This window comes from Xiphophorus couchianus, chromosome 22 (genome assembly GCF_001444195.1).
Source record: "Xiphophorus couchianus chromosome 22, X_couchianus-1.0, whole genome shotgun sequence".
In the NCBI taxonomy this organism is placed as follows: Eukaryota; Metazoa; Chordata; class Actinopteri; order Cyprinodontiformes; family Poeciliidae; genus Xiphophorus; species Xiphophorus couchianus.
Window position 1 is genome coordinate 12,330,837 of NC_040249.1, and position 116,744 is coordinate 12,447,580.

Below are 116,744 nucleotides of genomic sequence, written 5' to 3' on the forward strand. Positions count from 1 at the left end.
CAACAGTTTCGCACTGTCTTTTAGTGTGCTTTGAACTCTGCATTGCATATTACAAAATCTTCTTTAGCCTTCTCCTCCCAAATAATGAAAGTTTAATCTCATTTGTCTCACTTTTGCTAGAATAGAAATGCTCAGTCAGTGTACACTGAGGATCAAAGTCCAACCCTAGCCTAGCTCAAATTAAAACAAAATAATAGATAATATAGGAGGCTCATGCAAACAATCCCACCCCGTGGCTTTCACCGATTTTTTTGTGAGCTGCGGATATTTTATTGGTGACTTTAAAAACATCTCGTCAGTTGAGAACTTAATGACATTTGACTTTTGAAAAATATGTGTCATTCTAGACTCGGAAAGAGTTTTGCACCACCATTTTTTCTAAACACAAATCTTTGTTTTTATGGTTTTTCAGAGTAATATTTGAACCTATATATTCTTTTCATAGGGAATTGCAGAGACTTTGTTTATGCTTCAAGGATCCAGGATCAAAGTCCCCAACAGCCACATCCTGTAATTGTCTTTGTACCATGGGTGGACAGAGAGGAATAGTCGTGTCTGCAGTGGAGCAGAGGACACAAGGTGTCTGGACGTCGAATCATCGCCCGTGAGTGAAGCCGACACAGCAGATAATGTGTGCTGCGTTTCTGGAGGAGTACTGCGGGTCAGTCTTTTGGGTGGGTTTAACTGTTGATGTTCTTTAAAAGTGTAGTTAAGCTTTTTCTGTCTCAAGATGAGTCTAGTGATTAGCTTTGATGCATAAACATATCTGGTCTGCAACCTCTAATGTTTATCTTGTGAAGTAATTTGTCACTGAACATAAATAATACAATAATACAAGTTGAAGGTGTATAAAAATTCCAACTTCTTTTTTTAATGGTCTAAATGGCTGTCATTTTTCTCTTTAGGTGAACATCAAAATGTTCTGATACATGCATGTGTGTACATATTTGTGTTTGTACATCAGAATGAGTCCTATTTGGAGAGAGAGGACCCTGACCTCCCAGTATGTCTGGAACAGACAGTTCTGGTCTGGATCCCTCTGGGCTTCCTCTGGCTAAGCGCTCCATGGAACCTCATGTCTTTATGTAAAAGATCACAAGTAAATACAAAACGTTGGACTAAGCTCTACCTCTGCAAACAGGTATTGTACAATTAAAACACTCTCATTCTTTCAATATGTGATGCTGAGATGGAAGCATTTTAATAATCAGTCTGATCTTTCTCTTCCCTCCTCAGCTTGTTGTGTTTCTGTTGTTTCTGACGGCCATTGGAGGCCTGATTGTCACATTAGTAGAAGATTTTGGTCCAAACAGCTCAGCAGAGAAACATTCTGCTGTATACTACACAAACCCAGTCTTCTTCGCTGTCACATGGGTAAAGTTTAGGTTTTAGGTTCAGATATTTGCTCCAATATTTAAGATTAAAGCAATCTTTACAGTCTACTTTGTGATTTGATATATTTTGTTTTTCAGATTCTCCTGCTGTTGTGTCAAGAAGGAGTGAGACGAAAAGAAAAAGCAGTAGACTCTTCTTCTCTTTTTCTTTTCTGGCTTCTCCTTGTCCTCTGTGACATTTTCCCTTTCCAGACCCTAATACGGGAAGCTCTTAGGCTGGTATGAGCAACCACACGCAGCTATTGGTTTATATTTAATGAAATACTAAATACAACATCTCTCTTACCCTGTAACATCTTTACACCCAGGAAAAGGTCAGAGATGTCCCTCGTTTCTCTCTTTTCTACATTTCCTTTGGTCTGACGTTGATAGCACTCATTCTCTCCGCTTTGGCTGATATGTCTCCAGAGACAAAGGAGCTCGTGAAAAAGGTGAATTTTGTTCTGTTTGATTTTACTTTGAAATAGTCAAAGTCACACTGCAAAACCACAAAACAAACCTCATCTAATGTCCTTAGCATCAATTTACATCTTTGTTGTTTGTGTTACAGAATCCAGGGGCTGGTGCAACATTCTTGAGCAGAATCACTTTTAACTGGTTCAATGGGTAAATTCACAACCACAACCAAAACCTCTAGCAAACCTTCTTTTTGTAGCATAATCTAAGGTTTCTAGATACTTTTCCAGCATGGTGATGAAAGGCTACAAAAAACCTCTGGTTCAGGAGGACATGTGGGAGCTGAATGAGGCGGACAGCACCTCCTACATCAGTCAGCGTTTCAATCATCACATGCAGTTTGAGTTGGGTAAAGCTCGGATCCGATTTCAAAAAGAGTTGAAGGATAAACTGCTCAAAAATCGAAGCAAATCTATGGAAGCACCTTCTCAAAGCAACGGTCTGGGGAAAGGTGTGAGTCAGGATGTATTGATGATGGTGAGAACCTTTAAATACACCAAACAACCTGTCCAGGTTTTTAATCCCCAATAATAATAATTGTATTTTCGACGACAACACCGATTCTGTTCCAGGTGGTCCCCATATGCTGTTGTGTCCTAAAGAATGTGCTTACATATTTTACATCAGGAGGAAAAAGGAAAGAAAGATGATGAAAATAAGAAGAAGGAGGTCACAAATTATCCAAATTCATGGCTGGTTACCACCATCTACAAGACATTTAAATGGCTCCTGATTGAATCTGCCTTCTTCAAACTTCTGCAGGATCTTCTGGCTTTTGTCAGTCCTCAACTCCTAAAGTAAGTTCGATTTGCAGGAATAAACGACAGTTTATTGGTTTTTATGTAGGTAGCTAAACTGCTCTGCTAACAAAAGTTTAAAAAAATTAATCAGTAGCATCTAGTTTGACTTACCAGCGTTGTTTTATTTTTCCCACTTCCACTTAATCTACGTATTTAAATCCCCATACAAGCAAGTTTTCAATTTCAATACGCTCAGAGAAATTTGACTTAAAATTTGATCCAGTCTGACCTTGTGAATGTCTAAACCTGCATAGTTTAACTGTTTACTCCTCATTGATTAGTTGAGACATCCACTGATAACACCAGGACAGCTTGAGAAGAGAGTAAACAGAAACTAATTTGTAAGCGAGGAAAACACTCCAGCATAGGATTATATGGAAGAAGATTATGAGTGTCACATGATCGTCATATTTGATGGTTAATGTTTTATTCTCTTACTCAGGTTGATGATCTCCTTCACTCAGGACAAATCCAGCTATGCCTGGGAAGGGTATTTGTATGCTGTGCTGCTGCTGGTGGTGGCTCTTCTACAATCATTGTTCTTGCAGCAGTATTTGCAGCGATGCTTTGTTCTGGGGATGAAGGTTCGAACTGCCCTCATGGCTGCTGTGTACAAGAAGGTAACAGCAGAGAAGACATCACAACAACCCCTTCATGCAATTTAATTAAGCTAAAACTCCAACTTTTGATTTAGTAAATAATTTTGTCATTTATTTAAAAGACTCCCAAAACATAGACAACATTTTTCATTTACTTCATTGATGCAATTTACTGTATTTTGTAACTATGAAACTATTGGCTTTAAATTCAGACCTTTTGTCTACAGACAGATATATGACTTCCAACTGCAGCTTTAACTAATAGCTTAGTCTTTTATCTTATTCAGCTTTGAACATTGTTATTTTGTTTCCCTCTTTTTGTCATTTTTCTTCTTTCAAAGGCGTTGGTGATGTCTAATGACAACCGCAAAGAGTCAACAGTCGGAGAAACTGTGAATCTCATGTCAGCAGACGCTCAGCGCTTCAACGACGTGACCAACTTCATCCACCTGCTGTGGTCCTGCCCTCTGCAGATCATGGTGTCCATCGTTTTCTTGTGGATGGACTTGGGACCTTCAACATTAGCAGGGGTTGCAGTAATGCTGCTAATGGTGCCGGTCAATGGACTGTTAGCCAACCAGGCCAAAAAAATTCAGGTTACTGAATTTTTTTGGAATTACAAATAAGTTCTTCATGCACCTTTCAAATGTGGCTTGTGTGATAACAGTTGCATATTTCTTTTTGTTAAAATTGTGTTTTGAGATTGAATTTTTTTTTGATATAGACACAATTGCTTTCAAAATTTAAAAACAAGATGGTGGATTCCTTCTCCATCCATCCATCCATCCATCCAGTTTCTGTTCACCCTTGTCCCTAATGGGGTCGGGAGGGTTGCTGGTGCCTATCTCCAGCTACGTTCCGGGCGAGAGGCGGGGTACACCCTGGACAGGTCGCCAGTCTGTCGCAGGGCAGGATTCCTTCTCTTTAGCACAAAAAGAATCAGTAACTAAAAACGAAGCATGTCTAAAAAGCATCAAATCTTGCTCCAATCTTTGAAAATTTAAGAACAGGGAAGTTGCAATCTAATTGATTTATGCCAGTCAGGAAACGCTGGACTTTCTTTTGATCTATTGATACTTGCCCTGTAGCTATCTGCAGGTGTCCACCTTGTTAATAATCTTTCTCAGGTCTGATTCTTAGGTATTTATTCTGTAAGCGCTTTGACAGGTGTTGATAATCTCCCAACAACTTATTTTGATTGCAGCTTTATTTAATGTATTAAGAGTTTCTCTATTTTTGATATTTGCTACACGCAATTAATAATGAAATGCATTATATCTGTTTTCAGAGAGAAAACATGAAGTCTAAAGACAAGAGATTAAAAATAATGAATGAAATACTGAACGGAATCAAGGTAATCCCCTCTTCTGATAATGATCAGATACTTAAATTCTTTCTGACATATTTAGATATTTCGGTATAATGTAAGTGTGTCCACTTCAGCAACCATGTTTCTGACTGCATCCTTCATTTCTTACCAGACTCTGAAACTGTTTGCGTGGGAGCCGTCCCTCCAGACTCAAGTTGAAGATATTAGAGGAGAAGAACTGAAGGTGATGAGGAAGTTTGCCTATCTCACATCTTTCTCCACCTTTATCTCCAACTGTGCCCCCACTCTAGTGAGTCATTTTAAAGGTTTGCTAAGTTAGTAAAAGCCCATAAAGGTCCGTGATGCTAACATGGCCTGTGGGTTTTGGCAGGTCTCTTTGGCCACATTTGCTGTGTTTGTTGCTGTGAGCTCAGACAACATATTAACTGCTGAGAAAGCCTTCACTTCAATCTCTCTATTCAACATTCTTCGACAACCACTAAGCATGCTTCCTATGCTCATAGCTTCCATTGTGCAGGTAAATACTGTTTTAATTGCAGCATGGACACAAGTCAGATCTGTAATAAAAACTATAATTACCTGTTGATTTCACACGTCAGACAACGGTGTCTAAGAAGAGACTGGAGAAGTTTCTGGGAGGAGATGATCTTGAGAACGACATCGTGTGTCATGACCCTAGTTTTAGTAAGTTAACCATTTATTTGTTTTGTTATGCAAAGTACTATACCCCTCCAAACGCATTCTCTTTTCTGAGCGGTTGACAATTAACCATCTCTCCATCCAGTGGAAACTGAGATTCCTAAACATGCTAAATCTTACGCTGTTCAGTATCTATAGGAAATCTATTTAGCCGCTTTATCAAGGTAGACTCGTTTGGCTTCTGAGTGTTTGGCTTCTGAGTGTTGAGTCAGTATGTTAGGTTTAGCTTCTACATAAAATTTGCTCCTCAAAATCTGCTCTTTGATGAAAAACTGGTGTTCTGACAGTCAGAAAAATGGCTTATGGAAGTTGAGTAGCACTGTTTTCTGAATGAGCACTCCCATGAAAGTCAGACCAATCACATAAAAGATTTGCATGGATAGCAGGGCAAAAAGCTCATCAGGGGACTTGAGGAATGGAAGACATGAGGCTGAGAACAAAACAACGCAGTTTTCATCACACATCTGCAACAATGAGAACTGATTTTGCAAGTTCAGCTCCACCATGCAGAACCCTTTAATTCCTACTATTAAAATGTGGACAATCCCTATTGATTAACAATAGCTTACTCCTTTCAATATGCAAACCTTATTATAAAAGCCAAAATTAGCTAAAATGTTGTCAGTAGCATGTTGATCTCTAGCATACTTCATGTAGGATGCAAACAGCAGTGGGTAGGCTAAAATTAGCTAAAATGCTAACGTAAGCTTAAATGATGTCTGTAGCATGGGACTATTCCTAGCAAGTGACTTACTTCATTCAGTATGCAAACATCAGCATGTAAGTTAAAATGCTTTGAAGAGCATATGTGTTATCCCTAGTGCGTTGAACAACATTGATTTACTCCATTTAGTAGGCATTGCTATCGCAGGCCCCAATAAAAATAAATAATCTGAGAGCAGTCTTTGGAGCTTGGGGGCTGGTCACTTTTCACCATGCAGACCACACCTAGTTATTTTTAGGGCCTGCCATGCAAAGCAATGGCAGGAACCTATTATTCTACACCCAATAAGGCGTCTCTTTATTCTTTAGTTCTTTTTCAGTCACCGTTAATGCGGCTCGTACCGCTGTGTGCACCGCCACAAAAGTGGTATCAAAATGTGCGGCTCGATCCCGGGAGAGGAGCTATCGCTTTTAATGGGATGCCGAGTTACCATGGCGACAAAAAAAAGCAAAAAAACGACCCTCAGAACACTAAGGAGCACACCAGCTCCACTGTTGTGTATGGGACGAGGCAATCATTAAATCCTAAAAATACACTATTTTTGAGGACTTCCTGTGTTGTCATACATTCACGTAGAAATGCCATTCAAATTTCACTTTGTAGATAGGTCCGTGATCTCTTCTAAAGTGAAGACGGCACGTCGATACCATTTACGGTTTGTCCACAACTTGTCTCTAAGCGACCCAACGTTTTTAGAATGTAACTGCTACTCCTCTAGAGTGAGGAACCTAGTGCCATTTTTACCCCAAATCATTTTTTTTTTAACTTGCCCTCACGGCCACAAATATCACACGATTGGTATGAAACTCGGTCATGACATTGATGCACATGTCTGTGTATCATATTTTTATCTGAACGTTATGCAGCTGCTGGCTTTTTTTACAAGAATGAATGTCCATCTATGGAAAAGAGACATGTGCTTTGAAAGCAAAGCTTCAGAGCATTAATGCCAGGGTGGCAGAAGAAACCAAGGATGTCCGGCCAAGTGAAAAGATCCTGGAAGAGAACCCTGATGACATCCCAAGACCAACATTGTGCCAAAGAGTTAGACGTATTTTTATCAATATGTATGAGTCTGGAACGTTAAGATACTGGGTGCCACCATGGATTTTTTAATTTCTAAACTTTGGCCAACAAACGCCCTCTTAGATAAATATCTGCAAAAATTCCTTTAAGTAAACAGGAGATAATAGTCCACTGCTGAGGCTCCCTTGTTTAACATAATGGTCTGACATTAATCTTGTCTTTAGCTGGCTTCTTCGTCTTGAGACAATTCCACTCCTTCAACAAAATTCTGGAAGGGTCTCCAAATGTTTTCAAATAATTTGCTTTCCCCTTTTTCGAGATATGTTTTGCGTTCCAGAGGTAAAGTCTTCAGCATTTGCCTGATCCATTGTTTGATACCTGGTCTTGTTGTTCTCTTCCCGAATAGTGCTATCAGTCTTTTAGCTTGTAGTAGACACATATCAATCAATGGTTGTTCACATTTGGTTAACAAAGTATTTTTTTGGATACATACCTAAAATTAGAAAAACCGGATTTAGTGCAACATCTTTTGAGACAAGATGTTCTACAGTTTTTTTTATTGCTTTTAAATTTTTTTGCATTTCCCTGCATTCCCAGATACAATAAAACAAAGTCCCTTTTTGTTCTAAACATTTTGTGCATATGTCTGGTATATTAGGATTGTACCGATTTAAATTGACTGGTGTAATATAGATTCGCAATAACCATTTGTATTGCAGTAACCTTAAGAGTGAGTTAACAGTTTGTTTCTGAGCCTTTGTACAGACAGATTGCCAGTCCTCCAGTGACAGGTTTACTCCCAGGTCTAATTTCCAGGCTTCTAGTTTCAGTGTTAAGTCCTCTAGGGAATTCAAAACCATAAAGTTGTAGAATTCTGAAATCGCACCTTTACTTGTGCTGTCATGATCTGCATTGTGGAAGGGGGTGAAGGCAGACGGGGAAGACCAGGTAGAAGTGAATGATGATTTAATGATAAGTAACCGGTACAGATGATCCAACAGAAAATAGTCCTAAATCCCTGGCAGCACTGCTGAGCGGAAATCAGGGCTCATCACAGGTAGCGACAGGGTGAACTAGGGGGCGACAAAGGGTAACTAGGGGGCGACAAGGAAACACTAGAGGGCAACAAGGAAACACTAGAGGGCGACAAGGAAACTCTAGAGGGTGACGAGGAAACACTGGGAACACTAGGAAACTCGGAAAAGGCACTGGGGAAACCAGAGGAGGAAACACTAAGAAACTCAGAGGAAACACTAGGGGATGACAAGGGACAACTGGAGGCACTAAGAAATTCTGGGGAGGCACTGGGAACACTAGGGGGAGACTCAGAGGGAACACTGAGACCACTAGGGAGAGGTGACTCGGAGGAATCATTAGGGAGCAACGAGAGAACTATGGAAACACCAGAGGATGACGAGGAAACACTAGAGGGCAACAAGGAAACACTAGGACCACTAGGGGACAACGAGGGAACACTAGAGGATAACGAGGGAACACTAGGGGCAGGAAACGAGGAGGGAGCACTAAGAAACTCGGAGGGACTAGGAAACGACGAGGAAACACTAGGCAATGACAAGGAAACACTGGGAAGCTCAGAGGGTACGCTAGGGAATTCGGAAAAAACACTAAGGGACTCAGAAGGAACATTAGGGGGCGTTAAAGGGTCACTAGGGGCACTCGGGAGTTTGGAGCGGGCATTAGGAAGCCCGGAGGTGGCGGCAAGGTGGAGTCTGAGTGGACAGTGTTCCGTGCCTCCATTATCGAGGCGGCTGATCGGAGCTGTGGCCGCAAGGTTGTCGGTGCCTGTTGCGGCGGCAACCCACGAACCCGTTGGTGGACACCTTTGGTGAGGGATGCCGTCAGGCTGAAGAAGGAGTCCTATTGGGCCTTTTGGCCTGTGGGACTCCGGAAGCAGCTGATGGGTGCCGGCGGGCGAAGCGACATGCGGCTCGGGTGGTTGCTGAGGCAAAAACTCGGGCATGGGAGGAGTTTGGAGAGGCCATGGAGAAAGACTTCCATACGGCTTCGAGGCAATTCTGGTCCACCATCTGGCGCCTCGGGGGGGGAAGCAGTACGGCACCAACACTGTTTATAGTGGGGATGGTGTGCTGCTGATGTCATGATGGGTTTAGGTTTTCTAGCCCACATGCAGAACACAAGACAGGAGAGTTGGAATCAGTTTAAGTGATTTATTAAGATTACACAATTATCAGAAAGTGTCAAGGTGGTCTGGTCCAGGGAATCAACGGTAACGGGCTGCAGTGGTTCACTGCGAGGGGAAAGAGCAGACTGGTGAGTTCAGGGGTCGTGGGAACATGGAAATCTCAGATGAAACACAGGTTGTTCTTACTTGTGGTGGTTGGATCGGAATCTTGGAGGGTAACTGAGTATGTCCAGGGTATCGGTCTCTTAGTGGGTCCAGGAAAAATGGAGAAGTGCGGCGGAGAACGGACAGGTAGGCTCGGGTGCAACAGAGACACAGAGGAGTGGTTCGACCGCCAGCCGTGGGATCCAGGAGATACTTGCAAAACAATGGAGAGGTGAGTCTAGGAACTCGGGCAACCAGTGGGTACTTTCCACGGCGTCACGAGGGAGGTTCTGAAACCAGGAAAACTGCCAGGATCCAGTCAGCGGGTCCAGAGTGTCAAAGGGATCACCTGAAGGCAACAGAGAAACACAAAGAGGATCACTGGAAGGCTCAAGGTAACGAGGAACACAGAGACAGGGCTCAAGGGGGCTCAGAGGTACCGTGACTGGCAAACACTCAGGCGACGCTGGACTGGCGGTCAACTCCTAAAGTATGCTCCGCTAATGAGGGTAATCGATGACAGCTGTGGATGATGATGACACCACCGCACTCCAACCGGAACCTGTCGCCATCTGGTGGTAAGAGGTGGAAAAGGTGCACAGGAAAAAACCCCACCAAGAGAACCAGAGAACCCCGGAACATAACAGCTGACCTCTACTCGGGACATTGTGGGCCGGTGGGCAGAGTACTTTGAAGACCTCCTCAATCCTACCAACATGCCTTCCATTGAGGAAGCTGAGCCTGGTGACTCTGGGTTGGGCTCTCCAATCTCTGGGGACGAGGTCGCAGAGGTGGTTAAAATGCTCCTCGGTGGCAAGGCCCCGGGGGTGGATGAGATCCGCCCGGAGTTCCTTAAGGCTCTGGATGTTGTAGGGTTGTGTTGGCTGACGCGACTCTGCAATATCGCATGGACATCGGGGGCAGTTCCCTTGGATTGGCAGACTGGGATGGTGGTCCCCCTGTTCAAAAAGGGGGACCGGAGGGTGTGCTCTAATTATAGAGGGGTCACACTCTTAAGCCTCCCTGGCAAGGTCTATTCAGGGGTCCTGGAGACGAGGGTCCATCGGATAGTCGAACCTCGGATTCAGGAAGAGAAGTGTGGTTTTTGTCCTGGTCGTGGAACACTGGACCAGCTCTACACCCTCAGCAGGGTCCTGGAGGGTGCATGGAAGTTCGCCCAACCAGTCTACATGTGTTTTGTGGACTTGGAGAAGGCGTTCGACCATGTCCCTCGGGGAGCCCTGTGGGGGGTTTTCCGGGAGTATGGGGTACCGGGCCCTTTGATACGGGCTGTCAGGTCCCTGTATGACCAGTGTCAGAGTCTGGTCCGCATTGCCGGCAGTAAGTCGGGCTCGTTTCCGGTGAGAGTTGGACTCCGCCAGGGCTGCCCTTTGTCACCGATTCTGTTCATTACTTTTATGGACAGAATTTCTAGGTGCAAGAATTTCTAGCACAAGGTGTTGAGGGGATCCGTTTTGGTGGCCTTAGGATCTCGTCTCTGCTTTTTGCAGATGATGTGGTCCTTCTGGCTTCATCAGGTCATGATCTGCAGCTCTCGCTGGAGCGGTTCGCAGCCGAGTGTGAAGCGGCCGGGATGAGGATCAGTGCCTCCAAATCCGAGGCCATGGTCTTGAGCCGGGAAAGGGTAGAGTGCCTTCTCCGGGTCAGGGGGGGTGTCCTGCCCCAAGTGGAGGAGTTCAAGTATCTCGGGATCTTGTTCACGAATGGGGGAAGAAGGCAACGGGAGATCGACAGGCGGATTGGCACAGCGTCTGCCGTCAAGCGGGCACTGTACCGGTCCGTCATGGTGAAGAGAGAGCTGAGCCAAAAAGCGAAGCTCTCGATTTACCGGTCGATCTACGTTCCCATCCTCATCTATGGTCATGAGCTTTGGGTCATGACCGAAAGAACGAGATCGTGGATACAAGCGGCCGAAATGGGTTTTCTCCGTAGGGTGGCTGGGCTCTCCCTTAGAGATAGGGTGAGAAGCTTAGTCATCCGGGAGGGACTCAGAGTAGAGCTGCTGCTCCTTCACATCGAGAGGAGTCAGTTGAGGTGGCTCGGGCATCTGGTCAGGATGCCTCCTGGATGCCTCCCTAGTGAGGTGTTCCGGGCACGTCCCACCGGGAGGAGGCCCCGGGGAAGACCCAGGACACGCTGGAGGGACTATGTCTCTCGGCTGGCCTGGGAACGCCTCGGGATTCCCCCGGAGGAGCTGGAAGAAGTGGCCGGGGAGAGGGAAGTCTGGGCCTCCCTTCTGAAGCTGCTACCCCCGCGACTCGACCCCGGATAAGCGGAAGAAGATGGATGGATGGATGGATGGATGGATGGATGGATGGAAATTAAATGTTTTTATTATTTTGTCTTTTGTAACTTAATAGGTTTTCCTCCAGTCAGAGAGTAGAAACATTTAAATCTGTTATTCTGGTAAACAAGATAATCATGTATTTTTTTCTGATGTGCACATGGGGTTCTGCTTTTACTTATGCAGAGGATCATATTGAAATTAATGCTCACATTTAGCATGTTGTTCCCAGTGATACTGATACTGACCATCTGGATAATGATGACGCCAATATCAAAAGAGGCGCCGTCTGGGGTGGTGTGTTTGGTTCTGTGGGAGCGAGCCAGACTAAATAGACAATTGTCTCCCCGCTGCATTACTCACTCACAGCTGCCAGTTGATGGCAGACAATTAATTACCATAGCAATGGAACAGCAGTAGGAAGAGCTGCTTAGGACTACAAATACGCATCACTGTAGTTCTATGGTGGAAGACGAAGTTAAAACAGGAGGACTGAGCTGCCATTTAGAACTACTTGTGTTTTGAGCATTATAGAACTGATTTAACCCAATCACTGTTACACATGGGATTAGTTTGGCCCTTTGAAATGAAGATTACTGAACATTTGCGCAGCAAGGCAGTTTATTAGCATTAGCCTTTTAGCTTAAATAAGCTATTACCTATGTTTCTTACTTATTAGCTATGTTTAGTATACTGAATGGAGTAAGTTAATCATGGACAACATCCTAGTGATGCCCAACATGCTACTGACAGCATTCATGCTAACATTAGCATTTTGGCTAATTTTAGCTGATACACTTACTTTATCATACTGAATGATGCAAATCCATGTTACTGAAGATGCTTGTGACTTTCCACACACTATTGACTACTATTTAGCGAAGCTTAGGCAGTTCATTAGCATTAGTCTTTTAGCTTAAATAAGCTACTAACTATTTTTCTTACTTATTAGCCATGTTTAGTTTACTGAATGGAGTAAGTGAATTACAGACAACATACTAGTGATGCCCCACATGCTACTGACAGCATTCATGCTAACATTAGCATTTTGGCTAATTTTTAGCTTATACACTCATTTTAAAATACTGAATGGTGCAAGTCCATGTTAGTCAACATTCTTGTGATTCTCCTCATGCTATTGATTACATTGCAGCTTTCTTTAGCATTGATGCTAATATTTAGCATCAGAACGCTGGGTCCAAACCAACGGGCACACTTTGGCAGGCCCCAGTTAAAATTCTTCAGGAATTCTCTAGTTTAATCATACTATGCATGGAAATAAAGGATGGTCTCACCTACGGTCAGCAATCTGACTGGGTGATTTGTTTTAATGTGTTTTCCTTTCCAAGACTTTGCTGTCAGCATATGTGATGGTTCTTTCGCATGGGAAAAAGACTCTGAACCTCTACTTAAAAGGTATGTCTGTTGTATTGAGTTCATAGCTGTTCTTAAGTATTTTACATTATGTGGCCACAAAATTGGCTTTTAAAGCTACTGTATTTTTCACTTTACTTTGGCCTTTGTTTCCCAGTGTGTCGCTAGGCATTAAGCCTGGCGGGCTGGTAGCTGTAGTAGGAGCTGTGGGCTCAGGGAAGTCCTCTCTCTTGTCGGCACTCCTGGGAGAAATGCACAGAACCAAAGGCTTCATTAATATTCAAGTAAAATGTTTTTTTATGCTTTTACGCATTACTTAGGGTAAAAATAGTGGCAATTTTAAAAAAAACTAGTTTAAAATGATACTTGGCAGATTTCTAAAGAGTGTACTATTCCTCTTGTTTCCCTAAAGATACCATTAGTACCACCTAGGCTGCTGTCAGTGTTGATCAGAAAAAAATGGACTGAGATGTTTCTAAGAATATTACAACTCAAATTAATAATTGAAAGATTTTCTGATACTGTGATATATTGCAGGAGTGCCCAAATCCAGCCTGTGAGAGCTACCGTCCTGCAACTTTTAGATGCATCCCTGGTTCAACACATCTATCAAGTGGCTAAATTCCTTCACCAGCAGTCATTCAGCTTTGTAGAGGCCTGGTAACAAGCCACTCATTTGACTCAGGCATGTTGGAGCAGGTACGCATGCATCTGAGTTACAGGATGGTGGCTCTTGAGGACTGGTCTTGGGCACCCATGATCTATAGCTAAAAGGCACAAGCAGACAAAACATACTCAAAAGAAGGATGCAATCCAAAATATGCTAAAAACTGCTGGTGGAAATTAAGTGGACTAGAGTAATGCCAAAACTTCTTTGGTCACTGCTGTGCTCAGAAACCAGTCTGACAAGCCTGGCCACATAGCCAAGGAAATAACAATGTGTGGTTCTACTTATTATAAATACAAAAAAAAAGTATGATACACATTTCTCATGAACAGCCATGTCCATAATTAAAACAGGCTGAACCACATTTATTCTGAGAAAATACACACAGTTGACACTCATTAGACGGGGTGAACCTGTGAAAGCCATAGAGAACTTTAAGCTCTAAATTTCGTTTGGCATAGTTTTTAAAATAAAAGAATGGTTACTGGGTCTTTTGTATTTTCGTCCAGGGCTCTTTTGCATTTATACCACAGCAAGCCTGGATCCAAAATGCCACTCTGCGGGATAACATCTTGTTCGGCTCTCCTTATGAAGAGCAAAGGTTTGAAGATGTACTGGAGGCATGTGCTTTGGGCCCCGACCTCAAGCTGCTGTCTGCAGGAGACCTCACTGAGATTGGAGAAAAGGTAGGTTTAAGTGTTCAAAGTTTATAATTTAAACAATGTTAGGATTGTTTTCATGAAATGTTTTGGTAAATGTCATACATTAGATTTGTATTCTTAGGGTATCAATCTCTCAGGAGGTCAGAAACAGCGTGTCAGCTTGGCCAGAGCAGCTTACAGTCAGGCTGATATTTTTCTACTAGATGACCCCCTGTCTGCTGTTGACTCTCATGTGGGAAAGCATCTATTTGATAAAGTTATTGGACCCAATGGACTTCTGAAAAACAAGGTTTGTATGTGCAGAATTAATGTGTTGGATAAAAGCATGGGCAAGACCTTGTTGGATTGGTAGAAAAACCCTCCCTGGAATTTCAGTAAAGTTGGGATCTAAATGGCTTTGATTATATTTCCATAAAGACCTAATAATGCTGAGCTTTCTTTTTTTTACTATTTTGTGTCTCTGCAGACTCGTGTCCTGGTGACTCATGGAGTTAGTTTCCTCCCTTGTGTAGATGAAGTTGTAATTTTGGTGAATGGACGGGTTTCTGAGGTGGGGTCCTACCAGAGCCTCCGTGCCAGCAAAGGAGCTTTCTCAGAATTCTTAGACACATACGGGACAGAGCAAAGTAATCAGACAAGTTCAGAAGGTAATCATGTGAATTCCCATTCAATATAAGAAATGTTAGATGAAAGATTAATCTTTATCACTATTCTTTTAGATGGATGTCACAATAAAGAAGACTTCATCTCTGACTCAGAGGACAACCAGTCAGACGTTCCTTTGGCAGACGCTGTTTCTCTCATGCTGAGGAGGGAAAACAGCATCCGACGGAGCCAGAGAGGAAACAGAAGCAGGTTTGATCTAACTGTACTGTACAAAATCTGAGAATGGCTGTCCCCACTGTAAATTTTTATTTAGCTTAGTTTATATCAAACGGAGTGATGGTTCCATATCTCATGTTAAACTTCATCGCAATCAACAACTCTGAGAGTAAAAACATATATAATAAATAAATAAAGTGTAATGAAGTGTAACCCTATTAAAATATTCACCTCCAGTATTTCAGCAGCAACACACCGAGTCTGTATGGGTCTTCTTCATCAGGCTGGCACATCTGGAATTCTCTACAGAACAGCTCAGTCTTTGGTGTTTAAAAAACATATCATGTAGTATGATTATCAAAAGAGCTCAATTTTTTTTGTCTCATATCTCTTTGCATCCATCGCCTCATTCTAATTTTCAGTGATCTTTTTATCTGATTTGTTCAGACTCTTCCTTTGTCTTCATGTTATAAATGTAGCAGGAATATTGATGAACACATATCAACTGCTCAGGTGATCTCCATTTCACATTGTGGGATGATGCTGCTCACACTTGTTAGCTCAACTTCTGTTGAATTTGATCAGTTGATTTAAATGATTTTTTTTCACTGAAATATTTCAATCAGTTTTTATGTTGAGATTAAAGAGTACTTTGTTTTATTGTTTGTACTACATATCAAGTCATATTTACCATTATTTTATTACAAAAGCAATGCGGTGTTGAACCATCCAAAGGAGGTGAATATTTGTTTAGGCATTTCACAATATATAGCTATATATTGTGCCTATGTATATTTTATACGCACAATACTGTATATAAAATGTGATATAATATATATAATATGATCCCTACAATATATATAATGTGGGGAGAGTTGTACATGGTGGCATAAATAGGATAATTCCAAAAAAGAAAAACAAAGACTTATTTTCTGCTCAAAGCTTTTCTATAGTATTTGAGCTGGTGCTTTTTATGATTTCTTTTTTTCATTTCTCCTCTCTTCTGCTCTGTGCTGTCTGTAGTTTCAGATTAAGAAAAAACAGCAATTTAAAATCCCCTGAAAACACAAAGAAAGGTCAGAGGCTAATTGAGAAGGAGACTATGGAAACAGGACAGGTATACGTTTTATATCAGCCTGATTCTGTCAGATTTTTTTCCCAGGGTGTTTGTCATTTTCAGTTTCTGCCCTAACATCTGCTGCACCTTTTCTGAGCTCCTAATGATGCCAATCGCATTGGCTTGTAGGCATTGTTTGGCCTTTCTACTGCTAACTTTTGACCTTCAGTGTATCAGTTCATAAGCTCATCAAATTTTCTAGACTGTGCTATATATAAGGACCAGCATGAGTTCATGTTTCTTACCAGATTGTCTATATCTGGCTGAGATGTATTTCCTAAATCCTTCTTCAAATGTCATGTTACAAGACATGCTACTAGCAGGACATTCAAATCGCTGACTCATTGAGTTACACTCTAGTAAAATCCTTATAGATCCTAGAGAACATGTTTCCAGTGTATACTAATATACTGATACTGTCCACTGTTCTATATCAGTGATCTGCAGTTACATTTTCCTGCTCATTTCCTGGAAATGAATAAAAATAAATATTTAAAAAAAATAACTACCATAGCTTCATACTTACACAGTCTAAACTTCTTCTCCTTGCAATGCCTCTGACCAGATTGAAGGAACACGCCAACAAGAATGAGAGTCACATTGGAGATTGAGTCTGCTAATCAATACAAATGTCTGTAAAAGATCAACCCCAGTTTCATCTACATCTCCTAATCAGCTGCTTTGACTAATTCAACCTCTGGTTCACAGCCAATCCAGTCAATAACACTGATGCCTTATTTTGCAATTTATTGATTTATTGACATTTTTAAATGCACATCTGATTTTCTGGAGGGAACATATTCCGGAATTAGCATTTGAGGTCTGAAACATTAGCCTCCTAACGTCCATATAGTTACATAAGCTAATGCTTTGGTTATGTAACTATCAATAATTATGAGGAATAATTTGTTACTAGTGGTATTATTAATAGAGTTGAAGTTTCTTTTAGTAAAAAAGAGCAAGAAAAAATAATCATGACATCACCAGAGAATTCGGAAGGGCGCGCCTTCCTGGAAAGATCCAAGCTTAGAAAGACAATGGGTCATACAACCAGACCATGTGTTTAAGCCTAGATTCAGAAGCTAGGCAAACAAAACATGTCTTTAGTGTCTTTTACTGTCTGAAAATGGAGTGTGTGAGAGAAAAGAAAAAGAGAAGAGGAGGGAGCAGAAATTAATAAACTTGCATGTCAATGCATTAAACCAATACATAAAAATATGTTGTATTTAACTAACTTATCTCAGCCCAGACACTTACAGAAGGTTCAATCCTTCTTTAAAGTGTCATTAGACTTTGATAAAAACAAAAAAAAGCAGGCTTTTTCACAACACTTTGCTTTAGAGTTAGACAATTTAAAAGCATTTTCCCTGGTGTTTGTTTTCTGTTTGACGTCCAGGTTAAATTCTCAGTCTGGTTCCAGTACGTGCAAGCCATGGGCTGGGGATATGCCTTTTGGGCCCTCTTCATTTATATCATCCAGAATGTTGCCTTTATTGGTCAAAACCTGTGGCTGAGTGACTGGACCAATGATGCAGTGGAACATTACAACCAGACATACTCTCCCATGAAGAGAAACACCAGGGTGGGGGTATTTGGTGCTCTTGGAATGACTCAGGGTAATTAAACAGTTCTTATATTCTTTTTGTTCCAAATTATGTCATATAACACATAAATATTGTTTTGCAAAGTTACAGTAACAGTAAAATGTGTGCTGTGCTCTAATACTGGTTTACTAGCTGCCTTTTATGTTTAAACTTCATTTTGGACCACAGAAAGCTAAAACTCCCTAGTATGTTCAAGGTTTCCTTTCTTGCAATTTGTACAATTGGCTGTTGCTATGACACCACGGATAAAAAAAAATCATGTAACATTTTCTGTTTTCCAGTGATCAAAAGTTTGATTTATCATCATTTAAGCTCAAATGTACCGGTGGGTTTACGATTGTTTTGAAGAACAAAATCTTGGCATCTTTCAGTCCATGAGCCAACCATGAACTCCTGTGTATAACAAATTATTGGAGAGGTTTTCCAGACACTGGGAGACGAGCCAATGTCCTGTCTAAGCATCACCAGCTTTCACCCTCAGGGAGGTGCTTCAGGCTGAAACAGGAGAAGGAACAGCAACATTTTGTCTTTCCCTTCTTAACCCTGCTGCTCAACCAAAAGCAACACCATTGGAGTCTGAATGTCCCTTATGGAAGTTTTTAAGTATGAAATCAAAGTATGACTTAATACTTTGATTCCTTTTAATGTATTGATCATTGTTGTATTTATTTTTAGCAGTTGAAACCATCCTTTTGTGCAAAATGAAAGGGATTTGTCCATGGACAACTTTATGTTGTTTTTTTTTTCTTTATTATTTTAGGTCTGTTTGTCTTCCTTGGCACGCTGCTCTTGACCAATGCTGCAGTCAACGCATCTCGTGTTCTGCATTCAAAACTACTTAACAATGTCCTTCGAGTCCCCATGGTTTTCTTTGACACTACACCACTTGGAAGAGTCCTCAACCGCTTCGCAAAGGTGGGGTTGTCCATATTTCTTCCTGTCTCAGTTTTTTATTAGCTTGTATGAGAGATTTAAAAACGTTATTTGAAAAAAAGAATAGATACATAGATACAATCCTTTCTAATTTTCACAGTGTTAAACTGTTGTTTGTTAATAACTTTCTGCTTTAAAAACTGTAAAATGCCAACTTTATTTTGCTCTTCTTGCAGGACATTTTCACAATAGATGAAGTCATTCCACAAATGTTCAGCTCCTGGATCATGTATCTGCTGGGCATTCTGGGAACAATAGTTTTCCTCTGTCTTTCCACTCCTCTCTTTATCATTGTCATCATTCCTCTGGCTGCAATTTACTTCTTTGTACAAGTTAGTTATAATATGCAAGTTTTATCATTTTCTATCACTTAAATTTTAACACGACTTTGAAACTTTGAGTTTCATCGAAGTGACTTAAGTCCCGTGGTGGTACTAAAGAGTGTCTGTGTTAACCTGTTACAATTATTTTCTTCCATTCTCTTCCAGCGATTCTACATACCAACTTCACGACAGCTGCGTCGCCTGGAGTCAGTCTCTCGCTCTCCTATATATTCCCACTTTGGCGAGACCATGTCAGGTCTGTCTGTGATAAGAGCCTACAACCATCAGGAACGATTTATGAAACACAATGAAGTAACCATCGATGAAAACTTGAAAACTATATTTTTAAGGATCATGTCAAACAGGTCAGCATGGAAGGGGACCCGCAAACACAAATAATCTATCATTCTTATGTCTATCTGATTGTACAGTAGCATAGCACACGTTTGCTTGGGCACACCATGGACTTTCGTGGCTTTTATCTTGAGCAGTAAGTAAAACAGACTCCCACTCATCCCATAAGTCAAAAACATGGAACTTCTGTATAGGTTGCCATATGGGGCCTACAGAAATGTTGCCACTTTTGGCTCCTGTGACACTTCCAAGTCTATAGCTTAGAGTTAGTCCTACCCAAGACCAACCCTTCTGGTGTACTTTGTGTTGGCTCTACTCAGTCTTTGCGTTTTTGTGTCAACTTCAAGTATTTTTCTGGGTTCTTCACGGTGGAACCTGTTCCAAAAATACCCATATACATGTGAGTCTGCCCATTTTATCACTTGATTAGATTTCTATGTGCAGGCTTCAAGTTGAACATGAGATATCACAAATATTGCACCCACTTTACCTCTTAATATAACAAAACCTATAATTAGTCTAAAAACGTGGTAAGCAAATATTGTCTTCCCACTTTCACCCTATATGGGGCTCAGACAGGAATATTTGCATACATTTGTGTTTATGTTTATAGTGTTTGTTTGCTCAACAGATGGCTGGCCATCCGCCTGCAGTTTCTCGGAAACCTTGTGGTGTTTTTTGCTGCTGTATTTGCTGTCATTTCTAGAAACTCCATTGACAGCGGCCTCGTTGGCCTTTCAATATCATATGCACTCAATGTGAGTCACTTGATTTCAATCAGAAAGCAAAATATATTACACAAGAATAGCAGTATTATAAGTAACCTAAAACACCTTAATTTAATTTTTGTGTCTTGTTGTGGTTTTCAGGTAACTCTAACCCTCAACTTTGTGGTTAGCATAACCTCACAGCTGGAGACTAATATTGTAGCCGTAGAAAGAGTGAGTGAATACTCTGAGCTTGAGAATGAGGTATGTTGTTTTTTTTTTACAGTTTGCCAATATTAGATTCACATCTGTTCTCTGTTTGCTGAAATCTATTTCTATCAAGTTGGTTGAAAATATTTAGCATTTTTTTGTTGAAAGTTTTGACTTTTCTGTGCAAAAATCTTCTTCTTAAGCTCATTTAGCTGGCTTTATCTGTAGTGTGTATGCCTGCACTCAAAGTTTTTCAATGAGTGAAGTTGTGCATATACCATTTGACCAATGAATCCATCTTGTCTTAGCAAAGTCCAATGAATTCAGATGGCTTTATCTGGTTACTTCAAGACTTTATTTCTTACCAATAAGTAATTTTTGTTCAAGTCTAGCTCAGGCATGTCAATCATGATGCAGTGAAACAGTCAAAAAACAGCTCAAGCTTTTTACATATTTTCTAACATACAAGTGACACCTGGTGGTCCAACTAATGTCTTACATCAAACAGAATAATGGCTCCTGCATTGACGTATGTCTTTTATCTGTCACTCTGTTGACATTATCGTACCAGAAAGAATGCTTAGACAATTTTTCAGGACAAGACATTGAGATCGTCACCTGTTTTTCTTCAGGCTCCCTGGGTGACTCAGCATCGGCCTTCAGAGAAGTGGCCTGAAGTAGGAAGCCTGCAGTTTGTAGACTACAAGGTCCGCTACAGACCTGAACTGGACCTGGTCCTGAAAGGGATTTCCTGTGACATCAGTGGCACTGAGAAAGTTTGTCTCTTTCATTGTGGAAACATTGCTCAATTAATTTTTTTTTTCAGTTGAAGAATCGAAATTATTCAAACCAACAGAGTTGTTTACATTTAGCTTTTTTTTGTTTCTTCTTACAAAGCAACGGGAGCTGTGATTAACTATCGGGAAGGAAACTTATAGCATATTTCCTCCCACCTGCCTAATTGGTATTTCTTCTTTTAATATGTTTATGTAGATAGCATATTGGATATGTGGGCAAATTACTTAAGAAAAATGTAATCTGCAGGCAATGTTTTAATCACACACTTCTACTGAGATTATATCAGTAGAATTACTCAGACATTCGCTTTTTAAAACCCTGATTTTATTTGTTCACAGAAACCAGTTAAAAAGACAAATTATATATTTTAACAACCGTCTTCTATGGCTCTAACATAAAGCAGAGAAAATTACAATCCTTATAAAATACTTGGCACTTAAAATAATTGTGTCATGATATAGACAACAATGCAGCTGGAATTTCTCTAAAGCTGGTTTCAAAGTAGAAAAACGTCTAACTGTATTTTTGGATGTTTTTGGGAGGCACCAACTAACTGCATCCACCAAAAAGACTCATCATAGCACTTATACACATTACTTACTAGATTGTATGTCTTTTCTTCTTTTATTACTTTCAGATTGGTATAGTGGGCCGCACTGGAGCTGGAAAATCAAGCCTGGCAAACTGCCTGTTTCGCATTATTGAAGCAGCTGAAGGACGTATCCTTATCGATAATTTAGATATTTCTACAATTGGACTGCATGATCTAAGAAACAGGCTCACAATCATCCCACAGGTAAACACCAAAGACAAAAACAAATGCAAAAGCAAGGTAATCTTTTCTGCTAAGTACACTAACCTATATGCTTCTGGAGTGCAGGATCCAGTCTTGTTCTCTGGGACACTGAGGATGAACTTGGATCCATTTGACAAATTCAGCAATGAGGAGCTCTGGAGAGTGCTTGAGCTGTCTCATCTGAAGGATTATGTAGCTGGGCTGAAGGAAGGATTAAAGCATGAGGTTGCAGAGGGAGGAGAAAACCTCAGGTTGGCAGCATAAACTTAAACAATTTTGACTATTCAAATCACATTGCATAGGATGTAGCTGCAGAAAAATGTACTTATAGGATGTCAAAATGTGTAAATGTCTAGCTCAGATTATACTCAATGCTTTCAGAAAAATGTTGGAAATGTTCAATTATCTGTAAGTATATAATGATATAATAATGATTATATAATATATAATGATTGCTAAATACCGATCCCAGAGTGTTTTACAGCAATGGAGGCACAAGCCTCTGAACCACAAGTCATTAGGTTCAGAGGGCATTTACGTTTTTACAATGGGCCAGGTTGGTTTGGTTAGCTGTTTTCCTTTATAAATAAAATCCCAATTTTAAAGCTTCTTCTTGTATTTGTTCTGTTCATTTTTGTCTGATATTATTATTTTTTTTTGGATGAACTGAAATATTGTTGCACATTGTTAATGGGGCAAATACTTTGTCACAGCTCTGTATACAAAACATTTTGTACACACACATTTTCTGAGAGCTCCAGATAAGATCTGAACATCTGCCCCTCTCTTCCAGTGTTGGTCAGAGGCAGCTGCTGTGCCTGGCTCGGGCTCTGCTGAGAAAATCTCAAATCCTGATCCTGGATGAGGCCACTGCAGCCGTTGACCTGGAGACGGACGACCGGATTCAGAATACAATCCGCAAAGAGTTCTCCCACTGCACGGTGCTCACCATCGCCCACCGTCTGCACAGCATCATGGACAGCTCCAGGTGAGTCCGAGTTCAGCACGAGAGTCTGAAATGTCCTGACTCACATCCAATCCAGTCACATATTAGAAGTTTATATATTTTAGCCAGCATTAAATGATATGACATTCCTGCTCCACAGGGTGATGGTCCTCGATGCTGGTAAAATTGTGGAATTTGATTCTCCAAGCAATCTGATGGAAAAGCGAGGTTATTTCTACTCCATGGCAAAGGATGCTGGGATAACACATGAGAGTGAAACAACGCTCTAAAAAGCACTTTTAGATAGATTTTTTTGAAAGATTGCCTAATTTCATGTTTTTTTTCTTGCTGCTTTTCAAGACCTTTTCAATGTATATTAGAACAAAAATGTAACTTTATGTATATAAGTTTTGAATAATGCCTTACTGTTACTGTTTATGTAAACATGCTTCATATACCAAAGGAGTCACATTTTAATCTTTTGAAACCTGATCTTGTTGTTAGTTTTCCGCATGAGCATCATCTCAACAGAAGAGAATAAGAGAGCCTGACTTTGGTCCAACACAGCTGTTCTATCACTTATTTTAGAATCTGCTTGACATAAAAAAAAAAAATTCTACTGTAAACAAATTCAGGCAGTAAAGAGTAAAATAACTGTCAAATAATAAAAATCAGCCACACGAAAAAAAGACAATCATTCTTAAAAGCACACACATTTTAGGTTTAATTAATGAAAAGAGTGGAGATTTGGTAAACATTTTGTCGGTGGCACTACATACATTCAGTATAATGATGTTTTTCAGTTGAACCCCCTCAATCAGTCCTGCAACATGAAAAACAAACAGACAGAACCTGACCAGGGATATTTCTTTAGCTTTTGCACCATGTTAATACAACTGAGACGGTGTGTTGTTCACAATAACATTTATGTATATAGTTCATAGGACGGAGAAAAATCTGTTTTGGTTCATTTGTCCAAATTATGGAATTACATTATTATATAGCAAAACACCACTAAGATGTCTATGATGAGGTCTATCGGCACCAGTCCAGTACAGATCAGTGCAAAGGAATGAGAAGAACCATGAAGAGAACATCACATTTAACTAAAAATATGCACCTTTATGAGGCACATGGCCTAAATATTACGGTGACTGCTCATCGGTATGGTTCAACAGATTTTTTTTGTAATGTTATTGCACACCACTGACATCACATTAACAGCATCAAAAACAAAGTTAGCATGGGTAGCAATATGAACTGGAACCTGTAAGATGTGACACTGTACTGCAGCCTTTTACACCATACTGAGGCATTTGGAGAAACACAGTCCCACACAGAGCATTCTGTTGGGCCGCCACTCTCTCTAAATGCAATTTCCTGTATCTTACACTGGAAACTAAATAACAGCTAAAAGTTACCACTTTATGAATAAGCATTGCTCATATTATCTATACACATTTATACATTCAGGTTTGACGACTGCTCACAAAAATTGGCATCTTTTGTTTTTCCTTTTTTTTGTGAGGATAACCAGTCCGAAACTGACAGACACTAAATATGTCCAGGCCTTTTCTTGTTATCTGTCAGTAGTTGGCATGTAATGCTTCTCACAGTTGCCCCTAAAAAGAAATATAAGGATGATCCACCTTAATGCGATCAGTGTCCACAGAGGCAACTTCATCCCGTTTTCTTGAGGCTTGACAGCAGCTTATGATCGGTTGAGCCCATCTTAGCTAAAGAACAAACACAATACACCTTTGATCTATGGCAAACATCTCTCAGAATAAAATGGTAAAAATGATGCCCATCACATAGAAACGTGAAACAGATGAAAGATTTTCTGTGTGATCAGGTTATTAATTTACAAAACAAATTTGAGTGGGATATTTCATTCTGAGCTCCAAGCTCACACTAACCAGTAGAAATATCTGAGCCTCAGGGGAGAAAACAGGCTCAGATATTTGTCATAGCTCACTATGGAGTGACGTTACAAACACTCCATGTACTTTTTCCTGCTGGCATTTTGAGCATGTTTTGGACTTTATTTTCAAATTTGAATGCCAGCAACACTTATGCTTAAAATAAATAAAAACAAGCACAGATTCTCATGAATTAGATGTAATATTCACATGGAAGACAACATATACAGTATTTCACAATTTTTCGAGACCAATACTGCCTTTTATGCAACAAGGCCGACCAACTGCTGCCTTTTATGTCCGTTCAAATAATTACTTTGCTGGAGAAGAAGGTGAGATCAACAAATAAAACAACTAGGAAACCAACTGAATGCCTCTCCACCAGTCTAAATGCTTCCTAACACAGACGTACTCTTAAACATAGAAAAATACTATACCAAATGAAATACAAATATATTTATATATATTTATATATATATATATTAGAATCTGTTAGGCATTACAATATAGGATGGGGTGGGAAACTGGGCAAGGACAACTAAAGAAGTTAGAATACGTCATGAGACAAATTATAACAAAATATAACAAAAAGAAATATATAAGAAAATTGAATAAAAATAAAAACAACAAAAGATGACTGAACTTCTTGTAATAATCTTCATAATAATACGGAAAAATCTTTACATATTTGTTGGCAAACTCTCCACACATGCAACAGTCTGTGGTGGTTTAATACTACAGGCATCAATGGGAGCAGGGTCACTCGGCCTCCTGCAGGATTATGCAAAACATCCTCTCCCTGGGGCGATACATGCTGGGGGCACTGCCTCCGGGGGAACAGATGCGCCACACCAGCCCTTCCAAGCCACGTCGGGATTGTGTTGTGTACCACACTTGTGTGACTGTGTGTTTCACAGAGATGAATTTGGCTGCCAGTCCATGCAGTCTTTATTTGCGGGGGATTTCTATATTGTGAGAGCTTATGGCAAACATCTCTCTGCACCTCGCCTCAAACCCACAACACTGCACCCCCTTTAATCCTAGGTTCCCTTTCCCCTTACGTTCACTCTGACATGTAGGTATAAGCAAGGAGGGCAGTATCCTGGTGGAGAAATGACGGCACCAGTCTGGGTGGCGTCTTCAACTAAATCCAACCCGTGTCCAACACTGTCCAGGTAACCAAGCCAACCTCAACTCAAGACTCAGCTCTCTTCTTATCTCTAGAGCTAAAATAAACCCTCTTGTCCTTCTTACCTCCATGGACTAAAGATGGATGATGGTGGCTGAGCCATTGGAGGTCTCACAGATAGATGGGGTGTTCTTATGGGATAGTTTGGGTAGGAAGGATGCCTCACTCTGAATGCAACACCTACAAAATCTCTGGACCCCTTGGAACAATGTTGCAGATACTATGGTTTTATTTTTGTTGTCACACCTACACTGATGCTCAGGTTGTTTCTGTTTTAATGTAGGTCACACATCCTCACAAAGGAGAGGAGTCCTATTTTACAAACATTGTTGTCCATAATATATAGATAGAGGTTTTATATATATTCTGTATAATCTCTTTCATTCTTGCTTTCTTTCCTCCACCTTTCAGCAGTTTCCTTCCTTCCTTCCTTCTTTCCTTGCTTTCAATCTTCTGCTCTGCAGCAGCGGCAGGAAGAGTGGGTGAACGGTGCTACATGCAGCCCACGCAGCCGCACTTGATGGTCTTTTCCACCTCCTCGGTGAAGGACGTTCCGTCGCTGCACTCAAAGGTGTATTTTCGGCGTTTCATCCTCTGGCTGATGCAGCAGCTCCCCGTGTCACAAGCTCCGGTGCACTCCACCCAGGACACCATGCGAGTTGTTTGACAGATGGCGTAGCCTCGCTGCACCTGGTAGAAGTCTCGCACCGGCTCTCCTCGACATTCAGACTCTTTAAAAATAGACAAGCCATTTATTGATCTGAACATTTCACTGACTCCGAAGTATTTGTCCTCAATTTTAGAGAGCACAAACAAACCTGCATCACAGAGTTCTCCTGTGTAGCCACTTTCGCAGTGACAGTATGCGTCTCCGCTGTCAGAGATCTGGCAGCGACCATGTTTGCAGGTGAGGCGGCGGCAGGGATTGAACAGCTCTCCTTGCTGGTTGCACAGTGCGCCTCGGTAGCCCTCTTCACACTCACAGCGATATGACTGCAGGTCCAGAGGAATGCACTTTCCATGGACGCATCTGAGAGGAGATAACTTCATTTAGGTATGCCCTACAAAGAACTGATGTTCACTGCTGATGTTTCATAAGCAGAAAACAAGAGTCGTCAACTGTAGTCAATTATGAGGAAAAAGGCAACAATGCTATATCTAATGGTTTGCAAAAGTATTCATACAGTTTGAATGCTTCTACTTATTATGATGTTACAGCCATAAACTTTAATGTCTTGTTTTGGAGTCGATGTGATTTAGACAAGTTTGGGCGTAAAGTTAATCTGATCAGTAGTTTGTTAGACAGCCTTAGTGAACAAACAGCATTGTGAAGGCCAACGAACACACCAGACTGGTCAGAGATAAAGTTGTGGATAGTTCTAAAGCAGCATTATAAAACAATATCTCAAGATCTAAAGAAGCTCAATCCAGCATACAAATTCTGGAGCAGCAGGGAAAAATCCACAACTCAGGTGGGAGAATATGTTCACAGGACAACTACCAGATGTGCACTTGACCAATCTGGGCTTTACGGAGAAAGCAGTTGTGGAAAGAAAGTCATAAATGATCTCTTTGCAGTTTTGCAAAATGTTATATGTAGTGGAAAACTGATGCTGGCTGTCATTTAGATCACACATCAAGCTGTGGGATGATTTTCTTCAGCTGAGACAGGGAAGCTGACCAGAGTTGGTTGGAAATCATATGATACATGTAAGATTTGGACATGGTTGACCATCCACTGGGACAATGAATATAAGAATATGGCCAGGACTATAGTGGAATGATGTAAATCAAAGGATATGTATGTGTCACAATGACCCAATCTAAGTCTAGATCTATATCCAATTGAGAAAAAGCTCCAGTCTGACTAAACTTAAGCTGTGTTAAGGAAAATCGCCAAATATTTCAGTCCCCAGATGGGTTAAGCTTGTAAAGACATAGCTTAAACACCTTCAAGGTGCAACTGGGCCAAAAAGTGACTATAAAGTTTTGACTCAGTACTGAATAAAAATGCATGCTGCACATACCCTTTTCCTTCCACTTTACATTTACTGCCACTTTGTGTCAATCTGTCACATAAACTCCCAATAAAACACATTAAAGTTTGTGGCCGCAATGCGCATGGTGAAACAATTCAAGGTATCGTATATTCAGCACGTAAAACTTGACCTAGCTTCCCTATTTGCTAACGTACTTGCTGCCCTGGCAGGGGTTGAGAGCTGGCTGATCACAATGCGCCCCACTCCAACCTGGCTGGCAATGGCACACAGGTCCCTGCAACCCATCAGGCTGGCAGATGCCATGGACACAGTAGAGCTTCTTGCAGGGCTCACAGCCCGGCACCACGCCAGGCTTCATTTGAGTCTTGGTGAAGTCCTGGAGCTCGTTGTTGATGTACAGGTTCTGGATGCAGCCGTGGAAGCTGGAACCGTTCTGGATCTGCCAGAGACGGAAAGTTCCAGAGTGGACATCTACAGGCATGCCTGGAGGAGAAGATGGATAAATCAAAGTTTATATGTGGGAAGAGGAGTCGTCTGACTCACAGACAAACAGCAAACACGGGGCTGATATGAGTTTAATGAACAGAGGCATTTTCAAAGACGTGTGTCCCAGTGGTTAAAAAATTTACTTCTAGAATTATTTTTGCATCACAGAACACAACATCTTTGAAACATAGAACAAAGCCAGAAGAAATGGGAAAAAATCTCACTGTATGAGTGACAGACAATACAGAAAATCAAGAAGAGATACAACCTAACATTTTTAGTCACTCCTGAACAAACTTCCACAAACTCAGGAGGATAAAATTAAATATGAACACATTTCAGATACATTTGGAGATCTGAGCCTCAGAATGTCAAGAGTGGCTCCATATTAAACATAAAATAAATACAGTTAAACAAACAGAAAGTCAAACTCCATTCAGATATGAAGGACTGTGTCTGCTAGTTTACAATGCACCAAAGAAAAATATTGCAGTGATGTTGTGTGAGGTTCAATTTAAACACATTGCCTTGCAAAAGTATTCATGTCACTTGACCTTTATCATATGTTATCTCATTGCAAAGATCACAAAGTTCAGAATAGATTATTGGATTTTTATGTGATTGACCAACAAATAATTTTTTGTACTTCTTTACTAAAGTTGACTTAAGCTCAGTCTGAGATGGTGGAGTGTCTGGAAATGTAATTTTTTTTGGTATTGCCATTCATTCTCATTTGGACTTAAAGCTAGACTTTGACTAGGCCTTTCAAACACATACCACTCTATGGAAGGTGAATATCCACCTTTCCAATCTGTGTTCCCATTGAGGATTTTGGTCGTTATGTCACAAGGCACTATAAAGACTCAAATGCGTACCCTAGCAAACACAGTCAAGACGGACATGATGACATGTGGGATGGTGAGGATGAAGGATGGAGGACAAGGTCTGGGTGGTGGTTGGGTTGCATGTTTGTGGGAGGGACTGGTTGAGGTGGCGACAAAGCGAAGGGGGAAGGGAGGTGACTGAACAGTAGTGTAGTAGTTAAGAGTGCCTGCAGAGGAGGGAGGTGTGTTCTGGAGAGGGCCCCTACCCCCCACGTATAGTGGTGCCTCTCCGTTGAGGGGCCGCACTGCCCCAAAGCTGTCCATTGTGGTAGGGAGACCCCCATCAATGGACAGGTTAACCATCTGGTCGAAGGTCACCAGCTCCACTGTGTGGAACTGACCATCATTGATAGTCTCGGTACTGACAGAGGAAAACACAGAATTTAGTCTCTAAGATGAGAGGAAAATGAATACAAAGTCACGTTGAATGTGGTACGGTACCTGTATATGGCATGTCCTGGCTGGCTACCGGGATCATAGCTCACTTTTACATGGCCTTGGAAGAGCTCCACTGCAATATGATCATTGTCACCATTGTACAGCAGGATACCATTGTCCTCATCTGTAGAAACCTGTACGCAGAGCAGTTTTGGATTGGAGGTTTGACATCTTTGTGTGTCAGAAAAGCTGAACCGGACTGATTTGATTACCTGTAGGGTGATGTTAGCTTGTGGCCAATTCTTCAGGTCAGAGAGTAGTAAATAAGAATCTCTGTCAACAAAGTTGACGCTGACCAGTTTTTCACAGCGTGGACCTCCAAACTCTGGAGGACACTGGCAAAGAGCGCGGCCACCTCGCTCCACACAGGGGGCATTGTTCTGGCAGTCTGCCAGCTCACATAAAGACAGAGGAGATGGGGGGACTTCACACAACTGACCGCTAGGAAGTCAAAGAAAGGGAGAATTATTATTACAATCATGTAAATGACAAGGTAGAAAAAAGTACAAGTAACCCAAAGTACTTCCAACCTATATCCATTCGGGCAGATGCACGAATATCCATTCAACTCATCCACACACTGAGCTCCGTTCTGACAGCGATGCTCTCTGCAGTCATCGTAGTTTACACTGCAGTCATCGCCAACATAACCAGGAGAACACAAACACCTGCAAAATACAGAAATAAATCAGTGTGAAAATGGAGCAGCTCATTTACAGGTTTACCATCAACAGATTTGAGTGAAGCACTCACTTGGGCCCAGAGGTGCTGATGAGGCAGGTAGACTGATGTTGACAGGGGCTTCGTCCTGGAGCACACACGTCTTCCATTTCTTCACACATCTCCCCTGCACAGGTACAAGTTTCTTTTTAAGTGAAAGTCTTCTAGTCAGACGATGACTATCACAGCGTGGACCTCCAAACTCTGGCAGAGAGCCAGTGTCCTCCAGAAGTAATTTCACTTATAATACAGGATGAATACTTGTTGGAAAAAGTATTTGCGCCCTTACATATTTTCTCAGTTTTTGCCTAAATTGATCTATGTAACACTCAATGTGCCACCATCCAATTAGCTTTGAATCGTTCCTACTTTTACCAGTGGTGTTAGTTGTAATAATTATGAATATACTTATGTCAAGTCTAAAGAATGATAATTTAGGTCCAGAGTTGTCTTCCCGAATCAGAAGCATTGCGGATTTTGCAGTCAGGCCACAATTCCTGACAGAATGTTTCTGATGACCAGAGTCCAGCTGCATTAATGTCAACCTTTCAGTAAGGCCTGAAGGTGGCAGCATTAAACTGTGAAGGTTTGTTGCTTTTAGAAGAAAGACTTGTCAGTAATAAAATAACTGAAATTAACTTATTGTTATTTATTTACTGTTTTGATCAGTTGACAGATATGTTTTGTTATGAATGAAGGTCTGATTGGGGTCTAAATGGTTGATCCAGTATTTTTTGTAGAATGCTGGTGCTTAAAATAAACTGCAGATGCACTCACCTGTGTAATAGGGGGGACAAAAACAAGTGTAGTTGTTGATTCCGTCAATGCAGGTTGCTCCATTCTCACAGTCGTTGTCTTCACAGTCGTCAACATTGATTTGGCAAGTCGGGCCCTCGAAGCCCAGCAGACAGGAGCAGCTTTGAATACAATAAGCAAGCATCGTGCAAAGCTTTGTATGAGACCCTTTTTTGTTGTGTTTGCAGTTCTGGATTTACAGCTCGCCATCCTCACCGGTACTCTCCCTCATCCTCATCAGTCACTTGGCAGGTTCCTCCGTTGGCACATGGGCTACTCACACAGCCGTTCAGAGCTGTTTCACAGTTCTTGCCCTATAACAGAGAATTCGGATTAACACAGATCTCCTGCAGTAAATTCAGTTTGATGAAGTAGATATCTATTAGTGTGCAGGCACATAACGCTGCTCGTACCTTGAATCCAGGAGGACAGTTGCACCTGTATATCTCCATTGGGTCATTGTGACAGATGCCATGATTCAGGCAGGGATTGGACAGGCATGGATTACACTTGGCCAGCACTGTGTTGTCTACATCACCTGCAGAAACCCAAGCATATTGGAACATTTAATTAACATTTAGGAGATGCTTAAAGTCAGATATTATTGTTTAGTACAAAAACTCACCTGTACATTCAAATTTTTTAGCCGGCGTGGTGAGGAGTAATTTACTCTCCATCCCCTGTGGGCCGGCACACCGAGCAATCCCGGGTTCTTTGTATCCGGTCTTCACCCAGTCAGAGAGCCAGCGCAGGTGGCAGTCACAGTGCAGAGGGTTGGCGCCAATTGCCCTGATATTACAGCAAACCACAGTTCAAGTCCGGTTGTGTTGCTGTAGTACATTATATCACCAGCAGGTGTCTCTATATCTCCATAAAAAAAAGGTGCTAAAATACACAAATAAATCTTCTCAGAGAACAAAATATGTTATTGCCACATTGTGTAATGCATCATCTTCAGCAGGACTGCTCTATTATAAACAAAGGTGTGAGCAGAAAGGCCTTTTAACCACCTCTGTCCTGGTGGTTGTGAATCAATGGCGCTTTGCCCTCCTGCTGGAAGCACAAACACTCCTAAATCGATGCTGTTCCATTACTGAGGAACACAGGCTCATCTTTCAAGCTGGGCCAATAGCTGACACCTGACATCTGCTAACATGAAAGCCACTTGACTGTGACTGCAGATCAATGGCTTCCTCTCTATCCACTCCTCGGTCCAAATTTCACGCAGCCTCGATTTGTGTACTACTTCCCACAAAATGTCTTTGTCTGGCTGCCTCTCTCCTGCCTTTTCCCTCCAACTCTGGTCTTGATTGTTTTATTGATCCCTAACAATCAAGCGAAGATGAGGATATTTAGAGAAGATGCCAAAGGTTGAAGATGTTCTTTTTTTTAAGACATTCTAACACAGCTACACTGTGAACAGAAAGAGGCAGATAGACATGAATAAGCACTTAAAGGACACAGACTGAATGCTTTAAAGATGTCGCAGAGAGAAGCAACATTTTCTCTGGTTTGTGTTGCTTTGACCACACAAATGATTACAGACTAATTGGCTTGCACAGAGAAAGCCAAACTTTAAGCCAAAGTATGAAGCTATGTGATAGCATTTCATATGATTAACAAACTCAGATTTGCAGTGTCTTGCAAAATCAATGATACCCTTAAAACCTTTTCACATTTTGCCCCTTTACGATAATTGCATCATCCAAAAATAGAGAGCTTGGCATAACTGGAAACAAACCAAGGCTATCCAACTAACCTAACAGGACGGCCAAGGACAGTGTTAATCAGATAAGAAGCCAAGGGGCCAATAGTGATTCTGGAGTAGCTGCAGAAATTCAAGCGAATGTAGTAAAAGGTGGCTCTACAAATTACTGACTTACAGGGAGGGGGATGCCGGTGAATGAACGCATAACTTTTCAGATTTCAAGTATGAAAAAGATAAGAAACATATATGGTCTACTGTTTTGGTTTGCTCATCACATTTATATCGTACCTTGTGCTGATCTATTTGAAAATATCCCATCAAAATATATTAGATTTTGTTGATGTAATATGACAAATTTACAGGTACTCGATTTGTAGGTACTGTAAGCTGCTGGGGAGCAAGAAAATGATTGTCAATACTTACAAATGGGAGAGGGAGGTCACATCGTTGAATATGCCATCTGGAAACTCTGAGATTTCATTGCCATGAAGAGACCTGAAAAAAAAGACAGCTGTCAAAGAACATCAAGGAACAAAATGCATTTCTGAAAATAAAACATTCATTTTCCCCATCTTTTATAAACACAAATCCCGTTTTTAAAGCAATTTATTCTTTTACAATTGGCTACTTGTAAAATGCTGCTTGAAAACTGCAAAAAATCACACAAATAGGAAAAAACAAATAACCTGGAAAACTATTGTCTGGCCCACTGCTATGCATTTCTTTTTTCTTTTTTTTTCACAAATCAAACTGGAAATATCAGGAAAAACCTTCGGGGAGATTCCACTGTTGTGTGCTGGTGGTTCTTATTTCTGGCAAAGTTTTGTGCAGCTGGCAAAAATATGAGGCTCTGAGAGTCTGGACCAGCCTGGTGTCAAGTTTCTTTGTGTGTTTGGTTGGCAGGGCACACTCAGAGAGAGGGGTGGGGGGGCGGGATGTAACCATTCCAACACATGAAGCACAGTTAAAACAGTCAAGCTAATCATATTCATCTTGTCAATAGGGATTTTGTATTAATGTGCAAATACATCAGCATACGTTTTTGTTCGTTCAGACTATTTTGCATTTAGTCTGATTTTCTTGTCATTTCAGGAGCACCACTGCAGGCCTCAAGCCTCCAGGGCTTAATGGTCTGCTGATTGATGACAGCCATAATCTAACAGGTCATTACCACCTCAAATCCTCAGATGACCACAAGCTTATGTTACCACCATTCAGTCCGCACTAACAATACATGACACATCTGGGATGAAGAGATTTGTTGTGTGAACAGTTTCCGAATTGCAGCTTCCTGCATTGTTTGATGTCTCAAGTAGAGCTGAGCTGTGGAAGAGCTGGAGGAAAGTTTGCCAGTGTAAATATACAGGGAACTAGAGGGAAAATATACAGTGTAACATGTAGGAGTCAACATGTTTATTAGCCTGCGTGCCGTAGAGAATGCTTATTAGTGCAAAGTGAGTGGGTGGTTTGTTGTAGTCAGAGGATACCAAGGCCATGAAGCGATCAGTGTGGCAACCATGAGAAACCTAGAGGGAAAAAAGGAGTCAGGGAGGTTCCAGGAAGCTGCTGCTAAAATTCCTTTTTTGCTTTTCTGTTTCAAATCACAATGTTAGTTCGTACTCCCTACTACATATGGTTCTGATACCAATACCAGGATTTCAAAAATATATACTTTCAAAAATTACCTATGTAATTCCTAAGGTTTAAAATCCTTTTCAAGCGGTGCCAGAGATAATACCATTAGTGCACACTGAAGGTCAGTTGTTCCAGTTGACCATTTACATATGTGTACAAGTCTAGAAAATCAATCATAAAGCAGCAAATCAATGCAATTTAAGCATCAGAATGGAAAAGGATGTGTAGTCACCCAGATGGGGCTGCCAGACATTTTCAGAACAGAAAACTGAGGTTGCAGTTCAATTAGATTTCAGCTGTGAAATTTAGATTCTAGGGTAAGAACTTAGTGTGAACAACATAAAAGCATGGATTTTGCTGCCTTGTGATGGTGGCAAAGGGGGCCCCTTGTTGCCATGTGACCATAGTTTAAGCACAGTCTACCTTAAGTGCTGTAGCCGACTTTGTTGAATCTTTGCCACAATAAATTAAGGCACTTCTGAAGGCAAACAGTGGGCAGACCTGGTATTAGAAAAGTTTATCTACCAAATGACTGAAATTACTATACCTCTAATAATATTATATTGTTCTCATCACTGCAAATATTTTTAACTTTACCGTTTTAAATAAAAGGAATAGAACGTGTTATTCATTTTGTTTTTAGACATTATAAAAGTCAGTGATTCTGTCAAAAGTTGTCATCCAGCCTCATGCTTAAATTCAACTTTGTCTACTTTGTTGGGACCATTTTCAGAACAACTAAACAGATTTCAATTATTTTAAAATGTTCTGCTATGCTTGTTCACCTGCTGCCACTTACTGCCTTGTTACAACATGTATTCACTGAGCTATATGGTCTTTACCTTCCCTGGGCCAATTCATGCCAGTCTTCACTTTCTACTCTGTTATTTCTCTTATCATACTCTTTCATATCACTGTGCCACTCAAGATGTTAATGGCCACGCCCTGGCGCTGTTTCATCTCACACACCTCACATCTAATACCCAGCAGGCCAATTAGCAGCTTATTAATCTGTAGCTCAAACCGCAACCGATACACACACACACATATACACACTTTTAATCAGTCCAACCCCAATCGCGCCACATGTATGCCAGGCTCTGACCACGGCTCTGTTTGAAGAACAGAGCGTTAATGATTCTTCTCCTTTTTACTGCTGTGTAAAGTCAAAGGTGCAGCTTTATTAAGGCTTTGGCACCTCAGCATGTGTGAGAACATGTGAGTGCGTCCAGCTCGTAGTGGTAGTTGGCGTCTCCCTACAGTTTCGAAGAAGCTTCCAATGTTGAACTTTGAACCCTTTGTGGGGTCTTAAAATCAAAACTATTAAACAGACCTCATTGTGGTTTTACATTAGCTGCACTGCAAAGCCTTGCTTTGTGAAAACATGAACACCGACTGACATTTAATAGGAGACTCATGATTGAAACATCAAAGTTTTCTGCTTCACTTGGACTCCTGTCTGAATGATTGAGACATTGAGGTAGACTAGACGGAGTGTGTGAACACGTCGGTGTGTGTGTGTACTCCTGAGCCTGCATGGTGTGTGCAGGTGGGAGGGCCTCACATGGCGTCTAGCGCGCTCGCTCCGGGACTATTTCAGAGGCGAAGGTGGCGTGAGTGAGTCAGTGCAGAAATAACGGACGCAGCTTCATTAGAGATCAAAAGGAGCATGCTTGGGGTAGCAAGGCGGCATCGGCTAATGATGGCCGAGCTTCACTCTAATTCGTTCAGCGAAAGGGCTTTATGCTTTGTGTCTCATTATGATACAGAGCTTTATTCGAATCCTGCCGTAAAAAGAAGGCTTTGTTGAAGCTTTGTTGTCAGTAATAAAAAAGTGTGCCTGCTATGAGCACACATGGAAGGCTAAGAAGTCAACTCCCACACACACACACACACACCCCAACAGGCTCGCCGTCTACAGATCACAAGCATGAGGACTATTTAAGCAGATATAAATATATACGCACAAAACCATACACAGTTTCATAAAGAAGGCTGCAGGACCTGGTCTCAATTTCTCCTCAAAGAACTGAACAGCAGATTGGAGTCAGAAGGTTGCTGCTTTATGCAGCTGCTGTATCTTTGGATGCACTTCCAAAAACTGGTTTAATTTCATCATTGTTCTGTCCAACTCATTTACTTTCTGCTCTGCAGTTATTTAGCAGCCCATGGTCACTGAGAGTGCATAAAGACCTAGTGACTTCATAAAGGTCCTGAGACAGAGTTGGATGCATTACAGTTACCAGGCCAAACAAATTCTCTTGTAATCAGTGTCAGAGTGATTTTGCACAGTGGCGGCCCTTATTGTGAGGTATTGATGAGCTCGGGCTGCTAAGATGCAAATACGAAGACTGGGAAAGATATCTGAGCATGACTGGGAGTAGAAATCGGAACAAGATCCTGGCTGCTACCCCCATAGCTGCCATTTAGACAGAGAAAATAGGTCGGAGTGTGTGAGGGCGTGTGTGGATATGAGTGAATTCAAAAGCTGTCAGAACTGTTTAGACAGATTCAGTCCTCGGGAGTCAATCAAAGATTTTCTTGCATCTGAACAACTATTGCTGAAGTTAGCAGACGCTTCAAAAATGTCCTCCTTAATGACTTGTTTGACTTAAAAGTGTTTCCTGTCTGGTTTAAGAGTCTGTTATCTTTTTTCTACAAACTCAGTTGGTAACAATGAAGCTGTTGATTGGAACTAAGTACTGAATATATGTAAGAAAGATTACAGTTTTTTTATTCAATAAAGAAACAAAAAGGCAATTAAAATTATATTGTAAAAAAGTGCAGCACAAGCTGACCTTTTACATATTTTGTCACTTTATAACCATGAATTTCAATATAGTAATTATTGAAATTCATGGTTAATTATAGTCAATAATTTAGGTAGGTACTTTACTGACCTACCTAAAGGAAAGCCTGTGCAAAATTAACTCCACACAACCATGAAAATACTGTCCCCATCCTAAAACATGTCGTTGGCAGCTTCATGCTTTGGGGATACTGTTCTTCAGCATAACAATCGCCAGAAGTTGGTGAGAGTTAATGTGAAAATGGATGGAAATAAACACAGCACAGTTCTAAAAGAAAACATGTCACAAGCTGAAAAATCCCCCACTGTCACATAAAATCAAAAGAGGTTTCAGGGTAAAGCTTGGAGTTCTAAAGTAATAAATTGTGAAAAACTTCCAAGTGATCAGACTATTTTTGCAAGGCAGTGTACAGACAGATCGGTATGTAATATATTAAAAGAATATGCACAACATGGAGATAAAGTATTTAACCTCATCTATAAACAAACTCACAGCAGTCGCAGTGAGTGCAGTCCACTGAAAGCCATTTTGGGTATACAGCGCAGAGAGTTGTAGCTCAGGATTCTGCAGATAAAAAAAAAAAAAAATCACACATGTAAGAATAACTTTTTTTCTCTTTTTAACTTTTATAACCAAAATTTAACAACAGCTCTTTCTTCTGGCAACTAAGGCTGATCAGGACTTACAGAGTGGTCAGTTGACTCATATTAGCAAAGGATGAGTTGCTCAGAGAGTTGATTTTGTTGTTGCTCAGGTCACTTCAAGGAAAGTTCAGAAAAAATAAACATATTTACTATGATGATGCATGCAGCTTTTATAGTATAGGCAGGCAGAGTAAAGCTTACACCAGCTGTAGGTATTTGAAGGAAGCCAGCTCCTTAGGAACAACACTGAACTGGTTGCCATCAAGATACCTAAACAAGAGAGTTTTCAGTTCAGTGGAATCCAAAATAGTTTATTTAGGAGTACAGCCTAGATTCACCAACATTTTCTAAAGTCACTTTACACAGCAAACAGATCTAATTTATATTCAGTACATTATGCCACTTGGTAAAAATAAAATAAAATAAAAATGCCATTTGAGTAAATGTAGCAGATTGCATTGACTCCAGCGATCCCTGACCCAGAACAAGAATGTAGCATTAGTGAACAGTTGCACACAGTCATATTTTCCATGAAAAGCCAATTGTGAACAGTGTAATCTCCCTGTTATAGCCTGCATACTACTCTGCAAACAACATTTTTATTTGCATCAAACAATTTATGGGTGGCAGCGTGTTTACAGTGAAAGTCTTGCAAATGAAAAACAATTCTGTCAAACAATTGTCAACTGGTATATGGAGGACATGCAGGAGAATGGTTTATTGTAGAATATTCATACCCGTTAACATCAGGGTCTCACTTCCATAAGGTGTGGTAGTGATTTAATCCCATGTTGGACAAAAAGAAGCAGAATATTGCTCTCCGTATGCACTTTATGTGAGCTTTTCCGATTTTAATGTATGGGATGTATTTCTTTAAATATGAACTAGGAAAATGAGGTAATGGTGAAACAGTCACTGATCCCAGCACTTCTAGTTGTGACTGTGATACGAAGACTGCTGCATGTGATAACAGTTGAGGCCACCAAAGTCACCATTATGCCTGCAGGAAGGCAATCAGCCCTCTGACTGCTAACACAAAGTCCTACATGTAGACTGTCATGTTGATAAATGGCTCATTTGAGGGCAGCCCCCACTGAGCAGAACTCCAGGCTCCTGCTATTGTTGTTGACTGCACAGAAGGTGGGAAGGGCAGCGGCTGGAGTAGAGGGGGGATGGGGTGCAGTTAGTTAGCAGGCCTTTAGGTTCAGAGGTAATGAGAGGTAATGATGGTGCAGAGGACACTTGGGATAATGATGGAGTAGCAAACTCTCCAGATGACAAGATGAAAGCCCTGAACAGAGGGGTACACCTGGTCACACCTGCTGGGACAATGACAGGCCTTAAGGCTTGCTCAGCGTGTGTGTGCATCACAAGAACCAAATGAAGCAGTATTGGAAAGTTCCAGACTTGTTTCATTCCCTCCCCTTTCCATTGAAAACTGCTCATTAAAATGTCCTGTTGCTCCCCTTTGCACTCATGGACAGGCTTCTGGCCCTATCACAAATATGCACACACACACACTCTCTCTCTCAGACATCCTTGGCTCTGAGTGTGAGAGTGACATCAGCGCCCAGAGGGCAACAAAGAACACAGAAGAAGAAAAAGAATGTCGGGGAGAATGACTGTAGGGTTTATTGACTATTTTCCTCTCCTTCAAGTGATGAGATGTTTTGTTACCTTTCACTTGTTCTTCAAGTGTTAAAACCTCCCTGTTACTGTTTTTCACATGATCTCCCTCAGGTTTAGACAAAAACAATAGAAGTAGAAGATCTGGCGTCAAAGTAAATCAATACTGAGACACTTACAGTTCAGTCACATTCCTGGGGATGCCTTTGGGTAGTGTGTGGAGATGCTTGTTACTGCAGCGCACCACAGTCTCTAGGCAAGAACATTCGCTGGGACACTGGGGTCGAGGAACACAGCTTGACTCCTCTTGGCCTGTTAAAAATATAAAGTCAGTAATCAGGAGGGAAGTCATGCTAAAAAATGTGCAACAGCACTTTACTTAAAGAGAAAATATCAAACATAATTAAGATATAGACCATTAGGTTGTGTGTAAACACTCAACTATTTTTATGTGACAAAATGCTCAACTAATATTATTTGCAAACATATGTGATCACATTTCATATCTTTGTAAAAGATGTGTAAAAAACTTTGACACATTGTGAGTACATTTATTCAGTGGGGATAAATAACACAATTTTAAGAAATAAATGTTTTTGAATAAAATAATTGGCTTCACAATTAATAACGAATTTACTAATGCGCTTAAAATAAGTGTTACCAAAGCTCTTAAACTAAAACATAGTGCGACTGAATTTCAACAAATTTCCCTTTAGAAGTTTACAATTTTCTGTGTCCTTGACAGAGACGCTTCTGTCTTCTAACTACTCACTACTAAGCTGGAAAAGGACCAACATTTGTCTTCATGGTAGAAAGGATAATACGGCAGTCAAAAAAAAAAAAGAAATCTCTTAAGTCCTCTATTATGGAAATGGACCAAAAATGGGGGTTATGGGGTCACCGGGTTTCTATTACACATCAACCAGTTGATTGGGAATGAAGCCATATTATTCTTTTTTGCCAATAAACACACCATGGATATGAAACAAAGGATGAAAATGATGAAAAAGTGTAAGAACACCTCTTGACTGTGGTTAAGTATGGTGGATTATCTACTGTGCTGTGGGTCTGTTTCTCTTCCCAAAGTCCTGGATATTATTCTGTTTAGGTGCGTAACAACACTAATACCAGCTCTGCCAGAAACCTAAACTTATGGCAAAATTAACATAAACGTAGTCCCCTAGACACAAAATCAACCTTCTTTCAACTCAGTCTTCAGACTTAAATGGTTTGGAAAACCTATGGATGAGCTGAAGAGGAAAAGCATAAGTGAGGACCCAGGACTATGCATGACCTAAAGAGATTATTGAAGAGAAACGGCTAAAGATCTTAATGCTCCAGTCTTGTAAAACTTTATAGCACAGGTTTTATTAGTACTTTCCATTCAGAAAACGGTGGTTGTGCAGAAGTATAAATAATTGTACTGCCAGGAATTTTGTTAAAAACAATTATTCTTAACAAGGCTTTAACCTGTGTAATGAATCACTGTACTGAAAATAGAGGTAAAATTTTACAAGTTTCAGTGAGTGATTATACTCCTGCCATAATGGATGAATTCGTTTTAAGGCTTTTTACACATTTCTACCAGGGGAACTATTAAAAGGGATGGCACTGTAGCTTAAAAACAAGATGTCACAGTAAAAGTTGGTGAAGCCATGGAGAAAAGTAAAAAATAAAAAAGCAAAGCAGAGCAGGGAATGGGAGGACTCCCTAACGTGATATCGATCAACAGGAGCAAAGACTGGAAGCTGCCTGAGGCCCAAAGACAAGCCTAGCAGTCATTCAGGTGCAAATAGGCTGACTCGTCAATAAGACAAACAGCTCAATGCTATAACTGCACTCAGCGCTGGATCGACCGGCAGCTTAGGAACTGCTGAAGCAATCTATTCAGCAAACAAAAGAGTCACACAATAGTGGCCATTATTCAGGATGATTCCAGATACATTTGGCAGGTCTTGTTCAAAATGATTGTAGGTAGGAGAGAGATGTTAAAATCTATAAGTCAAACCCCAGAAGTTACCTAAACACAAAGTGAAGGATATCTATGATATTGGCAAAACATCTCTCCCTTTAAGAAGAGAAATAACTCAATATAGAGTAGGGAAGATGCTGTTGTAATTTGCATAGCGACTTACAGAAAAAGAAGCTAACTTAAAACATGGCACCCACCTTCCTCACAGCGAAAATCTGGCAGAGCTACATCCTGGAGGGGGATCTCCTTTAAGAAGGCCGGGCGCTGGCAGCGAGGGTTACCTGTCACAATCTTTCTGCTCCTCAGCCAATCACCAAGCCACGCCAACCGACAGTCGCAGTTGAAGGAGTTGGCCAAGAGGTTTCTGAAGCAATGATAGAGCAAAAGGGGTTCAGAGCAATAAGACCAGAAATGCCAGAACAAAACTATATACAACAAAGAGTCTTACAGAGTAGAGAGAGTCTGCAGCGTGTCAAAGGCCCCAGGAGTAATGGTGGTCAGATGGTTGTCGTATAGAGACAGCAAACGGACGTTGTGAAGCCCTGTGAAACTGTCGTTGTGAACACAACTGATTTTGTTGTTCCTCAACATCCTATGAATATATCAAAAGCAAAAAGAACTATGAGCTGTTTTCATGGATTTTAATTGTTTGATTCCACATGGTTGTACGTTACTCACAGCATGCGAAGTCCCTCGAGGCCTCGGAACATCCCGCTTCGAACTGAGTCAATTTGATTGGCTGTGAGGTGAAGCTCAAAGACGGATGATGCACCTTCAAAAGCTCCATCCTCGATCTCTGTGATCTTATTGTTACTCAGGTTACTGTGGTTAAAAAAATGTCTATGTTACAATTACAGGTTCTATTTAGAGGATGATGATAAACAGTTTTACTCACATTTTTTTGAGTTGGGAAAGGTTCTTAAACACACCGGTAGCCTCAAGAGTTGTTAGTTCATTATTGTTAAGGCGGCTGAAGAGGATGAGATATATTGTTTGAAAATGTCAACATTAAACACACCTTTCTCTCTGCAATTTCAAGATAGTGGTGAAAGCAATTCCTTACAGTTCAGCTGTGGATGCAGGGATGTGCTCAGGGATCTTGGTGAGTTTCAGGTTGGAGCAGTCCACTACGTTGGACTCACAGCGACACTTGGGTGGACACACAGGATCAGTGTTGCAGACATTATTCAAATGGGTGTCTTCTGTACCTGAAGGAAATAATATGTGAACATACTGTTACACTCAATGGACAACTCACTAAGTATGCTTGTTTAATGGCTACCATGGCAAATGGTAAATTAGCCAATCCCATGACAGCAAAGCAATCCATTTAGGGATCTTGACTTGCTGATCTACTGGGTAAGGAAAAAGACTCTCTTGCAGAATACAATTTCTGCACACACAACACACCAAGCCTTGATATGAATAGGTGACAAGACCAGCAGCAGATGACCACAAATGGCCCTGTCTGTTAGCTGTGAACAAAAAACTGAGGTTGTAGTTCCAACAGGGTTAACAAAATAGGACAATAATAGCCTGGAGAGATATTGCTGCTAAATTTCGATTGCTCACAGTGAGATTTCAATGATGGGGTCTGAATTTGTCATGAAAGCATGTGTAGATCCTAAGTTGTATCAAGTGTTCAGGTTAGTGGCGGTGTAGTCGTGTGGAAGATATTTTTGGGTTGTACTACTTTCTTAGTACAACCCGGTCATATTTTAAACATCAGATCTTACGTGAGTATTGTTATGACCACTATGTACCCGTCTTGTAATGTTATTTAAAAGTGGATCCATCGTGGTTCAGCAAGGTGTACCTAATAAATCGACTGGTGAGTAAACACCACAACCCTTATATAAAATTATTTCTCCATTAAGTGCATGGTCACATGCTCACTTTCTTTGTACATGGTCCTGCTGTGACCTAAGCAGCACTCCTGGTGTAGAGATCTCCTCTACACCAGGAGTCTTTATAGACATCTTGCTGTGTGTCTACTTCTCCAAAATGAGGACAGATAAATTGGCGAAGGAGAGTTATTCCAAAGAAGCAACAGAGTGGAAGCAGTGGGGTCAAAAGAAAGTAGATCAGGGTGCTCAGATTCAGTGACGCAGAGCGCTCAAAAGGATGGATGTTGAAGGAAAGGTACGAAGAGAGTGAAGCTGAAAAGGCAAAAAGTCGATACATTAAAGAAAGAAGCATTAAGAAAGAAAAAAATGCATGTAACATGGGATAAATGAAAGAGAAATGCAAGTGTGTTGTGTTAGAGAAACTTTATAAAGAAAGAGCAAGAATGGAGTCGCAAAGGGAGTGTGCGATGCTTTGCTGAACCTCCTCTGTCTATGAATAGACGTTACGTGCCAAAAAGTGTGCTGCCGGTTACATCATGGATTCTTAATAATGGATCAGCACTGGGAGTTACTTAGAACAATGTGTCTGTGTCTCTGCAACTCTGCATTGTGTCTCAGTGCAAATGCTCCATTTAGAGGGTACAGCCCAGGATTTTCTGTTGGTGTATTGCTTGGTGTGCCATTCTGTTTTGCAGCAGTGCAAAAATATGCAAGAGTTTAAAGATGATGTCAGTGGGACACCGTGGGGAGCACAAACCACATTCGTGGACTGGAAAACCATAAATAACCAGAACAAAATGATATGGTTGAGTATCAACAAAAAAAATCTACCCAAATAAAAGATGCAGGATTACAAACCTAATCCTAAACCCTAATCAATGACATTGAGAGAACTGCATTTAGAGAAACAAATTACACATCTTCCCCACATATAGATTTTTTTCCAACATAGTGTCACTTCTCTATTGTGGCTAAGCGGAGGCTGCAGACAGATGTAGCAATACTAGTCATTAAGGAACTTTCTCTTGTTCACCCAGACAACAGGAAAAGGCATTTCCTGCTCCAGAGGAAGCAATGAAAGTAGCTACAAGGAAAGGTCTTTGATCTTGAGGATGTGGAGGAGCCAGGGGAGATTTCGTGAGCCTGAGTCATCTTCAGCGTCACAAGTGCGTGGCAGCGACACTTTTACTGTTGGCAGTTTTACAGAAAAGTGCAAAAAGCAGAGAGCAGTGGAATGAGTTTTTTTTTCCTCGCTTGGAGACGCAAAATGACTCATCACTGGATGATGATAACTCCCTGCAGTCTGGTTGTTTTTTAGCAATGTGTTCTGCACTTATGGACTTTGTGTTTAGAGCTTGAATGTACAAATGGTGGGGGATTTTGTTAACATTGATGGAGGGTGAAATTCTCATTAATCGCACTCCACTTTGATCTCTCCAGTGCTTTCAAAGTCCTCCCATTTGTTCCATAAGTCAGCTAAGAGCTTTATCTTAACTTTGCATACAAAGGCACATTCATTTACATAGAGCAAGCTGTACTGGTATTGACAATGAATCACACAAGCATACACAGCAAGATTAGCTCTCACAAACACAGACTTTGACACACATCACTGCTCCTCCAAGTTATTTTCTTGGAAGTGTTCTGGTTAAAGAGTCCGGAAACATCCCCTGATAGGATCTCAGAACTCTGGTGGGCTTTATTTGCTTTAGCTTTGCTGATACAGAGGGCACACTTTCTTTCTCCTCTTTTCTCAGCTCTCTCGGCGACTTTTCCTTTTGGTGACTGTCCAAAAGCCAAAGCAAAGACACACTTCCTTTGGACCCAAACTGCTGGGACTGTTAGAAAAACAGATCCTATATTGAACATATGTGCTCACTCATATTAATCATAGCTACAAGTATGTATAGTTGAAACCAGATATTTACATGCACTACATGAAAGGAACTCTTTCCATTGCGCCTGAAAGAAATGCAGTTTGTAGGCCTCCTTGCTTAAAAATACACATTTTCAACTCTGCCTACAAATTTTATATGGGACTGAGATCAGTATTTTGTGATGGCCACTTTAAAGGGGAAATATAATGCATTTTCAAGTAGTCAAGTAACATGTTACCTTCAGCTGTTATAAAAAATGCTGTATATATATCAAATATTCCTAAAGAAATGTTGTAATGCAAAAAAAGACATTCTGTCATTATTATAAAAGCATTACTTTTCTTTCACTTCACTAAACTCACTGGAATTTCTGGCTGTAATGTGACAAACTGAAAGTTTAAGAGGCATAAATACTTCCGCAAAGCAGAATAGAAGACATGAACCAGAAGTAAAACACAAGGCATCTTCTGTATACATTATCCTTGTTTTGTTAAAGGTCTGGTAATTCCAGTTCTAAAGGAATCATTGCAAAATGACAAACTGCAACAGATGGATTTCATGAAAGGCAATGGAAAAAAAAGAAGCAATGATGTCACTACAAGGACCAAAGATTCACAGTGAGAAATAATGATAGGTGTGAAAATTCACAAGCAACTCACCTGGGATGACGTATTGCTCTTTGGCTGTGATGGAGGAAAAACAGAGGGACGGATGTCAGTGAGGTCAGATGTGCATAGCCGTGTCACTGCTATGCATCAAAACAGTCATATATAGATGTTATATATGACGGCACATGATCAAACAGTGAATCCAGTGTCTCCATATTGTTCATGACAATATGGAGGAACTAGTGACAAAGTACAAAGGTGGTAAATATTTTGCTGTTGCTAAGGAAAAGAGGCATGAAGGAAAAAAGGACAGTGAGAAAAAAAGGCACATGAAAGACAGGACATTGTGAAAAGGAAGGAAGGTGTGTGTGGGGGGTGAGGGGACAATCAAAATCAAAACATGGAATCCTTTTTTCATCAGATCCTGCCAAACAAACAAGGCCATAAAGAAGTGTTAAACCTCAGCAGTGCATGGTGCCAGGCAGCACAGTACAGTGCATAAACACAATAGTCGGCGAAAGGTGGGGGGAGTCAAGAAGATGGAGGCAAAGTGAAAGAAACCTGAGCCTGATGATGGGCAGGTATTCAAACTCTAGCATCTAACCCTCCCTTGAACTGATCCCAACTCTCTGTGGTGTACATGTAAAACCAGATTCTTGTTCTGGATATCCAGGAACAGCGGAGAGAAATAATGCCAATCTTCTCGGCATAGTCTGACAAGAGAGACTGACTGAGGAGTACTAGCACAGGCCTTGGTAGCTCTAATAAACCATTTAATAAGCAATGATCACAGATTAAATACCTAAATTACTGAAGAAGCAACAAATTACTGTAGTCCCAGAATACTGAAGGTAAGAAAAAAGATGGAAAGCGGAGACAACAAAGCCAAAAAGGTAAAAAACCCGACATGTTTGGAGACACAGCCATGAGCCTACCGGAGCAGCGGAACTTCTTGCTCTTAATTTGTCCGATTCGTTTGTTTGCGAGGCGGCGTGGACTGGCACAGCGGGCGCCGCTGGTCTCAATCGGGTTGGAGCGGAGGTAGTCTGCAAGCCACTTCAGATTACAGTCACAAATAAATGGGTTCTGTGCCAGGTGACTGGAGGAAGATAAATGAGTACACAAAAACATGATTAATTAGAAATCACACATTTATTTAGTATTTTGTGTAACTTAGTCCATTTATTTAGTAATCAGCAGCACTACCGGCACTTCATAAAAAGCTCAAAGTCATAGGGGTTCACATCCATAGTTTCCACTCTAAACAAGTGATTTATAATCTATAATTTTAACATGCCAGCTGGTACATAGATTTTGAAGCAAAAAACCTTCTGAGACACTTAATGGAGCCTCTGAAGATAGGGTACCATAGAGTACAATTAAAATCACTACCACTGTATTATTGACATGACTTTAGTTTGACAAACAGGATAGTAAATTGTTGGCTGAATACATGCACTATCTGATATCCCTAAATAAAATGCAATACTACCAATTCCAGTCAGAAGTCAGTTAGAAAGTAGTCTGCCTGGGTGTAATTCAATATTATTATAAATACAGATGTTCTGTGAAGGCCTCAGAGGTTTCTTAGAGAACATTATTGAGAAAACAGCTTCATGAAGACCAAGGAACACAGCAGACAGATCAAAGATAAAGTTAGGCAGAGGTCCAAAGTAGGGTTAGGTTATAAAACAATATCCCGAGCTTTGAACAGCTCACAGAGTAACGTACTGTTTCTTATGAATAGAGAAGTTGGTCAGAGTTTTGACACAGAGAAAAACCTGAAACAAATCTGTTTAAGGCAGATAAAGATTTGGGCCTCGGGCAGAAGTTCACCTTCCAGCAGGGCAACAGTCCTAAGCAGTCAGCCAAAGCTGGAAAGGTTTAGATTGAAACAACTTAATGTGCTAGAATGATCCAGCCAAAGTATAGACATAAACTGTATTGAAACTTGACTTGAAAACTGCTGTTCACACATGAGTTTGAGCTATTTTTTAAAGACAAATTGGGAAAATGTTTTAGGATCTACATGTGCAATACATTTGCAGTATCTCCAAAAAGTGGATCAAAATACAGAGTTTTCAATTTTCTTTTATAAACAAAAAATATTTTAACATAATGTTTCCTTTTTTCCCCTTCCTCTTTCTGATGATAATTTACTTTGTGTTGATAAATTGTATGAAAACCCAATGAAATCCATTTTAAGTTGTGGTTTGTAACGTGACAAACTAAAAAATCCATGGGGTTTTGAAAGGCATGATATATTAGATTGTTGATTTCCAGGTTGCAGCATGTGCATGCTAAGAAAATAAATGTTTTTCACTTTACACTTTGGAATTCCATTTCTGTGTAGGTGCACACTCCAGTAAGTAAACGACTCCTGTGTTGCCTCATGTTTTATAGTAAAGGGCTGCAAATGTGTCAGAGTGAGTAAATCTGTTTGTGTTTGACTCACAGGGTTTGAATAGCTCGAAGTGAAGTGAAGGTGCCCTTTGCAAGAGTTTGAATCTTGTTATCATACAGCGATAGCAGGGAGAGATTTTGCAGATCCTGGAAGGCATTGGCACGAACGCAATGAATCTTATTGGCATTCAGCAGCCTAAAAAGGGAGAGGGAATAAGGGAAAAAAAGAGAGGGAGGCAGCTTGTCAAAATGTCTCTGAATATACCTGGAAAATCCAAGCAAAGTTTATTTGAAAGTCATTCCGGGTATTCAGTAAGTCTGGAGAGTATCAGCAAAGTGCACAAGAGTTCGACTTACAGCAGTTGCAAAGAGTAGAGGCCGTCAAACACACCCTTCGGCAGGTCGGTGATCTTATTTCCATACAGCACACTGAGGATTTGTGGCAAGCGTTTTAGACACAGTAAACTACAATCAAGCAGATTTTTATGCTCCAACTGAGCTTTGGACAACTTACAGGGAGTTAAGAGAGCGCAGGCCCTGGAAGGCATCAGGAGCTATCTCTGAGATCTGGTTGTTGCTCAGGTCTCTGCATAGAAGAATAACAGAGTATCAGACATAGAACTGAGAACGATTGACAAAATTTTACCCACATAGGAAGATACTGATACTGAAGTGTAAACTGGATAAACATAGGTGCCAGCCCACTTCATAGCACTATTTATAAACAGAACCTTGCAGTTAATCTTAACATTTACTTGGATTATTTGTGGCCTAACAAGCAAATCCTTCACTGTAATATGTAAGAATGTGACGGCTGAGGGCTGAAATCCAAAACAAGATACAGTAGACTGCCTCGGAACATCACCAATTTTAATAGGATCCACAGGCCTCTCCCCACAGGATAACCACTAAGCCTCTGTACCAATGTGCGCCTGTCTGTGTGAGTAAATGCAAAAGTAAATGAAGAACAGTGGGAGAGAAGGGGAGAAAGACATATGGAGAAAGAGACTTAATGGAGTATGTAGATTCAACTCCAGCCGACTTGATACCTTTGAAGGAAAATCATCTTGTGGTGAGGAGGGGGGATATTTCCTCATTTGGGGGTAACAGCTAAATAAGGAGCCATTTGTCTTTTTGCAAGTGCTGAGGTTTCCTGGAAATGAAATCGAAGTTTGGGGGCCAGCATATGCAATGGTGTGTGTCTGTAAACTCAGACACTGTAGTGTTTGTGTATATGTCGGCGTGTGAGGGCTGTTTTAGCATCCCTGTCTAAAGGAGTGGTTCATGTGTAGGTCATTCAAACTGAGGCAAGGTGGAAGAAAATGTGTGTGGGTGGCTTTACTGGTGCGAAGGTTAGCCGAGGCTGCAACTAAGGAATGAAAATGCACATAAAACTCATAAATTAACTTTTTAATTATATAAATGATTAATTTAGCATTTTTTCCACATTTTGATGCACAGTTACTGTCTACACACTGTTTAGAGAGGATTTGGACACAAACAGTAAGAAAGTGTACATAGCCAGGTGGATCAACACAGACATGTAGACAAACAATGTAAAATACAGAATCAGCAGCTCTAACAGCAGTAGCAGGTTTGTTTAACAGAACAGATGGATAACATCATTTCTGATAAACTCTGGTTCAGGTTTCATTAAGTTTAAAAAAAATATTTACATGCTAACTATAAACCCTTTGGGAAGATTATTTGGTAATTAATTAAGTGTTCTTTCCAAATATCTTTGATGCTAGGAAACTCATGACGCAATCTCAATTACAATTCTTTTGCAGTGTCCAGTTTCTTAAAACATATAACTATCCTTGTCAAGTGGAACTGAATTTAGCAGAAAACAGCAGTGTTTTTTCCTTACTGACATTTTAAATGTGATTCAACCCTCCCAGTATGTAGGACGCAATGAGATCTTCCTGCAAAAACTGCAAATAGAAACCCAAGGAATGTTTCATTTTTTTCCCTCTTGTCTTGTTACAACTGCAAACTTAATGAGAGATTTTATTAAAGCTTATACATTGAAGACAAATGAACGAAATAGTAGACTTGTGTAGAACTGTGATGTGACTTGGAAAGGTTATATGGTTTTCAACATTTTTTTGCAAATAAAAGTACGAAAAGTGTGATGTGCAAAACTGTTCAGCCCTCATGAGTCAGGTGAGCTCACAAAATTGGAAAAAGTTTAATGAGAATAAATACTTCAGCAACATAAACTGTCAAGGTTGTTTGGTTTGTCTCCTTTAGGACATAGCTAAAACACTATCAACTTAAATGTTCTCCATAATCCCTTTTCAGTTTGAACTGCAAAAACTTTCCTTTAACATTTCCCTGCACCTACAATAAAATTTGAGTCATTGCAGACTGTCTTTTGGACTTAATTCACCTGATCTCATCCTGTCTCCGTCCCTGGAGTTGAGCTGTAAAATCATGAAGAATCTTTAAACATAGGCAGAGAAACTCCTTGACCTTCCTCTTCCTCCATCTCCCCGCTGGTATGTAAGTCAGACCTCATGGTGTTAGAGGTTTGGCTGACTGGCTGACTGGCTGGCGTTTGCTGGCAAGGTGACCGAACAGCTGGCTCAACCACCAGCTTGACATTGTTCACTCCCAGAGAGAGCAAGAGGTTTCAGCCCTCATTCAAGCTCTCCCTTCATCCCCTCTTCATCCCTCCAGCCGGGAACAGACAGAGTGGACAAAATGCTAGCCAGGGGAATACCAGCAGGCAGCGATGAAAAATGAGACTTGCTATTATGAACATGTACAACTGAAGCTAGCGCCACCCCAAGCCTGAGAACAGGACTACGTTCTCAAGCTGCAGACTAAATAGAAAGAGATAGCATGGTCCTTGGAAATGGGATGAGAGGACGGCCAATTGTTGCTTCTTTTTCCAGCCACCAGAGTTTTGTTCCCATCTGTATTACTTAGCCCTGAGGGGAACGTTCTGCTGTACTTACATCCTGCGCAGTTTCTTGTAGGGAGAGAAGGTTCCAGGAGGAACAGACTTAATCCCGTTCTGCTCCAGACGTCTGGGAGGGAAAGAGAAGAGAGGTGACACAATTAGCTAACCAAACAATAGCATTTTCCATGGCAACAGAGCTGAGTAATCACCTCTGACCCTTGGTGATTAGGCTGATTATATTAACGGAGATCTATTTCACAGTTGTAATAGGTCCAGGCACACTGGAGTCATAACATCCACAGAACCAATAAACATTCTCAACACTAAAGTGATGTGGAAAAGGACTGGAGGGGAAAAGGCTCAATCTTGCTTTTCGTGAGGGTGTTAAGGCCTTCAGCTATAAGACGTATTTCTTCCTGATTTAACATTTACAGTTTCCAGCACGTATGAGCTCATGAAATCAATAATGATCTCACTTGTTCATGTGAACGCCGCTGCTATCCCTTGGGTGTTTGCAAAGTGTCCACTGAAATCTTTGCAGTGGGGTAAAATATTACCTCTTTGAGTTTGCTTTTTTTTTTATTTCCCTGTGTGAGCCCAAGAGAAGTTGACACTGACAGAATTTGACAAAGCTCACCATAAAACACCTGTCAGAGCTCAAAATTAATACACAGACAAACACACGCTTGGCCATCTAGAACAGAGCAGCAACAGGCTCTAATCAGCGTCAGATGGTTCCACAGAAACAGAATCTCCTAAACCCCATTAGCATGGGCATGCATGTGTTGTTTCGGGCTGCTGCTCAGGACCCAACTGAGCCCCCCAGAACAAATCTCCACTGAAGCTGGCAGAGGGCTGTTTATCTGCAGGTCAGTTCACAGCTTTTAAAACTGTCCTTACTGGGGCTTAGAAGGGCCCAGAGGAAGCCAGCTGCAGGCCTGTCTGGCTTGTTCTAGCTCTGCGCCTTCCTGCAGGGGGAACTGGCTGCAGACCAGCAGCACATGGGCCTGTATGGGCTGCGGTGGCCCCACGGCCGCGAAGGCATCTAAACATCATTAGGCTGCTATTTGTCGCCACAGAAAAATGGGAAATATTCTTAAATCTTCTGTAAGTTTGGAAGCAGATTTAACCACCAGCTTCTTCAATATTCAACGTCTTGGCGCAGAAGCGTTTCCCCATGATTTAATTAGTCATTTCGGATTTAACTACATGCCTCCCAGGCCTCTTGGATTGTGTTTTGTTTATGTCTACTCATGGGGGGGTATATGTTTTGTTAGACTCTGGCCACAGTCATTTAGCAGTTCTGAGCTTCCAACATTTTTCAATCAGGACTCTTCCCCCCCCTTCAAATGAGCGTCCCTCGCCTATGGAGTGATATGGGAGTGCAATTGGCATTCCTCGGATAACAGCGACTCGAGACCACAGATTCCTGCGGTGGACATGATCCCCTGTTCTGTTTTTGTCTGGCTGTCCCTGTATGAGTGGAGTGACAGCACTGTGGTTCCTCTGCCCTCAGCATGCGGCAGCATGCTGGACCAAGTGGCTTTAGCGCCTTCTCTCATCAACCAGTCTGTCTAACTGGTCCAAACCAGTCTGGCACTATGCACAAACGCGTTTCCGTGTCGGTGTACTTATGTCCCTCCATCCCATGGTATTCTGGGTGTGTTAACACATGGAACGCTGAATCCATTTGAGTCACACACCCTGACTCAATGTTCTAGCTTTCCCATTGTTGCTCTTTGCTGATCGATGTGAGCAAGCGACTGAATCCTTGCAATCGACAAAGAAGTGCCTTTTTTTCATTTGTTAAAGGGGAAAACAAGGAACAATCTCCCAGAGTCGCCTGCAGAAGGAAAATCAATGGTTCCTGTCCAATTTGTCAGCCTGAACACGTGTGTGACTGCCTGTGAGTTGGTGTTTGTGTCAATCCAATCAATGCTCTTCATCCTTTTCATCAGGAACTGAGCAGGGTTTTCATTATAGGGAAACACATTATGCCTCCGGGTATTCAACTAGTGTGTGCAGGAGTCAGAAATGAATGCAGGACCACAGCAGTGCAGATAAAAGGCAGAGGGAAAGTTTTATGGCAGAGCTTGTCAGAGCAAACAGAGACTATGATGCATAATAATCCACTATGGTGGTGTTCAGATCTTGTTTCACGAGAAAAAGAATACAGAAAGCAGCTAGAAACCACAGAGCCATAAACGCAACACTCATTAGGGTGGAGGTGTGTGTGGGGGGGGGGGGGGTGATCGGAATTTCTTAGATTTATACATAATGAGAGCAGCATGCACGCGTCTTTTGTGTGTACGCGATTTTGTGAGAGGCTCATTAACAAGGCATTAGGCCAGCCTCGATATGCAGCAACCTGCCAGGCTGTAACTGAACTGATTTTATAATGAACTTCAAGCACAGATCAAACCTGCTGCACTGAGTTACTGAACCGACCCCCCTGACCACCCTCATGCTTTCCATTTCAATTCACTTTTACTGTGAATGCAGCTCCGTAAACTTGTCCTTAATGATTGAGCCGGATGGAAAAACAGCTGAAAAGATAGAGAAATTCACAGAGGAGAAAGTAAAGTAAAATAAAAAGCGTCCTGGGAATTCTGGCTCTAAGGTAAAGGTTCTGATGGACAGGACAGAAGGAATGCACATGATATAAGTGCTTGTCTTGAAAACATAAATCAGAATATTGAAAGGTTTATATGTAGGGCAGATTTAAGTACCAATTACATGGAAAGGGCTGGGAAAGCTTTAAAATGCCAGCGCTCATCTGCTGTGCAGAGAGCGCCCACCGTCTATAAAACGCATGCATGATAAATTCATCTTTCAACTGTCTCCCTGTTCTCCCATTAGAGATGCTCACTGGTCACTGTGCTCACAAAACACACTGGTACACAGTTTCTTGTAAAAGCATCCTGATAAAAGCATTAAAATGATAGAATTGTGAAGTGGAAAGATCTTTTACATTTCTTCTACAACAAAAATATATTTGTGGTTTGTCTGTACCATCAAGAGTGTGAAGGTGTTCTCAAGATGTTTGTAGCCTCTAACTAACTACTTCTCAAGATTCCTTGTAGTTTAGCTGTATCCAGCTTCCCATCAACTCTGACCACATTACCTGGCCTTGCTGAAGAAAAGCATCTCTTCATTATGATGCTTCCACCAAGATGCTTCACTGTCAACACAGTTTGTTCGTAGCATTTTGCACGAAGGCCCAACTGTTCAATTGTATTCTCCTCTGATTACTGTTCTGATTAATGATCTACTTATCTTTGCCTGGCCTATCATTAGAGGTGAACGGCTTGGGTCTGTTACATAAAAATCCAACAAAATGCATGAAATTTTGGGGGCTTTAACCTGACTAAATAGCCAAAAAGTACAAGGATAAGTAAATAAATATTTTATTGTACTTGAGAAGACCAAAACCATGGAAAAACTGAATCTGGGATTTTTATGTTTTGTGACTTGTGGAACATTATAAAGGTTGAAACCAATTTCATGTGATCCTGGGAATCAAAATACAGACTTTATACCCTATAACACAATAAATATAGTGGCAAGGCATAGGTGGACTGCCTTTAGCATGGGAACCAACAGAGCTGTGAACATTTCATCTAAATGATCAAATTTAGCACACCAGTGCAGTAGAAATGGGTCAGGGTTGTTGGGGAACATGGTATCAGTGACTTTCACACTAGCTGAGTATTTATAAACACACCCTCATGGGGAAGAAGAGACCTAGAAACTGCTCCTCAGAAGAACATGCAACATGCTGGCCGGATTCGTCCAGTACTTTAGCTTTTTAACACTGGCCATAAATCACAGTGTTGTGGGAGACTTCCACAATGCCAGTGGCATAAAATCTCTGATAAAGAGAGTAAAATGACTTATTTGAAAAGTTTAGTCATGCATTCCTGGGAATTACACTGCAGCATGTGGGCCGTGAAGAGTTAATGCCCAGACAGATGTAGGAGGACTGATAAACTGAAGGAGGGATGTTAGCAAAGGGCTCGAATGCGGTTCACAGCATTCTGAGCTGATAAGAGCATGTGGTCTCAGTCTAGAGTTTCTGAGTGAATATTTCTGTCCGCACATGAGACTAATGTCTTGTCAACGTGCTGAAAAGCAAAACATTCACAAATACCAGAGGTATACAATGCAGATTATCAGAGAACCAAGTTTTCTTTACTTTGGTAAACTTTGTGTGATCATAACATAGTGTGCAAATAGTGTGCAAATTTGGTCGCATAGTTTGAGGTGACAGGCAGTCACCCCAGGATATCAACAAAAACAGACATTTTGCTCACATTTCCGACATGCTGTCAGGCAGATTGGCTGGAATAGCAGTTAGACCTTTCCCTCTGCAGTCCACAATGTTGTTGCTGCAGGTGCACATGGCAGGACAGGAGCCTCCACCAGTGCTGCACGGCTGCAGGCCGGAAGATTCCTGATGACCTGTAGACGAAAAATAGGAAATGGGAGTTAAATGGAATCAAGTTTAAAAGGGGGTAAAATGTTTTTCTGTTTCTGTTTTTTGTGTGATTTAGTTACTTAAATCACAACTAAATTTTCTGGAAGTACAAAAAGGAAGAAAAAGTTCCCACAGCATTATGAAAGCTGCATTTCACTTTTCTGATGCCTTTTTAAACTATTTCCTCATTTGTACACACATTGATGTAATCTATTCTAAAAGAGCTTCCTTCATCTGCCTAATGAAGATTTCTCCAAGAATAAAGTTTATTCATATAAAAATGCTTGGCTCATTTTGGAAGGTTGTTCCAGTTAGAGCAAAATGTCATATGAATAGATGGTTTAAAACCATTTTACAAAAAAAAAAAAAAACTGAATATGTGGGGGATGTCATTGTGTCCGGTCGCTGAAAATATTCCCAACAAATCCAGTGCAAACAATTTCACAGTTTAGATGGGAGGATAATTATTAGTCAGGTACATAAATCTGAGAGCCATTATGGTAAGGAAATCATAAGAAGACCTTTCAAAAAATTTCCAGAAGTAAAGTGGAGGACACAGCAAGGAGTAAGATACTTTGGTCAGTTGAGATCAGCTTTTTGATTCTTTGCAAACATTGTGTGACACATGCTCACAGTAAAATATGGCAATAGCAGTATCATGATGAGGGAATGAAATTCTTTAGCAAGGCTGGTTAAACCTGAAGAGAAGATTTTGGATCTTGATTAAAAGAAGCAATCCTGGAAAAGGCTGCAGAATTTGGAGACTGGGGTTCACCTGCTAAATGCCTTAAACCAGTTGTGAATCGCGTTGACTTGAGAACTGAGGTTCACAATCAGTTCAACTGTTTTTCTAAGAGTAATGTGATATTTTGGTCCACAGAAAGACCTTCAGCTGTAATTGCAATCAAAGTGGGTTCTCTAAAGTGTTCGTCCAGGAGAGCTGAATGCAAACACATGCCACACTTATAAACAAAAAAATGTTTTCAAAGCTATTTGTTTTCCTTCTACAATTATGCACTTCTTTCTGCTGGTCTATCACAGAAAATACCAGAGAAATCCATTTCAGTTCATGGACGTTGTATAAAAAAAACTATGAAAATAAAAAATGTATGTAAGGCACTCTACATTTATTGTTTATATTTATGCTATAGTTCTTTTCACTCATACTCCCAAAATCACTAATCAAAGTTCAAAGTTCAAGTAGAGCTCTTTGTGACCAGAATAGATTGATATCTTAACTGAGTATGTTATTTTAAACGGTAAAAATAATAGACAGACTTACAGAAGGAAATCTACTGTTATAGGATAATATAAACACTTTTTTAAAGCTTGCCATGTTTTCTAGTCTTCAGCTTTTTGTGCTCTTCTAGCTGAATTGCAAATATGCAAATGCATATTTCAACTACTCCCTGACATGGACAAAAGCAAATGAAACATGCTATGTTTGACTTCATTTCAAAGTGGCAAAATCCTACTGAATCAGTGGGAAATAAACTAGGTTATATATCAAAGAGGTGTGAAGTTGGAGTGACAAGTGAAGGCCTCCCAATAATATCCATTGATCTCGTCTCAAAATCTTTCTCGAGAGTCTGTCTTCTCCTCCACGAGGAACTGATGCCGTTCTGCACATTCAGCTTTTTCACAACCCCCACCAACTTCCATGTGTTCAAAAACACTTCAACTTTTTCATTTGCATACAGAGCACACAGCTCATCATGTTGTCTCTCCAGATACCTGTTCAAATAGCTACTGTAATGTCAGCAGTGCGGTGAAGAACGGCAGTCTGCGTTGCCAGAGTGTCGTTTTCAGCTGTGAGTGCACTGAATGTGAACATAAAAGTCTAACCCAGATAAAATAAATAAAACAGACTTTTAAATGGCCTAATTTACACAGCATTACTAATCTGTGTTTCATACCATGAATATTTAATTTACTTCCTATCTATCACTTGGCTGGTGTTGGAAAGTGTTGCTGAGAGCAAAAGGATTGAGGGATTTACAGATGATAAATGGTGAAATATGTCAAAAGTCAGTGAAAGAAAAAAACGATAAGGCCAAAAATGTGCTCTCCAAACACAGAAACATTATAAAATCCCATGAAAGTACTTATTCCCCCCACTGGACCAGTACGTTGATGAGCAGTTTATGATCAGACATCATCCATCAGGTAAATCCTAACAACTGCCAGACAAATGAATCAGGTGGGAGGGAAAAAAAGCATCTCTAGACTGAACCAACAGAGGAAGATGTGATCTGAGGATGCGTGATCTGGGATGGCAAAGGTTTGACAGATCTAGGATCGGATGTCTGGAAGAGGAAAACCTCCTTTCTTATCTAACATGGCATATCTGACAGGCCTGGGATCAGGGAGAGTGCAGAGCACAGCTGGAGCAGCCTTGACAATGACAGCTCACTGACAGGTATACCAGAGCCGAGACTGTTTCATGTTCGCTCCTCCCTGATTTTCTTACTGCCGTTTCCACATTCTTTAATTCTTTCCCCTCTACCCATGTCCTGTTTTCTCTATTTTTAATCAGTTGTTTTTTTTACCATCTAGGTTCCCTTTCCATCATTTCCTTTCTCACTCCGTTTAGCCACCCAATTTCCCATCTCTCTCCTAGAGCACTTTTTCACCTTTTATCCATTTCCACAGGAGTCTATACATTTAACCTACTATGCCTCATTTTCCCCATCATTTTCAAATATTATCACTTCCTTATTACCATCTGTTTCGTCTCACTCTTTTTTAGCGGGTCATTTCTTCTCCATTTCCTTCAGAAGAACCTTGAAATGATTTATTACCAACTGCTCAATTCAAACATAACATTTTTATTTCTTTTATTATTACCCTGGAGCAACAGCCATCCATTTTCTGTCATATAGCCTTGAGTTAACATGAGCTTTTCATTTCTGGTTGCTGTTTTAAAATAACAAAGGCCTGCTTTACAGTGACTGCTGTCTAACAAATCTGGTGGAACATAGTCATGAACCTACACCTACGCCAAAGAGGTTGGTCTGAGTGTGTAAGAAACTGTTGATGTGCTATCAAGAAGCAGCAACTCACACAAGATTGACCAACAACAAACTGTGGAAAACCTTGACTGATCTTTTGAGTCAGAAATGGGTGAAAACATCATGTAAGCATGGATCCATCCTGACTAAAGGTATGTGGCAGAATATTGTTTTGCACACTTTTGGTCTTTTCTTACCAATTAAACATAGTTTTAGCACCAGGGCCTACTGGAGTATTGGTGCTTACCATGTCTATCCGTGTGTGACCACATCTGGATCGCTCCTTCTAACAGAATGACGTCACAAAGCTCAAAATTATATCAAATTGGTTCCTTAGCCTGACAGTGAGCATACTGTATGACCTACATGGTGAAAAGATCTGAATTCAGCAGAGCGCCTTTGGTTAAGATTCACATCATAGAGCTGCACTGAACCAATCTCCAACAACTTTGTGATGCCAACATTGTTAAATTCTCTGCAAATAATGACTTCTCACCTTAAAAAACAGTTTGTTAGGGTGCGGTAATTTAGTCTTTTAAATGTTTGGGCTCTCAAAAGGAACTGTAATCAACTAAAATTAGAATCGGCTGTTCAAATATTAAAATATATAATAGAAAAACACAGATTGGAAAATGGTTAAAAAATTCCTAGTGATGCATCTCTAATTACATAAAATATTTTTGGTCAGCAGCAGGAGAGCAAGGATAACTGCATTTGATCCCACAAAGTAAATGAGCTCCTCTAAATGTCAGTCTACCTCCAAGATGTTTTTACTGCAAGTTTTATTTTTAAACCCGATTTCTGACCTTGATTTAGTGCTTTGAAAATCTGCTCCCACAGCCGCCATAAATATTAGAATAATGCTCAAATCTGCCAGAGACGCTCAGTGCATTTTTTTCCCATGATTTAAGCCTTTGTGCTGCAAACTTTAACAGGATTTTATAGATTACTGATTTTTATTTATCAGGTCTAATATTTTTCCTAAACTTTTAAATGGCACACTACACATTACTGTCAATGTGAATTTACTAGGCAGTGATGCTCTCCAGCACAAAGACAGAGGGCGGATTACGTTGCTCTGACTACGGGAGGATTTCATCATTTTTATTTTTACATCAAGGAATAAAGCAGCACACCCACATTTTCATTCTCCCACCTCATGCCTCTCCTCTCCCTCATTTTCCTCTTTTCCTTGTTATATGGCGCCACCCTGCCCCAAATCCCCCGCAGGTGGCCTCGACTGGTCACAGCTTTGACTAAAGACACGCACAAACACATATTGTTGCAAAAAAAAAAAAAAAATACAAAGTGTGTGCCAGTGAGTCGGTCTCTAATGAGTCCGTCAGTGGGAGTTCAACTTCTGGTCACAATTTGGGAAAAAATATAAATAAATAAAAGAATGAAAGCATGTGTTTGGCTGAGTATTTATCTGCAAAGACGCATATTGTTGCACTTTTATATCAAAATGTATTGAACTAAGTGTTTTGTCTAGATTCGAAGGGAAAGCTTAAAGAAAATCTTTCATCCCTGGGTGATCGACCACCTGTATGTGTGTATATGAAGTACAGCTGTCCATTATGTAAAACCTGAAGTTTCTATATCTATATCCCACTATTAACCAAAATTTTCAAGTTCCAACTTTTCTATCTGGAATGGTTACACTCCCACGCTTTGAGTCTCTTTCCCTGGATGATGAATAGTTAATGATCTGTGTTGTCACGCTGTATGACTGCGTAAAAATCACAACCCATGGAGAGACAGGAACACACACACACACACACACACAGACAGAGGTACACTCCCCCACAAACACCCCCTCATGCAGACCCCTTGCAGCTGGCGTTACAAATGAGAAGGCCGAGTGGGGAGTGGAGGTTCTCATGGTGTTTTGCCATTGTTCAGATATGATAAAGCAAAATCACATCATAGTGCTCCTACATGTGCATGATCTCTTTCACGTTTCAAGGAGGATACAAAGACTACAGAGCCATGCAAATCATAAAAAGTAAATCCTTCAATAAATCTTTGAGTGGCCAGAAAAAAAAGGGAGAGCCAATGAGTGTGGGCAGTCTGGGCTCCAGCTGTGTGGGCATTTTCCTAACACTGCTGCCAGCTCGGTGGGGTGCAGAAGCCTGGACTAGCAGAGAGCTGTGAGGCTGTCCTGGTGCTGAGCGACTGTCAGGTGGCTTCCAGGTGAATACACACTCACATAAAAACACAGGGTAGAGGAGGTAAATAGAAAACAGATGATATTTTAAGATACTGTTTTGTCATGGATAATCTGAAGTACACATGAGTCACATGAGAGGCTGATAAACTTACTTTACTTTCAATTAAATAAAATAATGTTCAGAGAAAGTATTTATATCCCTTTTTCACTTCACAACTACAAACTTAAATTTAGTCAAAAGGGTTTTTTATGTGACGGAGCAACATAAAGTAGGGCATAACTGTGAAAACAAAGGAAAACGATAGTTGGTGTTCAAAACGCAGCTCAGTTTCCAGTAAGACTGGAATACATTAAGACTTTAACATGTGGTTGGAATGGTCAGGGTAACAAGCAGAGGTATGATCAGTGATACCAAAACTCCCATCATGCCAGAGCACCTTCCTCCGCGTAATCGCTGTGTCTCCTACATGGTTGTAGCAAACTGCAAATTAGGATCTTTAACAATGTTTTTTTCTTCCAACTCTTCAATAAACACCAGACTAACAGTCACCCCATCAATAGACTCTCAGTATCTGAGGCTCCTGCCGAGTTACCATGGATCCCTTGGCTTCCTCTCTGATTAGCTCTCTCCTTGCTTACTATTTCTGTTCATGTGCAGCATCGTGTCTGTACTATACATACATTTGTGTATGAAGATAAAAGACTGTAGCGATTAGAGAGATGCTTAAAGCTCAGTGTTTTGGTTGAAACAGCAAAAAAACAACAAGATTACCCTTTTAAGCTTTTACAATAAGTTGTGTTGCAAAAACATTCATTGCCGGTATATTTGTCACTCTACAACCTGAACATTTCAATCTATTTCATTAGGCTTTTATTTCAAAATAAATCCACAGGTGAAGAATAAAACTTTGCTGTCTTACCTGAGCACGTGAATTCATGTTTCTGGACCTCTGCCACATTGAGTCCTCTGAGTTCTGGGGGTGAAGCACACTGGGTGAACAGGCCAATCGTAGGCCTCTGCCTGAGCCACTGGGACAGCCAGGCCAGGTGACAATCGCAGTTTAAGTTGTTGGAATGAAGTCGGCTGTAATACAAAAAAAAACAAACAAAAAAAAACAATTCAAAATTATGATCAGTTAACATTTTTCATCACTGGCAGAAGCATAAAAAGTGTCTGTTCTTTTCCACAAGTCATCACTTCCAGTCGCTTTGGGGCAAACACTCTAAATGATATGCTATGTGGACAATTATAAATGGCCCATTCTAAAAAAGGCGACATTTCTAAATCCAATGCTCCAAACACCGCATTCTTCCAAAGCAGCGCCTCTCCACAATAACTCTCACTGCGATGTGGTGGTGTACGAAGGCTAACTCGTGAACCCACGTGCGCAGAAACAGAAATCCCTAAAATGTTACCCCACTGGGAGTGAAGCAGACCACAACGTCACCGCAAGGGCAGCAGAGTCATGGCTAGGAATAATTCTCTTAATTCAAGAATAATTTCAGATTTGGTAATCGCGGCACACAATAAGCTATTTGTGTCTGTCCAGGCCTGTTTTTGTCTTGACATGAATCACATAATGGCTCCTGGCTTTGCTAAACTCATTATTCTGTGCCGTTCAGTGGTTTTGGCAGAGAGCACTGCTTGGAATGACAGAGCTGTCAACCCCCACAGAGATTACATTCTGATTTTCTCTTCTTTGTCTGGATGTAGACGTGTAGATTATAATTATAGCTTAAATAATTCCTAAAAAAAGAAAGAGATCATTCAAGTGGAACATTTGTGACTTACAAAGTTCGGAGTTTGGGCATGTGGTTGAAGCTGGAGACAGGAATGCTGCTGATGTTGTTGTTGTTCAGCGTACTGCGGAAAGAAAGGAGCAAAACAGTTTGATTGTCGGTAGAGTTGTTAAGACAAGCTTTCTCTTTTACATCTCATTAGATCTATGTCTAGTCCACTTTTTTTTGTCTTTCTGGGCCCCACTGGGAATATACCACCTCATTTCACACAGATGGGAAGCCCTTGCACCTCCCACACACACACGCACGCCTGCATGCAAATATGCACACACTCTTACGAGTCTGATCACAAGCGTTATAAAGGTAGCATGCACACACACACACACACACACACGCCCGCTCACATCCACACACATCTCTATAGAACCTGGGGCATCAGCTGCAGAGAGAGAACCGGGTCATTTCAATCTGCCTAATAATCTTTTGCTATTTTTCAACCTTCTCCTCCTGTCAACACCCGCTGTTCTCCTCCCCCCTACACAAATCCATCTGAATGACCCTCTCTGACCTTTTACACCATCATCAAAACACTATCAATACTTCAGTTAAGGCATGCAAGCAGCTTCCTGTATTTCTTCTTCTTATACTACCTCCTTAATCCCACACAGCTGTCTTTCAACATCAGAATAAAAAGCTGTCAAAGCGCTGTTGTTCCCCCCTTTCACTGTTGGTTCACATTGTTTAAGAAGGAGATCCCAACAGAGGCTTGTAATTACACTTTGTTTTAAAGGAGATGATTAACTAGATGTTGAAGATCAGCACGGACGGCTAACCTGGGTTTGTCTTTTGAACATGCCGATAGGAGGACACCCCCCCACCCCCCTTCGTCAGATGGCATGCTCTGGGCTAGATGGGCCGTTGGTGGAGGTGGGGCAGTGGGTGGGTTACTGGGTGTTAATGTGATGGAGTAGAACCCTGCTGTCAGCTGTGACTAAATGGAGCTTTATGTCGCAAACCCCCTTTATAAAGCCCGCAGGGGGCATTTTGGAATATTATGCGAGGCCTGTGCCATACGTATTAGTCGCGGTAATTAGCAAGACACAAAAATGTCTTAATTCAACTAAGTGCTTTAATAGGATAAGGCAGCGTTAAGCTAGGCAAATAGCATCAGATCAGGGACTTACAGTACTTCCAGGCCTCTCAGAGCTCTGAAGGCTCCATCCTCGACGCAGCTGATGTGGTTTTTATCCAGCTGCCTGTGGTGGAAAAACACAGAAGAGACACAATCTTTGCATGTCCCCACAGAGTACTTGTAATCATTGATACAGTAAGTTGTACTCTAATGCACTATGGCTAATCAATACAGGTTCAGTCATCTCAGCTCATGCAATCCCCCAGAGGAGCGGACGTGAACGTTAACGACTGTTTATGCACATCGATGCAAGTCATAAATCCATGTGAGCGCCTGTGTTTGTGCATAAACAGCATCAAAGATGTAAATCACAGCCATTGTTGGGGAAGCAGTGAGTGGACTCAATCACTGAGACCTAGTCCACTGAATATGCATGGCCACACCAGCAACCAGGCAATGCTTTATTCTCTTGATAGGCCATTAGGCTGACCAGATAAAATGTTAACACTCTGCAATTAAACTAAGTGAGATGTGAACGGGGAGCACATATTTTCAGCTCACTTACTAGTAATTTAATTTGATGGATTTATTCAGTACTTTACCATCACTGGTGTCAAGATCTTTCAATAATTAGTGCATGCAGGGTAATTAATCTGTCAGTCATTAGTTAAACAGCCATACAATTTAAGATATTTGATAACATTCAGTTGAAGCTATATACTTGTAGTATAAATTCATACTACATGTGTGTACATACATATGAATAGAAAGACACATAACCTATTTTTCCACAAAAATGATTTATATTTCCAAAATGCCAACAAAAAAAACAAAAAAATATTATCTTTTGTTATAAATTGTGCTAATCACACCCAGATCAGAAGCAAAATACCATGTGAGAGAAGCTGGCTGATATTGGTAAGAGTGTATCATTATCCAATAACTATTGTACTGATATGTGCTGTAAGGCCATTCAGTGAAGAAGAAACCATTACTCAACAAACAACATAAAAAAAGATTACAGTTTGCAAAGGCATTCATGGAAAACAACTGTAGTTTTTGAAGAAATATCCTGTGTTCGGATGAAACAAAATAGGGATCAGTCTTAATAACTGTTGTCATATATGACGGAAAAAGTGATTGGCTTGCAAGCTTGAGAACACCATGCAAACTCTAAAGTAAGAGTGTGGCAGCATCATGTTGTGTGGTTGTTTGGCTGCAGGAGGAACTGCTTCTATTTACACAAAACTGTCAGCATCATGAGGTAAAAACATGTGGACTCTCAAGACATCAACAAGGAAGTTAAAGCTTTTGACCAAGTGAGACTTTTAATTTGATGGTTACTTTAAGCATACCACCAAATCAACCAGGTTTAAGTAGAAAATTAATGTTTTGGAGAGACCAACACAGAGTCCAATAGAAAAGACTTACAAAGGTGTGTGTGTGAGCGCAAGGCAGTACACAAACCCAACACTAAGGACATGTATTTGAACTCCTGAATTTGAAGTTTGCTCAATAGTATGGCATTAAGCAAATAATATTAATTTTAGTAATACCAGTGTTATAATATCCTAATATTATATTCGGAACACTATATCAGCTGAATTTTTCATGCTCCTTTGCTGTAAATATATATCCACCCCCCAACAATGTAAGCCTATGTGATCCATCATAATCCTCCTATCAATATCATTTCCAGCCCTTTGCTAAAAAAAACATATATATTCCCATAAAAAAGTGATGCAAGTCCAGCATATTATCAGTCAACAAAAGCTCTTGAGATTAAATTATGTTTCTTATGTGTCTTAAAATGTAATCTTTTGTTTTGGTGAATGACGGTGTGGTTATTCAATCGGTGAATTAACTTGCATGTTGAACATACAAAAATAATTGTTAATTTAAAAAGAAATAAACACCTCTAGTACTCACAGGTTTTTGATGTCTGTAGCTCCTCTGAATGCTTTTCGGGGGATAGATTGGATGAAGTTCTCACTGAGATCACTGTGAAAAAGCACAACAACAAAATAAACGGGTATAGTTAATGCCTACATTAAAGGTTTGCCTCATGTGGTTCCTGAAGTCCAACAGAATGAGGCTACAATGTTTTTACAACTTGTTGTGCGAAAGTTCCTCTTGTGTGTTTTTAACCAAGCGTCTCAACAAACCACTTTTACTCTCTGAATAGCATTCTCCAGCTTTAAACTCCATCATCAGTGAGGTACTGAAAGCTAAGTGCAACATTTTCTCCCCCACGGTGTGCATAACTACCCCGTGGTGTGGTCTCTGCACGCAGACCTCTGCTCACACTGGAGGGGTATTTTATGGTGGTTGTGTTATTCAGTCTTCCTCCATGTTATGATATGTTTAAGCTGGATGTAGTTTGAGGCTTAATGTCTGCCTGCACACAGACTAAACAGAGACAACAGGGCAGTGGCCTGTGCGGGGCTTTTTCAAGGTCCAGTAGGATGAACTTTTCAGGATGCAGAGCCAACCATATTTTTCAAGTGAATTGGTGTGTTTTTATGTCCTTAACATCAGGTAGAGGCCAAGAATTTGAAAAGAATTATGTAGCGAAAAAAAGGAAAACAAAAGAAGAGAGATGGAAATTCAAGCCAATATGTGTTTAACAAACCGATTCTTTTGTCTGTCTCACACATACATTGCAATGCTGTCGGAGAGGCTCCTGCCCCGACGAAGGTTCTCCCACAGATCCCAAACACCTCTGGTCACCCACAGAGAAACTACAGCCCAGCCCCAGAATCTGTGTAACCACAACATACCACTATTATAAATATAACTTTGTTAATTCCCACCAACTGTTCATGAGCACCACAGGGTACGACGTTATGGCACAATAACATTCTGCCCCCGCCGTCTGTGAGTCAGGCATTATTTCAATGGGACTCACAACGGGGAGTTAAACCCTACCACAGCAGCGTGGTTGAGTGATGTACCTAGTAAATGAAACGCTTTGTATGTAGAGCACCACACAAGTTATAAAAAAGAACCGAAAATTAAACTGGAATCTGTTTTAAATTTAAGAAGAAAATTGCTGAAACTAAGCCCCATTTTGAATATGGATTATTTTAAAAAATTATAGTTATTAAAGAAAACAATATAGATATTTAATTGTAAATACAAAATATAAGACATTTTCGCACTTAAACAGAACAAAGTCAATTGACCAAAGTGCTGAATATGTAAATGCAACATAGGACTGTGCAAACTATTTATTCTCAATGTACAAAATATTATTATTCCATTGCAAACCATCACAAAAATATATTTCTGTTCTTATCAGATCTGTTTTTAATGAATAGGAAGTTAATATGATGTTTTAAATGTAAAGAGAACTTAGCTGTTGTACAGAATCAACTGATTTTAAAATATCAACACTCAATTTTGTTGTAATTTTGCCTCTTTTTAAATAGTAACAGTTTTTTAGTAACTGCCCTCAGACATGTGTAGCATGATCTCCCCTGTGTTTCTAATCTAAATAATTATGACATTTGACAGGAAGCCTAGGAAAAATAATGATGTTTATTTGATGCTCTTATATTAGAGTTATCAAAAAATCAAAGATCAGAAATTGGCCACCAAATTTTAATTAATTCATGTCTAGTTATTGCAGTGACTGACTTTGTTTTCAAGCAGTCCTCTACGATTTGCCAGGTAGTGCAAAAACTGTTCATGTTAAAGCTTTGGATTAGGAAAGTTGAGTGATGTTCCATGGTTTTTCTTCTTTGCTGTTCGGTTTTGTTTTAGCAAAGGCAATGATGAAAGTTGAATTATTCTGGTTCAATGCTTTCAGTATTGTTGCCTAACAAAGCTGTGGGAAAGCTTATATTCTACATGCTTTTAAACTCTGTTTTAAATTATAATGATGCCCTTCTTCTCTCTTTTCGCAAACAACTGTTAGTGCTCATGTTTTCTGATTCAGTGAAATTAATATTGACAATGACCTCCCGGACGTCTCCATCTTTTTTTGTTTGCATGAAGACTTCTGTTATTTAAATGGCCAAAAGAAAACACTGGTGAAATGCCAGATGCCATGGTTGGTACATGCATAAAGAATCCCGAGAGAGAAGACAAGGCAAGGATGAGACACTGTGATGCAAGGCAGGACAGGAAGGCTCTGATCATATGAATACAATACTATGTGTGTAAGTAGTAAAAAAATGAAAGCTCTTGGGTGGACTCCACACACTAAAAACCCATAATCCTGTTAGTACGCTCTAATAGGATTGGCAGGAGTGATCCATACACTCCCATTTATGGTGCTATTTGATTGGATTTGGAGCTCAGGTCGCAGGAGGTCACTTTAAAAATGTAAGTCTGACCAACAACAAAATAAAGGATATAGGCATGATTAAATTTCTGTATGTTTCATGCCAGAATACCTGCCTATTTTTTCTTTCCCCCTAATACCGTCTGTTACATCAAACAGCAGAATCATTGTGGTCTTGGTTTAGTTTCTGCAGTCTGTTCTGCGTCTCTAAAGAATTCAACACCGGCTTCTCCTCCTCCAGAAGCCAGAGCAAAATTAAATTTAGCAAAAGAACGTTTCTGCATTTACACATTCTTAAAATGGCAAACAGAACATTTCTGTGGGAGACCATCATGCTGTATTTTACATACTCTGTGGTATCCTTAGCTGTTATTTTCTAAGCATAGCCCCAGCAGTGTGTCGGCTTTGAGATTTCTGACATTGCGGATTAGTTAGAAAGCTGATTTTGAGTGAAGCACTTATCCCTTCGAAATCAGACACAACTATAAGAGAACACTAACCACAAACAGGCATATTTGGTCACTACGGTCTCTGAAACTAAAGTCTGACTCCTAATCAAATGTTGCAATTTTACAGCAAAGACCAAAAAACTCTATAGTTTTTGCATTGTAACAGCCAAGTTTAAAAAAGTGAGCAATAGCAAAGAAAAAATGTTTTTTTTTCCCCGTCTGAGCTTCTGGCCAATGTAGATTTTCTTAAAAAATGTAAGTCTACATGCACCCGGTTAGCTAACCTGAGGGCAATATCTGTGTGAAATACTGCAGGAGCACACAAAGTTAAGCATCAGAAGCAGGAACAGAGGTCATCACCTCCAGATGTCACAAAACTTGCACAGCTCTGTTCAGGGTGAAAAGTCTCACAGAAACCATCAGCACCTTGCAACGCTTTCCTCATACTCCCCACATTCACTCATTACCAAGCAATGAGTCCCAGTCCGGCCCTCCATCCAGAGTAAGTAATGGTGTCCTGTACCCAGCATACTTGTGAGTCATTTATGATTGCAAGTGTGTGAACCACAAAACGTGAGTGCAGTTACGCCATCCTTTACACTGGACCCGTCATAAATTCACCTCATTCCACAGCGTACCTTGCAGGTGGGCAGTTAGTTCATTATGCAGCCTAGCGTTTTGCTCACAGTTCATTCCCTTTGTTATCCTAATGACAGGGGGTAGCACAGATGTGTTCAAGTGAATGAGCTTCAGCGCTGAAATGCTCCAGTTGTATTTTCAAGACTGAAACTTCCAAAGATGATATCATTTAACCAATGCATAGTGTTTCAACAATAAACTCAGCTACTGTTTACACCAAACCCAACAAAGACCTGGAACAATTAGCAATGTTATCAGACATAGCTCAAGGCGTCTGGTCTGGTGATTTGCTGCACACTGAAGGTAATGTCTGGTTCCTGTCTGATTCCCATCATTAACCTCTAATTCCTGTCTCAATACACATAATAATAATTCCCCAGAATGCCTATGGTGCCATAATAATATTCACACCAGACATAAAATTGGATTAAAAACATTAGCAAAGCATTTGCTGCATAGGCAATCATTAGTAGCTTCAGTAGGTGCTTCAGCTGTGTAACCCTGCTCTCAGCTTTTTCTGGTTTAAATGTTTAAAGGCTTTGGGCTGAATGAACTGAAGTCTGCAAACTACAATTACATATCAAAACACATGCCTGCATATGAACACCAACAATTGCCGCTTTCACATACAGCGCACTGCAAGAGAATTGATACCACTTGAATTTTTTCCATATTTTGTCAATTTGGCTTCTTTGATCTGGGTTGTTAAGTTTGATATATATATATATATATATATATATATATTTTATGTATAAAGACAGATTTTTCTTGTTAGATTTTTGCAACCTAGCTCAAGCTCAGTCAGACTGGATTGAATGTCTTTTGACAACAGTTTTGAATTATTGCTGCAGATCCTGAATTGGATTTAGATCTGGAGTCTGGTTGTGTTGTTTTAAAAATTATGCTTTGATCTGAACCCAATCCCATTATAGCTCTGACTGCATCTTTAGTGTCATTGTCCTGGAAGCTAAACCACTGCCTGGCTCCTAAGCCTTTTGCAGGCTACGTAAGGTTTTCTTTCACTATTGTCCTGAATTTAGTATCATCCATCTTCTCAGTGACTAACCAGTTTTCTCACTGCCACTGAAGAAAATCCTCCCCACAGTATAATGCTGCCTTCAGCATGTAACTCCATTACTCAGGATTTCTGTTCCCTACAGAGTGCTTTTCATGTTATCCAGAAATGATCTTTATTCCTGATCTATCTGCTGTGTCCCTTGCTCTTCATGTTTTTGTTTTTTTTTATTTGTCAACCACTATTCCTTAGCAAATCTCTAAAGAATTCACAAGAAAGTTTTATTCACCTTGAGTTTGAATTATGTTTAGGAGTAGTCTATTTACTAATTTGGTGATTTCTGAATCAATTGGGTTTTCTAGATTTTAAATAAAGGTATCAGAGTAAATGTCTACTGCCCTTTTTAGACTTTACTTTGCAAATGTGCAGACAACATGTTGATCTATTTTAAAAAATTAAGGCTTGAGTTAGTAACATTTCCAAAATGTGAAAAACTACTTTTGGATACTTTGGAGTGGATACTTTTGGAAACCAGTTTATTTTATGGAATAACGAGGCCCATTGTTAGCTTGTTATTGTTAGCTTGTTTTTTGGTCAGTAAGTGCATTTATTTTGTAGAGCACGGTTTTCCCTGTTTGCTCAGTGTTTGTATGAAGTCATGCAATTTGATTTCAAACTCAAAGCAGTAAAACTGTAGCTGACTAAACCTGACAGTTCATCCACATTTACACAGGATTTCTTTGTGTTATTTGCACATTTCACCCTTATTTCATCACTCTGTTAAACTTGGTACTTAGAGGTCCAGACAGAGAAGCATTGACAACATTTTAATTTGATTTAAAGACTGAGTGAAATGTCTACAGTAAACCTAACCCTATCTGTGGATGACAACATTTCATACCATTAAGCAGCATGTACGGAAAGTGTAAGTGTTTTCCCATTCCTTGTTGCAATTGCACGATAAAAAGATGTTTATTTTAGCCAAATTCTCTTAGTACTTCTTAATTTTATTCTTCCATCTAAAAATAGGGAAAAAAAAGAAGTGGAATGTGTTTGATTACTTACTCATTAGGAGAGTTAATGAGGTGTGTGAGAGCTGTTAAAAGAATGGCAGTATGCTGCCTCTAAATGCTAACTGCCTTCTTCCTCTCTGCACGGTAAAAGCTCACAAGTAGCTACACACATAAACAACCACATTTACAAAGTGTTTGCCTTCAGAGAAAAGCTGTTTGGGCTGGAAATGATCCAAAATAATACCTCAATGTCCAACTGTGGAATAAAACACCAACACATCAAAATAAACAAATCTAACTGTTCTATAGTTTCAAAAGAAGTCTGTAAGCATGCTGCTGTACAAATTAAAGTGGCTCCAATATTGTGCTTTGATCATTTTTGGACACATGGAAAATAAAAGTAAAAAAAAAAAACTCTGTGAAAAGCAAAAGCTAACATTTAACCCCTTTATCTGATTACCCCACTCAATAGACCATGGCAGACAATACTAATATTTTTTGAGAAAAGTGTATTGTCTCTGTAAAATACTGATCAAAACACCCAGAAATGTATTTTCTTTTTTTTTATTTCATGATTCCTGCACAAATGGCCACTCATACTAAGCCTCCTTTTCTGTTGGAGACTTCTTCTTATGCGGACATAACTGAATTAAAATAAACTGAAAAAGAGCTAAGTGACGTGAGATCAGCTGATAAGAGTGGGGGATAACAGAAAGAGAACGAGGTGAGAAGAAGCATAAATTGATGCTGTGGGGCTTCTGGGTTCTTGCCAAAGCATGACCTTGCATGTGTTTGTATTTGTGTGGCCCACAGAGAGTGACTGTGTGCAGCAAGGAGAATCCATGCTTTCCCTCTTACCCTCATGTCTTCCTTTTAAAAAAAAATATTTCTCTCCACACCTTGACTTTTATCTCAATTCCTCCTTGAAACAAATGATAGATGAGCCTTCTAGCTCCCTTTCCCTTCACTTGTTTGCTCCCATGTACAGCAGATGTTTTGCACCTCCATAATCCCAACAAGAGAGCCAGACACAACCATTATGATCACCATGATTACCAGTATCCGCCAGAGGTCAAACAAAGTATTAAAGTCTCAAAACAGTAATCCGTGTTCACACACATTATTCTGGGCAGGCACGCCCATTTGTGTAGCTTTTATAAAGGAAAGAAAAGACAGTTTGCTTTAGGAAAACTCAGACACAGAAATTCAGGAGGGAAAATATCACTGTGCTGCTTGTTTTGGACAGTGTACAGACTCTACAATGGACCAAAGTGCAAAACAAATTCTGTACTTATACAGAATGAGGCAAGGCTCAATAGCACATGTTCGCCTTTGTGGCTTTTGTTTTCCTTTGAAAGATAATCCAACACTTGTCAACCAAACTAAGTATAAACAGTCAATCAATGGGAAGAAATGCATGGTACCGCTCTAGTTTTTATTTATTTGTACATAAGTCAGCATTATAAGACAAAATTCAGACACTGTAAATTTCATTTTGATACATAGAATAAATCAGATATATAGAACTAAACACCAACTTCAACAGTGAGGGTCACCAGCCCATGTAACAGGCAAATTAATAGTGTGAAATGTTCAATCAGGAAATACTGTTTGGAGATTTTGGTGAAATTGCACAGTAGTGTATGTCATCAAACTGTTATCGAATTCCAGCAGACCTCACATGAAGCTATGCCATAGTTCCCACTGACACATTCAACTCTTCAATGTCCTGGATTTCTACACATGCCAAAAAGGAAAATAAGAGTCAGTGTGGAAACATCTCGAGAGAACTTGTGATTGATTCTGACGATGAAAAATAAAGCCAAAGTAACACTCGTTGTCTCCCGTTTTCTCATCACTCTCATAGTACATGACCAAACCAACAAACTGCCTCTTTTTGATGGGACCTAAAGGGGATTTCATGGATGGAGTGCACTCTAATCATCTACAGTCACAAATCAATGAGAAACACACATCGCTCACAGACGGGAACACTCACCGACCACCAAGAGAAAACACAGTGTCAGTGGAACTTATCGAGTCCACATGAGGGCTGACAGACATGCACATACACTAACATACTGAGACTCAAGACAGAGTTGGTTAAACTGCTGCCCACATCTCCTCTTTCACTAAAAATGATTCATGATGTCTGTGTGTCTCTGTCAGCTTTTAAAGTCCAATGTGAGCGCATACATTTGCCTACCACCCGGCAAGCAAATCTATGTTTTTTCCAAGCTCATGATTCCCTCCTAATATTAAATCTACTTGGGTTTTTGAGTCTGCCTAGGAAATTTGTTCACAGTAAAGCAGAATGATAAGGTCTGACTGAGCACCACGGATCATGATGGCACTTAGCAGCACTACAGATGTATGGCAGGGTATGAGATCTTTGAGAATTGCACTTGAGGAAAACCAAGGTCTCCCCATCCATCATGTTATTTACTTTCTGGACAATATTAGAAAACCTTATAAAGAAAGGAGAGAACGGGCCTCTCAACAGGTCCATTATCACTGCTATTACCTCTCTCTACATTAGCCAGGAGGCTCCCTTCAGCCCAGAAAAAAATTATCCCCATCTCTGAGAGTAGCCTGGAAATCATTTTGTTAGATTGCACTAATGTTTTGAACAGAGTCAGAGCGTGAGTAAAAAGGGAAGGAGGAATCCATTTAGAAGGACAACAATATAAAGCTGGTTGGTAATTCTCTCTCTCTCTTGTGTGGTCTTACTAAACTGGTTAAACGTGCCTCTTTGTGAACGGTTGGCTACCAAGAAAGTGGAAAACCGATCCCAAAGATCGGATGACAGCTTTTCCTGGAAGCGCTGGTCTGAGGTCAGCGATATTGAGCCACTGTGATGACAGATCCACCACACCTAACCACAGGCAGCTGATAGTAGATCAGACAACTTCCAGAAAAACACATGTTCAGAAGCTATGTCAATCAAGACAATACGCAAACACTTAAGACATTTAACTCAATCCAAAAAAGATAAAAGAATATATACATATATTTGTTGAGTCCACAGCCAAATGAACCCCAGCGAAGGTTATCTTCTTCCCCTTAGAGTCAAACCCTCCTCAATCCTCCAGAGTGACTGAAATTGAGAGTGAAACCCGGCATTACTTTAAATATTTGCCATCACCACCACAGATGGAAAGTATCAGTAGGGTGAGAGGAAAGAAGAAGAGGAGAGGACTAAGCCAGAGGCAAGGTGAGCAAAGAGGTTACCTTTATGTTCATTCTCCTTCTGAATCCCTCTGGAAGTTAAAGGCAAAAAGTGCCTTGAGCTACATGCCTAGAGTAAGTCAAGGACACCAAGTCTAAACAAAAGAACACAAGTAATAAAAGAAACTTAAGAGTGTAACTCTTAAGCAGCTGTTACACTGTTTTCTACCTTGTTCAATATGTTGGCATGTGAAAAAGTGCTACATAGATCTATGAAGAGGTAAAATAGATTTTGTGGAAATCAAGTCCTAGCTAGTCTTTGAAGTATATAAACCATTGTTAAGGCTCTCGTGGTTTATAATGTGCATGTTTATTGGAGTCAAAGATATGGAATTGACCATGCTAAGTACTGTATTTTCCAGACTATGAGTCGCTCCGCAGCATAAGTCTCATTTATCTGGAAATTATTAAATGTAAGGGGGACCTTGTTCATGCTAATGATGTGGTCCTGTGACATCTTGTGTTCAGTTGCTTCTCCACAAGCTCTCAGCTTTGGCTAGGAAATCTGTTGGATGTTTCTGACACACCAATGTCCATGCTCTAAGTCCAGGTTGGTCAGGAATGGCTTTGCTCCACCAGCAAAGTACACAGCGGAGAGGAGACGCAAGTAGTTTAAATCCGGGGGGATAGAGAGGAAGCTGCAGAAAATGCTATGAAAAAAGACTATGTAAATGAATGAAAAATGAAGGGAAGTCAATTCAAAATTTTTGCAAAGACAGAAAGATGCAATATGCTTATGAGTGTGTGTGTGTGTGTGTGTATCTGTGTCTATTTGGGGGGACTGTGTTTTGTTTTTTTTGTTTTTTACAGATTCACATGCTTTGTTTGTGAGAGGATGGCTGAGACTGGCAGAGGACAATAAAGACGGTCCCAGCTGTGTTGTAGTGGGTGGGATTCGTCCTGAGAAAATGTGTTTAACAATGAACATCATTGCCTGTTTGGGATGTTTACCCTGTTCTCTATGCTGCTGCTGAATACCCTCATCCTCCCACACTGACAGCCCACATACAGCGTGGACAAGGGATTGAGTGATGGAGACTGAGCAACCACCACTCAGTAAAACACACAGAAAGGTTTCTGCTGGTAGTGTCAGAAAATGTACAATAACCAACAACATGATAATGGCGACAGTTTTTGCAATTAAATGATAAAGACTGTTGCATAGGAAACTAGCAACACTGAGGCTGTCATAGCTGTTTCTGAAAGAAGATTAAGTTTCTGTAAAATTCTCAGTTTTGGTTTTTGAAAAAATCTTCTTTGAATTTGTCTGGCAACACAAACCTTGGAATTTATACTTCAACAACCTTTTGCAGCCATGTTCAACTTTCTCTCTAGACTACAACCTTTAACAGTTTCTTCAATTCATTGTGCATTGTGTTTTAGTCTCTGGCACTTCTTAAAGTAATTTTGAAGCATAGCATACGGCCTTGAGGTGTATCCATTAATGAGTGACCAGCCTGCAGCAGCAGATGTGATCTGCAATGCTCCAGAGATGAGGCCAGACTACGCTTTCAGGATTAATGAACCCTTGCAGAGGTGCAGCCGTAGGCATGAATCTGGCCCCACAGTGGTCCAATACACACCCACTCACCAAAAAAAAAAAAACCTTGAATGAAAGACATGTTTCTTTCCTTTTCTGGCAGAGTCCAAAACAATCCAGTTTGTAGCACATCCATCATTATTCACATACATTAGCATAAAGTCTTATTACCCCCAGGGCTGGGGATCATTTGCTAATGATAGGTGCATGCCAGCACAGTTAGCATACTGTCGCTGTCCAGATGCGACCAATACCTTTAGATTGATGGCTAAAATGAAGAGAGCTCTTTGAAGAAGAGGAAATAAAATAACTTTGTGTCCCATGTAAACACTAAATCAAGCTAAACCAACGTCTGTCTGTTCCTGACATCAGACAAGAATGTAATCTTGTCTGATAGCATGTGCCTTTGTGCATTCCTGCAAGCAACTTCATTGCTATAAGTTCTGCATGGATGCTGATGTGTAGCCCAGGGCCTGGAACACGAAGACTATTGTGTGTTTGGTGTGTGTCGGGGAGACTGTCAGAGTCTGTGTATCAGAAAGCCAGCCTGGCACTCACTAAAGGAGCAACTGCCAAAGCAGGGGGCATGAAATTAAAACTCATCACCCAAGAAAGAACGGACAAAATAAGTCATAGAGAGGAGGTGGAGTAGAAAAAGGAAGCAGAGGGCGCATGGAGGAGAAACAAAGGATAATAAAGATGCTGACAGGACGCAATAGACAGTATAAAATCACCCAGGTCAAAGAAGGAAACAAAAGAAATTTGAAGCAGTCGAATGGAAATGTGCTCTGCATCAGTGACGCCTGCTGTTAGTCTTCTATATCTGTGGCAGGAAAAAAAGAGATCTGGAAAAGCACTTCTCAAACTATAGAAAAACCACAAGAAAGACTGTCAACTTTTTGGGAGAAAAAGAGATGCTGACCCTCGGAACTTCAAGCCATACATCAACGTACGTGTTGACTTGCCTTGTTGCCAGACATACATTTGGTTTCTGTTTCTTGTAATGGAAGTATATCACCCCACTGGTATAGAGCTAATCAACACAAAGGTTGTACACACATATTCTATGTGTATGTAGGCGTCTTCCCTACAATTTTCAACTTTGACCTCAGGAAAGAGCAGGAAGCCCCAAGAGGCTATGATGGATTTGCCAGAAACAACGAATGTGTACACGTGAGTAACATTTGTATGCTCACCTGACAATGCTTCATCCTGTAGCTCAACATATATATATATATATTTTTTTTTGCAACATTCTTCCGCTCAGAGAAAACCAATCATCCAGTGATCCATTTTATTGGTACAAAAGTGTTTACTGAGAAAATAATACACACAGAAGTTATGCTGCAGTGCAGTCAGACAAATGGCTGGGAATAGGCAGTCAGACGTCCTCATCAGGCAGTTTCTGTCTCACGCCAGCACTGACCTTTCACCCCGGCTCTATGAGTCAGGCTGGGAGAGCCGTGAGCGTGACCAATCCATTAGACTGCTCTGACAAGGATGAGGGTGACATCTGAACCCCCAGAGGCAAGGGAGGGACAGAGCGCGCAAATAGGAGGACTATTAAGAAGCTGGATGCTGTACAACTTTAATGACTGATTGGTTTTATTTCAGCTATACTTTCAGTTTAGCTTTGAATACTGGATTGAGTATTCAAGCTGTTTTATTTTCACAACATAAATTATTTATTAGCACACAAGCCATAAACAAAATATCGGGCAAAATGGTGATGGAGTATGGCATTTACCTCTACTAGAAAAGTACTTTAGTAAAGGTAAACCTAACAGTAAAATCTTTAAAATTAAAATTAAATAATGCTTTTGAAAAAAGGTTGCACAAAGTTACAAAGCTGCTTCTCTCTTTAACAGTAAAAATCTACAAAAATCTGATTTACAAACAAACACTGGCAGTAAAATCATCCAGGTTTAGAGACGGAGGTGTCAGACAAAAACCCCAACAGGAAAGACTAATTGGGTTTCTCATTTACTCCTGAGCAAGACAGATTATAGCTTTCTATATTTTCCAGCATAAAGTAGCTGTTGCGCTACATCACATGATATTCAACTTTGTTCTCTTTTAGAGTCATGTTATGTGGGAGAACTTTTATATGTTGGGTTGTGAAATCATAATTTTATTTACTTTGATTTCAAAGGAAATTAAAGATGCATTTCATTTATTAACAATTCACACAGTAAGAGAGAGAGCTGTCAGTATTACACAGCTCTGCAGTTAAACATATTTTTTGAAAACGAAAGACAAGATGTGAGCCAAAAACAGACAGGTTGTAGGTTAATGCAATAAGTTCCAGATCTCACATTCAAAATGTATATTTAGTGAATAAACATGACTGTGACTTTCTCTTCAGTCATGTTGTTTTCAATTTTATTTTATATATATGCTCACCTGACAGCATAATATATATATATAAAATGGAAGCTAAGCCAATTTTCCAAATACTTGCTAAAATTCAAATTAGTGCAATGTCTTAATGAGTTAGGGAAAATTTGAAAGCTTCAATAACAGCAGGGATTTGTTGTTTCAAGCTGAAAAAGGAGACCTTGGCAGGAAATGAAGGAAGGAGAAGGAGTCACTGTGTATACAAAGGAGGTGGGGAAGAGAAGAACTTTTAAGGATGAGCAAATGAGAGTGAAAACGTTTTTTTGGGAATGCTTTTGTCTCTATTTGCTAATATTTGCTCTTAGATTTAGCATTTTCCCCTTTGCTTGCTGTTGACAGATAGGAACAAAAAGGGAGATAGCCAGATGGTTACCTAGTAGCCAGACTTTTGTGCTTAAATCCGTGAGTATGTGAGTGCAGTTGACAGGTTTCCAAGCAGCAAGTGGTGAGCACTGGCAGAAAGTATCACATGTGAGAATCTGGTTTACCACTCAAAGGTTCATGAGGTAAAACCTCCTTTAAACTGACTTGAACGGGAAAAGTCCACTTGCACAAAGGAGAGAGAAGAGACAATGAGAAAAGGATGGAGACGTTCAGATTTCTTCCATATGGTGCCATGATCCTCTTTAAATCCTCCGTGCCCTCCCCACGGCCCTCTCATCTCATGGAGTGTCCGGGGTTGGGGCAGCCTGGGTGTCTGCCTAAAGGCCAGTCTCACAGCAGGCCAGTCTTTACAGCAGTACTTTGATGTCTTTGTGGTGAAACACCTTGCCTCATGTCCACGCTCATTAACTTTGTCAATGACAGATCAATGTGAGCCTGCTGAATACCAGACTGCCTTGAAATTACAGCCCATTTATGTGCCGGGTCTGAACGGACCTTGGCTTCTCCTGAATAAACACATATTGCCGCGACGGACAGAACCTTCACTCATGACGGCACCTACTTTAAAAAAGCAGGAAAGATGTGGCTCTGCTTAACACCATGCATATGCCGGCTTCCTATGGCTTAGTGCTCTGAGACAGGAGTGACATCTCTCTACATCAGGGGTGGGCAATCCTGGTCCTTGAGGGCCGGTGTCCTGCAACTCTTAGACATCTCCCTGGTCCAACACACTTGAATCCAGTAGCTGAATCACCTCCTAAGTGCAGTCAAGTTCTCCAAAGTCCTGCTAATGACCTCATTATTTGACTCAGGTGTGTTGAAGTAGAGATACATCTAAAAGTTGTAGGAGACCGGCCCTCGAGGCCTGGAGTTGCCCACCCCTGCTCTACATCCTGTAGGCCACAGTTTAATAAATAAAACATCCAGGCCTCTGGATGTAGTGTACTTTAATGTCACAGAGACAAGCAGTGTATAGGTAGATTCATGAAAGTGTGTCAGGATTGTTTTTAGTACATGATCGATGTCATTTGGATGTGAAGCTTGCTGTCGGCTGTTTAAAGGATATTACCTTTGACATTTTTAACTGGTTTTATCTCCAACTGCAGCACATTTATTATTGAATTTAGCTTAATTTCTCTTTTTTTTCTGGCCATTGTAGAAAAGATCAATCTGTTTGGACCCTTTTTGGCTTCAAGCCTTAAACATGTCACAAAAAGCTGTGCTAAAGCAATCCAAAAATATAAAACGTGTGGCCCAACTGCAAACCTACTAAGACATGGCTGTTCACCGAAACTGACTTGACAAAACCCATCGTAACTCTGGAGAAGCAGCAGAAATGTATGTATGTACTGTACATAATCTGTTGACAGGACAACTATTGGAGTCGATAATAATCCTTTTTGCAGTTTGCAGCAAATCGTGCAGTCACAACAAACATGTGGAGGAAAGTGCTTTGGTCAGATGAGACCTAAAGAGAATTTTTTGACCCAATGTGAAAACACTGTGTGGCAAAAGTAACAGAGCTCATCACACTAAAGACATAATCTTCATGGTAGAAAATTGGGGTGGCAGGATCACGTTGTGAGAATACTTTTTCAGCAGGGACAGGTAAGCTAGGTAGAGTGTAAATGAATGTGAATGCAAATAATGGTAACAATATTTTTGAAGGCACTGAAACTACTACTGCTCATATTGTTGGTTACTAAAGTCTTACATCGGAGAAAAAACGTCAAATTAAATTGAAAGTGAGTACTTTTGATTTATGAAAGAGTACATGAGTCTTCATGCAACATTAGGAGCCCAATAAAAATAGTTTAAACAAGTTCTAAATAAGATCAGATATCAATAAATAAGAACATATCCAAGTATCCATTATATACCCAACTCATAGAATACAGACTAAACAGCAAGTTCAAGTTTCCCTGGGCCATTTAAGGTCATTGTTTTTATCCAGACATTTCAGAAACCAGGAAATATAAACTATGATCCATTAACGTCAAACATGCAACTTTTGCTGTCATCATCATCATCATCATCATCATATGTTTTTCACAAGCTAATCAAAATTCACTGAAATAATATTGCATCCTCCAATATTGTTTTTTGCCCACACATTCTGCATATTTACATAAAATTACTTTGTAGATAGTTCTATGTATACATTTAATCCTCCCACGCATCAACGTAACACATTGATGCATGGGCACACACAAACAAACACAAAGGCTCGTACACACAAACATCTGCAGCCAGAGAGATCATCTGAACTCTAAATATTTAAAAAGCCTATTCCTCTGCCTGTAATTAAAACCACTGCAGCATTTCAGAGTCGTATCCCCTACCACCACCCCATCTCTCTCCCTCTGGATCCTTGTCTGTTATTCTTCCTTCCTCCATTTTGGCCTTTGCTTTTGTTGCTTAGAAATAGGATTTGTGAAAATCTCCCCAAAGCAATAAAACTGTGGGAAACCTCTGTGTGACAGCTAATGTGGTTTTATTTATCAGTAAAAGGAAAAGTTAAAGTTCTTCATTCTGATGAGATGCAGTCACCACTCTTGAAGAAACAATCGACTTTCCTGAGACAAGTAATGATATGTTGGGAAGTTCCACAGTGCAAACATGGGATCTGTGAGTCAGCGCCATGCACTGTTTGGCCACAAAACGAGGGGGCTGCTGTCGTGTCCGGGCCTGCGAAAGATACCGGGACTAAATCTCCTGCTGCTTCCTCCCATTAGAATTCTCCCAAATCCCACCTTTATCGGCGTGTTTGCTCTGTGGAGCTCACTAATGCTCTCCAGCTTCTCTCACAAGGCAGGTGTTTATATGCATGTGTGAGAGTGTTTGCTTTGGCCTGCTCTGCCATGCTTTCCAAGCCATCGCCATCGGTGTGGAGGGAGTGTAAGAAGGTCTATAAGGGAGGGGAGACGGACACATTCAAACAGAGGAGTTCCTGGAAAGGAACGCATTCAGTTTAGTTCAGTTTTTCAACTTCAGACGCTGTCGATGCAGCGCGCACATGTGTGTGTGGAGTTGTAAACAAGCACTTCTCATGAAGTGAAGATGGTCTAGAGAGAGCTGCTCTCATTTCAAACATCATTTATTTATTACACCCCTGTGTGCGAGACTCACACACGCAGACACAAACACATGCGGTGACAGAAATTCTGCAGTTTATTCCATCACGCTCCAGCGATCAACCTCATTCCCTTTCCACCCCCTCCGTCCTTCCTTTCTTCCCTAAAAATCAATGGACTGTTTTGTCACCCAAAGCTGTATTTCGCGCAATATTCATCTGAAGGGGGGGGGGAGCTCATCTCACACTCAATGAATTTTCATAAACTCCACAAGGCACTGATTGGTAAATGAAGGACATCATGCTTGACACACATTAATACACGCATGCTAAAGCACACCAACAACCCCATTATTTAAGCGTCAGGCGAGGGCTTTGTTTGGTACTGCTAGAATTTGACAGTGATTTATGGAGAAAGGGAGTCACACTACACCCTGATACGCACAGAAACTCTAAGCAAGGTTACTAGTCCAAACATAGGCACAAAGAAAGGTTATTGCAAGAGCAACAAAGCCTCGCTGACAGCAGTGCATGCTCCGGACCGGGGTCAACACCACATCATCGGCTTGATTCAGTCGACCCACTGCATCAATGCTTCGACTGCATTCAATAAGCACCTTTGACAATTTCAGTGAATATGAATATGAATGTGCCTGCTTGATTATTAAATGGCTTATTAATGATTCATCTGAAAACGGAAACTATCTGAAGTTATTTTCTACTGCATTGCCCTTGTGGTTTTGTCAGAGTGCTGAACCCTGAAAGGTCAGACACACCCTGCCTCCCAGCACAGGTATGCCATCCAAAGTGCCAGTCTTTTTTTTTTTCCTCCTTCTGCAAAAACATGTTAGATCCGCTTCGTATCTGCTATCGGTTACAGCACAGGTGAGGACATCGCATTCCTTCTGACTCATTCTGAGAGTTCAGCACACAAGGCAGTGATTTAGCAAGCAATTTGTGACGACTTTAGCTCCATGGCCGCGTTTGGAACACACACATGCAAAAGCTGCAGGAGGAAAAAAAACAAATTCCCAGGGGAATAGTTTTTTGTTTTTTTCCCACCAGCACACGGTGACTGCAGAGCTTTTCTGCAGCGCATTGCAGAATATACATGGGGGGTGCAATTTGTTTGTATGCACATTTTATGCAGAGACGTATACTTCAAGGCAAAATGGGCGATTAAAGGAGTGGGACAGGAAGAGGAGATAACAGTCACCTATAAAACTGAAAAAGCAAATTAAAACACTGATGACTCACAGAGACATTGCACTGACAGTAAGTCATTCTTAATGAAGCCTAATTTAAGGGGTAAAATACCACTGGATGGTTTTGCCTTTTGTTGCTAAAGGATCAAAGGATGAGTGAGTAAAGGCAGGAATGCACAACCAACACCAAGGTCACATCCGTTACAATATGAGTGCTGTAAAGCAGAAGAATAGAGGATAGAATGGGCCATTCCTCTCCATTTTACTCATTTCACCACTCTTACTCTCTTGATGAGTGCTTCAACGTTTTTGTTTTTTAGGGGGGTTTTTTGCAGTAATACCATTGATTTGTCCATGTGTGTCAGGGTGTGTTTAGTTGAGGTTTGGAAAGCCACTCCAGGCCTCTCTGAGAACCCCTTACCCTCTGTGTTGTGCAGACCAAAGAGAAACATCATTGAGGTGAAAGAAAAATACAGAGAAAGGGCGAGAAATGAAAGACAGAGCAGGTATGAGTGGCTGTAACAGTAGAGACATGTGAGAGACTGCTCTATTCAGTATTGCTTAACTGTGGCGGTGTTGGGTGTTTGTTTCCTTAATTTCCTCTACAGAGCTTTACAGCAGCTCTTGTGTTTCACATTAATTATGTTTTCTTAGAGCTCCTCCGTGCCCCTCCCCCTTGCTGTTGACTGACAGCCTCCGCTGCCTCCTGGCCCAGCCCGGGTTGGCTTGGAGCAGGGGAGTGGGTGATTGAATGGGCTAATAAATAGTGAAGGAGGGGTTGGTCACACCCCACACTATTGTACCGGCGCTGTCACGCCTGACCCTTAACCAAACACATATAAATGCACCCACAGACACATATACACACAAGCTTGTGCACCCCCACACACAGATCTACACACCCACCTTCACACCACCTCTGTCAGCCCTGACCCTGTACCGAATACGCCCCCCCACCCCATCAAATGAGGCCCCCAGCCATCACCTAGCAACCAAGGGAACAATGAGCTCCGAGGAGACGGAATGGGTTGAGCAAAGAGCAGGCTATTCTCCAGGGTATGGAGAGAGTGATGGAGAGATGGAAGCCAAGTTGGAGAGAGGAGGCGATGGAGGGTGATGGGAATGGTGTTAGGACACATCTTTAACCATGTCACAAAGAAGGTGCCTGCCTGGGAAACAAGGCAGTACTTCTCTAACCCCACAGGACGTCTACGTTCAGCTCTGCTCCACTCGGCTCACTTCACTTTTAAAATCGCATAGAGACAAGGAAAACGAAGTCTAACTTCCACGTTTTTTTCTTCCTTCAGTCCAGGATAAAGGGAAGAACTGCGAAAGAAAAAGTAAACTTCTGAACATACTGACGTCTGGATGGAGGAATTACTTTCAATAAAACCAAGCAGATGTTTTACTGATTTCATTGTTGACACAGGCATCTTAAGATGTTGACTTTTTCCCTCTTGTCAAATCTCTGACTGACTGCTCATGAATGACATTAGCACAAATCTGTGATCATCTATCAACTTTCTATATGTAGGAACACAGGTAGGAAGGTGAATGAGGGTGTGTTATGAGAGGAGCACCCCTCAGCATAACTCTGCCTATTCAGTCTCCATAGAAACTGTTAGGACCTGTATTATAAATAGAGATTAAATTACACTGATAAAGTTATACGCATGACTACCTCTGACATTAATGTTCAACCACCTTATGCTTCAGACCTAGTTTGGATCAGTAAAACTTGCCAAGGTTCTATTTTATTGCTAAATTACGTCAGCTTAGTAGCATTTATAAAAATTAATAAAGATGCTTTAATTAAAATATACTGAGTGATGAGAAGGGGAGGAAAAGGAGAGAGAATAGCCAGTCACTGACCTTTTAAAACTTTTGATAAGGCTTGAAAGTGCTTCTCTGTTTTATAGACAGTTTTATGGAGTGAAACTGAGTTATATGGAGCTGAAGCTGAAAACCCAAATAACTTAAATGACAAGAAATCCTTGAGCTGGGATTTCCGACCCAGTTTTTTCTTATTTTATATAACAACAAAGTATTCGGTAGTTAAATGTTTTACAAAAGGCTTTTATTACTATTACTTAGGTTAAGTGTAATGAAAGAGACCAGGACAATATGAGATGAAAAGATACAGAATAAAAGCTACAAACATCTTAAACCATCATTCACTGACAAGCACAACTGATACTTCGGAAAGCAAAAGCTTTTAGATTGTTATTGCTCTCAGAAAGCACAAACAGGAAGTCTTAGGTTGTTCTCTTTATGAATGGTGAATGTTGGAGCCTGCTGCAACTCCAGGTGGGTAAAAATGGATGGTGTCTCAGGGTTTTAGGATGTTTTTGTGTTGGTTGTGAGACAACGATCACAGCGCAAACTGACACAGTATGACGGGCACAGTTTGTAGTGCAGCAATAGAGAAATCTAAGATTTTATGGGTGTTTTTATTTTTTTTATTTTTTTTTACAAGTGGTAAAAAATAAAGCTTTGAGTTTACAGCAACTTCTGTAAACTTTGAGTTGATGCTAAATACATCCTGACAACTTACCTCTGAACAAAGACGACTGACAGTTAGGAAGACGACATCCTGGAAAACAACCGTGATACCTAAATAATATACAGTATTTCTCAATATATTGCTTGAGAAATACATTACTTCTCAAATAACTTGCCCGGATTTGTGATGTGCTTATAAAAAAAATAAGCACAGTTGTTATTGTACATTCAATTAAAGTGCCTTAAGAGGTAAAAAGGTTGGGATCACTTGAGTACTATATTCAATTACTTCATTAATTAATAGAATACTCAAAATATTTCAAATATTTGTTCTTAGAGATGTGTCAAATATTTAACACAGAGGGAATTTCTTTATGCAACAAAATGAGCAATTCTGCTATCATTTCCACACTGACAATTTTTATTTCATGACATCGTATACATTTAATACAAACATGAATAACTTGAAAACACAGTAACACAACAGCCATGTCATATTAGTAACAGAAATGTGGCCCAAGCTACACAACATAATTTCTGTCTGTGGGTCTAATGAAGGTGTCAGAGGGAGAGAGTAATAATGATCTGCGGCGTGGCTTATAGAGTCATACACACTCTCTCTCTCACACACACGCACACACACCAATGGTTGGAGAGATTTAAGGGGCTGAGCAAAACAGATTTAAGGAGTGATAATGTTCCTTCTAGGTGAAGTCAAATCAAAGAGCTTCAGGCATTGTTCAAACATACTTCAGCCACACTATCTTCTCCTTCAACTTATTCAGATGGGAAACATATAAAGTATTGACACTGTCTGGGAGCAAGCCACGACGTAGCTATGGAAAAAAATTCTGATGAGTTTGTGTGGCTCTTATGTATTTCTGGCCTGTGCTGTTGTCCCGTTTAAAGTATCTGACCCTTTGCAGTCTGCAAATATCAGTAAAGGTCTCCGGAATAATGTATTAGACAGAGGAATGCTATAAGTTACATTCTGAAAGGTATGGCCCTTTGTCTGGTTTTCACACTGTCTGGACTTCATGGGAACCATTTGTATCCCTTATGCCTGAGCTCTAGTCTACGACCCACAACCATGTGAAGGACAATATCTAACTCTGCTACCACAGACCAGAGAAGACCCTCAAGCTATCTCCATTTACATCACCATATGAAAGGCTCTGCAAGCTCACACTGACAGCCTGGGGCTCATCAGGTCTCCATGCTCTGGGCCTTTTCTTTTATATACTATAGAAGCAGGACAAACTCAGTTAAGAGGAGGAAGGAGACCTCATACAGCCAGATGTTAAAAATATAGTTGGAGGAAATGTCAAAAGGAAATTGATAAGGAAGGTAGAACAAGGCAGATGGGGGGGAGATGTGAGGGACAATCATAGAGGCCACAGCGAGAATAGAATAAAAATTGGAAAATCTAACAGACAGAAGAGGTTTGCTTCCATCTCCAAACTGTGTTTCATCCTCTGCTGGGCCCCAGTGTCACCCAGGTCTCCTCCAGCAGAGACCAGCTTTGAAGTAATAATGGGGTTTTTGGCTAATGCTCTCCTGCAGGTGCCCCTGACTCCCTTTGCCTTTCTGTCTGCCAGTACAGCCACAGAGATGAGAAGATATTGAGATCATTTAAAAGTCTAAAATGGGGCCAGTCTCTATCCTCTGTCCATTTTACTTTGTGCCAACCCCACTTAATATTTCCCCACACCATTACCTCCATTGCCTGCACATTTCCTGGACTGAATCGCAAAAGTGGATTTAAGCCATCAGTCCAAAATAGAGGAAAATCTCCAAAAGGTGAGAAACCACAAAAGATTCTTTGTATTCCTCTCTGGTGCCACCTTCATTTCTCTTTCACTGCTTGGTTCCTTCATCCTTTTATCTTTCATGCTGTGCCTTCCTCCTTGTCAATCAATACTCAGAGCTTCACTAATCTTTGTTCCCTTTGAGGTGTTGAATTGGTGTGACAAGTAAACACACACATACCTTTGGTATCATCTCAGACTGTAACCCAGGCTTTAGGAAGATGTGTTCGGGTGGGGCAGGTGTGTGCATGTACAATCCAGTCAAACAGCAGGCTGGAGAAATCAATTCTATCCCCCAGCGAGTCTGTCTTAAACTAAACAAAGCGAGGAAGGAAATATTCTCCCCTGCACAGAGCAACACATTGTTGCTCACTGAAAGCCACATCTTCACAACAAATTCTAACATAGACTCTTGAGGTGATGTGACATAGATCACATACAATGATAGCAGAAGGAGAGTGTTGCTTGAATTAAGTGATACTGGGAGCATATTGTGGTATTTGCACCGGAATGGAGTGTTTGGTTAGTTCACTGATCCTATACAATATGCCTCTCTGCTGCAATATCAGCAACCAACACAAACCTGTACTGAGTTATTCAACAATAACACAGTTTACTTGAAACACTGGTTGTGATTTGTAAGAGCATTACTATGGTAGTATTCAATATCAGTCTCCAAATTCAAGTTTTTGGTATGTATTAAATATTTCCTTGGTACAACACATATAGATCAAATGAATGGTTCCTCTGAAGAATTTGGCAATGTGCTGAGATATAATTCAATCATCTGAATGAGCTGCTTTGAATCGGGGACACAACTAATACATGCAAGAGATCGACCCGTGAGGACATCAGGACAGAAAAAAGTATCTTAACCCCACACCTTGAAGTGTTTTGCGATAGCCTCTTGTGTTGCAGTCAAACTACTTGATTGTAATTGAGGCATTTGCAAATTTCCTTGGATTGACTTACATTAATCGTTAGTGAACATTTTAAAAGTCTAAGTTACATTAACATTTCTTGAGACGTTTTTTTAGTTTAATAAAACTACTTATCACCACAATGTAAACAATAAAAAAATCATAGTTTTGTAAATTGCTTTTAATCTAGCTTTATATTTGTGTACAGCTAATATAAAGCTATACACTATCTATGAATTAATTAATTTAAAAAGAAGAAAAAAGTTCAATATTAAACAATCGAATATTAAACAATCCCTGTTTCACAGCAGTCATTTTGACATGAAATATAATACAATCATTATAGTATTTATGACATATTGAAAACAAATAGACCAAATCTCACTGATGAAACCTGTTACATTTTTCCCTCCTTGCTTGCACCGTTTTAACAGAATTAACCTCAAGGCATATTAAACTGTATTTTTTATGTGGAAGCAGCTCTGTAGCCTGGGGAGTCTCAAGAACAAAAGGCCTAGAGGTGTGCTGAGTATAAAAACACTAAGAATGGATCTGCTCTGCCACAGACAGCGAGGAGACACACATATGCACAAACACACAGAAATGTAGCCACAGGGAAGAGGAAGGAGTTCACCCAGGTTTCTCCTTCCAGAGGATAAAGGGATGCATTCAAAGCCTGTAATTACATATACACACACACAAGTAAAAATCCAAAAATCTCTTTCCATCCATTACACCACACTTTTCCCAAGCAATGGGATCAGATTTCATTCAGGAAATAAAGGACGCTTTTTGAACTATTTCAACTCCCAAATCTTTCTGTGCCTGCCTTCCGCCTGCTAAGAAACGGTAAACAGTCTGAGCCCCACAGAGCTCTGGCTGTTACAGCAGCAAATCATTAGGAGGGGGAAAGGTATTTTTTGCAGTGGTATCTGTTTGCACATGTGTACGCATGAGTGTGTGCGCGCCTACACACTAACAATTGTGTGAGTATGAAAGGCATAATTTGCCATGTAGTTTGTTTTTTGTAAATCTCTATCAGACGCAGAGCCTGTGGCCGCAGGGTTGGGCTTGACCAGTCACTGTACATGTGGGGGGTTTGGACTGTGCGTAGTTCTGTGTGTCTTCCTGCTGTTCAGGATGTTGAAGGATTTTCTAACCCCTTCTCCTTCCCACCCATGAGATGTGGGACTGTGCTTGTGTCTGCTTGGGTTACTTCCAGTTCTGAGCTTCAGAACCTAAAGTCCAGACTTTAACAGCTCATAACAAGAGATTACAGTATTCTTCCTGCTAAGCACCTCGCACACGTCCCTTCAACGTGATGAACCAGAGCAGATAGAGCTGACCAAAACTGCAGCTTTAAAATGGTTCAAGGTGAGAAAAAACATTCTGATACACCTATGTTACATCATGTGGGATTTGGAATCTAGTTGCCGTATTACCACCTAATACTTTTATAACTGCAGTCATCAAAATGCCTCACAAAAATATTCATACCTTTCGAACTTTTTCAGATTACAACCACAAATCCAATGTATTTCAATAGGTTTTATTTGACAGTCCAACACAAAGTAGTGCATAAGTGTAAAGTGGAAGGAAAATGATAAATTGGACTATTTTTTTCTAATGATCTAAATCAAGGGTTTCTAACTCCAGTCCTTGAGAGCTATATCCTTAAAACTTTTAGACACATTCCTGCTCCAATTCAGCTGAATGGAATGATTTTCTACAAATTCAGCCTGCTTTCATCTTTGGCAAAGGCACGGCAATGAGCCATTCATTTGATTCAGGTGTGTTGCAGCCAGGATGCATCTAAAAGCTGCAGAACAGTAGTTCTCGAGGTCTAGAGTTGGAGACGCTTTATCCTAAATGGTGTGCATGAATTTGTGTTCATCCCACCACATCATCTGCAAACCCTTTGGGGTATGTCTCCATGAGCTTTATTTCTCTAAAGACTGAAATTATTGCCTATTTTTCTTTGAAATATACCTTGAGCTCAGCCAGATTGCATGGAGATTTTCAATGGAGAACACATTTAAAAAATCATGGCTGTATATTTAGGGTCATTGTCCTGTTGGCAGCTGAACTTTTTGCTCCAGTCTCGAGTTCATGACTAAGAGTTGCCCTGTTGACAGATTTGCAACCTAGTTGTGGATCTCTGCAGTTTCTCCAAGTATGGTTACTTTCCTCTTGCCTGCTCCACTGAATATTGCCCAATCTGTCAGTTGGCGTGGACAACCAGGTTGTGCTGCACTCTCGCCATTATTAAATGATGCATTGAAAAACACCTATAGAGTCTCTACAGCTTGGATATTAAGTAAGGCAGTGCATGTTTTTGACATGTTTATGTTCATTCATACATACTGAAGCAGTCGCCACAGTGGTTGTTATTAGAAGAGCCAGACTGCAGCATTCCTCAAACTCCTGCTTTGAGATTTCAAGGAGTAAAGCGTATGTGTGGCTGTGCTTGCGTTTGCATGTGAAGACACAAGGGTAGCCTTTCCTCCCGTTTGTGTCAGTTCCAATCTGGAGCCGGCTGTCATGGAAGCAAACTGTCGGCAGCCACACAGAGAGGAGGAAGACGAGGAGCAGGAAAAGGAGGAGGAGGAGGAGGCCTTCTCCGGCAGCTCTGAAAGTGAATTCCCTGTGTATGTATACTTATGACGGATCTAGACCACACTATGATGTCTTATTCATGTTTTATCAATTCATAATGACCAGATGGATCCCCAGTGTGACGATGTTCACGCGCACACGCTCAAATGCTCTGTCTATGATTGAGACGGTCATCGCAATAGCATTTGTGTGTGTGTGTGTGTGTGTGTGTGTGTTGCTTTTATGAATATTTAGAGCATCCGCCTTGAAGTGTGTATGTAGAGCAGCATGTTCCAGACACTGGACATCCACACAGACCACTGACGTCCCAGCGCTTTAATGTGAATATTTAACTGATCCTTCTGTTCCATTATTCATCAGGACAGACACAAAATCATTAGGAAATATAAACACTGCTGTTTCCTCTCTGCTTTTACAACGCCTTTGCTCCTTTCTTTTCCACCTCCAAATATCTCTCTTTATCTTGTCTAACTTTGTTCTTCCACCACTCTTTTGGCTTCTTTCTCTTTTTCTTTCTTTCCCACTCCCATTGTGCTGCGGTTGTGAATATTTCAGATGGCAGAGTGGTTTTTAAATTACCCCCTTTTGGCTTCCGCTCTCCTCACATGGTTTGGTCTGCGTTTCTCTCTCACACAGGATCCAACTCGTAAAGAAAACAGTGACAAGCCATAAAAGCCACTTTTACCAGCTGACAAGGACAGGGGGGCACGGGGCAAGGAGTTGCCAGGTATTTTTCTGGTTAGCTGCTATGCCAAACCCATCCACTAACCTCAATATTTTAAGTTCTGCTAAAGAAGGTAAATATACTTTGACTCAAGTGGTTCACATGGAATTGGATGTCAAATTGGTTGTCTTTGCAACATTACAGAAGGACCACTGCATTTAAATATAAATAGATGAATTATATGGATAAAGAACTTCTCGTTTTGATTTATCACATTTAAATCTTTTTAAGGGAAACCACCTATACAAACAAACCAAGGCCCTATGTGAAAAAGTAATTGAACCCAAATCTAAACTCTGGTAATCCTGTCCTCAGTGGTAGTATATTCCATCAGGTTATTGCAGTAACTGGCAATTAATCTTTTCAGTCACTCAGAAAGAGAGTTGTTTTGTTTCAGACGTACTGGAAGACATTAGAGAGTAATTGTCTGATTAAGGTCAAGGATATTTGAGTCCAGACTTTGATTAGGTCACTTGAGAAACTTCAACATAACTCAGTAAGATTTAGCTTAAAGTCACAAACTGATGGTGACAGATTCTGCCTCAAGACATCACAGAATATTTTCCCTGGATGTGCCTTTGACTTCTTTTTGGTCAGCATTACTTTGAGCCTTAAAACTCCCCCGTCAACAACATTTGTGCCCAGTCTCATTCTTACCTTAATTCAGGCAAGTGAGGTCCACCACTCTTGAGTTGTTGATTAGCTTTTGGAGTAAATTTGGTAGGCAGACCTCTAATAGCAAGGTTCATAATTGTTCCAGGGATTATCAGTCTTATGGCTCTCATTGAGGTGGACAGGAGTCATAAAGCCTTTGGAACTGATTCTGTAAGCCTGTCTTAACTGGTAGATGGCAAAGACTTTGTTTCTCATCAGTTCTTGAATGTCTGTAGCACAGGGCATGCTTTTAAACATTCTTCATGTTGTAGAACCGATTTGATTGAAGTGATTTCTTCCTTCAGTAATCAGGCTTGGATGTAATTTGAGAAAATAAACAAAAACAATGTGGTTAATCACATTTAAATAATGACTAAACAAGGGAGGCACTTATACTTTTAAAGCCAGATTGATTTCCATTAATAGATCAAGCCATTGTTTCAAATCTGAATTTTATATTTCCTCATGTTATTTTTGCCTGATAATAAAAATGTGATGATATGAAACATTGAAGTTTGACCTAAAAGCAACGTCAGAAGGAATCTGTAAGAAGAAAATACGTTCTTCACAGCCCTGTACTTAGTGCCAGACAAATCACAGTCAAGAAATCAGGATGTCTGATACTGATGGCACAGACACCCTCTGATTGGGATGGGTTGTCATGGCAATGGCTGGCAAGTAGGGCCCCAAACAGTCCTCTTGGGTGGGTGGGGGGGGCAAAAACACAAGAAAGACCTAGCATGCCGAGGAAGGTCATTCATCAGCAGAGACAAAGAAGAGCAGGAAATGACAAGGTTTAACAGCTTACCACCAACACACACCAAAATGAATAAACACACACATTTATCCAATGATAAATAAACACTAAACAGCAGTTATGCATTTAAAGAAGAAAACACATTTGCACCATGTTTTTATGCAGTCACACACAAAAGAGCAAATTTTCCAGCATTGTGTCATATAAAGTCTTGGTCTACCACAGCGAATTTTTAAACCAATCAGTCTAACAGTAAAAAAATGGGAAAAATCTGTTTACTCGCTGACAACAAAGTCAAAAACAAGTTGCAATAGGCTTCTTTGGCAGGGAGATGATTTATAGGCTTAATGACAAGCTCACATTATTTATTCTAGACTCCCTTTTGCTGAGTGTTTCTTTCTTCTCACACTGGGCTACCGTTCCCTAAGCATCGAGTGATCAACAAACACCAAACACAGCATCTCTGCAACACACACACAGAGGAAGCAGCTTTGCATCAACACTTCGAAGCAGCTTTAATCTATATTCAAAGCCATATAAATAGCGTTATCCCCGGTGCGTGCAAACCATCCGTACATTAGCGCGCAGAGATGTAATTAGAGCTTTATTCTGTGTGTGTTTGGATTTAATTATTGTTATTTACATTTTACTACTTTTTCTACTCTCTCTCTCTCATATATTTTGTGCATCTCGATCCCTGTTTCATCGAGTATGTTTGTGGTTTGTGTACATCGGGAAACCTGTTGCCACGCATTAACTTGAATGTGAAAAATGAAAGGTCTAAAAGAAGGATGAGACACGCCTCCACTTGCAATCCTCTGCCAGGATTTCCTCAGCTCCCCTGTAGTGCAGGTACACCCACACCCTTCCCGCTCCTCCTTCAATACCTTCAGGGAGAGATATGCAAGGGAAATCCTCTCCCAGTTAACTGCCTGACGTTATGCGTAACATGAATGAAAGCAGCAACCCCTCAAATAAACTGAAATTTTTTGCCCGTATTTGCTTTTGGAACCAAGAAGCAACACAGCAATCACAAACCACAAAGTACGTCTTTCCCTCCTCCTCCCCCAATCCTCCATCCTTAGCAGCAAACAGATGCTATTCCCTGGGGCCAGCTATCAGGCTAACTGCTGCCCATTCCTCCAAGTCTGCACACCTATGTCTCTCTTTCCCTTCATGCCCTGGTCCTTCCTTCCGCTAGCTCTCCCACAGCGAAAAGACACTAATTACAACCATAGATGAGCAGATTACAGATCTGAAAAGCAGTGGAAGTGGGATGAGAAACAGTCAGGGGTGGTAAGACGGGGGGCAACAGGTCGTTAACAGTGATGAATGCGACTCTATTTTCGCTGTTATTGTTCTTGCCGACTCTCGCCTCCACAACACCTTTCCCATGCCTTCTTGTTGGTGCCATCCATCACAAGCAGCGTTAACTAACTCTAACTATCTCCAATCATCTCTAATCAATTCCAATTATCTTTCCTCTGACCCTCATACATCAGTGTCTCTAACTCTCAGGCATAGGAAGAGGTAGCAAAGCGGGGGTGTAAATAGAGGATTCAAACACAAAGCAGAAAACTCTATTAAATGTAATGTGTGCAAGAGAGAACAGAGATTTATCCAATGGATTCACAAAGTTGTTGTTCAAATGCACTTATTCACAAAAAGGTTTTTTTCTTTTCCAGAGCCAGTGTTCTGGAAAACGGTTCATTAATTTTCCAGCTTGTCTTTGTAGCAAAAACTCATTGCGCCAATACCTTAATGACTGCAGAGGAAGTATTTAGAACTCCCCTCAAACAACAACCCACTGCTCAATTAACTAACTGACTTTTATTAACCCAGCAGCTTTTCCTTTAAAGTTTAGTGAGAGAAACCAGCTCATAATCCGGTAACCATCTCTCATCTTTCCCCTCTGCCCTTCTCTTTGTTTGTCTTCTCAGTGGGATGCCTGTGACAAATAGCTGCTTTGTTAAAGCAACTTTTCCACAAAAGCTTTTTCTTTTCTTAATGAGCACACAAAAAAGATAAAGTGAGTAGAAGCAGACAGTCAGAGATTTAAAGTATAGAAAAAAGGAGACGAGACGCAATTACCGGTAATCCAGTTTTAAGGAAAATAAAACATCTGGGTTAGCTCTCTACCTGAGGGCATTGAGATTTCAAATAAGCTCTACCTGACGGGATCATAAAGTCATAACTCTTTGAACAAATGCAAAAATAGCGATACAGACTATTGGGCATATTCACGAAGTTATTTGCAGGTAATAAACATGTGCATATATAAGTTTGCCAGGTTTTTCTAATTTTAATTTTCTAAAATAGCGCTACTGAGAACTGTGCTGACACAGTTTGCATCCAGTTAAGAGAGCCATTCTTCATTTTCTTCTTACAACTAAAACAACCATCATCCAATTCTCAAAGACCAAAGTTTTGCTTTATGCAGATATTGTAAAGAAATAAAAATAAATAAATAAATAAATTAAAGATACCATCTGCAAAAATCTTGTGGCAATTTTGAAAAAGTGGGAGCAAAAGGAAAAAAAAAAAAACTCTTCAAAAAAATAATTCAAGAATGCCAAAGAGGCAAATCCTCATCATTTTCTTTTTGTAATTTGTGCCCAATATGTTCACAAACAAATTGTCTGAATTGTATTAAATATATATTTGTTCACTAAAATTCAGAAAACACAAGGTGATTGTAAAATACTCCAACATAGAAATCGCATTCAGAGGTAAACCAACAATTACTAATACATAGTAGTTAAATAGCTTAATATAAATATGTCTCTTTTCTATGTCCATCTCTTTGATCACTTCACTGTGTGTTGGTGTTTCTTCAATTGCTGAAGAGAAGACAATTGTCACTTAGTGCAAAAATAGATGCAAGTCCTTCCCATCTCCTGGACTTGATGGGTGTATTCATATGCTGTAATCTAACTACTCCAAACTAAACAGAAGCCCAAATCCAACAATAATCCCGTTCTGCTTCTAATCCCACGCTACCTAAGAAAAAATTTATATTTTTAAAATACTGGAATTATTTTCCAAGGTCTCACTTTCCAGTTATTCACATATGTAATCAAAACTAAATTTCTGTCAATTTTATGCCTCTTGATTTTACATTTGTTTAATTTGTTAAACAAGTGGCACCAGAAAAGCGTCAATTTTCAATATGAACCATGTTTTCCAGACTAAGATAAATTAGTTAATGTAAATAAAGAAAAAAAATGAAATAAATGTAAAAAATATTCAAACAATATCTTTCTCCAGAATGTAGCAGAAAAGCCAGTCCTTGGTTTATAATAATGAACATAGAGCTGGGTGGATAGAAGGATCTGAGCTCCAACAGCACAATCCTGTGGCTGCTGGCAGAGTGCACTGCACCAGATGGACTAATCTCACTTTTTCAAGGCCATCCACTGGACTGAAAGGGCCTTGGCCCGTTCTGCTTCTTATTCCTGTTAAAGAGATAACTTGGTGCAAGCCTCAAGACAGCCGTTCCGTCTCTAAAGGAAGGAAACTGGCTTAACGTTTAAGCAGCTGGTTTTGGCATAATGATGGGTGACAGGTAGAGTCAGTTGCAAGGAAGTGACAGATAGATTCAAGATGGTGTTAAACATCAACCCAAAGGACAAACAGATGGCAGGCTGAGGCACGGGTCATTGGTTAGTAGAGCAACTATGAAGGTATTGGGGAGGGAAATGATTTTTCCAAGTTCTGATGTTTTATTATTCCCAGATGCTACAGGTAATCTGAACTGAAATTGGAGCTGGAATGATCAACCAGTGGCAGGGACACCGATTATCCAAAAGAAAGAATAAAAACCCCTATGCCTTGCTACAGAAGGAAATTAAGGTTTAGCGTTACTGTGGGACTGTCTGCTGTAGGGTGAATAGGTGAAATGGTGTGTGGGTGTGTAACAGTGAACCAAAAACCGCTGCTTTTATTCAAATGATTGAGATGCAGTCTCCCTGCCGAGGGAACTTTGAAGATTTGATGAAGTCATGCAAAAGTATTCATCTTCACTGAAGATTTTTACAACATCAATGGATTTTATTGGGATTAAATGTGACCGACTAAGACAAACTAAAGCAAAACTGTAAAGAGACAGGGAAAAACTGTTCAAAGTTTTTTTATATGCTTTGCATAAATAATTCAAGCTCAGTGAGATTAGTTGAAGAACTTGCTATCTAAGCTTTCTGCAATTTTTAAATTGGATTTAGGTCTGGACTTTAAGCATTAATATTCTTTGATTTACTCTGGTTTTATATTTAAAATCATTGTTCATCCACCTCAGTCTAAAGTGTTTTCCAGCCTCAAACACTCTGGGTCAGATTTACACATTCACAACTTCTTGTTATATAGCCTAACCTGGTGTTAACTTATCATTAACCTCGTCATAATAGGTTGCACAGGATTTTACTTAGGCATATCAGATTAAATATGCCACATGTTTCATATCACATCACCTCAAAACCTTCTAAAATACATTGAAATTTATGGCTGTATTAAAACAAAATGTGAAAACGTTTAAGGGGTTTTCACAGGTTCACAAGGTCTTTAAGCTCGTGTTCATATCAGCCTTCTGCTACCAGCAGTTCACATACATGTGGACAGCTAAGACCAAAAAAAAAAAAAAAAAAAAAGCTGCAAATGATTCAGCAGGAAGGTCCAACAATGAGCAAAGAAAAGCCCAGTTTGTCTTAATGAGATCTGACACTCTAATAACTCACCATGAGGCTGTAGTTGTTCCTTCCAGCAAGTGTAACTGAATCCTAATTGTTCTTTAACTGTGCTCAAACCAAATCAAACCATCGCCAACATTCAGCAGGTTTATATCTCAGAAGAACAGTTGGGGTTTTTATTACAAGGAAAAGACAAACAGAGATGGCAGGTGTTCTGATAGATATGAAAGAGCAGGTCTGGAACTAATATGAATTAAAAACAATATCTATATGTATACATATATCTGGATTGACTTACAGCCGAGACAGGCCAGGGTTCTTCTGAAATAGCAACTCCGGAAGCTGCTGCAGTTGATTGCGGTTCAGACGCCTGTGGCAGGAAAAACATACGGTCAGTCACTGAAGTTTGCTTGAGTGTTCATAGGCTGTGAACAACTTCATTTACGTGCCAGGGAATCAGTTTTGTCTCTGGTTATTGTATTTCAGTGTGCTCTCACTGTCGCATAAATAGCCAACTGAAAATTCAGCAGAATTAAACAGACAAGAACTGTGCCACAAATTGTCCAATGGTGCTCCTTGTGGAATTCAGGGCTTTCTGGCTTTCAGAGAAGAACAGAAAACCAGATTTACATCTACCAGTTATTTAAACATGAACACATTTTTATCTGGAGCAATCTGTCTAAACAAGAGAAAGGGATGAGGGAGTTTAAAACCCGATAAAGCACTGACATGCTATGGTAGCCAACAACAAAGTCCTAGTGAAACAACTAACATCCAAGACTGACAGGCTGTATGCAAATACAACAATTAAGTCAATGAGAAACAGAGTGTTGCGAATCTTTTGGAAACCACAGCTTTCTGCTCTCTGAAAGGCCTTTTGGAAGTACACAGAAGTGAATTTATTGGCACTGAAAGACTGAAAATGTGAACGGCAGGCTGCTGCTGTGCCTTCAGACAAATTCAGACAGATGTTGGGACTTGTGCCCCTCACTGTATACACGGAGTGTGTGGCCAGATGAAACATGGATTTTGTGAATAATGCACAGTAATAGTCTGCTGCTGCTGCTGCATTTACATAGAACTGTACCTGTTAAAGAGTCTATAAAGTTATCTTATGTTCAGGTTTGCATGTGGTTAGAAAAGCTGCCTTGCTAATGAGCTGGCTGAGGTGTGGTTGATGGTGTTTGTCTGTGTGCTTTTCCTGCAGCTTTACAAGCCGTCAAGTAGTCCTGGTGCTGTCCAGATGAGCCAGGATTGCGGTGCGGTAGGCCTTTCAAGCCCACATATCCCACTGAGGGCATTCCTGTCAGGGAAAGCTAATAAAAAAACACTCCCTGCCCACATTGTACCCTCTCAGCACCATCCAACCTCAATAGATTGACAAGGGAGTGCCACAGCCTTGACACAACTGGTTTGGCTTTGTACTGTTAATGTCATTACCAAAACACACGTAGAAGGGTGGAATTTTCATTTAAAGTTCAAATTCAGTAAAGTGTGTGCGTGTGTGTGTGTGTGTAGCTTATTTATATAGAACCCTAGGTGGTACTTACAGTCTCTCCAGCTCCTTCATGTCATCAAAAGCCCCTCGCTCGATCACTGTAATCTGATTCTCCATCAGCTGTCTGCAGAAAAAAGGGCACACATGCGACTTTATTGGTCACTAAGACTTTAACAAGGTAAAGGGGAGGCAGGGGAGTGAGCTGGGAGGCTGAGACTTTAGTTTGAAGCTTGTGACAGAATCCATTTCAGTGCAGTTTATTCCACTTTTATTTTTTCTGTGTCTCACACACAGACTCACAAACATTTAGGGCAGCGGTGTGGACTGAGGGCACAGTGTGGAATCTTGGCTGAAGAGCTACAGATAGCAGCCAGGAAAGTTTCCAAGGTGGTGCAGAAAGTGTTAGTCTGGGCTTTAGTGTGGTCCAGTGGGGGGCGTAGCAGTTTGGCTGGACACTAGACAAGAAAAAAAGGGCCAGGGGGTCAGAACGAGTTAGGTGAGCTCCACAGTTTTTACAAGTAGACCAAATAAGGGAAAATATGACGGTGTGTGTCTATATCAGAGGTTTAGGAATCGCTCATACACCAAAAACAGATGAATAACACCAAGAATAATTCTCACAACCAAGTTTTTAATATGGCTTTTAATAAGGGAAATGTGGCTCTTTGCCCAGTGTGTCTCTGTATGAGAGGAAAGCACATGTATGTGGATTTTTGAGAATATGAAAGGCTTTGGGGATTTTTGGAAGTCCAATAAGTTTGGATTGAAAATGTAATCTAGTGTGGCCCAACTAGAAACCTGACTTGAAACTAATGGTATGTGTGGGTGGGGGCATCACCAGCTGATAAATAATCAAAAGATCAGTGGAAACATGCAAAAAGCTGGTCAGCAATTATAGAAATGATTATTGAGGAGGGAATAAATACATTTCAGCATTTTCAAAATAGCAGGTTGATGTAAAATAATGTATTTTATAAGAAAAAAAAAAGGAAATCAAAACTTCATAATGACGGACTTGCCCATGGAGGCATACAAGGACTCCCTTTGCAATCAGGAACAGTTTCTGTCCTATGTAGCCAGAGCTGATGCACATAGAGGAGGACTGGGTAGTGTTTGAAGTGTTACAATAACACACTGTCAGGAAGGAGAGAAAGTTGTCCAGCAGGACACTTAAGCGCAACAAGCCCTTTCCTTCATTACATATACAACGGCTCTGTTCAAGGCAAGCTCTCCTGTAAGCCCACAGCACACTGTAACTCAGCAGTCCAGGCTTCCTCCCAATCGAATATAAATGCTAATCACTGTTCACACTCCATAAACATGGAGAGAAAAGTGCACTTCACCTCATATCTCTTTCTCATGAATTTAAATGGAACTGGGGGAAAAAAATGGCAAGTACTTTTGTGATGAGAAAACTTTTTTAGAGGATAGCTTGAGGGCAGCTTTTCTGCTTCCATTGTTCTGGTTTCTCTCACAGAGACTTTGCTCATTTAGACCAGCCAAACATTCAGTCTCAAATGAGAGGGTATAAATTAGCTCTGTTGATTTCAGCCTAACAAACAAGATGCCAACTGACTGAAAAGATAAACCAATACTTTTGTTTTTTTTTCTTCCCCCTTCATGGTCGCCGAGGGGTCAGCGGGATCCAAGGTCAATACACTATAAGGGCGATTCCTGCTATGCTAACATGCAGCCAGCTACACATACTGTTCTGTACATGCTCATTGTGTATTGTATGCATTGTAATTGAGAAGTGTGAGAGAATCAGAGCTCGGGGGAACTTTGTACTTCAGCAAGGAGCTGCTTCCTCCTAAGTTGCCGGTGATGAGTTGGCGACACCGAGGCATTTAACCTCCACACTGGGAGAAAAAGAGAATACACAGAGACGAAGAAGGCAACAGGGGGATGGGGTGAGCTGTGACAAGGAGTGAAACTAGTCAAGCTTTGAGGGGCAGTAGGAATTATGCTCAGCTCATGTTACATTTAAAACACATTCAGGTTTACACAGCTTCCCTTTACACAGTGTTTTTAACACCTTAGGCGTTACTACCAGGTCCATGAACACCATGTACTCATACAGACACTTTTATAGCTACTTTATTACATGAAGTCATAAGTGCTTTGTAATTATGCCACAGAGAAAGTCAATGACTTCACTTCAATGTGTTAACTTTCCTGAAAGCCTATTTTGTGTTGATGTCAAGGCAAGTCGGTGTGCGTGTGTGCACAATAGGTGAAGCTAAAATAAGCAGGACAAAGTTAGAGAGAAGTCCATTACATTGCTCGTTGGAGTCACTCCGTAGTTTAATGTACTTCTGAGTGGGACTCTTGACGAAAGTATTGCCACTTCACTGGGTTTATGCTAATCTGAGCAGAAAGTCTGACAAACTGCAAGCTGCAGGGTTGCATACAGCTCATGAATAGATAAACAGTGACAACCAGTTAAACATCTCATCATTGCTTATGAACACAAAGGCAACTTACAGAACTCTGAGGTACTTCAGGCCAGCAAAGTCACTCTTGGTGATGCGTGTGAGGTTGTTTCCGTTCAGCTCCCTGCAAAGAGAGACACGCAAACATGGATTAATAATTTATCTATTCTCCCCTACTGGACTTGTTTAGCCCGGTGACTAAAAGAACATACAGTTGCATGGAGGAATCTGTTTTGATATATGATGCATAATCTTAGCACAAGACACATAGAAAGGGATGTTAGCTTTCAGTACAGCATACACTATGACTGGTACAAGATGCTCAGGTTATCTTATTCAATCTTATTTATCTATCTTATCCTAAGTTATTTCCCTAGCCTAAAGTCAACTTTCAGATCTTAGAGAATCAATTCCAAAACAGGGTTCATATATCTTAAGAAAAAGTTCAAGTCAAGCTTCAATCTTTTGGGGGAAAGTCCAAGTCAAGCTGCCAATATTTGAGAGTCAAATCCACGTGAAGTCACAATTATTTGAGGGAGAAGTATAAATCACGTTTCAAGTTCTTAAAGAACAAGTCCAAGTCATTTCCTAATCACCATAGAGACAAGGACAAGTCATGTATCTAGTCTTTGAGAGGTAAATACAAGTCAAAACCCAAGTCTTGGAGGGACAGGTCAGAGTCAATTCATAAATATCTGAAAAGCAGACACAAGTCGTTTTTTGAGCTTCAAGTCCACATTACTGAGGTTTTGGAGAGGTCTCTAGTTTTTGTCATTCTCACATCAGGCACATACCAAAGAAAATGTAATCAAACACCTAAAATGACTCAGTTATTAACTGCTGTGAATTTATATTTTTAATTAAAATAAATATAGATAATATTTACCACACAAGAAATAGAAACATGCTTCAATTGATTCAAGAAAAACAAGATTAGATTATAATAGATACACAGAAATATTACAAAGAAAACATATTCACTGTGATCAACATTACAACAACAAGAAATAATTTTACTACACCACAGTCATGCAGGAGGGACAACATTACACAAATACCCTTAGAAGAACTGACATTTACTAGCTTACTTTCACCTTTACAGGAGATAAAAACTGTTCATGAAACTCGAGTCCCAAATTTCAAACTAAGAGTACAAATCTAATCATAAAATTATTGCTTTTGTGGCTTAAGTTTGACCAGAGTTTAAATCACAGACTCAAGTCCCCAGGTCTGACTATTGCTACAATATAAGCTGAAAAAGTTAATGTTTTTATGAAATGTAATGTCAACTATACTATAAATTGTTGGGTGACTCTGGAAGGTAAAGTTAAAGGGAAGTTCAGGCTCAGCTCTTACTCCACTGGGAAACATTAAGCAATGCTGTTAAAGGGAGGCCACATTTAAACTGCCTGTCTTTTTATTCCATATTTACCATTTCCATTTTATTCCATTTTATTCCCCACCCCCCCCACCACCACACACACACACCAACACACATGCACGCACGCAAACAACCCCCTGATACTCCCTACTTTCTATCCACCATGTCCTTTTACAATTGTCGGGGATTAGCAGGAGCCAGCAGAGGGGATTTGAGTAGGGCTGCAAGGCCAGAAAGCTAAGTGCTTTGGATATAATTGAGCAACCTCCCTGCTGTGTGCTAACCATCACTGAAAATAAAAATAGTAATAATATTTTCACAACAAAGATTTTAAAATTACTTTTGATTTCCCTTTTTAGACAAATAATTCCACTGACAAAATAGTTGAGCAACCAGAAACATTGGTGCTTAAAGATTTTCAGTTTCATACCCTACTTGATTGTTAATTTGCCATTGCACAAAATCCTTAGTAGCAGGTTGAATTTTAATAAAAAAAGACAACACAGCATGCAAACCACAATGACAGATGTCAAAAAAGTGCAAACTTTTTCACTTTCACAAAGTTTGTATTATGTCTCCACCCTTTTCTGAACCCCCAAAACCCCACTCTCCAAAAGCAAAATCTGGCTTGGAAATCTATACTGAAGCACAGGTCTCTTTCCCTCAGTCGCTTTCTCGCCTAATGACCACTCGAGGGACTGTAGCGCTATGCAGCACGAAAGAAAACGGTCATTACTGACAGATGGTGTATGCATGTGAATACGAGCACGTGTGTGTGTGTGCTTTTATTTATATATATATATATATATATATATATATATATATATATATATATATATATATATACACACATACAGGTGCAATGATGGACAGAGCAACACAGCCACAGGAAAATAAATAACGGACTGGGCTTCATTAGTCTGGGCTTCAACATACACATGTGGTACTCATTACAGGTGCTTGCGTAGATATACACACATAGATACACAATCTTAGGGATTTCCAGTGTCTTATCTTCAGGGTGGTCATTCCTGACGAGACCCGGAGGGCATTTAAACAGAGAAAGATAGAGGATGAGGAGAAAGAGAGACAGAGGAGGAGGTATTGTATATGTGGGAAATACTCTCCCATTTAAACAACTAAAACACTTTCTATGTTTAGTAATTAATCTTTTTATGCTACTCTACGGCTGGCTTATTAGTTTTCATGTGTGAGTGAATAAAACGACCTGTTCTGACAACAGTTGGTTCTTTGAGAATGTCCAGAGAGGATGCAAAATCGACACAATGTTCAGACCAATGTCTCGGTTTGATGATAGAACCAGTCAGAGTGAGGCTATGGAGCTACATAGTGTTTGTTGCAATGTGACTTTGCAACAAACATGACATTAAAGGGTAGCATAAGATTTCTGTATTCATATTCTGGTAAAATACTGCAAAAAGTTATAACTCTCTTGGCATCTTTACTTAATATAAATTTTGATTTTGGGGAGTTCCTGGATGCTGAAGTTAACAGCTAGTCTGAGAAGGGCCAAAACCACAGCAGACTCTGGGGTCTTAAAACAACTCGGAGCGCAAAAACATCACAGTATTTTTCAAGCACTACTTTATAAAATTTTTAACCGTCGTACTATTTGTACTGAGCGGTTACATACTCAGAAGCTGATGATCATTTAAACAGAGGAAAAGGGTGGTGCACCACACGTGAACTATTTCAAGAAATTGATATATTTAAACATACATGCTGTCAAAATGTGTCGTTTATGGCTTTATTGTGCAATTTCGCGTTTCCCATGCATGCTTCTAGGAGCACCTCTGGGGACTGTAGTAAAGCGCAGCCGCTTGCAGTGTAAATCCAGGATTAGGTTCAATGCAAAAGTAACTACTGTTAAAAGGTTAATCCAATAGTGTTCATATAAACTGTTATGATGATTTGGCATCTGTTGGATATGAATTTATACTAGATGAAGATGCTGTAATAATTATTTGCTGCATAAGACATTAATTCCTTGTAATCTTTTGAAACCCAGTCCATCACTTTAAGTTATGGGTGCCCAAACCCAGTTCTTAATATCAAGAATAAGAATATGCAAGATATATATTAGTATATTTATCTTACAGGAGTTCTTATTCTTGCATTTAGAATAAGAACTCAAAGCATGGATACACTGAGTTTACTTCATCAGTGCTTACCTGTATATTTATTTTGCAGCTAAGCAGAAGCAAACTTTGCTAAACTCAGTCAAAATATATCAAAGGAAAAATGTGCTATTTATTAGCGACAGAATTCGCCACTGCTGTTTTTTCCCAAATCAAAGGGAGCCAAGCAATACGTTTTGGCATCACTGTAAAGGCATGTCAACTTATTTCATAGACACATGTTTTTTTTGTTTTTTTTTTACAGTAACTCTGGACAGATTTTTGCATGAAAGTACCATCACATTACTTTAAAGCCTTAAAATTATTAGCTATCATTCCAAATTCCTATAGCAAAGGATTTCCACCTTCAACTGGTTCACTCAAATCCATTCCATCCTCTGGAAACCTCTGGCAGTGAGAATTCCCACTGCTGACACACTTCCTGGGAAGAAATTGGATTTATGACATCACTATCCTAATCCCTCTTCATCTTCCACGCCAGGCTGATTGATGCTGGTGAATATATCCTGGTGCAACTTCCCTCGGGTGGACACAGGGCAGCTTTGCTCCACTACTATAGATCTCTATAATTCAAAGGAGGCTCTGAGCGCTGCTACAGTACTGAAAAACTCATTAGGTTTATTTGTGCCAGCTGCTGGGAGTCCTGTGCAGAGCTTGGTTTTGGACCTGTTTCGAATTGAGCTGTGCTACACGAAATAAAAGAAGGTACAAGCAAACAGAGGTAGAATAGACTAATGTGCAATGCTTTCACACACCAACTGGAAAACACACAAAGTTTGTTTTACGGGGTCTCTGAGTACACATCAGCTTCTTATGCAGTTGTTTTAACTGCGCAAAGCTGTGCTCAGTTAATGGTAATTAGCACACAGTCAATTAGCAGACTAATTAAGATCCACATCATTAGAGCCTTAAAAAAAAAAAAACTACTCCAGCAATATTTTTTAGATTTTAGACATTCACATACAATGACAAAAAAGATACATCTTAAAATTAAATAAGACTAAACTTTCTATTTTTGGCCAACAATTTTTTCTATTTGCTAAAAAGAAAAAAGTGAAAGTAATGCACTTGCAAATAATTTGAAAGTTTAATAAAACATTTTCATTGTGGAATCTTTATAATATTTTCAAATTCTTGAGTTTATATACATTAAGAACACCAGTCCTTTAGACAATTTGGGAATTACTAGATAAGGATGTTGTCGTTTTACATGCTTAATTGGATGTGTCTGAAAGGAGAAAGATCTTTTCACCTTCAGAAAAACCCACACCACTCACACCACTGTTCCACATCTTGCTCACTAATAAAAGATCACATTCTTTTTCTGGGATTTCACAAAGGTGGGTTTCTTAAGCTGTTTATTGCTTTGCTTTCAGCCTCAAAATAAGTCCTTGAAACATTCTCTGTCTTTAAGGTCAAAGTTATTTCAGGCTCTACTGTAAGCAAGGCCAACAAGTGAAGATTTAGTTTTTCTGCCACATCCTTCTGCCACAAAATCACATTTAACTGTTACATTCAGGTGCTCAGATTTTTCTAAGCTGTCATTCTGCTGTGAACACCATAAGACCATTTGTCCCAAACAGCTTTAGCCTAGCAGGAAACACAGAAACCCACTGATTGAGGAATGGTGGCATGGTGCTTTCCAAACTCCATGCTGTGGAAGCAATCTGATAACGAGAACCCCGAGGCTGTACAACCTAAAACACGGATGCCCATTAATCACAGCTACGACTGATATCGCTGCTTGAGCAGCAGACCGGCGACCGTGCTCCCCAGATCAATGAACAGGCGGAATAGCTGCAAACAAGCAAAACATTTCTCCTCCTGCAGATTGGGCAACATATGGAGGTGACAGCCATGAAACTCACAGGTGGGCAGAGAGCAGGGAAGCAATATAGTCACAGAGAAACGGAAAGAAGACAGAGCAACTCTGACAGGGTTGTTAGCTGTCTGAAAGTGACGGTGTGTAGCAGTGTGGTAGAGTGTTGCGAGTAACCAGGGAGAGCTGTAGGAAGCTGACAGACTGTCTGGGAAATGTCAGCAGAGGGATGAAGTCTCTCAAGAGCTGGTGGAGACTGTGGCCTACATACCAGCTGAGCAGACATGCTTTGGAACCAGTGGGCTCTATCTGATATCGTCATACAGTGTCTTGAAGAAGTATTCACACCCCCTTAAACTTTTTCACATTGTTGCTACATTGTGACCACACACTTGAGTTTTTTTTTAAAATTATTATTATATTATTATTATTTTATGTCATTAAAAGTTTATAACTGTGAAATGAAAGGAAAAAGACAGTAAATAACAAAACTTAAAAGTATTTACTCTGACACCCCAAAATATAACCCTTGGAAATCTTCTGATTTGTGATAAGAGACCACATAATCTCAGAATAATACAAATGTTCTGTGAAGAGTTTGGTATTTAGAGAACATTAGTGAGCTATCAGCAACACAAAGATCAAGGAAGACAGGGGAAAAGATGTGGCGAGGTTTGCTGCATCGTTTGGTTACAAAACAATATTCCCACCTCAGGGACATCTCCTAAGATGTTGTTACTTCCTTCATTGGAAATTAAAAAAAATATATATGGAACAACTACATTTCCAATAGTCGTGACCATCCATCTAAACTGACCGACTGGGTGAAGAAAGCAATAATTAGAGCAGCTGTTAAGGGGCCACGGTAAATCTGCTGCAGTTTAAAATATCAACACCTCGAATAGAAAAATCTGCCAATAAGACAACTATTAGTTGTGGACTCTCGAAATTTGGGCTTTATGAAAGAGTTTGTTAAGAAAAAGTCAAAAAGTGTCCCAATTTATAGCTTGCAATAATAAGCCATATAGGGGACATGGCAGACGTGTGAAAAAAAAAATGTTCTGGTCAGATGCCACAAAAATTTAACTTTTTGACCCACTGCAAATCACCATGAACACAATACACCTATGATTGTGGTACTGGCAGTACCATTCTGTAGGGTTGCTGTTCTTTAGCAGGGGCAGGGAAACTTGTCAGAGTTGATGAGAAGATAAACTGAACTTGAAAAATTTCAAATTGGGTCAGAAGTTTACATTTCTTCAGGACAATGATCTAAAAGGCATAGACAAAACTACAATGAAGTAGTTTAATAAAAATTATTCATGTATTAGAATGTCCCAGACATAAATCCAACTGAGAATTGAGCTTAAACTAATTGCAAAGAAGAATATGCTAAAATTTAAGTTTATATTTTCAGTTGTTTGTACTGGATTTTATTAAGCATCAGCAATAAAGGGAGCAAATTACAAAAGCAGAACACTTATTGACATTTTTATTTCAAAAGTATTTTGTAAACTATGCATCCTTTTCTTTCCACTTCGCAACTATGTACTATTTTCTTTTGGTCTATCACATAAAATCTCAACAAAATTCAGTGAAGTGTGTGGTTGTAACTTTATGTGAAAGAAAGGAAGAAAGAGAGAGGAAGAAAGAAGGAGAGAAAGAAGCAACCACAGTGACCACACTGTTTTACCTTACTGGAACACTTCTATCCACACTAAGAGGTCAAATTTCTCCTCAGCTTGAGCAAAAAACATCTCTCTCCATTGACATGTGGTTTTCAGACAAGCAGTTAATGCCGTCAACTGTACATTTTTACTGTGTGTCGGCGTGTGTGTGTCGATAATTATATAAGCGCACTTGTGTGTGCAGTGACTGTCTGAGTGTGTTTTCCTCGCTCCTGGGCTCCTCAAGGGCTATTTACAGTTTTCATTCTGCTCAGTCAGGCCTCAGGAGCAAGATTACTGATAGGAAAGTTAAACATCAAGTAGATCGCTCACAGACAGAGCCCACAGAAACACACACACACACACACACACCCCATACTTTCTCACAGCCCCAATCACTGTGGGGTCTTCTCCATGCTGTAGAGGCCTTCTCTCTGTATAAACACTGAACGGCAAAAGCGCATGGCTGTATAGGAAACATAAAAATTCATGGAGCAAAACAAATCAACAAGAAATGGGAATCAACTGAACCAGCGTAGGTAAAAGGCAAAAGACGAAAGTAACAGAGGAACACTGATCAAAAACTTTCGGGTTAAAGGGAATCAATTAAGCATCTGTTTGGCGGTGCTACAGGGGGGAAGAACACACACATGCAAGGAACTGCAGCAGAGGCCAGAACTGAAGGGCCTTTCATGGTTTATGTTGTATCTGTAGTTTGTTCAGCCACAGACTTGGAGGTTCTGTTGTGGCTTTTCATTTTGTATGAAGGCATGTAGGCTATATGAATGCACACTTTTGACTATGGACGGGGATCACGTGGATAAAACATCTGCGCTCTGCCACATCTGTTATATTTCATATAAAGCAAACAGAGAACTGAGAAAATGTTTGCCTCACAAATGTTCATTGACAACTGGTAATTTGATTTATGTTGGGTCTGAGCCAGAGTATTTCTGTTGGTTCCTTTGAATAGAGAGCGTTTGGGTCTCACCCCCCACAGAGCCCACTGACAGCAGCATTCCACCTGCTCTGCACAGAGAACAGCTCAGCTGCTGGTAGATCAGATCCAGTTTGGAGAATAAGTTCATTTAAGTATCAAAAGACAAAGACAAGGTGATCATTATTCAATGATGGATGGTCATCATTGTTTGCTAACTTGACATTTTGAAGTGGAGGTTCTGTGGAGTAATAATCAGCAGTCAAAGCTAAAGTGGTTTGAAAGTGCAAAACTAAAAGCAAGTCACAATGTCTTGCACAGTGGATTCCAGTAATGGTAAACAACTCAAACCTCAAATGTTACATTGTTATTCAATTTGTCTAAATTCAGTTTATTTTTTTCAGTTTGCCACACTTAAAAATCTGGTGAATGAATCAGAAACATTTCAGGTTCATCTCAGATTCACATACTCTTTTTCTAATCAGTAAACACTCAGCATTACCGAGTTCTTCATAGTGAAAGCTGTTACTGCAGAAAGAAGATAAATGTTAGCTATCTTAACATCAATCTTGTATTGGACTGTAAAGACCTGTGTGTTGGAAACTAGCCAGTGCTTTGCAACACACAGGTTTAAACATGTTTTAAATGGTCTGGCTTAATCTTACCATATCTGTGATACAAAAGTAAAGTGGGTTAAAATCTGTACAACAGTTGTGGCTTGAAGTACCACTCAGGAGCAGCTTTCAACCTGACTGTTAGCTGCAATGTTTTCTAAGAAAATCTTCCTGATTCTTCAAACAGAGATCAATCTGATAAAAACTGCTCCACAAAACCCCATCAAAATATCCAATGTATTTAGACATAAACAATTTAATAATGAGTATATGTATTTGAATTTGAACATATAATAACAATAATAGTACACAATAATACATATGTCATAATTCAAATTTACAGTGTACTAAAAATACCAAATTTATATGGAATGTGGCCAAAAATAAACTTGTTTCAAACACAGGCGACTTGACAAGTGCGACATGTAGATTACAACTACATATCTATCCACTCTATCATCTGAGTGTTCACTGATGCATACTTTAACACACATACATTCTACCCCGTCTCCTTCACTCTTGAGCTTATTGCCATTAAGTCTGTAGGGTTGTAAGTAAAGTGAGTCTCCTGAAAAAAGCATAAAGCAAGCTAGGTGGGTCCTCAAAAAATCCCTTTTTTATAGTCTGCTGAAATGCCGAAACTCTCAGGCAAAGCAAAGCAATCCCACATGTGCTCCCCAATGTGCAAAAGCACATACATCATTCTGTATATATGCATGCCAGTCTAGTGGATTTTTTGCAAAAAATATATACATGCTGGACTTGAAAGGTGATTTTTGGCAACACTTGCACACTCTGTTGATAAGGTAATTTCTCAAGTCTCCTGGGTGCCATCAAACACATCCATAGAGAAGCTGTACTCATCTGGAAAGCAGGCCAGAGGGTGTGTGTGGACACACACCAGCTGGCTTTGATGCTCAGCGGTCAGCCATCGCTCTGCTTAGACAAGCAACACTCTGGCTGCACATGTAATGTTAAGTGTAGAAAGGTGAATACGTGCTTGGGTCAAATGGAAAATAAAAACAGTAGAGTCGCAGAGGATGAACCCTGACCTGGAAATGCTACCTGAATATTGACTCCGTATTTTCACAAGCAGAAAAAAAAAAAAGCTTACAAAAGCATTTTATGAAGCAAGTCAGGGAAACCGAGGAGCTGAGGAGTTCACAGCTGTGCTGGAAAGCCCATAAATTGAACTGATTCAGTCCCAGGCCTGTAATTTCACTACAATCCACTGTGCATTGACATTCTCTGTGCGATCTTCATTCCAGGCATTCTTCCTCCTCACTGGATTGTGAGGAGGAAGAGAATGGATAAATTAGGCTGTGAAACTGGGCCTGAATTACGTTCAGTCCTCCTGGGGCAGGACCCTTCTTGCCCTCCATAATAAATACCATAATCCTTTTTATTCATTTATGAGCTTTGTGGTGAGCTACAATACTACTTACCACTCCGCTGCTTAGCACTCCTTTCATAAGTGATTACCTCCTTTATTCTTACACTCACCTCATTTCTTTTTTCTTCACCATAGCCAGAGTTGGCAGGCATTGGTGGGCAGGCTGTGTTCAGCCACGTCACAGTAAATTATGGATCAGATGCCCGGTGAGCTGTCAGTTACTCTGGCTATGTGCTTTTTGCCAGAAACGCTGCAGGCAAAACCTGGCACAAGCTCCCACACCTCCAACCTTCAAAGCCTTAAAGCTATCAAAGCCATCAAGCCCCTCAACCAGCACTAACCCCCATGTGTTATCATCTAGTATTACTTATTCACGGCACGCAGGCATATAAAACATATGGAGGCACATGCTCAAGTTTATGAATAAACAAAAGTGAATACATGCATATGGTGCACAGCCTCCATCGCCTCTATTCTGGATGAGCTCCAAGACGCCCTCTGATCTCAGTACAAGGTATTTTCTGGCTCATAATAATGTTGTTGTTTTTCACATGAAAGCATCTAGACTTACTAACGTGCACGACTCCTCATGTTCTGCGCATCAATTCATTAAGAGATGAGACGAACATTTAAGATGAGCAGCTGGACTATTAATTTGATATCTGTGGAACAAAGAGCTGCGAGCAACTCACTTTCATCAGCGTTACAAATTTCCCTTTGTTTGAGTAAGATCTCAGGGTGATTATCAAATTAATGTGATATTTGTCAGAATCACTCATTTGAAAGGCTAATTGCAAAAAAGAAAGGAAAAAGGCGAGATAAAAATGACAAAATGATGCAAAACGGAGGTAGAGGGGACAAAGAGGCTATTAGCCAATATTCGGCAATGAGTGATTTTAACACATGGAGCTCACAGTCTCATTACAGGCTGTGGTCTGAGGAGCACAGGGGTCAGACCTGATCCAAACACACACTGACAAGTGTAAATGGGATTTTGCTGTCTGTCTCCACAGCCTCCGTGCACACAGTGGACCCCACAGGGACACACACCTTTCAGAAAAAAAGGAGAAAACGCTATAGCTCTAAAACAAATACCACATTTGTTCACACACATATTCAGGAAGAAAGCAGCCTAATAAACTCAACTGCATTTTTTGTGTTTTTACTTTGTTTCCAAACCCATTTATCTTAAGGCTACAGTATGTAACTTTTATAAACAATATGCTTTTTAGTTGTTACAACTGTTCCCATGTTGTGACAGTATAGTATAATCTGCCTCCTCCCTGTGGTCCTACAGCCAACTGCAGAAATGCACAATTCTCCATCAGAAACAACCAATCAAAGCCAGGAGAAAAGAGTTAGTAGTGTCAGTCACACTTGTGCATGCTGCAGTTTAAATATATATTTTTTAATTATATTACTGCTACTTTATAGTACAATATATTTATATAGTGTAATATATTCAGAAACCTTGAACATTCCATTGTTTTGTGAGAATAAAATCACAAACATCATAAGGATGTTATTTGTTACAACACAAAGTAAAGCATAGTTGTAAGGTGATGGAAAAATGTATTCTTGTATTTAAAAATATATTTTAAGGGTGCATTTTTTGCCTGAAGTGTTTTGCTGCCTCTACAAGATTTTCCTCCAGAATAGCCCTGTATCATCTACCTCTATCTACTCATCAACTCTAGTCAGTTTTTCTTTCTGAAGGAAAGCAAGCGTGACACTGCTGCCACCATTTTTCATCAGTTTTCTACCACAAATAGCTTTTAACATGGAGGCCAAAGAATTAAACTTTGTCTAATATGACCAGACAGCCTTTATCCAGGACTTCGGTGTCCCACACATGCCAATCTACAAATGGGACGTCATATGACATCCTTACTGCAACTCTTTAATTATGGCCAGATTTGAGGAGCGCATGAGGAGCACCTGTCTCTTACACAAATTCATACCACCTGAGCTGAGGATCTCTGTAGCTACTCCAGAGTTTCTATGGGCCTCTGATCAATCCTCTCCCTCAACAGACTCTCATTCTGAATAGCACTCCATGAGATGTTCAAAGTTAGAGATAATGCTTTAACTCTGCTTTTTTACACCTGGCTGATGTTCTTCTTACTCTCTGAGATGCTGTTTGTTCATTAAAGTTCTCCAACAAACATCTGAGACCTTCACAGAGTAGCTGCTTTTTACCGGATTTAAAATACACACAACTTGACTGTTTCCAATAGTGACTTCTAAAGATAAATAGACTGACTGAATTTTATTTCAGCATAAACAGGACTGAATTCAAATGGGCATCACATTTTTTTTGTAAAAACCATGCTCCATTATACTTACATTTCACAACTGTGTTGATCTATGACGGCAATTAAGTGCCCAAAATGTGAACAAGTTCAAGTGATGTGAACACTTTTGCTCACCTTTGACCGCGATGTCAGCTACTAATTGTCGCTCACTTATTCACATATTTTCAAAAAGAAAAAACACCCATAAATCTAGAACTGCACATGGGAGCATCATGTGTGGCCAATGGGGCTGTGTTGATTCGTCCGCTCCTCTTGATTAATCACCCGACACAAAAGCTCACACAGAGACCAGTTTCTATTGTTAAACAGAACTTCTTAGCAGAGAGCAGCTGCCCTATACATGAAGAAAATCCACCCGTGAAAAAAAGAAAGGCAGTGACCTAGAAATATATTAGATAACTGTTATGCAGAACATGCTTAAAACGCAACATCCCGAGTGTTAAACACAATTCAAACACGCCCTACAAACGCACAACCAACTTTTAACACAGAAATGCTCTTTGAGTGAAAACACAGGGAACATTTCCAGTGTGAATGGCCATTTACCTAAAAGGAAGTCACAAAATGAACACGTTTCCTCAGTGGTTCACTATTAAACCAATTTGTGAATGTATGCAACTTGCATGGGGTGGAAAAAGAGGGGTGTTCTTGGAAATTAAATGTGGAAAGCAGGAAATATGCAGCCGGCTCCCACCAAGCCATCACTGATGCCTCTGACACTGGCTTTCTCTGCTCTATTCCCCACCGCATGTTTTATTCACGGCTGATATTCTTAAAGCTGAAACTGAACAATCTATTTCCCCCCACTTTGCGCTCCCTCTGATTTTGCAGATGAATATTTCAGAGGAGAAGATGGAGAAACACCCCTCTGCAGGGTTGGAGCCCGACTGACGTCTTTACAGCTTTGGTATTCATCGCGCAGGACTCACTTAAGCGGCAGATTTGCTTAATTTTCTGCATGATTTAACAATTCGGGGAGCAAGCGTTCAGATGCATGACAGGGCCAGAGAGTGAGAGAAGGAGTGGACAGCGCACGAGTGGATAAAAGTGAAAAGACAAGAAAGGTAGATAAAGACAGAGGGAGAAAAGCCAGCAGGACAACTGAGAAACTAACAGAACCTTTAAATGAACTTAAGTTGTTAAACTTGACTCTGGAAGCAATTAAAAAGTGGAGAAAAAGTCTGAATTTCTTCTTAGTTGAGATAGAAATGCAAATAAGACCAGATGAAACAAACAGATAAACAAATATCAGACATGCAGAAAAAAAATTAGTAAATGAACAAGACAGGAGCACATCTGCTCCTGCTTTTTCCAGACTCTGATGTCTATTTATACCTGACTGGAATGCCAGTGAGTGACTGGCTCCCCTGATTGGCACATTCACACATACACTCACACACAGCATGTACAGGCAGGGCTATTGTTCTGTTTCCATCTAAAGAAACCCATGTGCACTACAATAACACAGCCGTAGTGGAAACAATGGGAAGATAGAACACAGCCTGGTGATTTCTCTGTCATAGATACACACATTACAAGGGAAGGAAGTAAAGATGGCACTCACAGTCTCTCAGTGTTGCGGGGAATAGTCCTTGGCATAGTTTTGAGACCCAGTCCGTGGCAGTCCACTGTGGTGCCGCTGCAGGTACAAAGTGCCGGGCAGGCGCTGGCATTGCCCACCGCCAGGGCAGAGAGCATCAGCAGCCACATCCACTGCCTGGGCAGCCTACCCATGCTTGATTCAAAACCTCCAACGGGCATGTTCAAAGCCTCTTCTTTTTTTTACTTCTTTCTGTCCAGATTTTTTGATTTTCACCCTTCTTTAGCTTCCACAAGTCCTGCCACACCTTACAAGTCAGCTGAAATAATTTTATTTAACAGGAAAGTATGAACAGAAACAAAAAAAATAGAAAAATCTCCTACACAAATCCTACAGTTCTGGTGATGCAGCTTTGACATCCACTATAGTTTGCTCATGTAAAAAGGAGATGTTTTCCTTCTTTCTTTTCTTCTTGCAAACTCCTGTGCTGTTTCGTCTTTGTGGAGTTGGTGTGCTCTGGTCGGCATGCGTCTGTCCTCCTCTTACTTAGTCCTGCTCTGCTCCGCTTGCCTGAAGAGAGAGGGAATAGGGAAAGAGCAGAAAGGAAAAAAGCCAGTCTCTCTCTCTCTCTCTCCCTTTTACACACACACCCCCACACACACACCAGTCATCCATCACAAGGATCTACAAATAGCAGAGCCCCCGACTCCACCCCTACCCCTCCTGTTCACCCTCACTTCTCTCCCTCCTCATACAACCCCCCCACCCCCTCCAACGCAACCCTGTCTGAACTCACACTCATTCCTAAGATCCCTCTTTCATTCCCTTGACTCTCTTCACAATACAAATCTACTCCAACTATCTTCCTCTTTTCAGCTGCTTCTTACACACTTACCCGACTCATTCTTGTGTCTCAGGTTTGCCTCCAGGCGAACCCCACAGAGAGAGAGACAGACAGAGTCCTAACCTGCATGACACTACAAAGGCTCTGCCCGGAGCGAGAGAATCCACATGATGGGAAGAATCAACACCTCGGTCCAGAGAGGTGGAGAAAAAAAAAGACTGAATAAATAATCGACAAGTACAGTGTCTTTGAAAAGTAATGATACTTTTGCACATTTTTGTCACACGGCAGCCAC

General features: G+C 40.4%; 2 protein-coding genes and 1 long non-coding RNA gene across 10 annotated transcripts; 1 reads left to right on the plus strand and 2 right to left on the minus strand.

The window, feature by feature from the left end:
• The first annotated feature begins 391 nt into the window (after positions 1-391).
• Positions 392-23,904, plus strand: LOC114137463 (canalicular multispecific organic anion transporter 1-like). Of its 5 annotated transcripts, none has more exons than XM_028006059.1 (32): positions 392-674; positions 965-1,141; positions 1,237-1,374; positions 1,473-1,613; positions 1,703-1,825; positions 1,945-2,000; positions 2,081-2,327; positions 2,478-2,647; positions 3,093-3,270; positions 3,591-3,845; positions 4,538-4,603; positions 4,731-4,868; positions 4,950-5,096; positions 5,179-5,263; positions 12,991-13,057; positions 13,173-13,299; positions 14,192-14,368; positions 14,466-14,633; positions 14,811-14,991; positions 15,064-15,199; positions 16,190-16,283; positions 17,680-17,899; positions 18,648-18,802; positions 18,997-19,152; positions 19,309-19,508; positions 20,129-20,255; positions 20,367-20,468; positions 21,047-21,190; positions 21,850-22,008; positions 22,093-22,259; positions 22,802-22,996; positions 23,115-23,904. In XM_028006059.1, the coding sequence occupies exons 1-32, from the start codon at positions 630-632 to the stop codon at positions 23,242-23,244; spliced, it is 4,671 nt and encodes a 1,556-aa protein (XP_027861860.1). In that variant the 5' UTR covers positions 392-629; the 3' UTR covers positions 23,245-23,904. The 5 variants fall into 5 exon arrangements, with proteins under 5 accessions (XP_027861860.1, XP_027861861.1, XP_027861864.1 ...); XM_028006060.1 differs by having other exon boundaries at positions 1,709-1,825; XM_028006061.1 differs by having other exon boundaries at positions 393-661.
• On the minus strand, positions 9,204-10,042 carry LOC114137465 (uncharacterized). Its single transcript, XR_003593995.1, has 2 exons — positions 9,379-10,042; positions 9,204-9,297 (listed from the first exon to the last, which is right to left on the minus strand). It is a non-coding gene; the product is annotated as an uncharacterized LOC114137465 (long non-coding RNA).
• A 510-nt stretch (positions 23,905-24,414) lies between the features above and the next one.
• Positions 24,415-116,238, minus strand: slit1a (slit homolog 1a (Drosophila)). Of its 4 annotated transcripts, none has more exons than XM_028006065.1 (37): positions 115,630-116,238; positions 101,833-101,904; positions 99,401-99,472; positions 98,149-98,220; positions 65,886-65,957; positions 64,009-64,080; positions 62,877-62,948; positions 62,005-62,168; positions 55,740-55,887; positions 51,482-51,553; positions 49,033-49,104; positions 48,876-48,947; positions 48,571-48,714; positions 47,051-47,214; positions 46,167-46,190; positions 42,847-42,991; positions 42,679-42,753; positions 42,462-42,605; positions 42,232-42,375; positions 41,981-42,147; positions 39,991-40,123; positions 38,387-38,455; positions 38,228-38,299; positions 38,034-38,105; positions 33,520-33,591; positions 32,014-32,177; positions 31,802-31,926; positions 31,605-31,702; positions 31,371-31,510; positions 30,627-30,720; positions 30,404-30,541; positions 30,086-30,314; positions 29,877-30,007; positions 29,603-29,796; positions 28,260-28,548; positions 26,884-27,095; positions 24,415-26,796 (listed from the first exon to the last, which is right to left on the minus strand). In XM_028006065.1, the coding sequence occupies exons 1-37, from the start codon at positions 115,824-115,826 to the stop codon at positions 26,558-26,560; spliced, it is 4,635 nt and encodes a 1,544-aa protein (XP_027861866.1). In that variant the 5' UTR covers positions 115,827-116,238; the 3' UTR covers positions 24,415-26,557. The 4 variants fall into 4 exon arrangements, with proteins under 4 accessions (XP_027861866.1, XP_027861868.1, XP_027861869.1 ...); XM_028006067.1 differs by having other exon boundaries at positions 29,642-29,796; positions 115,630-116,237; XM_028006068.1 differs by lacking the exon at positions 46,167-46,190 and having other exon boundaries at positions 29,642-29,796.
• Positions 116,239-116,744: the final 506 nt, after the last annotated feature.

Excerpts from the sequence above, each read along its gene's own strand:
- LOC114137463 (XM_028006059.1), top strand. The coding sequence starts at position 630 with ATGTGTGCTGCGTTTCTGGAGGAGTACTGCGGGTCAGTCTTTTGG. Across the intron at positions 14,369-14,465 it reads TCACTGAGATTGGAGAAAAG|GGTATCAATCTCTCAGGAGG; the intron begins GTAGGTTTAAGT and ends TTGTATTCTTAG. Across the intron at positions 19,153-19,308 it reads CAATTTACTTCTTTGTACAA|CGATTCTACATACCAACTTC; the intron begins GTTAGTTATAAT and ends ATTCTCTTCCAG.
- slit1a (XM_028006065.1), bottom strand. The coding sequence starts at position 115,826 with ATGCCCGTTGGAGGTTTTGAATCAAGCATGGGTAGGCTGCCCAGGCAG. Across the intron at positions 49,105-51,481 it reads TACAAGAAACTGCGCAGGAT|AGACCTGAGCAACAACCAGA; the intron begins GTAAGTACAGCA and ends TCTTCTATGCAG. Across the intron at positions 38,456-39,990 it reads CCCAGGAATGTGACTGAACT|GTATCTTGATGGCAACCAGT; the intron begins GTAAGTGTCTCA and ends TCTCTTGTTTAG.